Source organism: Nerophis lumbriciformis, linkage group LG04 (genome assembly GCF_033978685.3).
Source record: "Nerophis lumbriciformis linkage group LG04, RoL_Nlum_v2.1, whole genome shotgun sequence".
NCBI lineage: Eukaryota > Metazoa > Chordata > Actinopteri > Syngnathiformes > Syngnathidae > Nerophis > Nerophis lumbriciformis.
The window spans coordinates 64213771-64357949 of record NC_084551.2 but is presented as its reverse complement, the minus strand read 5'-3'; the positions used below and the strand labels follow the sequence as shown (position 1 = coordinate 64357949).

At 41.5% G+C, this 144179-nt stretch overlaps 5 protein-coding genes and 1 long non-coding RNA gene across 11 annotated transcripts in view; 1 reads left to right on the top strand and 5 right to left on the bottom strand.

Moving 5' to 3' along the window:
- The window catches only part of LOC133593754 (protein rapunzel-like), a 10709-nt gene extending 5237 nt beyond the window's left edge, over nucleotides 1-5472 (bottom strand). For both annotated transcript variants that reach the window (XM_061946450.1, XM_061946457.1), the window contains exon 1: nucleotides 5399-5472. The gene's annotated coding sequence lies outside the window, so the exon portion shown is untranslated. The remainder of the gene's footprint in view (nucleotides 1-5398) is intronic.
- A 26290-nt stretch (nucleotides 5473-31762) lies between these two features.
- LOC133605435 (protein rapunzel-like) lies at nucleotides 31763-45938 on the bottom strand. The gene is made up of 3 exons (XM_061958764.2): nucleotides 45846-45938; nucleotides 35289-35785; nucleotides 31763-33186 (listed from the first exon to the last, which is right to left on the bottom strand). The coding sequence occupies exons 2-3, from the start codon at nucleotides 35780-35782 to the stop codon at nucleotides 32496-32498; spliced, it is 1185 nt and encodes a 394-aa protein (XP_061814748.1). The 5' UTR covers nucleotides 35783-35785; nucleotides 45846-45938; the 3' UTR covers nucleotides 31763-32495.
- Nucleotides 45939-45972: 34 nt separating this feature from the next.
- On the top strand, nucleotides 45973-83766 carry LOC133605439 (uncharacterized). The gene is made up of 3 exons (XR_009815142.2): nucleotides 45973-46100; nucleotides 71422-71473; nucleotides 83377-83766. It is a non-coding gene; the product is annotated as an uncharacterized lncRNA (long non-coding RNA).
- rpz (rapunzel) lies at nucleotides 55221-78959 on the bottom strand. Of its 3 annotated transcripts, none has more exons than XM_061958772.1 (3): nucleotides 78409-78957; nucleotides 69827-69933; nucleotides 55221-58198 (listed from the first exon to the last, which is right to left on the bottom strand). In XM_061958772.1, the coding sequence occupies exon 3, from the start codon at nucleotides 58194-58196 to the stop codon at nucleotides 57513-57515; it is 684 nt and encodes a 227-aa protein (XP_061814756.1). In that variant the 5' UTR covers nucleotides 58197-58198; nucleotides 69827-69933; nucleotides 78409-78957; the 3' UTR covers nucleotides 55221-57512. The 3 variants fall into 3 exon arrangements, with proteins under 3 accessions (XP_061814756.1, XP_061814754.1, XP_061814757.1); XM_061958770.1 differs by having other exon boundaries at nucleotides 69875-69933; nucleotides 78409-78490; XM_061958773.1 differs by lacking the exon at nucleotides 69827-69933 and having other exon boundaries at nucleotides 78409-78959.
- Nucleotides 83767-86526: 2760 nt separating the features above from the next.
- LOC133593733 (uncharacterized) lies at nucleotides 86527-103481 on the bottom strand. Of its 3 annotated transcripts, none has more exons than XM_061946422.1 (5): nucleotides 102855-103481; nucleotides 99131-99397; nucleotides 93414-93504; nucleotides 90320-90388; nucleotides 86527-87157 (listed from the first exon to the last, which is right to left on the bottom strand). In XM_061946422.1, exons 1-5 carry the CDS (start codon nucleotides 103231-103233, stop codon nucleotides 86719-86721), a joined length of 1245 nt encoding a protein of 414 aa, XP_061802406.1. In that variant the 5' UTR covers nucleotides 103234-103481; the 3' UTR covers nucleotides 86527-86718. The 3 variants fall into 3 exon arrangements, with proteins under 3 accessions (XP_061802406.1, XP_061802414.1, XP_061802423.1); XM_061946430.1 differs by having other exon boundaries at nucleotides 93423-93504; XM_061946439.1 differs by lacking the exon at nucleotides 90320-90388 and having other exon boundaries at nucleotides 93423-93504; nucleotides 102855-103480.
- A 2865-nt stretch (nucleotides 103482-106346) lies between these two features.
- Nucleotides 106347-140350, bottom strand: il21r.1 (interleukin 21 receptor, tandem duplicate 1). The gene is made up of 8 exons (XM_061946411.2): nucleotides 140270-140350; nucleotides 129240-129345; nucleotides 128902-129092; nucleotides 116784-116923; nucleotides 116515-116722; nucleotides 116344-116422; nucleotides 108691-108784; nucleotides 106347-107184 (listed from the first exon to the last, which is right to left on the bottom strand). Exons 1-8 carry the CDS (start codon nucleotides 140322-140324, stop codon nucleotides 106570-106572), a joined length of 1488 nt encoding a protein of 495 aa, XP_061802395.1. The 5' UTR covers nucleotides 140325-140350; the 3' UTR covers nucleotides 106347-106569.
- Nucleotides 140351-144179: the final 3829 nt, after the last annotated feature.

The following is a 144179-nucleotide window of genomic DNA, read 5'->3' as shown; positions in this document are numbered from 1 at the left end:
TTTTAAAATCGTCTTTTTATCATCCTCGTCTTTTAGTAAAGCTAAAACCGTTTTTATCTTTTAACCTTTTTGAACAAGTGGTGCATGCTTTTATTTCAAGTGGCCTGGACTACTGCAATGCACTTTATGCTGGCATTAGCCAAAAAGCTCTCTGCTCTCTGCCATCACTGATGGTGGAAACTTTACACTAGACTTCAGGCAACGTGGATCCTGTGCCTCTCCTGTCTTCCTCCAGACTCTGGGACCTCGATTTCCAAAGGAAATGCAAAATTTGCATGGTTGGGTGATGGTTTGGGGTGCCATGTCATCTGCTGGTGTCGGTCCACTCTGTTTCCTGAGATCCAGGGTCAACGCAGCCGTCTACCAGCAAGTTTTAGAGCACTTCATGCTTCCTGCTGCTGACCTGCTCTATGGAGATGGAGATTTCAAGTTCCAACAGGACTTGGCGCCTGCACACAGCGCAAAATCTACCCGTGCCTGGTTTACGGACCATGGTATTTCTGTTCTAAATTGGCCCGCCAACTACCCTGACCTTAGCCCCATAGAAAATCTGTGGGGTATTGTGAAAAGGAAGATGCAGAATGCCAGACCCAAAAACGCAGAAGAGTTGAAGGCCACTATCAGAGCAACCTGGGCTCTCATAACACCTGAGCAGTGCCAGAAACTCATCGACTCCATGCCACGCCGCATTAACGCAGTAATTGAGGCAAAAGGAGCTCCAACCAAGTATTGAGTATTGTACATGCTCATATTTTTCATTTTCATACTTTTCAGTTGGCCAACATTTCTAAAAATCTCTTTTTTGCATTAGCCTTAAGTAATATTCTAATTTTGTGACACACGGAATTTTGGATTTTCATTTGTTGCCACTTCAAATCATCAAAATTAAATGAAATAAACATTTGAATGCATCAGTCTGTGTGCAATGAATAAATATAATGTACAAGTTACACCTTTTGAATGCAATTACTGAAATAAATCAAGTTTTTCAAAATATTCTAATTTACTGGCTTTTACCTGTACAACCCCAATTCTTCAGAGATTGCACTGGCTCCCTGTTCATTTTACAATTGATTGTAAAACCTTGCTGTTTGTTTTTAAAGCTTTACATGGACTGGCACCTCAGTATATCTCGGACCTCATCCAAATTTACACTCCAGCTCTTGGTGCCCAAGACCAGACTTAAAACCAGGGGAGACAGGGCCTTCTCTGTGGTCGGCCCTAAACTCTGGAACATTCTGCCCCTCCATGTTCAAACTGCTCCCACTGTGGACTGTTTTAAGTCTTGTCTTAAGACCCACTTTTGTTCTTTGGCTTTTAACACCACGTGAGTTGTCCTCTGTGTTTTTTTATACATTTTGATTTCTATTTACTGTTTTAATTGGTTTTACCCTTTAAAATCGTTTTTAATCATATTTATTTTTATATTGGTTTTTTATTTATTTATTTTTTGTTTTTATTCAGTCATTGGTGGAGCTAAGGATAATATTTGAATATTGTTTTTAATATTGTATTTGGATTGGATTGGATTGTCAACATCCGAACATAAAAGAATATATGACCTTAGCACAGTACCGTTTGACCAATTATGCATCCAATTCATCTAATCTCCGGAGAGCACTTCCACATGTGGAACCTTCCCAGGTTGCCACGGCAACAATGGCGAAGTCAAATACCCGCTTGCTCCATCTCCAGGGGATTTAGCAGCCAAATGTCAATTATATACGATAACTTTCTATCTGAAAGTAAAATGGACATACAGAAACATACCAAATGACCAGAGGTGGGTAGTAACGCGCTACATTTACTCCATTACATCTACTTGAGTAACTTTTGGGATAAATTGTACTTCTAAGAGTAGTTTTAATGCAACATACTTTTACTTGAGTACCGTATTTTCCGCACTATTAGCCGCACCTAAAAACCACAACTTTTCTCAAAAGCTGGCAGTGCGGCTTATAACCCGGTGCGCCTTATATATGGATTAATATTAATATTCATTTTCATAAAGTTTAGGTCTCGCAACTACGGTAAACAGCCGCCATCTTTTTTCCTCGTAGAAGAGGAAGCGCTTCTTCTTCTACGGTAAGCAACCGCCAAGGTAAGCACCCGCCCCCATAGAAGAGGAAGCGCTTCTTCTTCTACTGTAAGCAACCACCCGCCCCCGTAGAAGAAGAAGCGCGCGGATATTACGTTTCATTTCATTTGTGTGTTTACATCTGTAAAGACCACAAAATGGCTCCTATTAAGAGACACGCGTACAACGCAGAATTCAAACTCAAGGCAATAAGTCACGCAGTAGAACACGGAAATAGAGCAGCAGCGAGAGAATTGAACATAAATGAATCAATGGTGCGTAGGTAGAGGAAGCAACAAGATGACCTGCGCCACTAAGACAGGGAGACAGCGCCGGACGACATACGCTAACATCTGCCAGTGGATTGTAAATGCCTGGGCGGATATATCGGTCTCAACTGTGGTCCGAGCTTTCCGGAAGGCAGGATTCACGGAACTGCTGGAAAACAACAGCAACATTGACTCTGATGACTTCGACGAGACGGAGCCGGTCATTTCGGATGCCTTTTTCGCCCGACTTTTTAATTCAGACACTGAAGAAGAATTCGAGGGATTTATGGATGAGGAATAACTTCAGAAAGTGGGCTTTAAATGTTTATTTTGTGTGTTGTGTGACATTAACGTTCGAGCAACGTTGAGTTATTGATGTTGCTATTGCACTGCACTAATTTGAGTGTTACTATTTTTGTGATTGCACATTTGCACATTACATTTTGGGGGTGAACAGAGTTGTTAGAACGCTGGTTTGTAATATATTATTAAAGTTTGACTGACCTATCTGACTGTTTTTTTTGACATTCCTTTTAGCGCAGCGTAGGCGCGGCTTATAACCCGGGGCGGCTTATAGGTGAACAAAGTTTTGAAATATGCCATTCATTGAAGGTGCGGCTAATAACCCGGGGCGGCTTATAGTGCGGAAAATGCGGTACTCTGATGATTATCTTGTGTGATGACTGTATTATGATGATAGTATTAGTGATGGGTTGATGAGGCGTCATGAAGCGTTTCGACACATTGCAAAACTGTATTGATACTGTGTCGATACTGTGTCACTAAATACTGACATCTGCTGGACATTAAAAATCCCTACAGGCAACCTATGGACCGACTCAACTGACACTGATTTGATGCCCTAGTACAGGGGTCACCAACCTTTTTGAAACCAAAAACTACTTCTTGGGTACTGATTAATGCGAAGGGCTACCAGTTTGATACACACTTAAATAAATAAATATATTGTCATTTGTAAGTTACACGTAAGTGTGATTTAAACAAGAATAGCTAAATAAATAAATTGATATATATAAAAAAAATGGGTATTTCTGTCTGTCATTCCGTCATACATTTTTTTTTCCTTTTACGGAAGGTTTTTTGTAGAGAATAAATGATGAAAAAAACACTTAATTGAACGGTTTAAAAGAGGAGAAAACACGAAAAAAATTAAAATAAAGTTTTGAAACATAGTTTATCTTCAATTTCGACTCTTTAAAATTCAAAATTCAACTGACAAAAAGAAGAGAAAAACTAGCTAATTTGAATCTTTTTGAAAAAATTAAAAAAAGAATTTATGGAACATCATTAGTAATTTTTCCTGATTAAGATACATTTTAGAATTTTGATGACATGTTTTAAATTGGTTAAAATCCAATCTGCACTTTGTTAGAATATTTAACAAATTGGACCAAGCTATATTTCTAACAAAGACAAATCAGTATTTCTTCTAGATTTTCCAGAATTTTTTTTAAAAGAAATTCTAAATAATTTGAAATAAGATTTAAATTTGATTCTACAGATTTTCTAGATTTGCCAGAATAATTTTTTTGAATTTTAATCACAGTAAGTTTGAAGAAATATTTCACAAATATTCTTCATTGAAAAACCAGAAGCTAAAATATTTATTATTCTTTACAATAATAATAATAAAAATTACTTGAACATTGATTTAAATTGTCAGGAAAGATAAGGAAGAAATTTAAAAGGTAAAAAGGTGCATTTGTTTAAAAATCCTAAAATCATTTTTAAGGTTGTATTTTTTCTCTAAAATTGTATTTCTAAAAGTAATAAGAAGCAAAGTAAAAAATAAATGAATTTATTTAAACAAGTGAAGACCCATCCATCCATCCATTTTCTACCGCTTATTCCAAGTGAAGACCAAGTCTTTAAAATATTTTCTTGGATTTTCAAATTCTATTTGAGTTTTGTCTCTTTTAAAATTAAAAATGTCGAGCAAAGCGAGACCAGCTTGCTAGTAAATAAATACAATTTAAAAAATAGAGGCAGCTCACTGGTAAATGCTGCTCTTTGAGCTTATTTTTAGAACAGGCCAGCGGGCGACTCATCTGGTCCTTACGGGCTACCTGGTGACCGCGGGCACCGCGTTGGTGACCCCTGCCCTAGTATATACAGTCATATAAACCAAGTCATCGTATTTCATTTAGGATTATTTCATATCTTCATTTAAATAAAAATATCTTTTTATCTTTTTTAGATACAGTCAATAAATAATGTGAACATGTATCATAACATGGACATCTAAGAGAACGTGTTGTGGATGATTGTGGACTGGGAATTGTTTTAATTTTATTTTTTTACACATTTTTATTAAAAAAAAAATAAAAAATAAAGTTTTTTCCGACGTATTACATTTTAGACGATTTCTCTTCTTAGTTATTATTTCTCCGGCTGTAGAAAAGAGCCGCTCACAGGGCACAGAGGAGGCGTCAGTGCGACACAGTTGGCGTATCGGTCACGTGACCAAAACAGCTCATGATCGGTCACGTGACTTTCTAAAAGCGGTACGCGCACCGACACTCTATGAGTTCGACGCATGCGCCGATGCATCGGTGTTGCCGGACCCATCACTAGTAGCGATCGTTACAAAAGAATCGATCCTTCTCGTAGACAAGCTCTGGGCTCCAGAGAGTCAAAGAAGCACCAAATGAAAGATGTACAAGGTCAAAGAAGCACCAAATGAAAGATGTACAAGGTCAAAGAAGCACCAAATGAAAGATGTACAACGTCAAAGAAGCACCGCAGCACCCGGAAGAAGACGAGATCAAGCAGGGAGGCAACCAACGCCCAGAAAAGTTGGCCTTAATAAAGTTCGCTTGTTTTAGAGTAAATATGACTTTGTTGGAACAAAGGACACGTCTTATGACCACCTGACGACACGTGACAAGGTTAAGGACATTTTAGGCTTTATAAACACTAGACATTGATTATTTAAGCAAGAGACGAAAACAAAAGTCGGTTAAAAGTGTTTTTTTATCTTATCAGAGAACATTCGCAGCGATAAGTTTGAAGCCAAGATAGCAGAACTCACCTCTTTAAAATCGACAGAAAAAAGTTGCGGAGGAACAAAAATGTTTTATCGACTCGGCCTTTTTCTTTTTTGCGGGTCACGTGATCGTGACGTCACAGCGGCGCAGCCAACATGGACGGGGGACACTCAACAAGTGACTTTAGTCGCCGGTCTGCCACTATACGAACTTAACAAACTGAAAAGTACTCAAAAGTAGCTTTTTTATGATAACAGCATTGTTTTATTACGAATAATGAAAGGGGTGTGTATTTTATTGTCAGTCACAAAGGAAGCGCTCCCCCTTCACTTGAATACAAAATGGTACAGTCCTGCCCGTGTTATCGTTACTTTGCACTACGTCATCCAAGTACAATTAATAGTGGGCGTGGCTCAACCTTTTATTGCAGCAGTCTTCTCACTTTGATGGAAAAGACAGCACAATTGCTGCCAGTCTTTAAAACATTTATGTAGTAAAAAAAAAAAAAAACACCTCAACATGTTACATTGTATTGAAAGAAAAAATGCATGAATAAAAGATGCTGACAAAATCAACACATGGTGTTAAACATCAATAGGGGTCTTAGTACCAGAGGTGTGGACTCGAGTCACATGACTTGGACTCGAGTCAGACTCGAGTCATGAATTTGATGACTTTAGACTCGACTTGACAAAATGTAAAAAGACTTGCAACTCGACTTAGACTTTAACATCAATGACTTGTGACTTCACTTGGACTTGAGCCTTTTGAATTGACATGACTTGACATGACTTGCTACTTTCCCCAAAACCCAAAGATGAAAAAGTTATTCGGGAGCGCTCCGTATTTTTCATTGTGTACTTGTCTATCAGCGTTGCGTGTGTCAGCTGGTGTGCTCTCAGTACAACAGCCAATCAAATTAGATCTACTTTGTTTTCATCACACAGCATTCATCCAATCAAATTGCAGGACAACCAACGAAGAAGACATGTCCAAACCACACGCCAGTGAACAAAAAATGATACCTAAAATAATTTCGTTTGGGTATAAAAATTACGAGGTGGTCAACACAAAACGGTTTGCAGTATGCAACACATGCGGTTCGAAAATGACTGATGGAGAGGCAACAACTTCCAACTTCGTCCGGCATTTGAAGTTGCACAAAGAACGGTAAGTTTTGAATGTAAGATAACGTTTATTGGCTAAGTAACGTGACTTTTATTTGCTGTGTAGTTAAATCAGTGAGGCTGTAAACTCACTGCTAACGTTATAACGTTATTGCAAACACGGGAATCTGTTGCAGTTCACTACCTTATTCATACTTTTTGTTCAGTGATTTTTTTTAAGCAGGGTTACGTTAGTCAATATATCACACGTAACGTTAGACGGCGGTCAGCAGCACCGCGTATTTTAGCCACCTAAAAAAAGACAAAAATAGTCAAATAAAGGTCAGTTAAAATGTATACTATATTATGAATAAGTGTACCGTTTTAGCTAGCTTTCTGACATACTGTTGGTTGTTTACCTCAGTGGTCCCCAACCACCGGGCCGCGGCCCGGTACTGGTCCGTGGATCGATTGGTATCGGGCCGCACAAGAAATATATATATATTTTTTTTCTTTTTTTAATTAAATCAACATAAAAAACACAAGATACACTTACAAGTAGTGCACCAACCCAAAAAAACTCCCCCCCCCTTTTGTTCTGGGCATTGAACATGAAGACTCTTCCTTCACTGTTTCGAGTGGCCATGAGAGTCTTGGCAGTGCCTGCCTCCAGTGCTCCAGTGGAGCGAGTTTTCAGCCATGGTGGTATCATACTACGCCCCCATCGTGCACAAATGACTGACAGACTCTTGGCTAATTTGGTCTTTTGCAAATGCAATGCAGCATAGGGCCCTGACATATAAAAAGTACAACTTTTTTGTTATGTTCACGTATATGTCATGTTTTTTCAATGTTAACACTTTTGTACAAATAAGTACATTTGCACTTTATTTTTCAATGTGTTTGTTCTGTAAAGGAATGAGTTAATGTTTAAAATGACTGGTTAATAGTGCTATTATGAAGTGCAATGTCAGCACAATTTTCTTTCCTGCAATTTAAAATGCACTTGTTTTAATAAATAAATACAGCGTTTGAAAAGCATACACAATCTGTGTTAATATATTAGTCTGTGGTTAAAAGGACTTGAAAGGACTCGAAACTCAAAATGCAGGACTTAGGACTTGACTTGAGACTTTCCAGTCTTGACTTTGGACTTGACTCGGGGCTTGCCTGTCTTGACTCGGGACTTGACTCGGACTTGAGGGCAAAGACTTGAGACTTACTTGTGACTTGCAAAACAATGACTTGGTCCCACCTCTGGGTCTTACTCTGACACACAACACCATATTTGGGGCATTTGTAATGGAAAAATGGTACAATTTGAAGTTCAAACACAAAGTTATGGGGAAAAAAAATGCAGCAAAAGCCCAACAAAACTTGAAATTCAAATGAGCTTTGTAGGTTATGGCACTTAAAATGTCCATCCATCCATTTCTTCCGCTTATCCGAGGTGGGGGTCGCGGGGGCAGCAGCCTAAGCAGAGAAGCCCAGACTTCCCTCTCCCCAGCCACTTGGTCCAGATCCTCCCGGGGGATCCCGAGGCGTTCCCAGGCCAGCCGGGAGACATAGTCTTCCCAGCGTGTCCTGGGTCTTCCCCGGTTGGACGTGCCCCAAACACCTCCCTCGGGAGGCGTTCGGGTGGCATCCTGACCAGATGCCCGAACCACCTCATCTGGCTCCTCTCCATGTGGAGGAGCAGCGGCTTTACTTTGAGCTCCTCCCGGATGACAGAGCTTCTCACCCTATCTCTAAGGGAGAGAACCGCCACCTGGCGGAGGAAACTCATTTCGGCCGCTTGTACCCGTGATCTTGTCCTTTCGGTCATGACCCAAAGCTCATGACCATAGGTGAGGATGGGAACGTAGATCGACCGGTAAATTGAGAGCTTTGCCTTCCGGCTCAGCTCCTTCTTCACCACAACGGATCGATACAGCGTCCGCATTACTGAAGATGCCGCACCGATCCGCCTGTCGATCTCACGATCCACTCTTCCCTCACTCGTGAACAAGACTCCCAGGTACTTGAACTCCTCCACTTAAAATGTGTGTAACAATTGTTGTTGCCATTACCGTTGCTACTGTAACTACAGTCAGTTATGTTATTGTTGTCATGTTACTGCTGTTGTTACCTTTCATCATCATCATCAATCTTTATTGCAGACTTTAAGATCCATTATACACATAACCAGAGGTGGGTAGAGTAGCCAGAAATTGTACTCAAGTAAGAGTACTGTTACTTTAGAGATTTATTACTCAAGTAAAAGTAAGGAGTAGTCACCCAAATATTTACTTGAGTAAAAGTAAAAAGTATGTTGTGAAAAAACTACTCAAGTACTGAGTAACTGATGAGTAACATACACACCCATATCATATATATACATATATATATATATATATATTTATATATATATATATACATACATTGATATATGGAGTATATAATTTATATTTATTTTGCCGTTTTTGTTTATCAATCAATCAATCAATCAATGTTTATTTATATAGCCCTAAATCACAAGTGTTTACATGTTAAAGGTGTTTTAATGAATATACATGCATGTTTAACACATATAGATTCCTTTCTTTCATGAAGACCAGAATATAAGTTGGTGTATTACCTGATTCTGATGACTTGCATTGATTGTAATCAGACAGTAGTGATGATAGCGTCCACGTTTTCAAATGGAGGAGAAAAAAAGTTACTCCTTTCTGTCTAATACCACATGAAAGTGGTTTGTTTTTGGCATCTTATTTGTCCAGCTTCCATATTCGTTTTTATACACTTTACAAGAAATACATTGGCGGCAAACTCCGTCGCTTGCTAGCTTGTTTGCGCTGGCTATCGGAGACTCTTATTTTGAAAGCGCAGGCGCAATGGAGCGGCACTTTTATTGTGAAGACAGGAACTGTGCAGTCAGTCTTTAGGCTTTTGACGAGATGTACGGTTGAAATAAAAAAGGGTCTTTTTTCCTTCACAATTTTGATTGATTGATTGGAACTTTTATTAGTAGATTGCACAGTACAGTATATATTCCGTACAATTGACCACTAAATGGTAACACCCCAATAAGTTTTTCAACTTGTTTAAGTCAGGTCATGTGACCGCCTGGCTCTGTTTGATTGGTCCAACGTCACCAGTGACTGCATCTGATTGGTGGAACGGAGTGAACGCCACCAGTGACTGTATTTGTTGAAACGCAGGCACTATGGAGGTCTGTCTGACAGACCAAAACAAACAAAGCGTGCATTAACAGATCGATAAAAATTAGTAGCGAGCTGAATGTAGATAAAAGTAGCGGAGTAAAAGTAGCGTTTCTTCTCTATAAATATACTCAAGTAAAAGTAAGAGTATGTTGCATTAAAACTACTCTTAGAAGTACAATTTATCCCAAAAGTTACTCAAGTAGATGTAACGGAGTAAATGTAGCGCGTTACTACCCACCTCTGCACATAAACAACACAATACAAAACATTAAAAACAAAAGAATAAAACCTAAAGCCTTTGCTTTTGTTACCATTGCTACTGTTACTACAGTCAGTGGTTACGTTATTTATCGTTGTCTCAAATGTTACGTTACCGTTGTTACTCTTACCAATTTTACGCTTCCCCTGATACATTACGTTTGTTGTTACTGTTATGAGAGAAGTTATGTTACCATTGTTATTGGTGCTACATTGCCAGTGTTGTACCGTTGCTATGGTAGCATCATGTTGTTGTCCAATAAGTCCTACTTCCAACCCTTCTATGGAAGAGTGTTCTTGAAGTGGTGATCTGTAACCATCAGCCGGTACACACGTGTGTGAAGGCTTTTTATACAATTAGAACACTGGAAGAGCAGGCGGGCTGCTCATTGAGGCCTAATAACATTAACCTGAGCTCAGGGATGCGCCTAGACGGGCTGCCAGAGCGACCCTAGCATCGATCCGCTCGGCCCTGCGAGGCCACTCTGACGCTCTTGCTTCCAGCCGCTCTTTCATATGTTCATGAAATATTGATATTGGACGCTAGATTCCGTCAGGAGATTCTTGGTTCATCATATTTGTCATGTCTGTGTAATCATGTTTTGTTTTAAGTCATGTTTTGTTTAGTTTCTGTCTTTTCACTCCCTTGTCTTGTCACCATAGTTACCCTGTCAGAGTTTGTAGGACGCGAACCCCAAGATGCAGAGAAGGCGGAAGGCGTTATACGGGAAAACATGATTTAATGTTCGAAATAAAGTAAAAACACAAACTAGGAACAGGCAAAATGGAAACAGGAACCAGAAAACAGAAAAACTGGAAATAGCAAACGGCTAACAGGATCTGGCTAACAGGAAAACAAGAAGCTAGGAGAAACCAACCGTAAATAGCTATAAGGAACAGCTTACCGCTATGACGACAGCGACAAGGACAGGTAGACGCTACAATGACATCGGCAATGACAATCAGGTAGTGATGACAATGATCCAGCAGTGACTGGAGGAGAAGGCAGGTTTAAATAGTAGCTGGCTGATTGACACCAGGTGTGGCCAGGTGCCAATCAGCCACAGCTGAGGGGAAGCAGCATTCAGGGAGACAAGTAGGAAATAAAGACAAAATAAAAGTGCTGGACAGAAAACTAAGACAAACTCAGAGAAAAAACTAAAACACAGTCAAACTGTCAGGGACAAGCCTGACATACCCATTAGTTTCACCTGTCATGTCACGCACCTGTTTTGAGTCACGCACCTGTTGTTAATCATGTCTGTGTTATTTAAGCTTTTCATTTTCTGTTGTTCGTCCTGGAGTCATAGCCTTTCTCACCCTGCTATCCTCGCGTTTTCAAGCCCTGTTCACGGTCCCATGCCACAGTAAGCCTTTTGTTATTTCGTGTTCAGTTTCTGCCTTTGTGCAAGTTTTGTTTTCATTCGCCAAGTTTTTTTACCTCCGCCAAAGTGCGCGCTTTTCGTTTATTCTTTGTTTGATAAATAAATCATGTACCCACCTTCAAGCCATGTCCGATCCGAATTCTCTTGCATCTTGGGGAAACAAAAACTCCACAGTCCAAGTCTTGACATTATGACTCCAGCAAATCGCTTTCCCGCAAGGAATTTGGGCGAATGAAAACAAAACTTGCACAAAGGCAGAAACTGAACACGAAATAACAAAACGCTTACTGTGGCATGGGACCGTGAACAGGGCTTGAAAACGCGAGGATGGCAGGGTGAGAAAGGACGAACAACAGAAAATGAAAAGCTTAAATAACACAGACGTGATTAACAACAGGTGCGTGACTCAAAACAGGTGCGTGACGTGACAGGTGAAACTAATGGGTAACTATGGTGACAAGACAAGGGAGTGAAAAGACAGAAACTAAACAAAACATGACTTAAAACAAAACATGATTACACAGACATGACAATATTTGCATGCTTTATAATAAGTTCACATCCTCCAGCACCTACATCTTTATTTAAGAAACCTGGCCTGGACACATAACATCATCAGCTGGCTGCTACAGTGAGTCAATGAATATTACAAGTGGAGAGCGCCCTCTGTCTGTAAACGCCTTCATACTGAATAAATCGCAGTGGTTCTCAAATGGGGGTACACGTAACCCTGGGGCAGAGGTGGGTAGTAACGCGCTACATTTACTCCGTTACATCTACCGTATTTTCCGCACTATTAGCCGCACCTAAAAACCACAAATTTACTCAAAAGCTGACAGTGCGGCTTATAACCCGGTGCGCTTTATATATGGATTAATATTAAGATTCATTTTCATAAAGTTTCGGTCTCGCAACTACGGTAAACAGCCGCCATCTTTTTTCCCCGTAGAAGAGGAAGTGCTTCTTCTTCTACGCAAGCAACCGCCAAGGTAAGCACCCGCCCCCATAGAAGAGGAAGCGCTTCTTCTTCTACTGTAAGCAACCACCCGCCCCCGTAGAAGAAGAAGAAGCGCGCGGATATTACGTTTCATTTCCTTTGTGTGTTTACATCTGTAAAGACCACAAAATGGCTCCTACTAAGCGACAGGTTTCCGGTTCATGAAAAGACGCAATCTCTCCATCCGCGCACGGACTACTATTTCACAGCAACTGCCTAAAGACTTTCAAGAAAAGCTGGCTACTTTCCGTGCATATTGTAAAAACAAGATAGCTGAAAAAAAGATCCGGCCAGAGAACATTATCAACATGGACGAGGTTCCACTGACTTTTGATATTCCTGTGAACCGCACTGTGGATACAACGGGAGCACGTACGGTGAATATTCGCACCACAGGGAATGAGAAGTCATCCTTCACTGTGGTTCTAGCTTGCCATGCTAATGGCCAGAAACTTCCACCCATGGTGATATTCAAAAGGAAGACCTTGCCAAAAGAGACCTTTCCAGCCGGCGTCATCATAAAAGCTAACTCGAAGGGATGGATGGATGAAGAAAAGATGAGCGAGTGGTTAAGGTAAGTTTACGCGAAGAGGCCGGGTGGCTTTTTTCACGCAGCTCCGTCCATGTTGATATACGACTCCATGCGCGCCCACATCACGCTGGTTTTTAATATATTATTAAAGTTTGACTGACCTATCTGACTGTTTTTTTGACATTCCTTTAGCGCAGTTAGATGCGGCTTACAACACGGGGCGGCTTATAGGTGGACAAAGTTTTGAAATATGCCGTTCATTGAAGGCGCGGCTTATAACCCAGGGCGGCTTATGGTGCGGAAAATACGGTACTTGAGTAACTTTTGGGATAAATTGTACTTCTAAGAGTAGTTTTAATGCAACATACTTTTACTTTTACTTAAGTATATTTATAGAGAAGGAACGCTACTTTTACTCCGCTACTTTTACTCCGCTACTTTTATCTACATTCAGCTCGCTACTCGCTACTAATTTTTATCGATCTGTTAATGCACGCTTTGTTTGTTTTGGTCTGTCAGACAGACCTTCAAAGTGCCTGCCTTACTGGTGACGTTTCACTTCATTCCACCAATCAGATGCAGTCACTGGTGACGTTGGACCAATCAAACAGAGCCAGGCGGTCACATGACCTGACTTAAACAAGTTGAAAAACTTATTGGGGTGTTACCATTTAGTGGTCAATTGTACGGAATATGTACTGTACTGTGCAATCTACTAATAAAGGTTTCAATTAATCAATCAAAAGTGTGAAGGAATAAAGATACTTTTTTTTATTTCAACCGTACATCCCGTCAAAAGCCTAAAGACTGACCGCACATGAGGACGTTCCTGTCTTCACAATAAAAGTGCCGCTCCGTCGCGCGTGCGCTTTCAAAACAAGAGTCTCCGAAAGCCGCCGCAAACAAGCTAGCAAGCTACGGAGTTTGCCGCCAATGTATTTCTTGTAAAGTGTATAAAAACGAATATGGAGGCTGGACAAATAAGATGCCAAAAACCCACCACTTTCATGTGGTATTAGACAGAAAGGAGGAACTTTTCTTCTCCTCCATTTGAAAACGTGGACGTTATCATCACTACTGTCTGATTACAATCAATGCAAGTCATCAGAATCAGGTAATACACCAACTTATATTCTAGTCTGCATGAAAGAAAGGAATCTATATGTGTTAAACATGCATGTATATTCATTAAAACACCTTTAACATGTAAACAAAAACGGCAAAATAAATAAATATAAATTATATACTGTATTTATCAATGTATGTATATATATATATATATATATGTCTTAATAAGGTTATCCAAAAAATAGTGCTCGATACCGTAGTAGAGCGCAATATATGTATGTGTGGGGGGGAAAAAATAAATTAAAAAAAATCACAAGACTACTTCATCTCTACAGGCCTGTTTCATGAGGGGGGGTTCCCTCAATCATCAGGAGATTTTAATGGGAGCATTCACATACCATGGTTTATATAGGGCACAGAGTGGGTGGGCACAGGCTGGCATAGGGGCGTGGCGATTGGCTCATGTGTGTACCTAGGAGGTGTTTCCGTCTGTGGCGGCATGCTGATACAATTTCGCTGCGCTTGTTGAGGGATGACAGGTCTGGACGGTAAATAATAAACAGTTTCTCTTTCAAGCATAGGTTGCATCTTTTATTACCACTATTGTAAGGTGTGCTGGATGCAAGAATTTGCCATGTTATTGAATATTCAACATTATTGTCTTTATATATATATATATATATATATATATATATATATATATATATATATATATATATATATATATATATATATATATGATATGAGTGTGTATGTTACTCATCAGTTACTCAGTACTTGAGTAGTTTTTTCACAACATACTTTTTACTTTTACTCAAGTAAATATTTGGGTGACTACTCCTTACTTTTACTTGAGTAATAAATCTCTAAAGTAACAGTACTCTTACTTGAGTACAATTTCTGGATACTCTACCCACCTCTGCCAAGGGGTACGTGAGATTTTTTTTTGAAATATTCTAAAAAGAGCAACAATTCAAAAATCCTTTATAAATATATTTATTGAATAATACTTCAACAAAACATGAATGTAAGTTCATAAACTCAAGCTCAAGGTTTCTCAAATGTCTGTCAAAAAGAAGTGCGAAAAGAAATGCAACAATGCAATATTCAGTGTTGACAGCTAGATTTTTTTGTGGACATGTTCCATAAATATTGATGTTAAAGATTTATTTTTTGTGAAGAAATGTTTAGAATTAAGTTGATGAATCCAGATGGATCTCTATTACAATCCCCAAAGAGGGCACTTTAAGTTGATGATTACTTCTATGTGGAGAAATCTTTATTAGGGCCCGCATGGCCCATTGTATAAGGACTCCCAAAGGGAGTCCTTATACAATGGGACATAAGGACCTATTGCATTTGTAAGGTTTTATTCTTTATTCTTTATTCTTCCGCCGCCACATTAAACTGTAATTTGACCCACTTAACATGCTTCAAAACTCACCATATTTGACCCACACGTCAGGACCTGCGAAAATTGCCTTTTTTAAAAAAACCGAACCACAAAACTCAAAATTGCGCTCTAGCGCCCCCTAGGAAAAAAAAAACTAGACTGCCTATATCTTCCACTAGGAAGATCGGAGAGACATGAAACAAAAACCAACAAAAACCTGTATGTAGGTCTGACTTAGACCTAGTTTTCATAATTGTATATCATCGGGCAAAAATCAACAGGAAGTTGGCAATTCTCCCTTCAAGACAAAAAAGTACTAAAAACAGTCACTTTTGCCCCCTTAACATGCTTCAAAACTCACCGAACTGAACACACACATCAGGACTGGCAAAAATTGCGATCTAATAAAAAAACCTAACCCCAAATCTCAAAATTGTGCTCTAGCGCAATTTTTTAATGAAACGCACAAAAAACTGCTCCTCGGATGAAAAAACTGACAAAACTGCCTGTAACTCTCACTGGGAAGGTCGGAGAGACATGAAACAAAAACCTCTATGTAGGGCTCACTTAGACCTACATTTCATAAATTGACAACCCCCAGCAAAAATCAACAGGAAGTTTGCTATTCCCCCTTCAAAACAAATTTTTTGTAAAAACCGGTCACCTTCCTTCAAAAACGATCTCCTCTGAGCGCGTTTGTCGTTTCGGCTTCAAACTAACACAGGAGAGACATTAAACCCTTGTGTATAAAATAACAGAACAGCGTTTTAATACCGGCTCCGGTTTTGATTTTATGACCCTTCAAAGACCCGCTGCGCTGCTGTTTTTTTAAGATGGCTGCTAAAAAGTAGGAAGCACCAGCGTGCCCACACAATGCAGACAAGGTAAGTACACTAGACAAAAGTATTGGGACACTTATGACTACCACCGGACAAAAGTATTGGGACACTTAGGCCGAAAACTGGACAAAAGTATTGGGACACTTAGGCCGAAAACTGGACAAAAGTATTGGGACACTTGGGACTACAACTTGACAAAAGTATTGGGACACTTAGGACTACAACTTGCCAAAAGTATTGGGACACTTGGGACTAAAACTGGACAAAAGTATTGGGACACTTAGGACTAGCACCTGCCAAATACGCGGGCCCGACCAACGCTGCTTGCAGCTTTAATTAGGGCCCGCATGGCCCATTGCATAAGGACTCCCACAGGGAGTCCTTATGCAATGGGACATAAGGACCTATTGCATTTGTAAGGTTTTATTCTTTCTTTCTTATTCTTCCGCCGCCTCTTTGAGCACTAATTTGACCCACTTAACATGCTTCAAAACTCACCATATTTGACCCACACATCAGGACCTGCGAAAATTGTCTTTTAATAAAAAAACCGAACCCCAAAACTCAAAATTGCGCTCTAGCGCCCCCTAGGAAAAAAAAAAACTAGACTGCCTGTAACTCCCACTAGGAAGGTCGGAGAGACATGAAACAAAAACCTCTATGTAGGTTTGACTTAGACCTAGTTTTCATAATTGTTTATCCTCGGGCAAAAATCAACAGGAAGTTGGCAATTCCCCCTTCAAGACAAAAAAGTACTAAAAACAGTCACTTTTGCCTTTTTGAGCTGTAATTTGACCCCCTTAACACGCTTCAAAACTCACCAAACTGAACGCACACATCAGGACTGGCAAAAATTGTGATCTAATAAAAAAACCTATCCCCAAATTTAAAAATTGCGCTGTAGAGCAATTTTTTAATAAAACGGAGAAAAAAACTGCTCCTCGGAAGAAGAAAAATGACAAAACTGCCTGTAACTCCCACTGGGAAGGTCGGAGAGACATGAAACAAAATCCTCTCCGTAGGTCTCACTTAGACCTACATTTCATAAATTGACAACCCCCAGCAAAAATCTACAAGAAGCTTGCTATTCCCCCTTCAACACAACATTTTTGTAAAAACCGGTCACCTTTCTTCAAGCATTATCTCCTCTGAGCGTGTTTGTTGTTTCGGCTTCAAACTAACACAGGAGAGAGATTGAACCCTTTTGATTAAAAGTTATCGAAAGAGTTTTAATACCGGCTCCGGTTTTGATTTTATGACCCTTCAAAGAGCCGCTACGCTGATGCTGCTGTTTTTTCAAGAAGGCTGCTTAAAAGCAGGAAGCACCAGCGTGCCCACACAATGCAGACAAGGTAGGTACACTAAACAAAAGTATTGGGACAATTCGAACTAAAAGTAGACAAAAGTATTGGGACACTTATGACGAAAACTGAACAAAAGTATTGGGACACTTAGGACTAGCACCTGCCAAATACGCGGGCCCGACCAATGCTGCTTGCAGCTTTAATTTATAATTGAATCACAAGTTTTTAGTTATTTTTATATCTTTTTTCCCAAATAGTTCAAGAAAGACCACAACAAATGAGCAATATTTTTGCACTGTTGTACAATTTACTCAATCATAAACTGATGACATAGTGCTGTATTTTACTTCTTTATCTCTTTTTTAAAATGCTTTGCTCTGATTAGGAGGTACTTGAATTAAAAAAAATGTTCACAGGGGGGTACATCACTGAAAAAAGGTTGAGAACCACTGCTCTAGTGTGATGGTAGATCTTGTCAGTATATGGATGCTCTTCCCATCATGGCGGTCTGCACCAACCTTTTAGGAGAGGCGGGCTCCTGGATCAATATTTGCTACCTTGGCGAAGGCCGCATGACCACTAATGAATCCACTGGCTTTCAGAGCAGCGTGCCTCCACTCTGCTCAGACACAAAATGTGAACATTCATCTCCTCCACCGCTAATACGATATTTCAATGGTGGCCAGACTTTTCCCACATTACATAGTCAAAGCATTTTCATATCCATTTTCAAAAGAAATACAATATTCATATTGTTTTAAGGAAAGAAGCACGTCTGCTGTGTCAACATTTAAACCTTTCTTGTTATATTACTCATCTTTTACGTATTCATTAATTGCGGATTGCTTCCCGATGTGACGTCACGTTGTGTCGTCAGGACGAACAACAGAAAATGAATGCACTTAAATACTATGGACATGATTAGTGAAAGCAGGTGCGTGACTCAAAACGTGAAACAGGTGCGTGACGTGACAGGTGAAAACTAATGGTTGCTATGGTGACAAACAAGAGTGCACAATGAGTCCAAACGTGGAACAGGTGAAACTAATGGGTAATCATGCAAACAAGACAAGGGAGTGAAAAGCCAGAAACTAAACAAAACATGACTTAAAACAAAACATGATTACACAGACATGACAAATTTCTTGCCACTTTCGCATCTTTGGGCCACTGGTGCAACTTGAATCCGTAACCTGTTGGTGTTGTTACACCCTCCGACAACACACCCACGAGGCATGATGTCTCCAAGGTACGGAAAACAGTCGAAAAAACGGAAAATAACAGAGCTGATTTGACTCGGTGTTTGAGAAAATGGCGGATTGCTTCCCGATGTGACGTCACAACGTGACGTCATAGCTCCGAGAGCGAATAATAGAAAGGCGTTTAATTCGCCAAAATTCACCCATTTAGAGTTCGGAAATCGATTAAAAAAAATATATGGTCTTTTTTCTGCAACATTACCGTATTTTCCGCACTATTAGCCGCACCTAAAAACCACAAATTTTCTCAAAAGCTGACAGTGCGGCTTATAACCCGGTGCGCTTTATATATGGATTAATATTAAGATTCATTTTCATAAAGTTTCGGTCTCGCAACTACGGTAAACAGCCGCCATCTTTTTTCCCCGTAGAAGAGGAAGTGCTTCTTCTTCTACGCAAGCAACCGCCAAGGTAAGCACCCGCCCCCATAGAACAGGAAGCGCTTCTTCTTCTACTGTAAGCAACCACCCGCCCGCGTAGAAGAAGAAGAAGAAGCGCGCGGATATTACGTTTCATTTCCTTTGTGTGTTTACATCTGTAAAGACCACAAAATGGCTCCTACTAAGCGACAGGTTTCCGGTTCATGAAAAGACGCAATCTCTCCATCCGCACACGGACTACTATTTCACAGCAACTGCCTAAAGACTTTCAAGAAAAGCTGGCTACTTTCCGTGCATATTGTAAAAACAAGATAGCTGAAAAAAAGATCCGGCCAGAGAACATTATCAACATGGACGAGGTTCCACTGACTTTTGATATTCCTGTGAACCGCACTGTGGATACAACGGGAGCACGTACGGTGAATATTCGCACCACAGGGAATGAGAAGTCATCCTTCACTGTGGTTCTAGCTTGCCATGCTAATGGCCAGAAACTTCCACCCATGGTGATATTCAAAAGGAAGACCTTGCCAAAAGAGACCTTTCCAGCCGGCGTCATCATAAAAGCTAACTCGAAGGGATGGATGGATGAAGAAAAGATGAGCGAGTGGTTAAGGTAAGTTTACGCGAAGAGGCCGGGTGGCTTTTTTCACGCAGCTCCGTCCATGTTGATATACGACTCCATGCGCGCCCACATCACGCTGGTTTTTAATATATTATTAAAGTTTGACTGACCTATCTGACTGTTTTTTTGACATTCCTTTAGCGCAGTTAGATGCGGCTTATAACACGGGGCGGCTTATAGGTGGACAAAGTTTTGAAATATGCCGTTCATTGAAGGCGCGGCTTATAACCCAGGGCGGCTTATGGTGCGGAAAATACGGTAGTTGCATTTAGTGGTAAAAGTGCTATTTTCTAACCCAGTTTCAGATTGATTTCCCTGTTAAAATCTCACAATTCATGAGATTTTTATCTAAAATAAAGTTTTTCGGGGCTTGTTGGTCTAGTGGTATGATTCTTGCTTAGGGTGCGAAAGGTCCCAGGTTCAATTCCTGGACAAGCCCTTAACAGTGATTTAAAACTCTTAGCTAAATTTTCCAAACTGCACACAATGAAGGGATCAATGAAAATGTATAAAATCAAATACAGTGGTAGCTCAATTTACGAGCTCTAATTGTTTTTGGACGGAGCTTGTAACCTTTAGTTCTTTTTTGCAGGAAAATAGCCACACCTTTAAATTAGTGGTAAAAGTGCAATATACTAACCCAGTTTCAGAATGATTTCCCTGTTAAAATCTCACAATTCATGAACATTTTTGATGAAACTTGATTTTTCGGGGCTTTTTGGTCTTGTCGTATGATTCTCGCTTAGGGTGCGTGAGGTCCCGGGTTCAAATCCCGGACAAACCCTATTGAACCCTCAGCTCAATTTTCCAAACTGCACACACTAAAGGGATCAATGAAAATACTTTTAAAAAATGCAGTGACACCTCAATTTTCTAGCTCTAATTCTTTTAGGACAGAGGATGTAACCCTTAGTTCTTTTTTGCAGGAAAATAGCCATACCTTTAAATTAGTGGTAAAAGTGTATTACCGTATTTTCCGCACCATAAGGCGCCCTGGGTTATAAGCCGCGCCTTCAATGAACGGCATATTTCAAAACTTTGTCCACCTATAAGCCGCCCCGTGTTATAAGCCGCATCTAACTGCGCTAAAGGAATGTCAAAAAAACAGTCGGCTAGGTCAGTCAAACTTTAATAATATATTAAAAACCAGCGTGATGTGGGCGCGCATGGAGTCGTATATCAACATGGACGGAGCTGCGTGAAAAAAGCCACCCGGCCTCTTCGCGTAAACTTACCTTAACCACTCGCTCATCTTTTCTTCATCCATCCATCCCTTCGAGTTAGCTTTTATGATGACGCCGGCTGGAAAGGTCTCTTTTGGCAAGGTCTTCCTTTTGAATATCACCATGGGTGGAAGTTTCTGGCCATTAGCATGGCAAGCTAGAACCACAGTGAAGGATGACTTCTCATTCCCTGTGGTGCGAATATTCACCGTACGTGCTCCCGTTGTATCCACAGTGCGGTTCACAGGAATATCAAAAGTCAGTGGAACCTCGTCCATGTTGATAATGTTCTCTGGCCGGATCTTTTTTTCAGCTATCTTGTTTTTACAATATGCACGGAAAGTAGCCAGCTTTTCTTGAAAGTCTTTAGGCAGTTGCTGTGAAATAGTAGTCCGTGTGCGGATGGAGAGATTGCGTCTTTTCATGAACCGGAAACCTGTCGCTTAGTAGGAGCCATTTTGTGGTCTTTACAGATGTAAACACACAAAGGAAATGAAACGTAATATCCGCGCGCTTCTTCTTCTTCTTCTACGCGGGCGGGTGGTTGCTTACAGTAGAAGAAGAAGCGCTTCCTGTTCTATGGGGGCGGGTGCTTACCTTGGCGGTTGCTTGCGTAGAAGAAGAAGCACTTCCTCTTCTACGGGGAAAAAAGATGGCGGCTGTTTACCGTAGTTGCGAGACCGAAACTTTATGAAAATGAATCTTAATATTAATCCATATATAAAGCGCACCGGGTTATAAGCCGCACTGTCAGCTTTTGAGTAAATTTGTGGTTTTTAGGTGCGGCTAATAGTGCGGAAAATACGGTATACTAACTTAGTTTTAGATTGTGTTCCCTATCAACATGTCACATTTATTGAGATGTTTGCAAAATGACAAGTCAGAGCTTGTTGGTCTAGTCGTATGATTCTCGCCTGAGGTCTGGGGTTCAATTATTGAAAAAGCTCTTGTTCATTTATGCATGAAAATTGTAGTGAATCAACATTTTTGTCAATAAAATTGCAGTTACAGGTTATCGCCCTAGATAAAATATAAACTTTTTTGAGAATTTGGTAACAATTGCCATAGGGCTTGTTGGTCTAGTGGAATGATTCTTGCTTAGGGTGCGAGAGGTCCTGTGTTCAATTCCTGGACAAGCCCTTCACACAGATTTAAAACTCTTAGCTTAATTTTCCAAACTGCACACAATGAAGGGATCAATGAAAATGTATAAAAATCAAATACAGTGGTAGCTCAATTTACAATTTCTAATTGTTTTAGGACAGAGCTTGTAACCTTTAGTTCTTTTTTGCAGGAAAATAGTCATACCTTTTAAATTAGTGATTAGTGATTTTAATCTGGGGCAGCATGGTGGTAGAGGGGTTAGTGCGTCTGCCTCACAATACAAAGGTCCTGAGTAGTCTTGGGTTCAATCCTGGCCTCGGGATCTTTCTGTGTGGAGTTTGCATGTTCTCCCCGTGACTGCGTGGGTTCCCTCCGGATACTCCGGCTTCCTCCCACCTCCAAAGACATGCACCTGGGGATAGGCCCCTCCCACCTCCAAAGACATGCACCTGGGGATAGGCCCCTCCCACCTCCAAAGACATGCACCTGGGGATAGGTTGATTGGCAACACTAAATGGTCCCTAGTGTGTGAATGTGAGTGTGAATGTTGACTGTCTATCCGTGTTGGCCCTGTGATGAGGTGGCGACTTGTCCAGGGAATAAGCGGTAGAAAATGGATGGATGGATTAATTATCAAGAGAGGTGAATCCTCTCTTACAGATCAACAATTGCACATGTTGGATCTAATTAAACGTCAACATGCCAATCAAAACGGACCAAAAAGTGTTTGAACTCCTCTTCAGTCTGCTGGAAGAGTGAGCTGTCGGTGCGTTATCCCCAAACATTGAGCTTTAAAGGGGAATATTATCACAATTTCAGTTAAAACCATTAAAAATCAGTTCCCAGTGGCTTATTATATTTTTCGAAGTTTTTTTCAAAATTGTACCCATCACGCAATATCCCTAAAAAAAAGCTTCAAAGTGCCTGATTTTAACCATCGTTATAAACACCCGTCCATTATCCTGTGATGTCACATAGTGAAGCCGACACAAACAAACATGGCGGAAAGAACAGCGAGCTATAGCGACATTAGCTCGGATTCAGACTCGGATTTCAGCGGCTTAAGCGATTCAACAGATTACGCATGTATTGAAACGGATGGTTGTAGTGTGGAGGCAGGTAGCGAAAACCAAATTGAAGAAGAAACTGAAGCTATTGAGCCATATCGGTTTGAACCGTATGCAAGCGAAACCGACGAAAACGACACGACAGCCAGCGACACGGGAGAAAGCGAGGACGAATTCGGCGATCGCCTTCTAACCAGAGGTGGGTAGTAACGCGCTACATTTACTCCGTTACATCGACTTGAGTAACTTTTGGGATAAATTGTACTTCTAAGAGTAGTTTTAATGCAACATACTTTTACTTTTACTTAAGTATATTTATAGAGAAGGAACGCTACTTTTACTCCGCTACTTTTATCTACATTCAGCTCGCTACTCGCTACTCATTTTTATCGATCTGTTAATGCACGCTTTGTTTGTTTTGGTCTGTCAGACAGACCTTCAAAGTGCCTGCCTTACTGGTGACGTTTCACTTCGTTCCACCAATCAGATGCAGTCACTGGTGACGTTGGACCAATCAAACAGAGCCAGGCGGTCACATGACCTGACTTAAACAAGTTGAAAAACTTATTGGGGTGTTACCATTTAGTGGTCAATTGTACGGAATATGTACTGTACTGTGCAATCTACTAATAAAAGTTCCAATCAATCAATCAAAAGTGTGAAGGAAAAAAGATACTTTTTTATTTCAACCGTACATCCCGTCAAAAGCCTCAAGACTGACCGCACATGAGGACGTTCCTGTCTTCACAATAAAAGTGCCGCTCCATCGCGCCTGCGCTTTCAAAACAAGAGTCTCCGAAAGCCAGCGCAAACAAGCTAGCAAGCTACGGAGTTTGACGCCAATATATTTCTTGTAAAGTGTATTAAAACGAATATGGAAGCTGGACAAATAAGATGCCAAAAACCAACCACTTTCATGTGGTATTAGACAGAATGAGGAACTTTTTTTCTCCTCCATTTGAAAACGTGGACGCTATCATCACTACTGTCTGATTACAATCAACGCAAGTCATCAGAATCAGGTAATACACCAACTTATATTCTTGTCTTCATGAAAGAAAGGAATCTATATGTGTTAAACATGCATGTATATTCATTAAAACACCTTTAACATGTAAACAAAAACGGCAAAATAAATAAATATAAATTATATACTGTATATATATATGTGTATATATATATATATATATATATATATATGTATATATATATAAATGTGTGTATATATATATATACATATATATATATATATATATATATATATATATATATATGTCTTAATAAGGTTATCCAAAAAATAGTGCTCGATACCGTAGTAGAGCGCAATATATGTATGTGTGGGAAAAAAATCACAAGACTATTTCATCTCTACAGGCCTGTTTCATGAGGGGGGGTACCCTCAATCATCAGGAGATTTTAATGGGAGCATTCGCATACCATGGTTTATATAGGGCACAGAGTGGGTGGATACAGGCTGGTGTAGGGGCGTGGTGATTGGCTCATGTGTTACCTAGGAGGTGTTTCCGTCTATGGCGGCATGCTGTTACAATTTCGCTGCGCTTGTTGAGGGATGACAGGTCTGGACGGTAAATAATAAACAGTTTCTCTTTCAAGCATAGGTTGCATCTTTTATTACCACTATTGTAAGGTGTGCTGGATGCAAGAATTTGCCATGTTATTGAATATTCAACATTATTGTCTTTGAGGTCCCAAATGTGTTTGCTGAGTTCTGTGGTATTTCGCAGGTTTTGGTTCCTGAAAGAAGCCTTGTGATTGTTCCATCTGGTTTTGAATTCTCCCTCGGTTAATCCTACATATGTGTCGGATGTGTTAATGTCCTTGCGTACGATGTGTATGATATGTGTGTGTATGTTACTCATCAGTTACTCAGTACTTGAGTAGTTTTTTCACAACATACTTTTTACTTTTACTCAAGTAAATATGTGGGTGACTACTCCTTACTTTTACTTGAGTAATAAATCTCTAAAGTAACAGTACTCTTACTTGAGTACAATTTCTGGCTACTCTACCCACCTCTGCTGACATTTGAGTCAACCAATGAAAAAAGAGACAAAGATGTTGACAGAAACAAAATCCAATCATATTTAATTTAGTCTTGTAGACGGGTGGTAACAGTTGGGAATCTGTCCGATCACAGCTCTTAAACAACGCACGAGAGAGCCAATCGGATCAGGAAGTTGGATTTCTCGCCGCCAAAATGTATGGATTTAACATTTCCCACATTGTAATACGTGTACACCTGGGAGAAAGTGAAGGGGACACATTCAATTTTTAACGCTATGATGCCATCAGCATGCGAGTCATGGTCTACACAAAGCTAATTCTACCGTACTACTGCTGTACAAAAATTGATCCAAAGGTTTAGTAATCCCTGTACAAATGAATTGGACATAAGGTTAGTGTTGGTCACCAAGTTTGAGGTTGGTTATTAGTTAAGGGGTTAAAAGCCTTGTAGCAAAACATAATACACAGGTGTGTTATTAATCACAGGTCACAATCTTTGCGGTTGGCCTCCACTCCCAGTCCAGCTGCTAAAGAGCGTCCCGATGTGTCGAGATATGAAACGCCTCAACAATGATGAACGCTCCCAAACTGCTGAGCTCAGCACTTTGCAGCTGGTGCGGGGTATTAACCCTGACTCTGCGGGCAGGAAATGCTGACTCGGGTGCAAACGGGAAATTAAATTAGCCTCGTTAAATCACATTTGTTCTGAGAAAAGACAAAGCGCATTAGATTAGCCTGGCCTTTACATCCATAAACAAGTGGTTGCTACTGGCAGGGAGCAAAACAACCCCAGAGTATTTAACACTTTATTTCAACACACAATTATGGAAATAGACTTTTCTTCCTCACATCATCCAGTCTGAGGTGAAGTCGTCTGTGGCGTGTTTGAAGTGAGTGATGGTGGATTCAGAAGTGAATACACATCTTTGATGTTTTCAAGGATGTTTAGTTCAGGTTTCATGGTTTACTGTATGGTAGTGATGGGTTGATGAGGCGTCATGAAGCGCTTCGACACATTGCAAAACTGTATTGATACTGTGTCGATACTGTGTCACTAAATACTGACATCTGCTGGACATTAAAAATCCCTACAGGCAACCTATGGACCGACTCAACTGACACTGATTTTATGACCTAGTATATACCATTGGCCCCCCCTAAAATATTCTTAAGCCCCCCTAAATAATTTGGTGTTTTTTTTTGTTTTGTTTTTACAAATAAATGCCGACATATTCATTATAAAGTGGCCCAAATATGAGTAAATAATCATATAACCCGTTATTATTCACTCAGTTTCCCCTCACTTCGTAGCGTAAGGTAGAGAGCCCCTTTAGTGCGTCGGTATCCAATCCATTCCACTTGTTCATATAGAAAATGCCCACATCACACAAATTCCAGCCCGCATTTTCTCTGCGACCTTGCTTGCGGTCCTGCAGGTGTACGAAGCACATTATCTTCCTTTACAATGAGTGAAGCTGCACAAAACCTTGTGTGTGCAATTGTAAATCATTTATTTTTTAAGTTTTGTGTTTCTTGTAGAATCTATATAAAGTATTATACATTAGCCTATTGTTAAAATAATGAAAAAAAACATCATTAAATATATTTGTTTTATTGTATTGTTACATTAATAGCTGTTTTATTATTATAGGATGGCTTGTTAAACATTTAATAGGATTTTCAGAGGGAGGAAAAACCAAGACATTTGATATAAAATGTAAAATGAATAAATACATAAAAAGAAAAAGAAAATATATGGTTAAAAGCCATCGTCCCGGGGAGCATTTCATTTCGTCCCGTGCATTTTTGAAAAATAATAATAATAACAATGAATAATTTCTAAGTCTTTGTTAGCCGTTTGTGAAGTTTTGTGCTCGTGCGTAACATTCGCTCGCATCCTGTGCATTTCCTGGGGGCAAAGCCCCCCCTGTCCTTAAAAGCTAGTGACGCCCCTGGTATATACAATAATATAAACCAAGTCATTGTATTTCATTTAGGATTATTTCATAACTTCATTTAAATAAAAATATATTTTTTATCTTTTTTTAGATACAGTCAATAAATAGTGTGAACATGTATCATAACATGGAAATCTAAGAGTGTTGTGAATGAGGATGCTTGTGGACTGGGAAATTTATTTTTATTTTTTTTTACACATTTTTATTTTAAAAAAAAACAGTTTTTCCAACGTATTCGATTTTAGACGCTTTCTCTTCTTAGTTATTATTTCTCCGGCTGTAGAAAAGAGCCGCTCACAGGGCACAGAGGAGGCGTCAGTGCGACACAGTTCGCGTATCGGTCACGTGACCAAAACAGCTCATGATGGGTCACGTGACTTTCTAAAAGCGGTACGCGCACCGACACAGGGTGTTGCTCTATGAGCTCGACACATGCGCCGATGCTTCGGTGTTGCCGGACCCATCACTACTGTATGGAGTTGTTCAACTGCAGCTTGCTAGACTGTTTTTTTTGCTAAAATATGTTGGAAAAATTGGCTTCTTTTCAGCAATTTATGACCTGAGATAAACTTGCTAACAAAACAAGCTGGAAAGAATTCAAATAGAATATATCTCATATATATTTTGGTTTACCAATGTTTAGTTTTTTTAAATACTTTGCTTATTTTAAATGATTTAGTCATATTACTCAAGATAACTAAACAGGTCTGGATGTAGAAAATACATACTTTTATACTTTTTAATAGTTTTTTTTACCTTGATTGAGAAGATTTCATCTGGCATAGAAGTACATGTTTGCCTTGTTAAAGTTAAAGTAATAATAATAATTAAAGCTGCAAGCAGCGTTGGTGGGGCCCGCGTATTTGGCAGGTGCTAGTCCTAAGTGTCCCAATACTTTTGTCCAGTTTTAGTCCCAAGTGTCCCAATACTTTTGGCAAGTTGTAGTCCTAAGTGTCCCAATACTTTTGTCAAGTTGTAGTCCCAAGTGTCCCAATACTTTTGTCAAGTTGTAGTCCCAAGTGTCCCAATACTTTTGTCCAGTTTTCGGCCTAAGTGTCCCAATACTTTTGTCAAGTTGTAGTCCCAAGTGTCCCAATACTTTTGTCAAGTTGTAGTCCCAAGTGTCCCAATACTTTTGTCCAGTTGTAGTCCCAAGTGTCCCAATACTTTTGGCAAGTTGTAGTCCCAAGTGTCCCAATACTTTTGTCAAGTTGTAGTCCCAAGTGTCCCAATACTTTTGTCCAGTTTTCGGCCTAAGTGTCCCAATACTTTTGTCCAGTTTTCGGCCTAAGTGTCCCAATACTTTTGTCCGGTGGTAGTCATAAGTGTCCCAATACTTTTGTCTAGTGTACCTACCTTGTCTGCATTGTGTGGGCACGCTGGTGCTTCCTGCTTTTAAGCAGCCATCTTAAAAAAACAGCAGCGCAGCAGCATCAGCGCAGCGGGTCTTTGAAGGGTCATAAAATCAAAACCGGAGCAGGTATTAAAAACGCTGTTCTGTTATTTTATACACAAGGGTTTAATCTCTCTCCTGTGTTAGTTTGAAGCCGAAACGACAAACGCGCTCAGAGGAGATAGTTTTTGAAGGAAGGTGACCGGTTTTTACAAAAAAATTGTTTTGAAGGGGGAATAGCAAACTTCCTCTTGAGTTTTGCTGGGGGTTGTCAATTTATGAAATGTAGGTCTAACTGAGACCTACATAGAGGTTTTTGTTTCATGTCTCTCCGACCTTCCCAGTGGGAGTTACAGGCAGTTTTGTCATTTTTTTCTTCCGAGGAGCAGTTTTTTCTGTGTTTTATTAAAAAATTGCGGTAGAGCGCAATTTTGAGATTTGGGGTTAGGTTTTTTCATTAGATCGCAATTTTAGCCAGTCCTGATGTGTGTGTTCAGTTTGGTGAGTTTTGAAGCATGTTAAGGGGGTCAAATTACAGCTCAAAGAGGCAAAAGTGACTGTTTTTAGTACTTTTTTGTCTTGAAGGGGGAATTGCCAGCTTCCTGTTGATTTTAGCCCGACAATGTACTATTATGAAATGTAGGTCTAAGTCAGACCTACATAGAGGTTTCATGTCTCTCCGACCTTCCTAGTGGGAGTTACAGGCAGTCTAGTTTTTTTTTCTAGGGGGCGCTAGAGCGCAATTTTGAGTTTTGTGGTTCGGTTTTTTTTTTTAAAAAGGCAATTTTCGCAGGTCCTGATTTGTGGGTCAAATATGGTGAGTTTTGAAGCATGTTAAGTGGGTCAAATTACAGTTTAATGTGGCGGCGGAAGAATAAAGAATAAAACCTTACAAATTCAATAGGTCCTTATGTCCCATTGTATAAGGACCATGCGGGCCCTAATAATAACTGGGATTTATATAGCGCTTTTCTAAGTACCCAAAGTCGCTTTACATGTAGAACCCATCAATCATAAAGTAGCAATGATAGTCACACACACACTAGGTGTGGCAAAATTATTCTCTGCATTTGACCCATCACCCTTGATCACCCCCTGGGAGGTGAGGGGAGCAGTGGGCAGCAGCGGTGGCCGCGCCCAGGAATCATTTTTGTTGATTTAACCCCCAATTCCAAGCCTTGATGCTGAGTGCCAAGCAGGGAGGTAATGGCTCCCATTTTTATAGTCTTTGGTATGACTCGGCCGGGGTTTGAACTCACAACCTACCCCATCTCAGGGCGGACACTCTAACCACTAGGCCACTGAGAACGATGTGAAGTAAGTTTGAATTTATTTTGATCAAGCTGCACATGTCACACTTTTTCAAACCAAAGCAAACTTTTTTCACCAGGTACACTTGGCTGTCCAAGTACCAGCATAATGGCCGACATTATAATACAGTAGCGTAGTAAGCCTAAGTATTTACTAACAACAAGGCAGAGATTTTATTTATCGAGTATATTTAATATTTGTGTCCACTGTGACATTACACACAGTTTGAACAGTAACACTGAGTTTGAATGTTTAATGAAGTAATCCTTTGGTGTACCACTCCATGGACCCCGTGTACCACTAGTGGTATGCGTACCACAGTTTGAGAATCCCTTTTTTTTTAAAGTATACATATTATATATTTACTATACATGTCATCACTGGAAAAACAAGTGTTGATACTGTTCTACTCCTGACCTGTAGGTGGCAGTAATGCGCATAGAAAATGTGGTGGGGCACCGCCCCTCTTAGCTCCAGTACAAATGACTGTAACGACTAAAAGCCAATAATTAAACAAAAATCCTACATTGACATGTTTCTTTCCGGCATGAGCACGTTAGTAACCTCCAGTGTGATTCCCATTGGGCATAAAAGGTAAAGAACAAAACATCCATCCTCTTCCGCCTATCCGAGGTCGGGTCGCGGGGGAAGCAGCCTAAGCAGGGAAGCCCAGACTTCCCTCTCCCCAGCCACTTCGTCCAGCTCCTCCCGGGGGATCCCGAGGCGTTCCCAGGCCAGCCGGGAGACATAGTCTTCCCAGCGTGTCCTGGGTCTTCCCCGTGGCCTCCTACCGGTCGGACGTGCCCTAAACACCTCCCGAGGGAGGCGATCGGGTGGCATCCTGACCAGATGCCCGAACCACCTCATCTGGCTCCTCTCGATGTGGAGGAGCAGCGGCTTTACTTTGAGCTCCCCCCGGATGACAGAGCTTCTCACCCTATCTCTAAGGGAGAGCCCCGCCACCCGGCGGAGGAAACTCATTTTGGCCGCTTGTACCCGTGATCTTGTCCTTTCGGTCATGACCCAAAGCTCATGACCATAGGTGAGGATGGGAACGTAGATCGACCGGTACATTGAGAGCTTTGCCTTCCGGCTCAGCTCCTTCTTCACCACAACGGATCGATACAGCGTCCGCATTACTGAAGATGCCGCACCGATCCGCCTGTCGATCTCACGATCCACTCTTCCCTCACTCGTGAACAAGACTCCGAGGTACTTGAACTCCTCCACTTGGGGCAGGGTCTCCTCCCCAACCCGAAGATGGCATTCCACCCTTTTCCGGGCGAGAACCATGGACTCGGATTTGGAGGTGCTGATTCTCATCCCAGTCGCTTCACACTCGGCTGCGAACCGATCCAGCGAGAGCTGAAGATCCTGGCCAGATGAAGCCATCAGGACCACATCATCTGCAAAAAGCAGAGACCTAATCCTGCAGCCACCAAACCAGATCCCCTCAACGCCTTGACTGCGCCTAGAAATTCTGTCCATAAAAGTTATGAACAGAATCGGTGACAAAGGGCAGCCTTGGCGGAGTCCAACCCTCACTGGAAACGTGTCCGACTTACTGCCGGCAATGCGGACCAAGCTCTGACACTGATCATACAGAGAGCGGACCGCCAAAATCAGACAGTCCGATACCCCATACTCTCTGAGCACTCCCCACAGGACTTCCTGAGGGACACGGTCGAATGCCTTCTCCAAGTCCACAAAGCACATGTAGACTGGTTGGGCAAACTCCCATGCACCCTCAAGGACCCTGCCGAGAGTATAGAGCTGGTCCACAGTTCCACGACCAGGACGAAAACCACACTGTTCATCCTCTCCAGTACACCTGAATAGACCTTACCGGGAAGGCTGAGGAGTGTGATCCCACGATAGTTAGAACACACCCTCCGGTTCCCCTTCTTAAAGAGAGGAACCACCACCCCGGTCTGCCAATCCAGAGGTACCGCCCCCGATGTCCACGCGATGCTGCAGAGTCTTGTCAACCAAGACAGCCCCACAGCATCCAGAGCCTTAAGGAACTCCGGGCGGATCTCATCCACCCCCGGGGCCTTGCCACCGAGGAGCTTTTTAACTACCTCAGCAACCTCAGCCCCAGAAATAGTAGCAAAGCCTGTTTTTTTGTTTTGTTTTTTGCATGGTAATCATTTTGGTTTCTGGGTTCATAATGTGGGAATGAGATATTTTTAAGTGGTTTTTCTTAATCCATAATCATGTTAATTTGGGGGCTTGTCCGGGATACAATATAGATACAAGAGTTTGGTGCCCACTAGGGTCAGTGGGGTCTAATCAGAGCACAAAGCTGACTCTAATGTACAATCTGTGTTCTCCACAATACCAAAACAAGTCAGCCCGTGCCCAAGGGCCTATTTTTCATGGTTAGACCAGGAAGGGTTAATGTCACCAAATTGTTGGGGGACGTAGATGGGCCGATGAAATAGGAACACGTGTAATTCAACTTTTGGGCTACAAAGGGAAGAAGTCGGGTGTCAACAGGAGGGCAGAAGTCTGAAAGCAACAGGGTCAGTCCTTTAGGAGGAGTCGTCAAGATCGTTTAAAATTGTAATTTTTGATCATTAAATGTAAAATAAGTATATTGTAATCAAATAATGAATACTAATTAAACTTCAATTCTAGCCTATTAATAAGCTATTTACTTTGGAAAACAGGGGGTTCAATCTAGATGGTTTGCAGTATTCCGTGAGGGTTTAGTCGGAGTGGACGCACACGACCACGTTCTTGTGCCTCTCCCAGTAGTGGCAGTCTTCAGGGAAGCTCCACGCCGCCGCCGACTCCTTGTGGCGACTGACGGCGTGCACCACGAAGCCGCTCAGCTGCTTCTCCAGGACGTCGACCACGGCAGGGGCGTTGCCCTTCCGAGCCTGGCCCTCCATCAGCTGAAGGACCGAGTCCCGCGGCACCGGCTGCGGCCCGGTGCTGAAGGACACCACCAGGTTGATGTTGTTCACCTGCAGCACCTCGAACCAGTTGTGTCCCGCCACGTGGTGAAAGTGCTCGCCGGCCCGCCAGTTCCGGTAGGTGCTCCCCGAGTGGTTGATGAGGCGCACCGACCAGCTGACCCAGTCGAACTTCTTGACCAGGAAGTCGAGGAGCTGCTGGGTGGTTTCTTGGAGGCCCTCCGCTTGCTTCTCCTGCAGGAGTTGCTGAGCGTCCAGTTTGGCCTGCTCGGGGAAGGCGGCAATGCAGGACTGGATGGTTCTCTTCATGCGGGACTCCATTTCGCCCATCTTGCGGCTCCACTCCCGGATCTTGTCCTCTTCTTCCTCCTGGTTGCAGGTCAGGGCAGAGTGGCCCAGCAGAGCTATCAGGCCCAAGCAGAGGAGCTCCTTCAGCCGGACGCAGAAGTCCTCCAGAAGGCGACGGTTCCTCGACACATACCTGCATCCAACACAGGACAGCATTCCGCATTAGGGGAAGAAAAGTAATCAGGACCATTGTGTTGGTGTTGTTCAAAATAATGCCTTTTTAATGACCATTGTGCCTCTTAAATGAAATGAACCTACACCATGTTGATGTTGGTCTTCAGTAAATCCTTTTCTGTCACGGCGCGGGCTCGACCCCGCTTTTCCCTGGCACCTCCACTGGCAGCGCGCCGAGACACGCCCCTGCTCGCGCTTGCTGCGTCACACCCACATGCCGGCAAGGCTGTGGGCGATCAGTATACCGTACAAGGACCAGTGGAGCCAAGGATCCTTGCGGGAACTTAATATTCTATCGTGTCCCGTAAGCCGACTCCAGCTTTATGCTCTCTCTTTCTCTCTCTCTGCGTTTCTCCTCCGTGTCTGATGTCCGTGTTGTCCTCCCGCAGTGCTTTTCCCGAGTTCTCCTGTGATCCCCTGTTGTTCTCCTCTGGATTCTGGACGCTTAGCCCCCGACTATCTGCCTGACCATGGACTGCCTTCCTGCTTTGTCCCTCCTCTCGCCCAACACAACACTAGGTAACACACACTACAGCTAATCACACGCATACACTCACACACACACTCTTGGATTTTGTCACACACCATTCTATAGTTTTTTATTAGTATGGATGATTATTATATATATTTATTAGGGCCCGCATGGCCCATTGTATTTGGGAGTCCTTATGCAATGGGACATAAGGACCTATTGTTTTTCTAAGGTTTTATTATTATTATTATTATTATTATTATTCCGCCGCCTCTTCGAGCACTAATTTGACCCACTTAACATGCTTCAAAACTCACCGTATTTGACCCACACATCAGGACCTGCGAAAATTGTCTTTTAATAAAAAAAAACGAACCCCAAAACTCAAAATTGCGCTCTAGCGCCCCCTAGGGAAAAAAAACTAGACTGCCTGTAACTCCCACTGGGAAGGTCGGAGAGACATGAAACAAAATTATTTATGTAGGTCTGACTAAGACCTACATTTCATAATGGTACATCCTCGGGCTAAAATCAACAGGAAGTTGGCAATTCCCCCTTCAAGACAAAAAAGTACTAAAAACAGTCACTTTTGCCTCTTTGAGCTGTAATTTGACCCCCTTAACACGCTTCAAAACTCACCAAACTGAACACACACATCAGGACTGGCAAAAATTGCGATCTAATAAAAAAACCTAACCGCAAATCTCAAAATTGCGCTCTAAAGCAATTTTTGAATAAAACAGAGAAAAAACTGCTCCTCGGAAGAAAAAAATTACAAAACTGCCTGTAACTCCCACTGGAAAGGTCGGAGAGACATGAAACAAAAACCTCTCCGTAGGTCTCACTTAGACCTACATTTCATAAATTGACAACCCCCAGCAAAAATCTACAGGAAGTTTGCTATTCCCCCTTCAACACAACATTTTTTGTAAAAACCGGTCACCTTTCTTCAAACATTATCTCCTCTGAGCGTGTTTGTTGTTTCGGCTTCAAACTAACACAGGAGAGAGATTGAACCCTTGCTAATTGAAAGTTAGCGAAAGAGTTTTGATACCGGCTCCGGTTTTGATTTTATGACCCTTCAAAGAGCCGCTGCGCTGATGCTGCTGTTTTTTCAAGAAGGCTGCTTAAAAGCAGGAAGCACCAGCGTGCCCACACAATGCAGACAAGGTAGGTACACTAAACAAAAGTATTGGGACAATTCGGACTAAAAGTAGACAAAAGTATTGGGACACTTATGCCGAAAACTGAACAAAAGTATTGGGACACTTAGGACTACCACTGGACACACGTATTGGGACACCTACACTGGACAAAAGTATTGGGACACTTAGGACTACAACTTGCCAAAAGTATTGGGACACTTGGGACTAAAACTGGACAAAAGTATTGGGACACTTAGGACTAGCACCTGCCCGACCAACGCTGCTTGCAGCTTTAATTTCTCTTGTCTCTGGTTCTGCAACAAAGTACCAGATTGTGTGTTCTTAATTGCAACTCTGTCCGTCCCCTCTTAGGTGAATCTAGCTCAAGAACTAGCAGATAATGTGGTTTTGTGTTGAGGTGTGGTACGGTCAGAATTTACCAACCTTTCCACCACCTCCAAGATGGTCTCTGCAAAGCTGCTGTTCCCCATCAGAGCATCGTAGAGCACAAACACATTCTTCTCCCCTCCGCTTCTGGAAAAATGCTCCAGGAAAAGTTTGGTCTTCACCTCCCGGAACTGCTCCTTGGCCTCCAGGATGTCCATGTACTTCCGGAACTGGTTCCTGATGTTCTCCTCCACGCTGAAATACTGCGAGTCCAGCCGTCCTTTCCTGATCTCGCAGTCGATGTCCTCCAGCTGGCTGGAGAGCACGTCCAGGCTGTTTCTCACCGTCAGGAACTGCTCTTTCACGTAGAACACCTCCTTGCTCTGCGTCTGGTCCAAGGCCAGACGCAGAATGGGGGCGGCGGCCTCGCAGAGGGGGAAGAGCTCACCCACGGCGCTGGCCAACACTTCGGCGCCCCTCTCCAACATGTCCATGGCGGCCTCGATGGACTGCTTATGCTGGGCCACCACCTTCTCCAGTGGACTGCTCATGGTCTGGGAGACAGGAGGACACCTTTACTGGGGAATATTTACCACTCCAAGTAGAAAAGTAGCATTTACATCATCCATCCATCCATTTTCTACCGCTTGTCCTTCTTGTCCTTACTTAGATGTGCCTTCATCTTGTCCTTACTTAGATGTGCCTTCATCTTGTCCTTACTTAGATGTGCCTTCATCTTGTCCTTAATTATATGTGCCTTCATCTTGTCCTTAATTATATGTGCCTTCATCTTGTCCTCACTTATATGTGCCTTCATCTTGTCCTTACTTATATATGCCTTCATCTTGTCCTTACTTATATGTGCCTTCATGTTGTCCTCACTTATATGTGCCTTCATCTTGTCCTTACTTATGCGCCTCCATCTTGTCCTTACTTAGATGTGCCTTCATCTTGTCCTTACTTAGATGTGCCTTCATCTTGTCCTTACTTATATGCCTTCATGTTGTCCTCACTTATATGCCTTCATCTTGTCCTCACTTATATGTGCCTTCATCTTGTCCTTACTTATATGTGCCTTCATCTTGTCCTTACTTATGCGCCTCCATCTTGTCCTTACTTATATGTGCCTTCATCTTGTCCTTACTTATATGTGCCTTCATCTTGTCCTCACTTATATGTGCCTTCATCTTGTCCTTACTTATATGTGCCTTCATCTTGTCCTCACTTATATGTGCCTTCATCTTGTCCTTAATTATATGTGCCTTCATCTTGTCCTTAATGATATGTGCCTTCATCTTGTCCTCACTTATATGTGCCTTCATCTTGTCCTTACTTATATGTGCCTTCATCTTGTCCTCACTTATATGTGCCTTAATCTTGTCCTTACTTATATGTGCCTTCATCTTGTCCTTACTTATATGTGCCTTCATCTTGTCCTTACTTATATGTGCCTTCATCTTGTCCTTACTTATGCGCCTCCATCTTGTCCTTACTTATATGTGCCTTCATCTTGTCCTTACTTAGATGTGCCTTCATCTTGTCCTTAATTATATGTGCCTTCATCTTGTCCTTAATTATATGTGCCTTCATCTTGTCCTCACTTATATGTGCCTTCATCTTGTCCTTACTTATATGTGCCTTCATCTTGTCCTTACTTATATGTGCCTTCATCTTGTCCTTACTTATATGTGCCTTCATCTTGTCCTCACTTATATGTGCCTTCATCTTGTCCTTACTTATATGTGCCTTCATCTTGTCCTTACTTATATGTGCCTTCATCTTGTCCTTACTTATGCGCCTCCATCTTGTCCTTACTTAGATGTGCCTTCATCTTGTCCTTACTTAGATGTGCCTTCATCTTGTCCTTACTTATATGCCTTCATCTTGTCCTTACTTATATGTGCCTTCATCTTGTCCTCACTTATATGTGCCTTCATCTTGTCCTCACTTATATGTGCCTTCATCTTGTCCTTACTTATATGTGCCTTCATCTTGTCCTTAATTATATGTGCCTTCATCTTGTCCTTACTTATATGTGCCTTCATCTTGTCCTTACTTATATGTGCCTTCATCTTGTCCTTACTTATGCGCCTCCATCTTGTCCTTACTTATATATGCCTTCATCTTGTCCTCACTTATATGTGCCTTCATCTTGTCCTTAATTATATGTGCCTTCATCTTGTCCTTAATTATATGTGCCTTCATCTTGTCCTCACTTATATGTGCCTTCATCTTGTCCTCACTTATATGTGCCTTCATCTTGTCCTCACTTATATGTGCCTTCATCTTGTCCTCACTTATATGTGCCTTCATCTTGTCCTTACTTATATATGCCTTCATCTTGTCCTCACTTATATGTGCCTTCATCTTGTCCTTACTTATATGTGCCTTCATCTTGTCCTCACTTATATGTGCCTTCATCTTGTCCTTAATTATATGTGCCTTCATCTTGTCCTTAATTATATGTGCCTTCATCTTGTCCTTACTTATATGTGCCTTCATCTTGTCCTTACTTATGCGCCTCCATCTTGTCCTTACTTAGATGTGCCTTCATCTTGTCCTTACTTAGATGTGCCTTCATCTTGTCCTTACTTATATGCCTTCATTTTGTCCTTACTTATGCGCCTCCATCTTGTCCTTACTTATGCGCCTCCATCTTGTCCTTACTTATATGTGCCTTCATCTTGTCCTCACTTATATGTGCCTTCATCTTGTCCTCACTTATATGTGCCTTCATCTTGTCCTTACTTATATGTGCCTTCATCTTGTCCTTACTTATGCGCCTCCATCTTGTCCTTACTTATATGTGCCTTCATCTTGTCCTCACTTATATGTGCCTTCATCTTGTCCTTACTTATATGTGCCTTCATCTTGTCCTTACTTATGCGCCTCCATCTTGTCCTTACTTATATGTGCCTTCATCTTGTCCTTACTTATGCGCCTCCATCTTGTCCTTACTTATATGTGCCTTCATCTTGTCCTCACTTATATGTGCCTTCATCTTGTCCTCACTTATATGTGCCTTCATCTTGTCCTTACTTAGATGTGCCTTCATCTTGTCCTTACTTAGATGTGCCTTCATCTTGTCCTTACTTATATGCCTTCATGTTGTCCTTACTTATATGCCTTCATCTTGTCCTTACTTATATGTGCCTTCATCTTGTCCTTACTTATGTGCCTTCATCTTGTACTTACTTATGTGCCTTCATCTTGTCCTTACTTAAATGTGCCTTCATCTTGTCCTCATAAGTCTATACTTGAAGAGCTTGTCTTCCTGCACTGTTCTCTCAAGTCTTAACATGGTGGCTATCATGTTTGTTTTCCTGGCCCCAAACTGAACCCCCATAGGCGCCTCGTCTGGTACTGAATTTGTTTTAATTGACTCATCCTCCTCACCACCTTCTAGCGGGCACCCATCAGCCTTGCTGCTCTGTCACCTGACAACCTGAACAGGTCTGTGCTGAAAATGTCATTTTGTTGTACTTTTGAAGTGCAAGACGCCCTTTAGCTTTCTGCTAACTTCATTGTAGACTCATCCACTTTATCATGGAAGGAGATCTTATAGCAGAAATAGATGTATGCACTAAATCCACTTTAGGTCCTTCCATGAAAACATTTGTGTGCACTTCATCCATGGCCACCGGACCTGTGCGCCCCCCCCCCCCCTCCACAAGGAATAGGGGAGCAGAGGAGAAAAGAAAAGAAACGGCAGATCAACTGGTCTAACAGGGGGGCTATTTAAAGGCTAGAGTATACAAATGAGTTTTAAGATGGGACTTAAATGCTTCTACTGAGGTAGCATCTCTAACTGTTACCGGGAGGGCATTCCATAGTACTGGAGCCCCAATAGAAAACGCTCTATAGCCCGCAGACTTTTTTTGGGCTCTGGGAATCACTAATAAGCCGGAGTTCTTTGAACGCAGATTTCTTGCCGGGACATATGGTACAATGCAATCGACAAGATAGGACGGAGCTAGACCGTGTAGTATTTTATACGTAAGTAGTAAAACCTTAAAGTCACTTCTTAAGTGCACAGGAAGCCAGTGCAGGTGAGCCAGTATAGGTATATATATATAGGTATATATGTATATAAAGGTATATACAGTATAGGCGTAATATGATCAAACTTTCTTGTTCTTGTCAAAAGTCTAGCAGCCGCATTTTGTACCAATTGTAGTCTTTTAATGCTAGACATAGGGAGACCCGAAAATAATACGTTACAGTAGTCGAGACGAGACGTAACGAACGCATGAATAATGATCTCAGCGTCGCTAGTGGATAAAATAGAACGAATTTTAGCGATATTACGGAGATGAAAGAAGGCCGTTTTAGTAACACTCTTAATGTGTGACTCAAAGGAGAGAGTTGGGTGGAAGATAATACCCAGATTCTTTACTGATTCGCCTTGTGTAATTGTTTGGTTGTCAAATGTTAAGGTGGTATTATTAAATAAATGTCGGTGTTTAGCAGGACCGATAATCAGCATTTCCGTTTTCTTGGCGTTGAGTTGCAAGAAGTTAGCGGACATCCATTGTTTAATTTCATTAAGACACGCCTCCAGCTGACTACAATCCGGCGTGTTGGTCAGCTTTAGGGGCATGTAGAGTTGGGTGTCATCAGCATAACAATGAAAGCTAACACCGTATTTGCGTATGATGTCGCCTAGCGGCAGCATGTAGATAATAAAGAGTGCAGGGCCAAGAACCGAACCCTGAGGAACTCCGCACGTTACCTTAACATAGTCCGAGGTCACATTATTATGGGAGACGCATTGCATCCTGTCAGTAAGATAAGAGTTAAACCACGACAAGGCTAAGTCTGACATACCAATACGTGTTTTGATACGCTCTAATAAAATATTATGATCGACGGTATCGAAAGCAGCGCTAAGATCAAGAAGCAGCAACATAGATGACGCATCAGAATCCATCGTTAGCAGTAGATCATTAGTCATTTTTGCGAGGGCTGTCTCCGTAGAGTGATTTGCCCTGAAACCGGATTGAAAAGGTTCACAGAGATTGTTAGACACTAAGTGTTCATTTAGCTGCTGTGCGACAATTTTTTCGAGGATTTTCGAAATAAAGGGAAGGTGGGACACCGGTCGGTAGTTTACCATGAGGTCAGGATCAAGGTTAGGTCTTTTGAGCAGAGGATGAATAAACGCTTTCTTGAATGCTAGGGGAACAGTGCCAGAGGAGAGTGATAAGTTTATAATATTTAGCACTGATGGACCTAATAATACAAAAAGCTCCTTGATAAGTTTCCCAAAAAGTGGGTCAAGTAAACATGTTGTTTGTTTTATCCCACTTACACGCCGTAATAGTTCCTCTAATGTTATTTCATCAAAAAGAGAGAGACTATTTTGTATTGCAGTATCCGTCGTAGATACAGTTGTATCTGTGTTAATAGAACCCAGTTGTAGCTGGGATGCGTTGTCTTTAATCTCAGCTCGCCTGTGTATCGGCTGGGAACATCTCTGCGCTGCTGACCCGTCTCCGCTCGGGATGGTGTCCTGCTGACCCCACTATGGACTGAACTCTTACTATTATGTTGGATCCACTATGGACTGGACTCTCACAATATTATGTCAGACCCACTCGACATCCATTGCTTTCGGTCTCCCCAAGGTTTCTCATAGTCATTCACATCGACGTCCCACTGGGGTGAGTTTTTCCTTGCCTTTATGTGGGCTCTGTACCGAGGATGTCGTTGTGGCTTGTGCAGCCCTTTGAGACACTTGTGATTTAGGGCTATATAAATAAACATTGATTGATTGATTGATATCCTGTCCTGCAAGACGCCCTTTAGCTTTCTGCTAACTTCATTGTAGACTCATCCACTTTATCATGGAAGGAGATCTTATAGCAGAAATAGATGTATGCACTAAATCCACTTTAGGTCCTTCCATGAAAACAATTGTGTGGCTTTTATGGCCACTTGCTGACGTCATTCCATCTATCTTTCTATTGTAGAAAAAAGGAGGCAATACACAAACTCTTGTTTCTTTTCCATCTCTCCACATACATCTATTAATCTCACATACATCTATATTATTCTCACCTACATCTATTATTCTCCACATACATCTATGTATTCTCACATACATCTATTATTCTCCACATACATCTATATTATTCTCACATGCATCTATTTATTCTCCACATACATCTATTATTCTCCACATACATCTATTATTCTCCACATACATCTATTATTCTCCACATACATCTATTATTCTCCACATACATCTATATTATTCTCCACCTACATCTATTATTCTCACATGCATCTATTTATTCTCCACATACATCTATTATTCTCCACATACATCTATTATTCTCCACATACATCTATTATTCTCACATACATCTATTATTCTCCACATACATCTATATTATTCTCCACATACATCTATTATTCTCCACATACATCTATTATTCTCCACATACATCTATTATTCTCCACATACATCTCTATTATTCTCCACATACATCTATATTATTCTCCACATACATCTTTTATTCTCCACATACATCTATTATTCTCCACATACATCTATTATTCTCCACATACATCTATTATTCTCCACATACATCTATATTATTCTCCACATACACCTATTATTCTCCACATACATCTATTATTCTCCACATACATCTATTATTCTCCACATACATCTAATATTCTCCACATACATCTATTATTCTCCACATACATCTATATTATTCTCACATGCATCTATATATTCTCCACATACATCTATATTATTCTCCACATACATCTATTATTCTCCACATACATCTATTATTGTCCACATACATCTATATTATTCTCCACATACATCTATTATTCTCCACATACATCTATTATTCTCCACATACATCTATATTATTCTCACATGCATCTATTTATTCTCCACATACATCTATATTATTCTCCACATACATCTATTATTCTCCACATACATCTATTATTCTCCACATACATCTATATTATTCTCCACATACATCTATTATTCTCCACATGCATCTATTTATTCTCCACATACATCTATTATTCTCCACATACATCTATTATTCTCCACATACATCTATTATTCTCCACATACATCTATATTATTCTCCACATACATCTATTATTCTCCACATACATCTAATATTCTCCACATACATCTATTATTCTCCACATACATCTATATTATTCTCACATGCATCTATATATTCTCCACATACATCTATATTATTCTCCACATGCATCTATTTATTCTCCACATACATCTATTATTCTCCACATACATCTATTATTCTCCACATACATCTATATTATTCTCCACATACATCTATATTATTCTCACATGCATCTATTTATTCTCCACATACATCTATTATTCTCCACATACATCTATATTATTCTCCACATACATCTATTATTCTCCACATACATCTATTATTCTCCACATACATCTATTATTCTCCACATACATCTATTATTCTCCACATACATCTATATTATTCTCCACATACATCTATTATTCTCCCCATACATCTATTATTCTCCACATACATCTATTATTCTCCACATACATCTATTATTCTCCACATACATCTATATTATTCTCCACATACATCTATTATTCTCCACATACATCTATATTATTCTCCACATACATCTATTATTCTCCACATACATCTATTATTCTCCACATACATCTATTATTCTCCACATACATCTATTATTCTCCACATACATCTATATTATTCTCCACATAAATCTATTATTCTCCACATACATCTATTATTCTCCACATACATCTATATTATTCTCCACATACATCTATTATTCTCCACATACATCTATATTATTCTCCACATACATCTATTATTCTCCACATACATCTATATTATTCTCCACATACATCTATTATTCTCCACATACATCTATATAATTCTCCACATACATCTATTATTCTCCACATACATCTATATTATTCTCCACATACATCTATTATTCTCCACATACATCTATTATTCTCCACATACATCTACTATTCTCCACATACATCTATATTATTCTCACAAGCATCTATTTATTCTCCACATACATCTATATTATTCTCCACATACATCTATTATTCTCCACATACATCTATTATTCTCCACATACATCTATTATTGTCCACATACATCTATATTATTCTCCACATACATCTATTATTCTCCACATACATCTATTATTCGCCACATACATCTATTATTCTCCACATACATCTATTATTCTCCACATACATCTATATTATTCTCCACATACATCTATTATTCTCCACATACATCTATTATTCTCCACATACATCTATATTATTCTCCACATACATCTTTTATTCTCCACATACATCTATTATTCTCCACATACATCTATATTATTCTCACATGCATCTATTTATTCTCCACATACATCTATTATTCTCCACATACATCTATATTATTCTCCACATCTATTATTCTCCACATACATCTATTATTCTCCACATACATCTATATTATTCTCCACATACATCTATTATTCTCCACATACATCTATTATTCTCCACATACATCTATTATTCTCCACATACATCTATTATTCTCCACATACATCTATTATTCTCCACATACATCTATTATTCTCCACATACATCTATATTATTCTCCACATACATCTATTATTCTCCACATACATCTATATTATTCTCACATGCATCTATTTATTCTCCACATACATCTATTATTCTCCACATACATCTATATTATTCTCCACATACATCTATTATTCTCCACATACATCTATTATTCTCCACATACATCTATTATTTTCCACATACATCTATATTATTCTCCACATACATCTATTATTCCCCACATACATCTATTATTCTCCACATACATCTATATTATTCTCCACATACATCTATTATTCTCCACATACATCTATATTATTCTCCACATACATCTATTATTCTCCACATACATCTATTATTCTCCACATACATCTATTATTCTCCACATACATCTATATTATTCTCCACATACATCTATTATTCTCCACATACATCTATTATTCTCCACATACATCTATATTATTCTCCACATACATCTATTATTCTCCACATACATCTATATTATTCTCCACATACATCTATTATTCTCCACATAAATCTATTATTCTCCACATACATCTATTATTCTCCACATACATCTATATTATTCTCCACATACATCTATTATTCTCCACATACATCTATTATTCTCCACATACATCTATATTATTCTCCACATACATCTATTATTCTCCACATACATCTATTATTCTCCACATACATCTATTATTCTCCACATACATCTATTATTCTCCACATACATCTATATTATTCTCCACATACATCTATTATTCTCCACATACATCTATTATTCTCCACATACATCTATTATTCTCCACATACATCTATTATTCTCCACATACATCTATATTATTCTCACATGCATCTATTTATTCTCCACATACATCTATTATTCTCCACATACATCTATATTATTCTCCACATACATCTATTATTCTCCACATACATCTATTATTCTCCACATAAATCTATTATTCTCCACATACATCTATTATTCTCCACATACATCTATTATTCTCCACATACATCTATTATTCTCCACATACATCTATTATTCTCCACATACATCTATATTATTCTCACATGCATCTATTTATTCTCCACATACATCTATTATTCTCCACATACATCTATATTATTCTCCACATACATCTATTATTCTCCACATACATCTATTATTCTCCACATAAATCTATTATTCTCCACATACATCTATTATTCTCCACATACATCTTTATTATTCTCCACATACATCTATATTATTCTCACATGCATCTATTTATTCTCCACATACATCTATTATTCTCCACATACATCTATATTATTCTCCACATACATCTATTATTCTCCACATACATCTATATTATTCTCCACATACATCTATTATTCTCCACATAAATCTATTATTCTCCACATACATCTATTATTCTCCACATACATCTATATTATTCTCCACATACATCTATTATTCTCCACATAGATCTATTATTCTCCACATACATCTATATTATTCTCCACATAAATCTATTATTCTCCACATACATCTATTATTCTCCACATACATCTATATTATTCTCCACATACATCTATTATTCTCCACATACATCTATTATTGATGCAAACATTCTTCCACAAACACAATCAGTCGCTGACTCTGTTGGAGGCAGAGTTGCAGAAAAAGGTAATGATGTCATGTGTGAACAAGATGGAGGCAGGGATGGATGACGTACGACTTGGTCTAAGCAACAACCACCCAAATGCTCAACAAAATACATCCAAAACCTCCTGGACGTCCTCAGTGTTGGGATGAGATACCACCACTCATCTCAGTGTGAGCCCACAAAAACTGATGAGGGGCTCAACAGTCACGTGCGCAAAAAATGGAAAGAAATGCGCTTTTACGCACGCACCTTCCCCCCCTCCACCCTCCCTTTTTCGAGGTAAGAAAAGAACATTCTTACCTGGATGGATGTTTTCTCTGCGCTGCTGACAACTTTCTGCTTCTTTTGGAGAATATTCCTGCTGTGAAGGAGGGGAGGGGTCCCAAACAACTGGGGGGGGGCAGAGAGAGAGAGAGAGACAGAGAGAGAGAGAGAGAGAGAGAGATGCGCAAAAGCCCAGGAAGGAGGGAAGAAAAGGTCGACACACAAAGATGATCAAATGTGCCTTTTTTCTTCTTCATCCTCATCACCAACCACATGAAATGATCCAAGAAGGTAAGATATATATTTCATATTCATTTATGTGTCATTCTGCATGCGTTCAACCCCAAGTATGAAAGTAGAATCCGCATCACAGCTATTAGGTGCGCTGATGGTAATTATTCCCCGACAATCCTTCAACTGATATTAATTATTCCCTAGCAATCCTTCAGCAGATATTAATTATTCCCTGACAATCCTTCAACTGATATTAATTATTCCATAACAATCCTTCAGCAACAAAACATTAAAAAAAAAAATTTTGTTTTTGATGTTGAATAGAAGAGGAATGAAGATAATAACATAAACAGTTGGATGCGCGCATGGATGATGAGGAGATGTGTTTGCAGGTTTGTGCAGGTGAAAAAAAAACCATGGGTGGTGTGGGTGGTGTGTGTGGGGGGGGAGGGGGGGGGGGGTGGTGGTGGTGCAGGACATGCGTTCTTGCAGTCAGATCAGCAAAATCAGCATTTTCCAGTTTAGATTGAGTGGAAGCAGTTAGGCTCGTCTCCCTGCCTTAAAGGATCCTGTTGTGTTGTACTTTAATGATTGACAATATCAATAGATCAATGTATCAATAGATCAATGTATCAATAGATCAACGTATCAATAGATCAATGTATCAATAGATCATACTTGCCAACCTTGAGACCTCCGATTTCGGGAGGTGGGGGAGGGGGGAAGGGGGTGGGCGGGGTCGGTGGCGTGGCTGGGGGCGTGGTTGGTGGCGTGGCTAAAAGGGGAGGAGTATATTTACAGCTAGAATTCACCAAGTATTTCATATATATATAGTAGAGATGCGCGGATAGGCAATTATTTCATCCGCAACCGCATCAGAAAGTCGTCAACCATCCGCCATCCACCCGACCTAACATTTGATCAGAACCGCACCCGCCCGTTGTTATATATCTAATATAGACGATGCAAGGCATTAGTGAGGTTATAAAGCTTTTGCCTGTTAAAGAAAGGAGACTGATCCAATGCAGCAGAGACATTCGCGTGCCACGCTGTCACGACCCAGACGCACACCAGTGCGCAATCATATGGGAGCCGCGCTGAGCGCACCTCCAAGCGCGTCTCGCTGCCGGCGACGGCCGGGTATATGGGCCCGACGCTCCAGCGCCATCCATTTTCAGGGCTAGTTGATTCGGCAGGTGGGTTGTTACACACTCCTTAGCGGGTTCCGACGTCCATGGCCACCGTCCTAGCTGCTGTCTATATCAACCAGGGTGAGCCCCACCCCTTTCGTGAGCGCACTGCGCGCGGAGTGACCCCTGTTACGAGCCCCCGGCCACGGGGGTGGCGGGCAGGTAAGCTGCTTACCTGCTGCGCGTGACGCCGGCCGCGGCGAAGGCGGACGAGGCGGGGTGTCGGTGCGGTGGGTGCGGTGGTGACCCTGGACGTGCGTCGGGCCCTTCTCGCGGATCGCCTCAGCTACGGCTCCCGGTGGGGCCCTCTCGGGGGAAGGGGCCTCGGTCCCGGACCCCGGCGAGGCGTCCCTTCTCCGCTCCGTAAAAGTGTCCATCTCTTTTTCTTTTTTTTCTTCTGTTGTGGCATATGCAGCAGGTGCCTGCTCGTTTTTCGTATGTGGGTAACAACATTTAACTATGTATATATATTTCCCAATTGGTTTAACTGCCACTCGCCTGAATCTATTTAAAATCTTTTTTTTTTTTTTTTCAACCAAGTACAACCCATTTATCATTTATTTATTTATAACCGCCCGACCCGACCCGACCCGCGGATAAAATCTAATTTTTTTAAATTTCATCTGCCCGATCCGCGGATAATCCGCGGACTCCGCGGTTGTGCCAGCAAACCGCGCATCTCTAATATATATATATATATATATATATATATATATATATATATATATATATATATATATATATATAAAATAAATACTTGAATTTCAGTGTTCATTTATTTACACATATACACACACATAACACTCATCTACTCATTGTTGAGTTAAGGGTTGAATTGTCCATCCTTGTTCTATTCTCTGTCACTATCTTTCGAACCATGCTGAACACCCTCTCTGATGATGCATTGATGTGTGGCACGCACAAAAGTGCTTTCATCAAATGCACTAGATGGCAGTATTGTCCTGTTTAAGAGTGTCACAACGTTGCTGTTTACGGCAGACAAACTGCTTTACGGTATACAAAAAACGTGACTGCTGTTGTTGTGTGTTGTTGCCGCGCTGGGAGGACGTTAATGAAACTGCCTAACAATAAACCCATGAGGACCTGAGTCCGCCTGAATTTCGGGAGATTTTCGGGAGAAAATTTGTCCCGGGAGGTTTTCGGGAGAGGCGCTGAATTTCGGGAGTCTCCCGGAAAATCCGGGAGGGTTGGCAAGTATGCAATAGATCAACATATCAAAAGATCAATGTATCAATAGATCAATGTATCAATAGATCAACATATCAATAGATCAATGTATCAATAGATCAATGTATCAATAGATCAACATATCAATAGATCAATGTATCAATAGATCAAGGTGGCTGTGATGCGTCGCGGGCCTCAATGAAACAAGTTGGACCGTAGAAGACGGTGTTGTGTCGCCCTCTAGTGGACATAAATGGTAACTGCACCTCAGGCTCCGTATGGCCTCCATTCTGAGAGAAACATGTGACAACTGAATATAAAAAAGCTGCAATATTAAAGAGTAAAAGATGTTAGGAATGTTAGGCATCGTTGTTTTTTTTAAACAAATATTTTTTATGTCTGCATCAACAACGACATTGTTCATGAAGCGAAAAATGGCCACAATGTTTCTATTTTTCTATACAAAATCTGCCAACGCACATAATTTCACATTTTTACCTCAATCAAAAGATTCATTTTTAAATAAAGTCACATATTAGAAGCACAAGCGATAGTCAGAGATCCTCTATGCGACGGGAGCGATCTGATTGATGCCCTTAAGAACTTACTGCAAAATGCTATTCAAAGATGATCTATTTAAGAAGATCACACGACTGTTTTAAGAGCCGCTTTGCAGACAATTCAAGTCAAAGATCCTCTCCTGGATACGATCACTCTGCTGTTTCTAAGAACCTACTACAAAACAATGCTAAGTCAAAGATCCTCTAAATAACAGTTTCACTCTGTTATTTTAAAGAGTATTGCTCATCAAAGATCGTACCATGAGAGGGAGTAGTACTCTGCTGTTTTTAAGAATCTACCGCAAGCAACGCAGATTCAAAGATCCTCTAAATGACAGGATCACTCTGCTGTTTTCAAGGCTCGTCAAAATCCTACCTGATAGGTGCACACTGCTATTTTTAAGAATGTATACTGCTAATAACGTTAATTCAAAGATCCTGTAAATGTGAACTTTGCTGTTTTTAAGAACTCTTTGCAAACACTGCTGGTCAAAGATCATCTACTTCATATGATCGCTGTGCTGTTTTTTTTTTTTTTAAAGAACCTACTGCAAACAAAAAGCTAAGTCAAAGATCCTCTAAATGACCAAAAACACTCAGCTGTTTTTAAGGATCGACTGTTAGTCAAAGATCTCCTGCATAACACATGAACTCTGCTGTTTTTAGGAACATGTTGAAACAAATTGCTAGTCAAAGATCCTTTAGTTAATCGGAGCACAGCCGCTTCAAAGATACTGTTTTTAAGAAGCTACTGCATGAGTATTTTGCTGTCTTTATGAAACCACAAAGATCATCTATATAACAAAAGCGCCGCCGGCAAAGACACTAGTCAAAGATCCTCTATGTGACGACTGTACTGTGCTGAGGAATCTCATTACAAAAGTAGCTTTGTGGTATCGTATATCATCTTTTATTAGTTATTTATGTATGTTTACATCATTGTTGGCTCCTTGAGAGAATGACACTACAAGAGAGAGGCCACTAGAGGGCGCACTCTTGGTGGGTTGGCTCCTTGAGAGAATGACACTACAAGAGAGAGGCCACTAGAGGGCGCACTCTTGGTGGGTTGGCTCCTTGAGAGAATGACACTACAAGAGAGAGGCCACTCTTGGTGGGTTGGCTCCTTGAGAGAATGACACTATAAGAGAGAGGCCACTAGAGAGCGCACTCATTGTTAGGTTGACTCCTTGAGAGAATGACACTATAAGAGAGGCCACTCTCATTGTTAGGTTGGCTCCTTGAGAGAATGACACTATAAGAGAGAGGCCAATAGAGGGCGCACTCATTGTTAGGTTGGCTCCTTGAGAGAATGACACTATAAGAGAGGCCACTAGAGGGCGCACTCATTGTTAGGTTGACTCTTTGAGAGAATGACACTATAAGAGAGGCCACTCTCATTGTTAGGTTGGCTCCTTGAGGGAATGACACTATAAAAGAGAGGCCACTAGAGGGCGCCCTCATTGTTAGGTTGACTCCTTGAGAGAATGACACTATAAGAGAGAGGCCACTAGAGGGCGCACTCATTGTTAGGTTGACTCCTTGAGAGAATGACACTATAAGAGAGAGGCCATTAGAGGGCGCACTCATTGTTAGGTTGACTCCTTGAGAGAATGACACTATAAGAGAGAGGCCACTAGAGGGCGCACTCATTGTTAGGTTGACTCCTTGAGAGAATGACACTATAAGAGAGAGGCCACTAGAGGGCGCACTCATTGTTAGGTTGACTCCTTGAGAGAATGACACTATAAGAGAGGGCGCACTCATTGTTAGGTTGGCTCCTTGAGAGAATGACACTATAAGAGCGAGGCCACTAGAGGGCGCACTCATTGTTAGGTTGGCTCCTTGAGAGAATGACACTATAAGAGAGAGGCCATTAGAGGGCGCACTCATTGTTAGGTTGGCTCCTTGAGAGAATGACACTATAAGAGAGAGGCCACTAGAGGGCGCACTCATTGTTAGGTTGGCTCCTTGAGAGAATGACACTATAAGAGAGAGGCCACTAGAGGGCGCACTCATTGTTAGGTTGGCTCCTTGAGAGAATTACACTATAAGAGAGGCCACTAGAGGGCGCACTCATTGTTAGGTTGGCTCCTTGAGAGAATGACACTATAAGAGAGGCCACTAGAGGGCGCACTCATTGTTAGGTTGGCTCCTTGAGAGAATGACACTATAAGAGAGAGGCCACTAGACGGTGCACTCATTGTTAGGTTGGCTCCTTGAGAGAATGACACTATAAGAGAGGCCACTAGAGGGCGCACTCATTGTTAGGTTGACTCCTTGAGAGAATGACACTATAAAAGAGAGGCCACTAGAGGGCGCACTCATTGTTAGGTTGACTCCTTGAGAGAATGACACTATAAAAGAGAGGCCACTAGAGGGCACGCTCATTGTTAGGTTGACTCCTTGAGAGAATGACAGTATGAGAGAGGCCACTCTCATTGTTAGTTTGGCTCCTTGAGAGAATGACACTATAAGAGAGAGGCCACTAGAGGGCACGCTCATTGTTAGGTTGACTCCTTGAGAGAATGACACTATAAGAGAGAGGCCACTAGAGGGCGCACTCATTGTTAGGTTTGCTCCTTGAGAGAATGACACTATAAAAGAGAGGCCACTCTCATTGTTAGGTTGGCTCCTTGAGAGAATGACACTATAAGAGAGAGGCCACTAGAGGGCGCACTCATTGTTAGGTTGGCTCCTTGAGAGAATGACACTCTAAGAGAGGCCACTAGAGGGCACGCTCATTGTTAGGTTGACTCCTTGAGAGAATGACACTATAAGAGAGGTCACTCTCATTGTTAGGTTGACTCCTTGAGAGAATGACACTATAAGAGAGGTCACTCTCATTGTTAGGTTGGCTCCTTGAGAGAATGACACTATAAGAGAGAGGCCACTAGAGGGCGCACTCATTGTTAGGTTGGCTCCTTGAGAGAATGACACTATAAGAGAGGCCACTAGAGGGCGCACTCATTGTTAGGTTGACTCCTTGAGAGAATGACACTATAAGAGAGGCCACTCTCATTGTTAGGTTGGCTCCTTGAGGGAATGACACTATAAGAGAGAGGCCACTAGAGGGCGCACTCATTGTTAGGTTGATTCCTTGAGAGAATGACACTATAAGAGAGGCCATTCTCATTGTTAGGTTGACTCCTTGAGAGAATGACACTATAAGAGAGGCCACTCTCATTGTTAGGTTGGCTCCTTGAGAGAATGACACTATAAGAGAGAGGCCACTAGAGGGCGCACTCATTGTTAGGTTGACTCCTTGAGAGAATGACACTATAAGAGAGGCCACTCTCATTGTTAGGTTGGCTCCTTGAGAGAATGACACTATAAGAGAGAGGCCACTAGAGGGCGCACTCATTGTTAGGTTGACTCCTTGAGAGAATGACACTATAAAAGAGAGGCCACACTCATTGTTAGGTTGGCTCCTTGAGAGAATGACACTATAAAAGAGAGGCCACTAGAGGGCGCACTCATTGTTAGGTTGACTCCTTGAGAGAATAACACTATAAAAGAGAGGCCACACTCATTGTTAGGTTGGCTCCTTGAGAGAATGACACTATAAAAGAGAGGCCACTAGAGGGCGCACTCATTGTTAGGTTGGCTCCTTGAGAGAATGACACTATAAGAGAGGCCACTAGAGGGTGCACTCATTGTTAGGTTGGCTCCTTGAGAGAATGACACTATAAGAGAGGCCACTAGAGGGCGCACTCATTGTTAGGTTGACTCCTTGAGAGAATGACACTATAAGAGAGGCCACGAGAGGGCGCACTCATTGTTAGGTTGACTCCTTGAGAGAATGACACTATAAGAGAGGCCACTAGAGGGCGCACTCATTGTTAGGTTGGCTCCTTGAGAGAATGACACTATAAGAGCGAGGCCACTAGAGGGCGCACTCATTGTTAGGTTGGCTCCTTGAGAGAATGACACTATAAGAGAGAGGCCATTAGAGGGCGCACTCATTGTTAGGTTGGCTCCTTGAGAGAATGACACTATAAGAGAGAGGCCACTAGAGGGCGCACTCATTGTTAGGTTGGCTCCTTGAGAGAATGACACTATAAGAGAGAGGCCACTAGAGGGCGCACTCATTGTTAGGTTGGCTCCTTGAGAGAATTACACTATAAGAGAGGCCACTAGAGGGCGCACTCATTGTTAGGTTGGCTCCTTGAGAGAATGACACTATAAGAGAGGCCACTAGAGGGCGCACTCATTGTTAGGTTGGCTCCTTGAGAGAATGACACTATAAGAGAGAGGCCACTAGACGGTGCACTCATTGTTAGGTTGGCTCCTTGAGAGAATGACACTATAAGAGAGGCCACTAGAGGGCGCACTCATTGTTAGGTTGACTCCTTGAGAGAATGACACTATAAAAGAGAGGCCACTAGAGGGCGCACTCATTGTTAGGTTGACTCCTTGAGAGAATGACACTATAAAAGAGAGGCCACTAGAGGGCACGCTCATTGTTAGGTTGACTCCTTGAGAGAATGACACTATGAGAGAGGCCACTCTCATTGTTAGTTTGGCTCCTTGAGAGAATGACACTATAAGAGAGAGGCCACTAGAGGGCACGCTCATTGTTAGGTTGACTCCTTGAGAGAATGACACTATAAGAGAGAGGCCACTAGAGGGCGCACTCATTGTTAGGTTTGCTCCTTGAGAGAATGACACTATAAAAGAGAGGCCACTCTCATTGTTAGGTTGGCTCCTTGAGAGAATGACACTATAAGAGAGAGGCCACTAGAGGGCGCACTCATTGTTAGGTTGGCTCCTTGAGAGAATGACACTCTAAGAGAGGCCACTAGAGGGCACGCTCATTGTTAGGTTGACTCCTTGAGAGAATGACACTATAAGAGAGGTCACTCTCATTGTTAGGTTGACTCCTTGAGAGAATGACACTATAAGAGAGGTCACTCTCATTGTTAGGTTGGCTCCTTGAGAGAATGACACTATAAGAGAGAGGCCACTAGAGGGCGCACTCATTGTTAGGTTGGCTCCTTGAGAGAATGACACTATAAGAGAGGCCACTAGAGGGCGCACTCATTGTTAGGTTGACTCCTTGAGAGAATGACACTATAAGAGAGGCCACTCTCATTGTTAGGTTGGCTCCTTGAGGGAATGACACTATAAGAGAGAGGCCACTAGAGGGCGCACTCATTGTTAGGTTGATTCCTTGAGAGAATGACACTATAAGAGAGGCCATTCTCATTGTTAGGTTGACTCCTTGAGAGAATGACACTATAAGAGAGGCCACTCTCATTGTTAGGTTGGCTCCTTGAGAGAATGACACTATAAGAGAGAGGCCACTAGAGGGCGCACTCATTGTTAGGTTGACTCCTTGAGAGAATGACACTATAAGAGAGGCCACTCTCATTGTTAGGTTGGCTCCTTGAGAGAATGACACTATAAGAGAGAGGCCACTAGAGGGCGCACTCATTGTTAGGTTGACTCCTTGAGAGAATGACACTATAAGAGAGGCCACTCTCATTGTTAGGTTGGCTCCTTGAGAGAATGACACTATAAGAGAGAGGCCACTAGAGGGCGCACTCATTGTTAGGTTGGCTCCTTGAGAGAATGACACTATAAGAGAGAGGCCACTAGAGGGCGCACTCAGGTTGACTCCTTGAGAGAATGACACTATAAGAGAGAGGCCACTAGAGGGCGCACTCATTGTTAGGTTGGCTCCTTGAGAGAATGACACTATAAGAGAGGCCATGAGAGGGCGCACTAATTGTTAGGTTGATTCCTTGAGAGAATGACACTATAAGAGAGAGGCCACTAGAGGGCGCACTCATTGTTAGGTTGGCTCCTTGAGAGAATGACACTATAAGAGAGGCCATGAGAGGGCGCACTAATTGTTAGGTTGATTCCTTGAGAGAATGACACTATAAGAGAGGCCACTAGAGGGTGCACTCATTGTTAGGTTGACTCCTTGAGAGAATGACACTATAAGAGAGGCCACTAGAGGGCGCACTCATTGTTAGGTTGGCTCCTTGAGAGAATGACACTATAAGAGAGGCCACTAGAGGGCGCACTCATTGTTAGGTTGGCTCCTGCCTATGTCACTTGGCTTGAGAAGAAGAGTTGAATTAAGAAGAATTCCTGTACAGTGCATTCATTATGAAGATAGAACTAGTTTGTAACTTACAAGTTTTGAGGCAAACTTGCTTTGTTGTGCAGTAGAAAAAAAGTAAGTAAGACTTTGTTTGGTGATGCGTTCAGGGACTGAGAGGACCAATCAATCAGTAGCGTTGGTATTTATTTCAAGCAGCGCTTCAAAACAAGCATAAAGAAGACATAATGAACCTTTTTGAGCAAGCATCAAGGGCCAAACAGAACCTGACACGATACAAATGTTGGAAGGTCACCTTTACCATGGCAACATGAAGTAATACATGTTTGCACAAACAATAAAATCTAATGAATGTAAACCCAAAATGCTAAAAAAAAAAAAAATGTAGTGCATGTGTAAAATAAGTGCACATAGAAAAAAAGACTGTCATATTTAAGTCCCCCATGAGATCAAATGCTGATTCATCAAAATATATGTAAAAAAATAAATGCAACATGATTGTGCAGAAAGTGCTGATGTGGTGTTTGACCAACACAAAGATGGTGGAAAGTAGTGTAACTCTGTTTAGTGTTAATGTGTCGCTGCAGACAGTTAGCGACTTTGAATGAAAACATCCTCATGTTTGTCTGGATGACATGACGCCCTCTAGTGGTCACGTACATGTTGACTTCAATCAATCAATCGTCTGGATGACATGACGCCCTCTAGTGGTCACGTACATGTTGACTTCAATCAATCAATTGTCTGGATGACATGACGCCCTCTAGTGCTTGTTGACTTGCATTAGCGCCACACTGAAAGGAACAAAGGAGTAAAACTACAATAACAAGATTACATCATCACTTGTTACCGTAATTGAAAGCTTGTTTTCTGCCTCATTCCTGTGAGAATCCTGCGTGTGACTGAAACATTAAGGCAGGGGTGTCAAACTTGTTTTCGTTGCGTTATGACAGCAAATAATGCCTCTGCATTTCATTATTACCACTTTCAAAAACAATGTGCAGATGTACAACAAGGCAGTCCTGGAATATCACTGTCTTTGTGCATTCTTCAGGTGAGGCATGAGGCAAAAAGTCAATTACATTGACATCAAATCATGATTTTGTTCCGACTTAATCATTTGATATTTTTTCTTTTCAGTGCGGGTCTAATACTGGACTTTGTTTGTAGTGCACAGTGAATAATAACTTGACTGAATTTTGGATGATATCCCCACCAGAAGCTAACAGGTGTTTTCTTCTAGCTCAGTGGTGTCCAAACTTTTTGACTTGGGGGCCCGCATTGGGATAAAACAATTTAGCCAGGGGCCAAAAGGGTGTAAAGTATCTCATGTATATATTTGTGTGTGTGTACTAGAGATGCGCGGTTTGCGGGCACAACCGCGGAGTCCGCGGATTATCCGCGGACTCCGCGGTTGCAGTGCGCTCACGAAAGGGGTGGGGCTCACCCTGGTTGATATAGACAGCAGGACGGTGGCCATGGACGTCGGAACCCGCTAAGGAGTGTGTAACAACCCACCTGCCGAATCAACTAGCCCTGAAAATGGATGGCGCTGGAGCGTCGGGCCCATACCCGGCCGTCGCCGGCAGCGAGACGCGCTTGGAGGTGCGCTCAGCGCGGCTCCCATATGATTGCGCACTGGTGTGCGTCTGGGTCGTGACAGCGTGGCACGCGAATGTCTGTGCTGCATTGGATCAGTCTCCTTTCTTTAACAGGCAAAAGCTTTATAACCTCACTAATGCCTTGCATCGTCTATATTAGATATATAACAACGGGCGGGTGCGGGCGGGTGCGGTTCTGATCAAATGTTACATCAGGTGGATGGCGGATGGTTGACGACTTTCTGATGCGGTTGCGGATGAAATAATTGCCTATCTGCGCATCTCTAGTGTGTACACACACGCACACACACACACACACACACAATATTTACGTATACATGTAATGGATATATAATTGATATATAATTGGACATTAAGAGTATGTGAAAGTTTGACTTCTACCCGACGACCTTAAAGATTTGTAATCATTTAGAAATATCAAGCAGCTAAAAAGCGGAGAGAGCGTTTTGCATTTTTCCCATCATGCATTGCGGGGGATTTAAATGGGTGTAATTTTGAATTATGCCTGGTACTTTGACATTTGTCATCATATCCACAAAGTTCAGTGTTATGTGTGACTATGTGTTGACTTTTTGTCTCAGATTATGGGCCAGGTGGTTTGGATTGGGTCATATATTAAAATACTGTGCAGGCACAATTCATGGTCATTAACCTGATTTGCAAGATGGCGACAACATTGTGGCAATTATATTTCAATTGAAGTTAGGGCCAGATTGCTTAATGAACTGGTGACATGTCAAATGGACACGCCCACAAGCCTGTTCTAGAACGTGATTGGCTTCCATTATTAGAATGGGACAAAGGCTAAGTTGTAACAGAGACCTGATGGTGGAATGTGGTCAGTGGCACCTGCTGAGCGCCTCTTGCATCTTCTCCTGAACACGCTCCATGTTGTCCACCCACTCCTCGCTCAGGCTGACGTCGTCGTCGCCGATGACGGCGGTGTAGCCCATGAGGGCGATGAGGCCGATGCAGAAGAGATAGGTGAGGCGTGTGCACAGTTGCTCCATGGTGCGGCGGTTGTAGTCAGAGTGCTTGAGGTAGACCTCCAGGATGGGCTTGCTGAAGAGCTTGCGCTTGCCCACCACGCCGTCGTAGAGCGTGTGCAGGTTCTGGTCGCCCAGGTCGTTGGCGTAGCTTTCTATAAAGTCCTCCTTCTTGCGCTCGCTGTGCTGCGGCCGCGCCTCCAGGAGCTCCATGTACTTCCTGAACTGGTTCTTCAGGTTCTCCTCCACGGGGCTGAACTGCCCGTCCAGCGTCTTCTTCTGGATCTCCACCAGCGCCCTGCAGCTGTTCTGCGAGAGCGTGTCCAGCTTCCGGTTGACCGAGCCGAACTCGCGCTTGAGCGTGCGGATGTCCTCGTCGTCGATGTGGTGCAGCACCACGCGGACCAGCGAGCCCGCCACGCCGAATATGGGGTTGACCACGGCGGCGGCCGAGGAGATGGTGGCCACGCAACGCAGCACTGTGACCAGGCCCTGCTTCAGCTTGGCCTGGTCCTCCACGATCTCCTCTTCCATCATGGCTGCAGCAAAGGGAGGGAGGAAGGAGGACGTTTACTAGAAACTAATCATCACAATCACCTCCTGACCCTTTTGCATTCTGCTCAACCATTCGCTTCTTTTACATTCTCATTTGACCAGTAGAGCTGGACATCATCTTGGTGATGTTTGCTTTTATATCTATTCTTCACTATTCACACCTTAATACTCAACATACACACAACTATATCAACAATCTTAACCAGCCTGGTTAACCACTGGTCAGCAGCTACCTGTGTGGGCTTGACCACTGGTCAGCAGGTACCCGTGTGAACTTGACCACTGGTCAGTAGATACCTGTGTGGGCTTGACCTCTGGTCAGCATGTACCTGTGTGGGCTAGACCACTGGTCAGCAGGTATCCGAGTGGGCTAGACCACTGGTCAGCATGTACCTGTGTGGGCTTGACCTCTGGTCAGCAGGTACCTGAGTAAACTTGACCACTGATCAGCAGGTACCTGTGTGGGCTTGACCTGTGGTCAGCAGGTACCTGTGTGGGCTTGACCTGTGGTCAGCAGGTACCTGTGTGGGCTTGACCTCTGGTCAGCAGGTACCTGAGTGGGCTTGACCACTGGTCAGCATGTACCTGTGTGGGCTAGACCACTGGTCAGCATGTACCGTATTTTCCGCACTATAAGGCGCACCTAAAAACCACAAATTTTCTCAAAAGCTGACAGTGCGCCTTATAACCTGGTGCGCTTTATATATGGATAAATATTAAGATTCATTTTCATAAAGTTTCGGTCTCGCAACTTCGGTAAACAGCCGCCATCTTTTTTCCCGGTAGAACAGGAAGCGCTTCTTCTTCTACGCAAGCAACCGCCAAGGTAAGCACCCGCCCCCATAGAACAGGAAGCGCTTCTTCTTCTACTGTAAGCAACCACCCGCCCGCGTAGAGGAAGAAAAAGCGCGCGGATATTACCGTACGTTTCATTTCCTTTGTGTGTTTACATCTGTAAAGACCACAAAATGGCTCTTACCAAGTGACAGGGATCCGGTTCATGAAAAGACGCAATCTCTCCATCCGCACACGGATTACTATTTCACAGCAACTGATATTCCTGTGAACCGCACTGTGGATACAACGGGAGCACGTACGGTGAATATTCGCACCACAGGGAATGAGAAGTCATCCTTCACTGTGGTTCTAGCTTGCCATGCTAATGGCCAGAAACTTCCACCCATGGTGATATTCAAAAGGAAGACCTTGCCAAAAGAGACCTTTCCAGCCGGCGTCATCATAAAAGCTAACTCGAAGGGATGGATGAAGAAAAGATGAGCGAGTGGTTAAGGTAAGTTTAAGTTTACGCGAAGAGGCCGGGTGGCTTTTTTCACGCAGCTCTGTCCATGTTGATATACGATTCCATGCGCGCCCACATCACGCTGGTTTTAATATATTATTAAAGTTTGACTGACCTATCTGACTGTTTTTTTGACATTCCTTTAGCGCAGTTAGATGCGGCTTACAACACGGGGCGGCTTATAGGTGGACAAAGTTTTGAAATATGCCGTTCATTGAAGGCGCGGCTTATAACCCAGGGCGCCTTATGGTGCGGAAAATACGGTACCTGTGTGGGCTAGACCACTGGTCAGCATGTACCTGTGTGAGCTAGACCACTGGTCAGCATGTACCTGTGTGGACTTGACCCCTGGTCAGCATGTACCTGTGTGGGCTTGACCTCTGGTCAGCATGTACCTGTGTGGGCTTGACCACTGGGGCCAAAGTGTGTGAAGACTCCAACATTAAAGCAAGGATGGAGGCTATTTTATTTATTTTCTCTTCTGTCAGGCTCCAACTGGCCTGGATGATTATGGCAAAAAAGAAAAAAAAAACATTATTTTGATGGATTTTGTAATCACGATTAATCATTAACTTGAAAACATATTATTGTACCAGCAAAACTCAACTTTAAATGTAGTTTTAAAAAATGAATATACATTAGTAATGACTAAACTACAACAAGTAAAATAATATTCGTAGTAACACATTTAAACAACAATACCAATATAAAAAACAATAAAATCCGTTTTTGTAATTAATTTGAATTATTACCATAATTGTTTTGTTTTTTTACCTTTTACTTATTTGACCACCATAAAGTGTGTGCTTTTGTGTCAAATACAACTGAATTAAATGTTAAATAAATGCAAAAATCCTTGGTGCAATTTGGACCATTATATAAGGTCAAAGTATAACAATTATAAAATGCATCAATACGTGCTAGTGATGGGTTTGATGAGGCGTCATGAAGCGTTTCGACACATTGCAAAACTGTATTGATACTGTGTCACTAAATACTGACATCTGCTGGACATTAAAAATCCCTACAGGCAACCTATGGACCGACTCAACTGACACTGATTTTATGACCTAGTATATACCATTGGCGTTGTTAGGCCTATTTTAGGGGGGCTAAAGCCCCCCTAAAATATTCTTAAGCCCCCCTAAATAATTTGGTGTTTTTTTGTTTTGTTTTTTACAAATAAATGCCGACATATTCATTATAAAGTGGCCCAAATATGAGTAAATAATCATATAACCTGTTATTATTCACTCAGTTTCCGCTCACTTCGTAGCGTAAGGTAGAGAGACCCTTTAGTGCGTCGGTATCCAATCCATTCCACTTGTTCATATAGAAAATGCCCACATCACACAAATTCCAGCCCGCATTTTCTCTGCGACCTTGCTTGCGGTCCTGCAGGTGTACGAAGCACATTATCTTCCTTTACAATGAGTGAAGCTGCACAAAACCTTGTGCGTGCAATTGTAAATCATTTATTTTTTAAGTTTTGTGTTTCTTGTAGAATCTATATAAAGTATTATACATTAGCCTATTGTTAAAATAATGAAAAAAACATCATTAAATATATTTGTTTTATTGTATTGTTACATTAATAGCTGTTTTATTATTATAGGATGGCTTGTTAAACATTTAATAGGATTTTCAGAGGGAGGAAAAACCAAGACATTTGATATAAAATGTAAAATGAATACATAAAAAGAAAAAGAAAATATATGGTTAAAAGCCATCGTCCCGGGGAGCATTTCATTTCGTCCCGTGCATTTTTTTAAAATAATAATAATAACAATGAATAATTTCTAAGTCTTTGTTAGCCGTTTGTGAAGTTTTGTGCTCGTGCGTAACATTCGCTCGCATCCTGTGCATCTCCTGGGGGCAAAGCCCCCCCTGTCCTTAAAAGCTAGTGACGCCCCTGGTATATACAATAATATAAACCACATTGTATTTCATTTAGGATTATTTCATAACTTCATTTAAATAAAAATATTTTTTTAATCTTTTTTTAGATAGTCAATAAATAGTGTGAACATGTATCATAACATGGAAATCTAAGAGAACATGTTGTGAATGAGGATGCTTGTGGACTGGGAAAATTTTTTTTTTTTTTTTTACACATTTTTATTTTTTTTAAAAAACAGTTTTTCCAACGTATTCGATTTTAGACGCTTTCTCTTCTTAGTTATTATTTCTCCGGCTGTAGAAAAGACCCGCTCACAGGGCACAGAGGAGGCGTCAGTGCGACACAGTTCGCGTATCGGTCACGTGACCAAAACAGCTCAGATCGGTCACGTGACTTTCTAAAAGTGGTACGGTGGTAGGGTGTTGCTCTATGAGCTCGACACATGCGCCGATGCATCGGTGTTGCCGGACCCATCACTAATACGTGCTTTAAGTATATTATGCGTGTGTAAGGTACTTTATTTTGTTAGCGCAATCAAAGCAGATGTGGTGCACAGTGCTATTATTGTGAAGGGAGGAAGTGTGCTGTGCTGACAAGTAAGGAGACAATTGGCTGTAAAAAAAAGAGAAAAAAGGGAGCCTCTCAAGTTGTGACTGCTGTTTGTACATGGATGATGTCGTTCACAAGCACACAAGCAGATGAGATGTGTTGTGAAGAGTATGGATCAGGTGTGCAGCATCTAAAGCAGTCTGGCCATGTAATGCAAGACAAACATGAAATTGGTGTTTACATTTTAATAATGGCTGCTTTTACATGTCACTTAGTTATTAACAGGCTGATGGTGGAGATTCTCTTCCGGCTCAGAGGGGATGGGAAATGCGTCATTGATTGAAAGTGATCACATGTGCTTATGTTTCTGTGGTATTTGCTGATGCATCCACTTAGCTAGTATTCGGCGCCAAGCGTTGTGACGTCAATAATAGAAAACATGCTAATTGTTTCCCAGGTATCAAAAAGAACCGGTTTTCAATTGCCATCCCTACTTGTGACTCATGCAGACAATGTCTTACACAGGAAATGTACAAATGGATCTGAATTTGATTTCAGATGGCAGTCAATGAAGCCACACCATGCATTTAAATATATGATCATATTACTGTATTCCACTGTGAGCTGATACTTTTGTACCTTTTGAACCGTGCGGTTTATAACACGGTGCGGCTAATTTATGGATTTTTCTTCGCTAATGGTCATAATGTTTTGAATCCAGCAAATCGTTTCTTTTGGACGAGTTTGCTCACTGCAGATGCTGCGGTTTGACAATGTACTTCCTGTTTCATGCCAAGGTATATTTGCCCATAGCGTTTCTGCTTGAAAGGATTCTTCATTCATCACTCCAAGCAACGTTGTAAGTTTTGCAATGTAACTAAAACTACTCATACTTAATAAAGCATACCATGTGTGATGTCTGTAGGAGTGTTTTCATGCATATTTAGGGCCCGCATGGCCCATTGTATAAGGACTCCCAAAGGGAGTCCTTATGCAATGGGACATAAGGACCTATTGAATTTGTAAGGTTTTATTATTCTTTATTATTATTATACCAACCGCCTCTTTGAGCTGTAATTTGACCCACTTAACATGCTTCAAAACATATTTGACCCACACATCAGGACCTGCGAAAATGGCCTTTTAATAAAAAAACGAACCGCAAAAATCAAAATTGCGCTCTAGCGCCCCCTAGGGAAAAAAAAAACTAGACTGCCTGTAACTCCCACTAGGAAGGTCGGAGAGACATGAAACAAAAACCTCTATGTAGGTCTGACTCAGATCTAGATTTCATAATAGTACATTCTCGGGCTAAAATCAACAGGAAGTTGGCAATTCCCCCTTCAAGACAAAAAAGTACTAAAAACAGTCACTTTTGCCTCTTTGAGCTGTAATCTGACCCCCTTAACATGCTTCAAAACTCACCAAACTGAACGCACACATCAGGACTGGCAAACATTGCGATCTACAAAAAAAACCTAACCCCAAATCTCAAAATTGCGCTCTACTGCAATTTTTTGATAAAACGCAAAAAAAACTGCTCCTCGGAAGAAAAAAATGACAAAACTGCCTGTAACTCCCACTGGGAAGGTCGGAGAGACATGAAACAAAAACCTCTATGTAGGTCTCACTTAGACCTACATTTCATAAATTGACAACCCCCAGCAAAAATCAACAGGAAGTTTGCTATTCCCCCTTCAAAACAAATTTTTTGTAAAAACCGGTCACCTTCCTTCAAAAACGAACTCCTCTGAGCACGTTTCTCGTTTCGCCTTCAAACTAACACAGGAGAGAGATTGAACCCTTGTGATTACAATGACAGAAGCGCTTTTTTTCTAACTGCTACGGTTTGGATTTTATGACCCTTCAAAGACCCGCTGCGCTGATGCTGCTGCGCTGCTGTTTTTTTAAGATGGCTGCTTAAAAGCAGGAAGCACCAATGTGCCCACACAATGCAGACAAGGTAGGTACACTAGACAAAAGTCTTGGGACACTTCAGACTAAAAGTAGACAAAAGTATTGGGACACTTATGACTATCACTGGACAAAAGTATTGGGACAGTTAGGACTAGCACCTGCCAAATACGCGGGCCCGACCAATGCTGCTTGCAGCTTTAATTGTACATGCTATTGTAATGTAATCAAGCTAGCTTCGTTAGCTTTTGCAAATATGCCAACACGTCTACAAGTGTCCGTGTTAGTATCATTCACTTACAATGGCATTCTTTTTGTATTGTTCCACTTTAAAAAATTGTCAGCGTGGAGTTAGTGAGTCTGTTTAGCTGATTGGAGAGATAGCTTCCACAGCTAGTGGGTCCATGACCATGACCATGACTTCTGTTTTGTTTGATCAGCCGTTTAACTGCCGTGTTACAGACACCACTTGGAAACAATAAACATTTACAAAACATTTCATACCGGTGTGAAATTAAATCTTTTTTTCTTCATAAAATGTGGTGGGTGCGGCTTAAATACTGGTGTGCTTAATAGCCCTGAAAATATGATCTATCTAGCTATATATATATATACACACACACACACACACACACACACAGGTAAAAGCCAGTAAATTAGAATATTTTGAAAAACTTGATTTATTTCAGTAATTGCATTCAAAAGGTGTAACTTGTACATTATATTTATTCATTGCACACAGACTGATGCATTCAAATGTTTATTTCATTTAATTTTGATGATTTGAAGTGGCAACAAATGAAAATCCAAAATTCCGTGTGTCACAAAATTAGAATATTGTGTAAGGCTAATACAAAAAAGGGATTTTTAGAAATGTTGGCCAACTGAGAAGTATGAAAATGAAAAATATGAGCATGTACAATACTCAATACTTGGTTGGAGCTCCTTTTGCCTCAATTACTACGTTAATGCGGCGTGGCATGGAGTCGATGAGTTTATGGCACTGCTCAGGTGTTATGAGAGCCCAGGTTGCTCTGATAGTGGCCTTCAACTCTTCTGCGTTTTTGGGTCTGGCATTCTGCATCTTCCTTTTCACAATACCCCACAGATTTTCTATGGGGCTATGGTCAGGGGAGTTGGCGGGCCAATTTAGAACAGAAATACCATGGTCCGTAAACCAGGCACAGGTAGATTTTGCGCTGTGTGCAGGCGCCAAGTCCTGTTGGAACTTGAAATCTCCATCTCCATAGAGCAGGTCAGCAGCAGGAAGCATGAAGTGCTCTAAAACTTGCTGGTAGACGGCTGCGTTGACCCTGGATCTCAGGAAACAGAGTGGACCGACACCAGCAGATGACATGGCACCCCAAACCATCACTGATGGTGGAAACTTTACACTAGACTTCAGGCAACGTGGATCCTGTGCCTCTCCTGTCTTCCTCCAGACTCTGGGACCTCGATTTCCAAAGGAAATGCAAAATTTGCTTTCGTCAGAAAACATGACTTTGGACCACTCAGCAGCAGTCCAGCTGGTGTCGGTCCACTCTGTTTCCTGAGATCCAGGGTCAACGCAGCCGTCTACCAGCAAGTTTTAGAGCACTTCATGCTTCCTGCTGCTGACCTGCTCTATGGAGATGGAGATTTCAAGTTCCAACAGGACTTGGCGCCTGCACACAGCGCAAAATCTACCCGTGCCTGGTTTACGGACCATGGTATTTCTGTTCTAAATTGGCCCGCCAACTCCCCTGACCTTAGCCCCATAGAAAATCTGTGGGGTATTGTGAAAAGGAAGATGCAGAATGCCAGACCCAAAATCGCAGAAGAGTTGAAGGCCACTATCAGAGCAACCTGGGCTCTCATAACACCTGAGCAGTGCCAGAAACTCATCGACTCCATGCCACGCCGCATTAACGCAGTAATTGAGGCAAAAGGAGCTCCAACCAAGTATTGAGTATTGTACATGCTCATATTTTTCATTTTCATACTTTTCAGTTGGCCAACATTTCTAAAAATCCCTTTTTTGTATTAGCCTTACACAATATTCTAATTTTGTGACACACGGAATTTTGGATTTTCATTTGTTGCCACTTCAAATCATCAAAATTAAATGAAATAAACATTTGAATGCATCAGTCTGTGTGCAATGAATAAATATAATGTACAAGTTACACCTTTTGAATGCAATTACTGAAATAAATCAAGTTTTTCAAAATATTCTAATTTACTGGCTTTTACCTGTATATATATATATATATATATATATATATATCCATCCATCTTCTTCCGCTTATCCGAGGTCGGGTCGCGGGGGCAGCAGCTTAAGAGGGGAAGCCCAGACTTCCCTCTCCCCAGCCACTTCGTCCAGCTCCTCCCGGGGGATCCCGAGGCGTTCCCAGGCCAGCCGGGAGAGATAGTCTTCCCAGCGTGTCCTGGGTCTTCCCCGTGGCCTCCTACCGGTCGGACGTGCCTGAAACACCTTCCTAGGGAGGCGTTCGGGTGGTATCCTGACCAGATGCCCAAATCACCTCATCTGGCTCCTCTCGATGTGGAGGAGCAGCGGCTTTACTTTGAGCTCCCCCCGAATGACAGAGCTTCTCACCCTATCTCTAAGGGAGAGCCCCGCCACTCGGCGGAGGAAACTCATTTCGGCCGCTTGTACCCGTGATCTTGTCCTTTCGGTCATGACCCAAAGCTCATGACCATAGGTGAGGATGGGAACGTAGATCGACCGGTAAATCGAGAGCTTTGCCTTCCGGCTCAGCTCCTTCTTCACCACAACGGATCGATACAGCGTCCGCATTACTGAAGACGCCGCACCGATCCGCCTGTCGATCTCACGATCCACTCTTCCCCCACTCGTGAACAAGACTCCGAGGTACTTGAACTCCTCCACTTGGGGCAAGATCTCCTCCCCAACCCGGAGATGGCACTCCACCCTTTTCCGGGAGAGAACCATGGACTCGGACTTGGAGGTGCTGATTCCCATCCCAGTCGCTTCACACTCGGCTGCGAACCGATCCAGTGTGTGTATATATATATATATATATATATATATATATATATATATATATATATATATATATATATATATATATATATATATATATATATATATATATATATATATATATATATATATATATATTCACTTCACGGTGGCAGAGGGGTTAGTGCATCTGCCTCACAATACGAAGGTCCTGAGTAGTCTTGGGTTCAATCCCGGGCTCGGGATCTTTCTGTGTGGAGTTTGCATGTCCTCCCCGTGACTGCGTGGGTTCCCTCCGGGTACTCCGGCTTCCTCCCACTTCCAAAGACATGCACCTGGGGATAAGTTGATTGGCAACACTAAATTGGCCCTAGTGTGTGGATGTGAGTGTGAATGTTGTCTGTCTATCTGTGTTGGCCCTGCGATGAGGTGGCGACTTGTCCAGGGTGTACCCCGCCTTCCGCCCGATTGTAGCTGAGATAGGCTCCAGCGCCCCCCGCGACCCCAAAGGGAATAAGCGGTAGAAAATGGATGGAATGGATGGATATATATATATATATATATATATATTCACAGCTTGTTTTTTATTGAAATGTATATATGTTAAAAATAATACATGATTCAGAACATTATAGAAGAATAATTACACAACTATTGGCCTTGACTGTAATATTCAAAAATAATTCATGAAATATAGATGTTATTTTATTAAACTGTAACCTAGAAAACTATTTTAAAAAGTAATACATCCTCTAATAAATTTTACTTTGTCCCCAAAATATGTATCCTTTATGATATTTATATCACATTGGAATAATCAGGAAATGTATTGATATGATTTTATAATAAATGAGATTGAATGGTGGCGACTTGTCCAGGGTGTACCCCGCCTTCCGCCCGATTGTAGCTGAGATAGGCTCCAGCGCCCCTCGCGACCCCAAAGGGAATAAGCGGTAGAAAATGGATAGATGGATGGATGGATGGATGTTGTTTAGGGGAGGCATGGCGTAGTGGGTAGAGCAACCGTGCCAGAAACCTGAGGGTTGCAGGTTCGCTTCCCGCCTTACCATCCAAAAATCGCTGCCGTTGTGTCCTTGGGCGGGACACTTCACCCTTTGCCCCCGGTGCCACTCACACCGATGAATTGAATGATGAATGACAGGTGGTGGTCGGAGGGGCCGTTGGCGCAAATTGCAGCCACGCTTCCATCAGTCTACCCCAGGGCAGCTGTGGCTATGAAAGTAGCTTACCACCACCAGGTGTGAATGATTGATGGGTTCTACATGTAAAGCGACTTTGGGTACTTAGAAAAGCGCTATATAAATCCCAGTTATTATTATTATTGTTTAAGTCCTCAGCATCATATATCAAGACAATGAAGAATATCAAAGTGACTTCCACATATTTCATTTTTCAACATGAGGCCAGTGGTGGACAAACTTTGACTTGCAAGGTCATTTATCTTCAATGTCATTAGCATACCTGCCAACTTTTGAAATCAGAAAAACCTAGTAGCCAGGGTCCAGGGGCCGCAGGCCCCGGTAGGTCCAGGACAAAGTCCTGGTGGGGGGTTCAGGCTTCGCCCCCCGACGCAAAATGATTATTAGCATTCAGACAGGTTAAAATGTTGCTAAAACCATCACTTTTCTATCAGTCACAGTGACTTTTCAAAACAAAAATATTACAGCAAAAATCATATGGGTTGATTGACATGTTTATTCTGTAAGCTAACTTCAATAGTTTGAAATTATTTTGACAGTTAATGCCAGTTATCCTGTCAACCTTTCACAAGACTTCAATTTGTTAATTGAAAGTATAAACAGTATAAACACTTTTTACAGTAAACAAATGGTAAAACAGTACTAAACAATTCCATTAAAAAAAAAAATTGGTGTCATTATTAACTTTCTGTCCAAGCTTGCATAATCTACTGCCTTGTTCAATTGTAAAAAATATTCTGTGCCTAAAATTCACATTTCTATCACAATTATCATACTGTAAACATGGTAAGCTAACTTCATTAAAATTAATAGTCCTGTCAATAGCATGGAATTACAATTCAAATGTAGTTTTTTTGTAAGCCTTTCAAAAGAATTCAAAATATGAAAAATTTATGAAAATTAATTTAAGCCATCAGACACTTGAAAAGTGGCACATCACATCTCTAATGTAATCATTTGAACTTTTCAACAGAAATAGCACTGCAAAAATATTAAGGACATACTTCTGTATTTTGGTAGTTATGCTGTCAACATTTAACACGATTTCTTCAACTTGGACTTGAAAGCATAAATAGTATAAACACTTTTAACAGTATAACAGTACTAAACAATTCCAATAGATAACATTGGTGTCATTACCTTTTTGTTTGCTCAATTATTGCCTCCGTGAATAAAACTTCGGCATTTATCACATCCAAAGAATCTGTTTGGGCGACGAAAAACGTTGAAAGTTTTCCACTTGTATCGCTAGCAACGGCATTAGACTTGTGTTTTTTTGTCCCAACGTGGTCTTTTACATCGCTAATTCCTCCGTGTCCGATCGAAAAATCTTGTCTGCACGAGGTGCAATTCGCGTAGTTTTCACCCTTTTTGGAACGGATAATTATTCCCGGATAGGCTTTTGAATATTCTTCACGGACTGACTGCAGTTTTCTTTTCGGTTTAAGACTCGTTTGCGATTTTTCTCCGGCTGATTCCATGATCGTTCGCAATGGCTCGATAGGAAGTTACGGGAAGCAGTGTCGATTGTCATTGTTACGCGATTTCGTGAATAAAACTTTAAAAAAAAAAAAGTTTTTTAATTAATGAAAAACCGTATTTTTTATCACTGCAACCGTAACCCGGAATAGGTTGATGAAAACCGTACTAATTACGGGAAAACCGGAGTAGTTGGCAGGTATGCATCAGCGTGTCACGTCGCTAAGGCCTCTGACAGGCGCAGAGAGAAAAAACATTTGAACGTACACTTTCACGGATGCTTGGCCCGCACGTGACGGCTGATCGAGCGCTTACGTCTTTTCCTGGAGAGCTCCCCACGGGAATTGAAAAGGTGTCCTGGATGGGCCGAAGGGCTGCAAAGACACAAAAGCGTTTGTTAGACGATGAAAGCAATCACCGCTCCCAATCAAGCGGAAGTGCGGCCATTTAGGCTGCAGTCTTGCAGCAAGGAAGGAGTTAACAGTTTCCAGCACCAAGCTGCTGTCAGTGTGTCTGTGCTGCTCGCTGCTTGGGAGGGTGTGGAGCTAGCAGCTAGCAGCAGCTGACAGGCGAAGAAGGACTTAGGAAGCAAACGCAGCCTGAACTTGTTTTGTTATGTAACCTCTCCTGAACATTACCAGTCTTAGCAGCCATGTCCACTAGAGGGGGCACAAGTGACTCTCTGATTTCAGCACCACATGTGTGGACTGAAAGCACTTCCACTTAACCCTTTAGTTGCTGATCTACCTCAAATTCCGCTTTAAATTGCACACATGAGAACACAACCGCTACGTTTGCAACTTTGTCTCAAAGGCTGGCTGTTTTCTTGCTTTTGTAACAGTCATTATCAAGCTAAAACTGTGCAGTAGTAATGTACTTTGTGTGTTGGTTTACACAACTGTGACATAGTAATGTACTTTGTGTGTTTGTTTACACAACTGTGCAGTAGTAATGTACTTTGTGTGTTTGTTTACACAACTGTGCAGTAGTAATGTGCTTTGTGTTCTTGTTTACACAACTACGCTGTAGTAATGTACTTTGTGTGTTTGTTTACACAACTGTGCAGTAGTAATGTACTTTGTGCTCTTGTTTACACAACTGTGCCGTAGTCATGCACTTTGTGTTCTTGTTTACACAACTGTGCAGTAGTAATGTACTTTGTGCTCTTGTTTACACAACTGTTCCGTAGTAATGTACTTTGTGTGTTTGTTTACACAACTGTGACATAGTAATGTACTTTGTGTGTTTGTTTACACAACTGTGACGTAGTAATGTACTTTGTTTGTTTGTTTACACAACTGTGACGTAGTAATGTACTTTGTGTGTTTGTTTACACAACTGTGCAGTAGTAATGTACTTTGTGCTCTTGTTTACACAACTGTGCCGTAGTAATGTACTTTGTTTGTTTGTTTACACAACTGTGCAGTAGTAATGTGCTTTGTGTTCTTGTTTACACAACTATGCTGTAGTAAAAAAACCAAAACAAACAGGCTAAAGAACAGCTTCTTCCCCAGGGCCATAACCATCCTGAACGGACTGCCCCATTGTCCCTCATAACTGCCTTCTCTTCGGTGCAATAACCCATTCCACCAACCACCCTGTTTTTGTTTTGTTTTTTCATGTATATATTCATTTCACACCATATTCATTGCACTTCTACATTTTTTAAATTTTTATATATTTGCACATTGTTTTTCTAGCATGCACACATCGCACTGTATGGAATGGCCTCAATCTCGTTACCTTGCGTAATGACAATAAAGCTGATTCTGATTCTGATTCTCTGATTCTAGTAATGTACTTTGTGTGTTTGTTTACACAACTGTGCCGTAGTAATGTACTTTGTGTTTTTGTTTCCACAGGAGAGGAGGATGTGCCCCGGTGCTGCATAATTCAAGATGACTGGTATTTAAGGTCAGCTTATTAAATAGGATTTTGTATGACATGTGTAGTCTTAGCTGTGTAATTTAGGAACGGTGATTGTCAAACTGTAATACGCAGGCTCCCTCTAGTGGTACGCCAAAGAATCACTTAATTAAATATTGTAATGACATGACTGAGCAGTTATCAGTGTTACTGTTCAAACAGTGTGTAATGTTACAGTGGGCAAAAATGTCAAATATACTTGGTGGATAAAACTTCTGCCTTGATTTTAACAAATACTTAGGCCTACTCCGCTACTGTATCATTGGAGAGCCAAGTGGTTTCTGAGGTGGTACTTGGTGAAACAAGATTGACAACCACTGGTTTAGAAGCTAGATTTGTTCATTTAACATCTACCTGCAAGTTTTTTTGCACCACTTTCATTCACATTAAATGTGTATTAGTACCTCCTTCACACAAAAAAACAGGCTGTGGGAGTTTTTTCGCCAACATTTATTTACTATACATATGTTTGAGAGCCTTCTTCATAGGTCACTTCTATGTCAGACCAAAACAAAGCAGCGGCTTAGTCTCCAAGCAGGGAGTGAGGAGCTGCTTTATTTATGAAATCCACCAATAGGGCAGGGCCGACATCCGGGCAACTGAGCTCCATACGGGTTCTTCGAGCCATAGCAACCTGACTGGCGTTGAAAACAAACCGTCGCCATTACTCTTTAACCTGTCGACCTGCGCTGATTAAACCCGTCATTCTGCCTCCAAAATGCCAAAAAACGGTGTTGTTTTTGGTTGTGCAAACCACAACTGGAAACAGGGAAAACAAAGGTCGTATTTTGCTCTGCCAAAGCGTGCTAAAAGCCCACAGAGACGAGACAAATGGCTCGCAGCTTTACGCCGGGAAAACGAGGACGGTTCTCACTGGAGTCCCCCAAAATCCCGGGTCGTGTGTTCAGATCACTTCCATCCATCCATCCATTTTCTACCGCTTATTCCCTTTAGAGTCGCGGGGGGTCGGATCACTTCATTTCTGGTAAATATAAGGAACAAAAATCCACCTTCTTAACCACAACTTGGCTATACCGTCCATGCTAATGTTGAACCCGTTGAATTTTTACTGAATAACGTTCGACAGCTGAAGTTGTTGTTGTTGTTGCACAACAATAACATACGGTATAAAGGCTATTTCCAGTAATTCAGCAAATAATAAATCATAATACTGAACTGAATTTGAATGAGCTCTCTACAGATATAATAAATATACAGATACTGGTAGTGGAGTGTGAAGCGACTGGGATGAGAATCAGCACCTCCAAGTCCGAGTCCATGGTTCTCGCCCGGAAAAGGGTGGAGTGCCATCTCCGGGTTGGGGAGGAGATCTTGCCCCAAGTGGAGGAGTTCAAGTACCTCGGAGTCTTGTTCACGAGTGAGGGAAGAGTGGATCGTGAGATTGACAGGCGGATCGGTGCGGCGTCTTCAGTAATGCGGACGCTGTATCGATCCGTTGTGGTGAAGAAGGAGCTGAGCCGGAAGGCAAAGCTCTCAATTTACCGGTCGATCTACGTTCCCATCCTCACCTATGGTCATGAGCTTTGGGTTATGACCGAAAGGACAAGATCACGGGTACAAGCGGCCGAAATGAGTTTCCTCCGCCGGGTGGCGGGGCTCTCCCTTAGAGATAGGGTGAGAAGCTCTGCCATCCGGGAGGAGCTCAAAGTAAAGCCGCTGCTCCTCCACATCGAGAGGAGCCAGATGAGGTGGTTCGGGCATCTGGTCAGGATGCCACCCGAGCGCCTCCCTCGGGAGGTGTTTAGGGCACGTCCGACCGGTAGGAGGCCGTGGGGAAGACCCAGGACACGTTGGGAAGACTATGTCACCCGGCTGGCCTGGGAACGCCTCGGGGTCCCAAAGGAAGAGCTGGACGAAGTGGCTGGGGAGAGGGAAGTCTGGGCTTCCCTGCTTAGGCTGCTGCCCCCGCGACCCGACCTCGGATAAGCGGAAGAAGATGGATGGATGGATGGATACTGGTAGCCACCGTGTCATCCTTACTATCATTTATCAACATACCTTGGGTGATTTAACAATTTTTATGTGATTTATTCGTTATATAACAACCGAAGCTAACAACCGACCTGGTGCGCTTGTGAGGTAGACATAAAGATTTCCAAATTCCATGTCCGGCCATTGTGTAGGATTATCAGTCCACGCATCTGCTGGAAGGCGGTAAGGGCAGTCGTTTAATCCGACTACGGAACATTTTAACTCGTATCTTAACCTAGCCTCACTGGAAAGACTATTTACTAGTGATGGGTCCGGCAACACCGATGCATCGGCGCATGCGTCGAGCTCATAGAGCGAAACCCTGTGTCGGTGCGCGTACCGCTTTTAGAAAGTCACGTGACCGATCATGAGCTGTTTTGGTCACGTGACCGATACGCGAACTGTGTCGCACTGACGCCTCCTCTGTGCCCTGTGAGCGGGTCTTTTCTACAGCCGGAGAAATAATAACTAAGAAGAGAAAGCGTCTAAAATTGAATACGTTGGAAAAACTGGGTTTTTTTTTTAATAAAAATGTGTAAAAAAAAAATAATAATAATAATTTCCAGGTCCACAAGCATCCTCATTCACAACATGTTCTCTTAGATTTCCATGTTATGATACATGTTCACACTATTTATTGACTGTATCTAAAGAAAGATAAAAAATATATTTTTATTTAAATGAAGTTATGAAATAATCCTAAATTAAATACAATGACTTGGTTTATATTATTGTATATACCAGGGGCGTCACTAGCTTTTAAGGACAGGGGGGGCTTTGCCCCCAGGAGATGCACAGTATGCGAGCGAATGTTACGCACGAGCACAAAACTTCACAAACGGCTAACAAAGACTTAGAAATTATTCATTGTTATTATTATTTTTTTTTTTAAATGCACGGGACGAAATGAAATGCTCCCCGGGACGATGGCTTTTAACCATATATTTTCTTTTTCTTTTTATGTATTTATTCATTTTACATTTTATATCAAATGTCTTGGTTTTTCCTCCCTCTGAAAATCCTATTAAATGTTTAACAAGCCATCCTATAATAATAAAACAGCTATTAATGTAACAATACAATAAAACAAATATATTTAATGATGTTTTTCTCCTTATTTTAACAATAGGCTAATGTATAATACTTTATATAGATTCTACAAGAAACACAAAACTTAAAAAATAAATGATTTACAATTGCACACACAAGGTTTTGTGCAGCTTCACTCATTGTAAAGGAAGATAATGTGCTTCGTACACCTGCAGGACCGCAAGCAAGGTCGCAGAGAAAATGCGGGCTGGAATTTGTGTGATGTGGGCATTTTTTCTATATGAACAAGTGGAATGGATTGGATACCGACGCACTAAAGGGGCTCTCTACCTTACGCTACGAAGTGAGGGGAAACTGAGTGAATAATAACAGGTTATATGATTATTTACTCATATTTGGGCCACTTCATAATGAATATGTCGGCATTTATTTGTAAAAAAAAAAACACCAAATTATTTAGGGGGGCTTTAGGTAAGGTAGAGTAACATATACACACACACATATATATATATATATAAAAATATATATATATACACACACACATATATATATATACACACATATATATATATATATATATATACACATATATATATATATATATATATATACACACATATATATATATATATATACATACATTGATATATACAGTATATAATTTATATTTATTTATTTTGCCGTTTTTCTTTACATGTTAAAGGTGTTTTAATGAATATACATGCATGTTTAACACATATAGATTCCTTTCTTTCATGAAGACAAGAATATAAGTTGGTGTATTACCTGATTCTGATGACTTGCATTGATTGTAATCAGACAGTAGTGCTGATAACGTCCACGTTTTCAAATGGAGGAGAAAAAAAGTTCCTCCTTTTTGTCTAATACCACATGAAAGTGGTTGGTTTTTGGATTCTTATTTGTCCAGCTTCCATATTCGTTTTTATACACTTTACAAGAAATACATTGGCGGCAAACTCCGTAGCTTGCTAGTTTGTTTGCACTGGCTTTCGGAGACTCTTATTTTGAAAGCGCAGGCGCGATGGAGCGGCACTTTTATTGTGAAGACAGGAACTGTGCAGTCAGTCTTTAGGCTTTTGACGGGATGTACGGTTGAAATAAAACATGTTTTTTTTTTCCTTCACACTTTTGATTGATTGATTGTAACTTTTATTAGTAGATTGCACAGTACAGTACATATTCCGTACGATTGACCACTAAATGGTAACACCCCAATAAGTTTTTCAACTTGTTTAAGTCAGGTCATGTGACCCCTGGCTCTGTTTGATTGGTCCAACGTCACCAGTGACTGCATCTGATTGGTGGAACGGAGTGAACGTCACCAGTGACTGTATTTGTTGAAACGCAGGCACTATGAAGGTCTGTCTGACAGACCAAAACAAACAAAGCGTGCATTAACAGATCAATAAAAATTAGTAGCGAGTAGCGAGCTGAATGTAGATAAAAGTAGCGGAGTAAAAGTAGCGTTTCTTCTCTATAAACATACTCAAGTAAAAGTAAAAGTTTGTTACATTAAAACTACTCTTAGAAGTACAATTTATCCCAAAAGTTACTCAAGTAGATGTAACGGAGTAAATTTAGCGCGTTACTACCCACCTCTGTATTTGGGCCACTTTATAATGAATATGTCGGCATTTATTTGTAAAAAACAAAACAAAAAAACACCAAATTATTTAGGGGGGCTTAAGAATATTTTAGGGGGGCTTTAGCCCCCCTAAAATAGGCCTAACAACGCCAATGGTATATACTAGGTCATAAAATCAGTGTCAGTTGAGTCGGTCCATAGGTTGCCTGTAGGGATTTTTAATGTCCAGCAGATGTCAGTATTTAGTGACACAGTATCAATACAGTTTTGCAATGTGTCGAAAATAGAGATGCGCGGATAGGCAATTATTTCATCCGCAACCGCATCAGAAAGTCGTCAACCATCCGCCATCCACCCGATCTAACATTTGATCAGAACCGCATCCGCCCGCACCCGCCCGTTGTTATACATCTAATATAGACGATGCAAGGCATTAGTGAGGTTATAAAGCTTTTGCCTGTTAAAGAAAGGAGACTGATCCAATGCAGCATTCGCGTGCCACGCTGTCACGACCCAGACGCACACCAGTGCGCAATCATATGGGAGCCGCGCTGAGCGCACCTCCAAGCGCGTCTCGCTGCCGGCGACGGCCGGGTATATGGGCCCGACGCTCCAGGGCTAGTTGATTCGGCAGGTGGGTTGTTACACACTCCTTAGCGGGTTCCAACTTCCATGGCCACCGTCCTGCTGTCTATATCAACCAGGGTGAGCCCCACCCCTTTCGTGAGCGCACTGCGCGCGGAGTGACCCCTGTTACGAGCCCCCGGCCACGGGGGTGGCGGGCAGGTAAGCTGCTTATCTGCTGCGCGTGACGCCGGCCGCGGCGAAGGCGGACGAGGCGGTGGGCGCGGTGGTGACCCTGGACGTGCGTCTGGCCCTTCTCGCGGATCGCCTCAGCTACGGCTCCCGGTGGGGCCCTCTCGGGGGAAGGGGCCTCGGTCCCGGACCCCGGCGAGGCGTCGGGGGCCTTCTCCGCTCCGTAAAAGTGTCCATCTCTTTTTCTTTTTTTCTTCTGTTGTGGCATATGCTGCAGGTGCCTGCTCGTTTTTCGTATGTGGGTAACAACATTTAACTATGTATATATATTTCCGAATTGGTTAAACTGCCACCCACCTGAATCTATTTAAAATCTAATTTTTTTAAATTTCAATCGCCCGACCCGACCCGACCCGACCCGCTGATAAAATCTAATTTTTTTAAATTTCATCCGCCCGATTCGCTGATAATCCGCGGACTCCGCGGTTGTGCCCGCAAACCGCGCATCTCTAGTCGAAACGCTTCATGACGCCTCATCAACCCATCACTAGGTCACTTCTATGTCAGACCAAAACAAAGCAGCGGCTTAGTCTCCAAGCAGGAAGTGAGGAGCTGCTTTATTTATGAAATCCACCAATAGTACGAGCGACATTTTATTTTTTTTGCATTTATTTATCTGTCTATTGTATAAAAAGGCCAGCTAAAAACTTATTTAGTTTAACAGCCAAAGCAGGAAGTGAAGAGCTGCTTTATTCATGAAATCAAGTGTCAATCAAGCAGGAAGTGAAGAGCTGCTTTCTTAATGAAATCCACCAATAGTACTAGCAACATGTGCATGGATTTCAGTGTATATTGTATAAAAAGGCTAGTTGTGCATGTATTTCAGTGTATATTGTACAAAAAGCCTAGTTGTGCATGTATATTGTATAAAAAGGCTCGTAGTTTCAGGAAGTGAGGATCTGCTCTCACCTGCCACCAAGAAGCCGGCAGCCATCTTGAAAGTTTTTCTCCATAGCACAGCTAAGCGAATTAAAACAATAACCGTGTAATTTCATCAAGTTTGCCTTAAAAGAGACACTTTAACACCTGTATTGACTTTTTTTTTTAACGCTATGTGAATGTTTTAGTTGGGGCGTGGGCGTCAACTGTGATGAAAAGGGCGGGAGTTAGTTAGGCCGACACAAACTAACTAACTGCGACAAAGGTTGACATTGAAGAATAAAAATGATATTCCGCTTGAATTGAATGTTTTGCGGATGTTTTCAAGCAGACAAACATCCGCTATGGTGCCAGGAGGCCCCGTGAGGCGACCTTCCTGCCCCGCTATGGCTCCCTCTAGCCGCCCTGCGTGTGCGCGCAGCGGGCCTGGCCCTGCCTGCTTCAACACCCCACTAAGTCACCAAAAATCACACCTGAAAACTTCCCTTTGTCGCCTCCACGCCGACTAGGTCGTCTGGACTTGGGATTCCAAGCCATATTGGGCAGCATTTGGGGGTGAGAAGAAGCCATGAAGTCCTACCTTAGCTGCTAGATTCCAACCCAAGGAAGTGTCTCCTCTCCAAATGGCCAACCTCGACTGTCTCACGGCCTCCTTCTTCCCAGCAAGCCCTGCAGAGGACACGTCCATGTTGCTTCAACGTGTGGGGGTGACGTTATTACAATAAAGCATTATTTAAAGGCCCACAGATGCACCACAAACCCTTCAAATCAATATTTGCCTTTAAATTGAGCCAATGTCCAAAATGCCATGTCAAAAAACTAGGTTATGGGCCTAAATATGAGCACATTTCTCCTCACATTTACACGAATCTCCCCCTTTGGTTTGAATTTATTCTGCTCCATCCTGCAGTCCAACACTTGGAACCAAGACTCTATTGTCAGCTGAGCTCCAAGAAGACTTTTAAACAGCCACTAAACCCCCGCAGCGTCTTTTAAGACGCGACAAACACTCCATTCATGACATTTCTGAGCCAAATAGACGTCTTTTCTGTTAGTTTGAACATTTAAATTCACATTTCAAGCGAGAAAAAAGAGCCAAGGCAAAGGATGCCAACGCAGCCTCTCCAGCGGCGCAGGTGCACGCCGAGGCAAGTGCGCAGCCGCCCGGCAGCCCCACAGTGTGTCAAACAACACATTTAGAGGCCAAAATTGTTACATTGTTACAAATCCGCTGGAAGAATTAAACGTCACGCTTCACAACATGACGTCACGTCTCACCCGGCATGCGCGCCACCGTTGCGCAAATGGCGCCGCGCGCGCAGCTTCCAACAGTTGCTTTTCACGGTCGTTATACGCGCTCAGACTGTTTGGATAATACGTGAAATGCATTTCAATGGCTGCTCGGGGATCTTTTAACATGCCCAAGAGCCGTGAATAATGAGACATAAAGGAGCCTTTCAGCGCACACGGCCAGTGCGCGCGGCCTGCGCGAAGGAGCTGTCCCTCTTGTCTGCGCGCAAAAATGACGTCAATCTCGTGCTTTTGCGACAGACCCTCAGCCCGGCCAGGGAATAAATCCTCCGTCGGAGAGAAGAGTATCCAGCGGCGGTTGCATGGTGGTAAATATGTTACACTTGTTGTACCGAAATCTGTTACCCATCAGAATTTGTGACTCCAGGGGGCGATGTTCTCATGGCGTTTGTTTGATGGTTAAACGGCAAGCCCAAAGAGGAGGCGAAGAAGAACGCTTGCGTAAATGGCGTAAACTATCGTTGTCAGAATTTCAGCATTAATAAATTACACATATTCTGGAAATCAATGATTTACTTTCATTATAGTATGAGACCATTGTATCAGCTGTTGATTCTCTCTCACACACATACATTTTCCGGATTAAAAGCTATCATGGAATGAAACGTCAGTTGTCAGAATTTCAGCATTAATAAATTACACATATTCTGGAAATCAATGACTTACTTTCATTATAGTATGAGTCCATTGTATCAGCTGTTGATTCTCTCTCACACACATACATTTTCCAATATAGATAAGGCTATACATGCTCATGCGGTTGTTCTGTTTGTTATGGCTGTATGTTCCATATTCTTAAACCAGTCACCTAAATTACAATTTCCTGCCCTTTTTACACCCCCCCCTTCATCTCCATTCACTTTTTCTCATTTGGACCCCCAGAATCAAGACGCACTAGGGTTACATTTTCCGATAAGCCCGTCGGCGTTTTGCCCAGCCAATTAGGCGTAAATGTATGGCATTTCAATCAATCAATCAATCAATCAATCTTTATTTATATAGCCCTAAATCACAAGTGTCTCAAAGGGCTGCACAAGCCACAACGACATCCTCGGTACAAAGCCCACATACGGGCAAGGAAAAACTCACCCCAGTGGGACGTCGATGTGAATGACTATGAGAAACCTTGGAGAGGACCGCATATGTGGGTAACCCCCCCCCCCCTCTAGGGGAGACCGAAAGCAATGGATGTCGAGTGGGTCTGACATAATATTGTGAGAGTCCAGTCCATAGTGGATCTAACATAATAGTAAGAGTCCAGTCCATAGTGGGGCCAGCAGGACACCATCCCGAGCGGAGACGGGTCAGCAGCGCAGAGATGTTCCCAGCCGATGCACAGGCGAGCGGTCCACCCCGGGTCCCGACTCTGGACAGCCAGCACTTCATCCATGGCCACCGGACCTGTGCCCCCCCCCCTCAAGGAAAAGGGGAGCAGAGGAGAAAAGAAAAGAAACGGCAGATCAACTGGTCTAACAGGGGGGCTATTTAAAGGCTAGAGTATACAAATGAGTTTTAAGATGGGACTTAAATGCTTCTACTGAGGTAGCATCTCTAATTGTTACCGGGAGGGCATTCCATAGTACTGGAGCCCGAATAGAAAACGCTCTATAGCCCGCAGACTTTTTTTGGGCTCTGGGAATCACTAATAAGCCGGAGTTCTTTGAACGCAGATTTCTTGCCGGGACATATGGTACAATGCAATCGACAAGATAGGACGGAGCTAGACCGTGTAGTATTTTATACGTAAGTAGTAGAACCTTAAAGTCACATCTTAAGTGCACAGGAAGCCAGTGCAGGTGAGCCAGTATAGGTATATATATATAGGTATATATGTATATAAAGGTATATACAGTATAGGCGTAATATGATCAAACTTTCTTGTTCTTGTCAAAAGTCTAGCAGCCGCATTTTGTACCAACTGTAATCTTTTAATGCTAGACATAGGGAGACCCGAAAATAATACGTTACAGTAGTCGAGACGAGACGTAACGAACGCATGAATAATGATCTCAGCGTCGCTAGTGGATAAAATAGAACGAATTTTAGCGATATTACGGAGATGAAAGAAGGCCGTTTTAGTAACACTCTTAATGTGTGACTCAAAGGAGAGAGTTGGGTCGAAAATAATACCCAGATTCTTTACTAAGTCGCTTTGTGTAATTGTTTGGTTGTCCAATGTTAAGGTGGTATTATTAAATAAATGTCGGTGTTTAGCAGGACCGATAATCAGCATTTCCGTTTTCTTGGCGTTGAGTTGCAAGAAGTTAGCGGACATCCATTGTTTAATTTCATTAAGACACGCCTCCAGCTGACTACAATCCGGCGTGTTGGTCAGCTTTAGGGGCATGTAGAGTTGGGTGTCATCAGCATAACAATGAAAGCTAACACCGTATTTGCGTATGATGTCGCCTAGCGGCAGCATGTAAATACTAAAGACTGCAGGGCCAAGAACCGAACCCTGAGGAACTCCGCACGTTACCTTAACATAGTCCGAGGTCACATTATTATGGGAGACGCATTGCATCCTGTCAGTAAGATAGGAGTTAAACCACGACAAAGCTAAGTCTGACATACCAATACGTGTTTTGATACGCTCTAATAAAATATTATGATGGACGGTATGGAAAGCAGCGCTAAGATCAAGAAGCAGCAACATAGATGACGCATCAGAATCCATCGTTAGCAGTAGATCATTAGTCATTTTTGTTTGAAGCCCACCTTCTAATTTATTAGCGGATTTTGACTCCAATCTAAATCATGGAATCAAGCACCTATAGAGAATTGTTGGAATACCTTACCGAAGGGAAAGTACCACCAAATTCCAAAAAATACGAGCACTTCAACCTGAAAAGAAAAGCGGCAAACTACATTGTGGAAGGCAAGTTATGGCACCTAGCATCGCACTTGATGACCACCCCAACAAATGCCAAATTGTCTCAAGAGGTTCAACGACTTAGTATTATTAGAACAAAATGTGATGGTGTTAATGTATTCAAAGAAAAACAGAGTATTCCCTTTCTAAATTTACAGTTTTACATTATACTAACTACAGCATAATTCAATCCAATCCAATCCACTTTATTTATATAGCACATTTAAACAACAAAATGTTTCCTAAGTGCTGCACAACAATATTAAAAACAACATTCAAATACTATCTTGAGCTCCACCAATGACTGAATAAAAAAATAAAAATATCCATCCATCCATATTCTTCCGCTTATCCGAGGTCGGGTCGCGGGGGCAGCAGCCTAAGCAGGGAAGCCCAGACTTCCCTCTCCCCAGCCACTTCGTCCAGCTCTTCCTGTGGGACCCCGAGGCGTTCCCAGGCCAGCCGGGAGACATAGTCTTCCCAACGTGTCCTGGGTCTTCCCCGCGGCCTCCTACCGGTCGGACGTGCCCTAAACACCTCCCTAGGGAGGCGTTCGGGTGGCATCCTGACCAGATGCCCGAACCACCTCATCTGGCTCCTCTCGATGTGGAGGAGCAGCGGCTTTACTTTGAGCTCCCCCCGAATGACAGAGCTTCTCACCCTATCTCTAAGGGAGAGCCCCGCCACTCGGCGGAGGAAACTCATTTCGGCCGCTTGTACCCGTGATCTTGTCCTTTCGGTCATAACCCAAAGCTCATGACCATAGGTGAGGATGGGAACGTAGATCGACCGGTAAATTGAGAGCTTTGCCTTCCGGCTCAGCTCCTTCTTCACCACAACGGATCGATACAGCGTCCGCATTACTGAAGACGCCGCACCGATCCGCCTGTCGATCTCACGATCCACTCTTCCCTCACTCGTGAACAAGACTCCGAGGTACTTGAACTCCTCCACTTGGGGCAAGATCTCCTCCCCAACCCGGAGATGGCACTCCACCCTTTTCCGGGCGAGAACCATGGACTCGGACTTGGAGGTGCTGATTCTCATCCCAGTCGCTTTGTGTGTGAGAGAGAATCAACAGCTGATACAATGGACTCATACTATAATGAAAATAAGTCATTGATTTCCAGAATATGTGTAATTTATTAATGCTGAAATTCTGACAACTGACGTTTCAGCATTAAGGATAGTTTACGCCATTTACGCAAGCGTTCTTCTTCTCCTCCTCTTTGGGTTTGCCGTTTAACCATCAAACAAACGCCATGGGAACATCGCCCCCTGGAGTCACAAATTCTGATGGGTAACAGATTTCGGTACAACACCCTAAACAAGCCAAATAACGCAGCTGTGCTTCTTCCCCTGCAGCAAAGTGGCGCAGAAGTTCTCACCTCGAGCAGGAAAAAAAAAAGAAGGTCAATCTTGCTTCGTCCACGCGTGGGCAGACCCGACGAGTGCGATCGTGGCCTAAAAAGCCCCCCAGCATGGCAGCGTCTATTCCTGCGAGCGCAGGTTATTGCACCAGCAGGGCGCCCCCTGTCGGCGCAGTACACCCTTCAGCCAGAGTGGAGACGCGGTTGTTAAAAATGGAGACTTTATGCTGCCTGCAGACTAATGCTCGTCATATTGTGCCGTGCAGCTGTCTACTGGATCTTATTACACGTCTGATGCACACAAACCTGCAGCTGTCACCGTGCATGAGACCTTATAAGCCCAGTGTGTGTGTGTGTGTGTGTGTGTGTGTAGTCTGCTTCAAACTGTCTCTGGAGTCCATGATCCACCATGAATGTTTTATTTATTTAATGCACATATCATTGACAAATAAATGTTTACATGCTACAAATGTTGTCTGTTTGAATGCACAATGCAATAAAAGCAGAGGTGGGTAGAGTAGCCAGAAATTGTACTCAAGTAAGAGTACTGTTACTTTAGAGATTTATTACTCAAGTAAAAGTAAGGAGTAGTCACCCAAATATTTACTTGAGTAAAAGTAAAAAGTATGTTGTGAAAAAACTACTCAAGTACTGGGTAACATATACACATGTGTATATATATATATATATATATATATATATATATATATATATATTTATATATATATATATATATATATATACATACACACACGCATATATATATATATACACAAACACACATATATATATACACATATATATATACATACATTGATATATACAGTATATAATTTATATTTATTTATTTTGCTGTTTTTGTTTACATGTTAAAGGTGTTTTAATGAATATACATGCATGTTTAACACATATAGATTCCTTTCTTTCATGAAGACAAGAATATAAGTTGGTGTATTACCTGATTCTGATGACTTGCGTTGATTGTAATCAGACAGTAGCAGAGGTGGGTAGTAACGCGCTACATTTACTCCGTTACATCTACTTGAGTAACTTTTGGGATAAATTGTACTTCTAAGAGTAGTTTTAATGCAACTTACTTTTACTTTTACTTGAGTATATTTATAGAGAAGAAATGCTACTTTTACTCCGCTACTTTTATCTACATTCAGCTCGCTACTCGCTACTAATTTTTATCGATCTGTTAATGCACGCTTTGTTTGTTTTGGTCTGTCAGACAGACCTTCATAGTGCCTGCGTTTCAACAAATACAGTCACTGGTGACGTTCACTCCGTTCCACCAATCAGATGCAGTCACTGGTGACGTTGAACCAATCAAACAGAGCCAGGCGGTCACATGACCTGACTTAAACAAGTTGAAAAACTTATTGGGGTGTTACCATTTAGTGGTCAATTGTACGGAATATGTACTGTACTGTGCAATCTACTAATAAAAGTTCCAATCAATCAATCAAAAGTGTGAAGGAAAAAAGACACTTTTTTATTTCAACCGTACATCCCGTCAAACGCCTAAAGACTGACTGCACAGTTCCTGTCTTCACAATAAAAGTGCCGCTCCATCGCGCTTGCGCTTTCAAAATAAGAGTCTCCGAAAGCCAGCGCAAACAAGCTAGCAAGCTACGGAATTTGCCGCCAATGTATTTCTTGTAAAGTGTGTGAAAACGAATATGGAAGCTGGACAAATAAGGTGCCAAAAACCAACCACTTATGTGGTATTAGACAGAAAGGAGGAACTTTTTTTCTCCTGCATTTGAAAACGTGGACGTTATCAGCACTACTGTCTGATTACAATCAACGCAAGCATCAGAATCAGGTAATACACCAACTTATATTCTTGTCTTCATGAAAGAAAGGAATCTATATGTGTTAAACATGCATGTATATTCATTAAAACACCTTTAACATGTAAACAAAAACGGCAAAATAAATAAATATAAATTATATACTGTATATATATATGTGTGTATATATATATATATATATATATAAATGTGTGTATATATATATATATATGTGTGTATATATATATGTGTGTATGTATATATATATATATATATATGTGTGTATGTATATATATATATATATATATATATATATATATAGATATATGTATATGATATGTGTGTGTATGTTACTCATCAGTTACTCAGTACTTGAGTAGTTTTTTCACAACATACTTGTTACTTTTACTCAAGTAAATATTTGGGTGACTACTCCTTACTTTTACTTGAGTAATAAATCTCTAAAGTAACAGTACTCTTACTTGAGTACAATTTCTGGCTACTCTACCCACCTCTGGACAGTAGTGATGATAACGTCCACGTTTTCAAATGGAGGAGAAAAAAAGTTCCTCCTTTCTGTCTAATACCACATGAAAGTGGTTGGTTTTTCGGCATCTTATTTGTCCAGCTTCCATATTCGTTTTTATACACTTTACAAGAAATACATTGGCGGCAAACTCCGTAGCTTGCTAGCTTGTTTGCGCTGGCTTTCGGAGACTCTTATTTTGAAAGCGCAGGCGCGATGGAGCGGCACTTTTATTGTGAAGACAGGAACTGTGCAGTCAGTCTTTAGGCTTTTGACGGGATGTACGGTTGAAATAAAAAAAAGGTCTTTTTTCCTTCACACGTTTGATTGATTGATTGGAACTTTTATTAGTAGATTGCACAGTACAGTACTTATTCCGTACAATTGACCACTAAATGGTAACACCCGAATACCTTTTTCAACTTGTTTAAGTCAGGTCATGTGACCCCTGGCTCTGTTTGATTGGTCCAACGTCACCAGTGACTACATCTGATTGGTGGAACGGAGTGAACGTCACCAGTGACTGTATTTGTTGAAACGCAGGCACTTTGAAGGTCTGTCTGACAGACCAAAACAAACAAAGCGTGCATTAACAGATCGATAAAAATTAGTAGCGAGTAGCGAGCTGAATGTAGATAAAAGTAGCGGAGTAAAAGTCGCGTTTCTTCTCTATAAATATACTCAAGTAAAAGTAAAAGTATGTTGCATTAAAACTACTCTTAGAAGTACAATTTATCCCAAAAGTTACTCAAGTAGATGTAACGGAGTAAATGTAGCGCGTTACTACCCACCTCTGAATAAAACACACCACAATAGCACGTATGTCCTTGTTTTTATTCAACACCATTTATAGCAGGGCCAAAAGAAAGATGAGCTCAAAAGGCTGTAATGCGGCTGCTGGACGCTAGGGGCGCTGTATGTAGTGCGAGTAAGGAAACGAGGGAGAAGGAAGGCTCCTTGTTAGTGCAAGTGAGGAGGAAACATCACCAATAAATAAGTCTAATGTACAAAATCAACTACACAGAATTCCCCCCAGTCCTTCGGCGTCGGCGTACGAGTCCCCGCCGCCATGTGCGTCTCCTGAAGGCTCCGTGTTCTGGAGAGGGTAGTGCGAGGGCGCCGTCTGGTGCGGAGCCGTTTTGCGCGAGTGGTAGTAGCGCCTTGAGGACGCTCGCCACGCCTCCCTCTGCTGGGCCTGTGACTCTTGAGGTAGCATGGAAATGGGCGCTCGCTTCCTTTTGCTCCCGAAAGCAAGGCAATGCAAGTTGGGCGGGGGGCCGGAGTAGTGAGGGTCCATCTGGTGGTGGAAGGGCCCCGGGCGGGACAGGGCCGACTGCTGGCGGGCCACCTTGCGGGCGTAGTATCGCCGGGAGGCCGCTCGCCACGCCGCCCTCTTCAACCTCTGAGCCTCCTCGGGTAGATCCGCCATGGACACTCGCTTCTTCCTGCTCCTGAGGGGTATGACAAAGTTAGCTAACAACAGCACTGAACTAACAACACACCTGGGAGTACACAAGTAACACCTGGGAGTACACAAGTAACACCTGCGAGTACACAAGTATCACCTGCGAGTACACAAGTAACACCTGGGAGTACACAAGTAACACCTGGGAGTACACAAGTAACACCTGCGAGTATACAAGTAACACCTGCGAGTATACAAGTAACACCTGCGAGTATACAAGTAACACCTGCGAGTACACAAGTTATACCTGGGAGTACACAAGTAACACCTGGGAGTACACAAGTAACACCTGGGAGTACACAAGTAACACCTGGGAGTACACAAGTAACACCTGGGAGTACACAAGTAACACCTGTGAGTACACAAGTAACACCTGTGAGTACACAAGTAACACCTGGGAGTACACAAGTAACACCTGGGAGTACACAAGTAACACCTGTGAGTACACAAGTAACACCTGTGGGTACACAAGTAACACCTGGGAGTATACAAGTAACACCTGTGAGTACACAAGTAACACCTGGGAGTACACAAGTAACACCTGTGAGTACACAAGTAACACCTGTGAGTACACAAGTAACACCAGTGAGTACACAAGTAACACCTGGGAGTACACAAGTAACACCTGTGAGTACACAAGTAACACCTGGGAGTACACAAGTAACACCTGGGAGTACACAAGTAACACCTGTGAGTACACAAGTAACACCTGTGAGTACACAAGTAACACCTGGGAGTACACAAGTAACACCTGGGAGTACACAATTAACACCTGGGAGTACACAAGTAACACCTGGGAGTACACAAGTAACACCTGGGAGTACACAAGTAACACCTGAGAGTACACAAGTAACACCTGTGAGTACACAAGTAACACCTGGGAGTACACAAGTAACACCTGGGAGTACACAAGTAACACCTGGGAGTACACAAGTAACACCTGGGAGTATACAAGTAACACCTGGGAGTACACAAGTAACACCTGTGAGTACACAAGTAACACCTGGGAGTACACAAGTAACACCTGGGAGTACACAAGTAACACCTGTGAGTACACAAGTAACACCTGGGAGTATACAAGTAACACCTGTGAGTACACAAGTAACACCTGTGAGTACACAAGTAACACCTGGGAGTACACAAGTAACACCTGGGAGTACACAAGTAAGACCTGGGAGTATACAAGTAACACCTGTGAGTACACAAGTAACACCTGGGAGTACACAAGTAACACCTGGGAGTACACAAGTAACACCTGTGAGTACACAAGTAACACCTGGGAGTACACGAGTAACACCTGGGAGTATACAAGTAACACCTGGGAGTACACAAGTAACACCTGGGAGTATACAAGTAACACCTGGGAGTATACAAGTAACACCTGGGAGTACACGAGTAACACCTGGGAGTATACAAGTAACACCTGGGAGTACACAAGTAACACCTGGGAGTATACAAGTAACACCTGGGAGTACACAAGTAACACCTGTGAGTATACAAGTAACACCTGGGAGTATACAAGTAACACCTGGGAGTACACGAGTAACACCTGGGAGTATACAAGTAACACCTGGGAGTACACAAGTAACACCTGGGAGTATACAAGTAACACCTGGGAGTATACAAGTAACACCTGGGAGTACACGAGTAACACCTGGGAGTATACAAGTAACACCTGGGAGTACACAAGTAACACCTGGGAGTATACAAGTAACACCTGTGAGTACACAAGTAACACCTGTGAGTACACAAGTAACACCTGGGAGTACACAAGTAACACCTGGGAGTACACAAGTAACACCTGGGAGTACACAAGTAACACCTGGGAGTACACAAGTAACACCTGAGAGTACACAAGTAACACCTGGGAGTACACAAGTAACACCTGGGAGTACACAAGTAACACCTGGGAGTACACAAGTAACACCTGGGAGTACACAAGTAACACCTGGGAGTATACAAGTAACACCTGAGAGTACACAAGTAACACCTGGGAGTACACAAGTAACACCTGGGAGTACACAAGTAACACCTGTGAGTACACAAGTAACACCTGGGAGTACACAAGTAACACCTGGGAGTACACAAGTAACACCTGGGAGTACACAAGTAACACCTGCGAGTATACAAGTAACACCTGGGAGTACACAAGTAACACCTGGGAGTACACAAGTAACACCTGGGAGTACACAAGTAACACCTGGGAGTACACAAGTAACACCTGCGAGTATACAAGTAACACCTGGGAGCATACAAGTAACACCTGGGAGTACACAAGTAACACCTGGGAGTACACAAGTAACACCTGGGAGTACACAAGTAACACCTGGGAGTACACAAGTAACACCTGGGAGTATACAAGTAACACCTGGGAGTACACAAGTAACACCTGGGAGTATACAAGTAACACCTGGGAGTATACAAGTAACACCTGCGAATACACAAGTAACACCTGCGAGTACACAAGTAACACCTGGGAGTATACAAGTAACACCTGGGAGTACACAAGTAACACCTGAGAGTACACAAGTAACACCTGGGAGTACACAAGTAACACCTGGGAGTACACAAGTAACACCTGTGAGTACACAAGTAACACCTGGGAGTACACAAGTAACACCTGCGGGTATACAAGTAACACCTGGGAGTACACAAGTAACACCTGAGAGTACACAAGTAACACCTGGGAGTACACAAGTAACACCTGGGAGTACACAAGTAACACCTGCGGGTATACAAGTAACACCTGGGAGTACACAAGTAACACCTGGGAGTACACAAGTAACACCTGGGAGTACACAAGTAACACCTGGGAGTACACAAGTAACACCTGGGAGTATACAAGTAACACCTGGGAGTACACAAGTAACACCTGGGAGTACACAGGTAACACCTGAGAGTACACAAGTAACACCTGTGAGTACACAAGTAACACCCGCTTATGTTGACCAAGCGCCTGTGTCCACCAGCATGTTTTTTTCCACTAAAAAGATGTCAACACACATGGTTGACCACTAAGGGGTCATTCCTGTCAAAAATGGGTCCATTTATGTAAACATGCGCAGAGACTTCCTGTTTGGTGCACATTAAGCTTCAAAATAAAAGCATGGCAGTATTAACCAGGATTCAACTGACAAAATGCATCCACCTCATTTCTTCCCTCAGATTGGTAGCCACCGGATGACAGAATTGCACACGTCCAAAAACGTTGATGTCACTGCAGAGACGCCAAACAACGGAAAACAGGAGAAAAAGGGGTAAAAAAAGGATTACCGTATTTTCCGCACTATTAGCCGCACCTAAAAACCACAAATTTACTCAAAAGCTGACAGTGCGGCTTATAACCCGGTGCGCTTTATATATGGATTAATATTAAGATTCATTTTCATAAAGTTTCGGTCTCGCAACTACGGTAAACAGCCGCCATCTTTTTTCCCCGTAGAAGAGGAAGTGCTTCTTCTTCTACGCAAGCAACCGCCAAGGTAAGCACCCGCCCCCATAGAAGAGGAAGCGCTTCTTCTTCTACTGTAAGCAACCACCCGCCCCCGTAGAAGAAGAAGAAGAAGCGCGCGGATATTACGTTTCATTTCCTTTGTGCGTTTACATCTGTAAAGACCACAAAATGGCTCCTACTAAGCGACAGGTTTCCGGTTCATGAAAAGACGCAATCTCTCCATCCGCACACGGACTACTATTTCACAGCAACTGCCTAAAGACTTTCAAGAAAAGCTGGCTACTTTCCGTGCATATTGTAAAAACAAGATAGCTGAAAAAAAGATCCGGCCAGAGAACATTATCAACATGGACGAGGTTCCACTGACTTTTGATATTCCTGTGAACCGCACTGTGGATACAACGGGAGCACGTACGGTGAATATTTGCACCACAGGGAATGAGAAGTCATCCTTCACTGTGGTTCTAGCTTGCCATGCTAATGGCCAGAAACTTCCACCCATGGTGTTATTCAAAAGGAAGACCTTGCCAAAAGAGACCTTTCCAGCCGGCGTCATCATAAAAGCTAACTCGAAGGGATGGATGGATGAAGAAAAGATGAGCGAGTGGTTAAGGGAAGTTTACGCGAAGAGGCCGGGTGGCTTTTTTCACGCAGCTCCGTCCATGTTGATATACGACTCCATGCGCGCCCACATCACGCTGGTTTTTAATATATTATTAAAGTTTGACTGACCTATCTGACTGTTTTTTTGACATTCCTTTAGCGCAGTTACATGCGGCTTATAACACGGGGCGGCTTATAGGTGGACAAAGTTTTGAAATATGCCGTTTATTGAAGGCGCGGCTTATAACCCAGGGCGGCTTATGGTGCGGAAAATACGGTATGTTGACAAGCGCTTGTGTCAAGGTCAGTCTAAGGGTGGTTGGTATGAACACTGTGCTCATGCCTACAATCTACAATCTCACTCTAGTGAAGACATGCAACAAATGAGAAAATAACCCGGTAACGTTGGTTGACAACCGCTTATGTCGACGTCAGTCAGCTTTGTTTGAGGCGCGGCAACATAAACGCACTGTATATCACGCTTCCACATGTTTACAGGTAAAAGCCAGTAAATTAGAATATTTTGAAAAACTTGATTTATTTCAGTAATTGCATTCAAAAGGTGTAACTTGTACATTATATTTATTCATTGCACACAGACTGATGCATTCAAATGTTTATTTCATTTAATTTTGATGATTTGAAGTGGCAACAAATGAAAATCCAAAATTCCGTGTGTCACAAAATTAGAATATTACTTAAGGCTAATACAAAAAAGGGATTTTTAGAAATGTTGGCCAACTGAAAAGTATGAAAATGAAAAATATGAGCATGTACAATACTCAATACTTGGTTGGAGCTCCTTTTGCCTCAATTACTGCATTAATGCGGCGTGGCATGGAGTCGATGAGTTTCTGGCACTGCTCAGGTGTTATGAGAGCCCAGGTTGCTCTGATAGTGGCCTTCAACTCTTCTGCGTTTTTGGGTCTGGCATTCTGCATCTTCCTTTTCACAATACCCCACAGATTTTCTATGGGGCTAAGGTCAGGGGAGTTGGCGGGCCAATTTAGAACAGAAATACCATGGTCCGTAAACCAGGCACGGGTAGATTTTGCGCTGTGTGCAGGCGCCAAGTCCTGTTGGAACTTGAAATCTCCATCTCCATAGAGCAGGTCAGCAGCAGGAAGCATGAAGTGCTCTAAAACTTGCTGGTAGACGGCTGCGTTGACCCTGGATCTCAGGAAACAGAGTGGACCGACACCAGCAGATGACATGGCACCCCAAACCATCACTGATGGTGGAAACTTTACACTAGACTTCAGGCAACGTGGATCCTGTGCCTCTCCTGTCTTCCTCCAGACTCTGGGACCTCGATTTCCAAAGGAAATGCAAAATTTGCTTTCGTTAGAAAACATGACTTTGGACCACTCAGCAGCAGTCCAGCTCTTTTTTTCCTTAGCCCAGGTGAGACGCTTTTCGCGCTGTTTCTTGGTCAACAGTGGCTTGACACGAGGTATGCGGCAGTTGAAACCCATGTCTTTCAAGCGTCTCTTGGTGGTGGATCTTGAAGCACTGACTCCAGCAGCTGTCCACTCCTTCTGAATCTCCCCCACATTTTTGAATGGTTTTTTTTTCACAATCTTGACCAGGGCGCGGTGATCCCTATCGCTTGTACACTTTTTCTGACCACAGTTTTTCCTTCCCTTTGCCTCTCCATTAATGTGTTTGGACACAGAGCTCTGAGAACAGCCAGCCTCTTCAGCAATAACCTTTTGTGTCTTTCCCTCCTTGTGCAATGTGTCGATGGTTGCCTTTTGGACAGCTGTCAAATCTGAAGTCTTCCCCATGTTTGTGTAGGCTTCAGAACTGGACTGAGAGACCATTTAAAGCCCTTTGCAGGTGTTTTGAGTTAATCAGCTGATTAGTTTGTGGCACCAGGTGTCTTCAAAATGTAACCCTTACACAATATTCTAATTTTGTGACACACGGAATTTTGGATTTTCATTTGTTGCCACTTCAAATCATCAAAATTAAATGAAATAAACATTTGAATGCATCAGTCTGTGTGCAATGAATACATATAATGTACAAGTTACACCTTTTGAATGCAATTACTGAAATAAATCAAGTTTTTCAAAATATCCTAATTTACTGGCTTTTACCTGTATACCTTTGAGTGAAAACATGCAACCAAAAACAGAAGAAAAAGAAACAACAGTTGTTGTCAAAGTGTGATCATTCTTACTAGTCCCACCTCAGCTGCTCCACTTCTGTCATCCGCTGAGCGACTGCATCTGCATCCCCGTAGTTCATCCCCTCCATGTCCTCCAGTTGTTCTGAAACAAACATGTCTTCTTCATGCACAAACATGAAACAAACATGTCTTCTTCATGCACAAACATGAAACAAACATGTCTTCTTCATGCACAAACATGAAAAAAACATGTCTTCTTCATGCACAAACATGAAACACACATGTCTTCTTCATGCACAAACATGAAACAAACATGTCTTCTTCATGCACAAACATGAAACAAACATGTCTGCTTCATGCACAAACATGTCTTCTTCATGCACAAACATGAAACAAACATGTCTTCTTCAGGCACAAACATGAAACAAACATGTCTTCTTCATGCACAAACATGAAACAAACATGTCTTCTTCATGCACAAACATGAAACAAACATGTCTTCTTCATGCACAAACATGAAACAAACATGTCTTCTTCATGCACAAACATGAAACAAACATGTCTTCTTCATGCACAAACATGAAACAAACATGTTTTCTTCATGCACAAACATGAAACAAACATGTCTTCTTCATGCGCAAACATGAAACAAACATGTCTTCTTCATGCACAAACATGAAACAAACATGTCTTCTTCATACACAAACATGAAACATGAAACAAACATGTCTTCTTCATGCACAAACATGAAACAAACATGTCTTCTTCATGCACAAACATGAAACATGAAACAAACATGTCTTCTTCATGCACAAACATGAAACAAACATGTCTGCTTCATGCACAAACATGAAACAAACATGTCTTCTTCATGCACAAACATGAAACAAACATGTCTTCTTCATGCACAAACATGAAACAAACATGTCTTCTTCATGCACAAACATGAAACAAACATGTCTTCTTCATGCACAAACATGAAACAAACATGTCTTCTTCATGCACAAACATGAAACAAACATGTCTTCTTCATGCACAAACATGAAACAAACATGTCTTCTTCATGCACAAACATGAAACATGAAACAAACATGTCTTCTTCATGCACAAACATGAAACAAACATGTCTTCTTCATGCACAAACATGAAACAAACATGTCTTCTTCATGCACAAACATGAAACAAACATGTCTTCTTCATGCACAAACATGAAACATGAAACAAACATGTCTTCTTCATGCACAAACATGAAACAAACATGTCTTCTTCATGCACAAACATGAAACAAACATGTCTTCTTCATGCACAAACATGAAACAAACATGTCTTCTTCATGCACAAACACCAATGCTGACACACTTTACAAACATACAACAGATTTTTGCCAGCAATAACAAAATACTGCCTGCATGCTCAACATTTATGTATTCAAATGTACACACTCCTCATTCTGTATTTGGAAATTGTACATATTGATGTCTTTTTTTTTTTACTGTGATGTATATTAAAGTATGGCTCAGGCTAGAGCTGGGCGATAATCTATATATATATATATATATATATATATATACATACATATATATGTGTGTGTGTATATATATATATATATATATATATATATATATATATATATATATATATACATACATACATATATATGTGTGTGTGTATATATATATATACATATATACACACACATATATATATATATACATATATACACACACACACACATATATATACACACACACACACATATATATACACACACACACACACACACACACACACACACATATATATATATATATATATATATATATATATATATATACATATATATACAAAACATATACATACAGTGTTTCCCACACATTCATTTATTTGTGGCGGCCCGCCACGAAAGAATTACGTCCGCCACAAATGGATTTTTCGGCTTTTGACTCGCTCGACCGCTCATAAGAGCAATTGGACTGTCTGTGAATGTTGCTTGTAGTTACAACTCCGGTGCAGTAGGTGGCGGTAACTCCACCAATAGCACTTAATTCACCTGGTGGGCCAGAAGAAGAAGAAGAAGAAGAAGAGGGACGGACGGACGGACGGACGAAACGGGATCAAAATACGAGGGTAATATAGGTTCTAGGTAGATATGTTATAGCTGCATCGCTCGCGGCTCGTCATATATTTAACGTTAATCCGCTGCTTCATTAACACCGCCGCTGTTTGACTCGTGGGCCGGGGCAGACGAACGTAGTAACAGTCACGTGTTACCCTACCGACGAGCTAACGTGTCCAGGTTATAACCCTGTTGTCAATAAACACACATGGACTGAAGCTAAATTGTCCACTGTCCACTGCAGCATGTGAATGCAATGAAAAGAATAAAATCTGAGCCAACCAGCTGTTAAAATGTTGTCCAGGTTAATGTTTTGGCCATTAAAAGCCCTTCATTTCAAGATTTCAACTGTGATCGTGCTTTAAACAGGTGGCTGACCTGTTCAGATGGGTGTAACTGCTACTGGTCAAATAATGTGAAATAGCATTTAATTTTACATGTATGCAATGCCATTTAAATGTAATTATAGATAATAATAATAATAATAAATACTGTGTAGTGTTGTAAATAGTCAACGGGAAGGATTTTAGTAAGATATAAGCCATGAGCACTACACAGCCAGAAAAAAACCTAGGCAGGACAAGTAAAAATATTGGGGCAAGTAGATTTGAGAAGTGCGACCTGTTCAGCAGCAGGAGAAGGAGGAGGAGGTTGACTGACTGTGGCAGGACACCTCTGCCACAGAAAGTTAAATTATTTAGTATTCACTAATTAAAGGGGCAGAGCTTTAAGAGACATTTTAGCTTTTATATTTTATAAGATATATTTTTTGTAAGAACCACAATTAATAAATATATTTCAGTGAATCACTAATTGTTCAAATCTGTATATAAATATGTACATAAAATGTTGTAATTATATTCCAACTCCGTGTTCTTCTTGGTCATCGCCGCCGCCGCCACCCCCCGACCACACCACCACAAATAGATGCCTGTCCTGTGGGAAACACTGACATATATATACATATGTATATATATATACATATATATATATATATATATACATACACATATATATATATATATATATATATATATATATATATATATATATATATATATATATATATATATATATATAGAGATAAAAAAGCAAAAACATGTTTTTTGTGGTTGGGAAAGAAACAGGAAGTTGCAAAGCAAGGTTGGTTGCATAAACAAAGGCACTCGCTAACTGAGCAACGCAGGAAGTGATCACTGATCAGTGGGCGGGACACGTTAAAAACCAATCAGGTAACAGTATCAACTATCAAGTTTGGTTGCACAATCTTGTCTGGCGATTGATTCTCTGCATGGAGTGGTTTCTCAGCTTTCTCTATATTGACATTTTCACACTTTGTACTATTGTGTTACACTTCATTTCTTTCTTACGTATTCCCTATTTTTGCACTTCATTTTAAGAGGCTATTGTTAAGAGTTCAATGTGATTTTACATTCATTGTTTTCCATGCTTGTGTTAACATTTATATTATCTTAGCTGAGGGGATTATAAATCAGAGGAAGGTTACATTTTAAATACAAATGTTTTCATTTGGTACATTTTTTCTCCTGGTTCTTATTTTCCATAGATCAGTAATTCTTAAACTGTGGTACACACACTCCATCTAGTAGTACACTAAATAATCACTTAAACACTCAGTGCTACTTTATGTAATGTTACAATAGCCACACATATTTAATATACTTGTTAAATAAAACCTCTGTCTTGTTTTTATTGAATACTTAGGCCTACTACACTACTGTATTTAATGTTGTCATTATGGTGGTACTTAATGAATACTTAGGTCTACTACACTACTGTATTTAATGTTGTCATTACGGTGGTACTTAATGAATACGTAGGTCTACTACACTACTGTATTTAATGTTGTCATTATGGTGGTACTTAATGAATACTTAGGTCTACTACACTACTGTATTTAATGTTGTCATTATGGTGGGACTTAATGAATACTTAGGTCTACTACACTACTGTATTTAATGTTGTCATTATGGTGGGACTTAATGAATACTTAGGTCTACTACACTACTGTATTTAATGTTGTCATTATGGTGGGACTTAATGAATACTTAGGTCTACTACACTACTGTATTTAATGTTGTCAATATGGTGGTACTTAATGAATACTTAGGTCTACTACACTACTGTATTTAATGTTGTCATTATGGTGGTACTTAATGAATACGTAGGTCTACTACACTACTGTATTTAATGTTGTCATTATGGTGGTACTTAATGAATACTTAGGTCTACTACACTACTGTATTTAATGTTGTCATTATGGTGGTACTTAATGAATACTTAGGTCTACTACACTACTGTATTTAATGTTGTCATTATGGTGGTACTTAATGAATACTTGGGTCTACTACACTACTGTATTTAATGTTGTCATTATGGTGGTACTTGATGAATACTTAGGTCTACTACAATACTGTATTTAATGTTGTCATTATGGTGGGACTTAATGAATACTTAGGTCTACTACACTACTGTATTTAATGTTGTCATTATGGTGGTACTTAATGAATACTTAGGTCTACTACACTACTGTATTTAATGTTGTCATTATGGTGGGACTTAATGCATACTTAGGTCTACTACACTACTGTATTTAATGTTGTCATTATAGTGGTACTTAATGAATACGTAGGTCTACTAAACTACTGTATTTAATGTTGTCATTATGGTGGGACTTGATGAATACTTAGGTCTACTACACTACTGTATTTAATGTTGTCATTATGGTGGTACTTAATGAATACTTAGGTCTACTACACTACTGTATTTAATGTTGTCATTATGGTGGTACTTAATGAATACTTAGGTCTACTACACTACTGTATTTAATGTTGTCATTATGGTGGGACTTAATGAATACTTAGGTCTACTACACTACTGTATTTAATGTTGTCATTATGGTGGTACTTAATGAATACTTAAGTCTACTACACTACTGTAATTAATGTTGTCATTATGGTGGTACTTAATGAATACTTAGGTCTACTACACTACTGTATTTAATGTTGTCATTATGGTGGTACTTAATGAATACGTAGGTCTACTACACTACTGTATTTAATGTTGTCATTATGGTGGTACTTAATGAATACTTAGGTCTACTACACTACTGTATTTAATGTTGTCATTATGGTGGTACTTAATGAATACGTAGGTCTACTACACTACTGTATTTAATGTTGTCATTATGGTGGTACTTAATGAATACTTAGGTCTACTACACTACTGTATTTAATGTTGTCATTATGGTGGTACTTAATGAATACATAGGTCTACTACACTACTGTATTTAATGTTGTCATTATGGTGGGACTTAATGAATACTTGGGTCTACTACACTACTGTATTTAATGTTGTCATTATGGTGGTACTTAATGAATACTTAGGTCTACTACACTACTGTATTTAATGTTGTCATTATGGTGGTACTTAATGAATACTTAGGTCTACTACACTACTATGGTGGTACTTGGAGACCCAAGTTCTGAGGTGCACAAAGTTTGAGAAGCACTGCCATAGATCATACAAAAATCCATGATTTATCCTGATTGGCCGATATGAAAGACTTGTATGGTGACATTAAAGACTTGTATGGTGATCCAGGTTTCAGCCTGTCACTCAGTGATGTTACCTTCGTCCCAACAAAGACCTCCATCTCGCTCCTGCTGCTCCCTAAATCTCTCCTCGCTCATTTCCCACTTGATGAGCACGGCGTCGATGTCACACGGCTCCTCTTTGACGGCGAGGCCGCTGGAAGAAGGCGAGGGGGACTTCCCGGAGGCTTCCAACGTGCCCGAGGGGTCTGCCGAGTCCGGGTCTGGACCTGGTCGGCTGATGGGAGGTAAGGGGAGAGCTGCTGGTGCCTCCTGCCTGACGGAGGGGCTGGCAAACAGTCCCACTGTGGATGGAGGAGTTCAAATACTTTCTCTTTATTTTTTTTTCTACAACATTGGACCTCATTAGGATTATTATTGCTTATCGGAAGACTTAGATATAACTGGCTGAACTATAGACAATCCCACATCTAACATCCCAACATTCACTTTCTGCTGCTATTTTCAGCTGTGTCCAATTACAACAATAAACCTGTGCAAGTGTACACTCTACCTAAAGTCCATATACAAGGGTAAGTGTACTCAATGTCTAAACACAACAAGACATGTGTAAGTGTACTTAATGATGTCTAAACACAACAAGACATGTGCAGAGGTGGGTAGAGTAGCCAGAAATTGTACTTAAGTAAGAGTACTGTTACTTTAGAGATTTATTACTCAAGTAAAAGTAAGGAGTAGTCACCCAAATATTTACTTGAGTAAAAGTAAAAAGTATGTTGTGAAAAAACTACTCAAGTACTGAGTAACTGATGAGTAACATATACATATATATATATATATATATATATATACATACACACACACACACACACACACATATATATATACACACACACATATATATATATATATATATATATATATATATATATATATATATATATATATATATATATATATATATATATATATATATATATATATATACATACATTGATATATACAGTATATAATTTATATTTATTTATTTTGCCGTTTTTGTTTACATGTTAAAGCTGTTTTAATGAATATACATGCATGTTTAACACATATAGATTCCTTTCTTTCATGAAGACAAGAATATAAGTTGGTGTATTACCTGATTCTGATGACTTGCATTGATTGTAATCAGACAGTAGTGATGATAACGTCCACGTTTTCAAATGGAGGAGAAAATAAGTTCCTCCTTTCTGTCTAATACCACATGAAAGTGGTTGGTTTTGGGCTTCTTATTTGTCCAGCTTCCATATTCGTTTTTATACACTTTACAAGAAATACATTGGCGGCAAACTCCATAGCTTGCTAGCTTGTTTGTGCTGGCTTTCGGAGACTCTTATTTTGAAAACGCAGGCGCGATGGAGCGGCACTTTTATTGTGAAGACAGGAACTGTGCAGTCAGTCTTTAGGCTTTTGACGGGATGTACGGTTGAAATAAAAAAGGGTCTTTTTTCCTTCACACTTTTGATTGATTGATTGGAACTTTTATTAGTAGATTGCACAGTACAGTATATATTCCGTACAATTGACCACTAAATGGTAACACCCGAATACGTTTTTCAACTTGTTTAAGTCAGGTCATGTGACCGCCTGGCTCTGTTTGATTGGTCCAACGTCACCAGTGACTGCATCTGATTGGTGGAACGGAGTGAACGTCACCAGTGACTGTATTTGTTGAAACGCAGGCACTATGAAGGTCTGTCTGACAGACCAAAACAAACAAAGCGTGCATTAACAGATCGATAAAAATTAGTAGCGAGTAGCGAGCTGAATGTAGATAAAAGTAGCGGAGTAAAAGTAGCGTTTCTTCTCTATAAATATACTCAAGTAAAAGTAAAAGTATGTTGCATTAAAACTACTCTTAGAAGTACAATTTATCCCAAAAGTTACTCAAGTAGATGTAACGGAGTAAATGTAGCGCGTTACTACCCACCTCTGGACATGTGTAAGTGTACTTAATGATGTCTAAACACAACAAGACACGTGTAAGTGTACTTAATGATGTCTAAACACAACAAGACACGTGTAACTGTACTTAATGATGTCTAAACACAACAAGACACGTGTAAGTGTACTTAATGATATCTAAATACAACAAGAAACATGTGTATGTGTACTTAATGTCTAAATACATTAAGAAACATGTTTAAGTGTACTCAATGACATCTAAATACAACAAAACGCATGTGTAAGTGTACTTAATGATGTGCAATTACAACTAGATATAAGGGCTGCAACTAATGATTATTTTGATAGTTGATTAGTCAACAATTTTCTTAACGATCAGTCAATTAGTTGGATATTAAAGTGCACACACATTTAATTGTAAGTGTACTTAATGTCCAATTACAACAAGAAACATGTTAAGTATATTTAACCATTTTCAATTACAACAATAATCATGTGTATGTGTACTTAATGTCTAAATATAACATTAAACATGTGTAAGTGTACTTAATAATGTTTAAATACAACATTAAACATGTGTAAATGTACTTAACTGTCGAAATACAACAATAAACGTGTACAAAGTGTACTTCATGTCTAAATACAACAATAAACATGTGGAAGTGTACTTAATAATGTCTAAATACAACATTGAACATGTGTTGGTGTACTTAATGTCATAATACAACAATAAACATGTACAAAGTGTACCCCATGTCTAGGTACAAGGAGAAACATGTGTAAGTGTACTTAATGATGTCTTAATACAACAAGTAACATGCATACCTGTACTTAGTGATGTCATAATACAAGGAGAAACATGTGTAAGTGTACTTAGTGATGTCTTAATACAACAAGTAACATGCATACGTGTACTTAGTGATGTCATAATACAAGGAGAAACATGTGTAAGTGTACTTAATTATGTCTTAATACAACAAGTAGCATGCATACCTGTACTTAGTGATGTCTTATTACAAGGAAAAACATGCGTAAGTGTACTTAATTATGTCTTAATACAACAACATGCATACGTGTACTTAGTGATGTCATAATACAAGGAGAAACATGTGTAAGTGTACTTAATGATGTCTTAATACAACACGAAACAGGCGTAAGTGTACTTAGTGATGTCTTATTACAAGGAAAAACATGCGTAAGTGTACTTAATGATGTCTTAATACAACAAGAAACATGCGTAAGTGTACTTAGTGATGTCTTAATACAATGAGAAACATGCTTAAGTGTACTTAATGTCTTAATACAACAAGAAACATGCGTAAGTGTACTTAGTGATGTCTTAATACAATGAGAAACATGCTTAAGTGTACTTATTGATGTCTTAATACAACAAGCAACATGCGTCAGTGTACTTAGTGATGTCTTAATACAATGAGAAACATGCTTACGTGTACTTATTGATGTCTTAATACAACAAGCAACATGCGTAAGTGTACTTAGTGATGTCTTAATACACTGAGAAACATGCTTAAGTGTACTTATTGATGTCTTAATACAACAAGCGTAACTGTACTTAATTAGTTCTTAATACAACAAGAAACATGCCCAAGTGTACTTAATAAGTTCTTAATACAACAAGAAACATGCTTAAGTGTACTTATTGATCTCTTAATACAACAAGTAACATGCATACGTGTACTTAGTGATGTCATAATACAAGGAGAAACATGTGTAAGTGTACTTAATGATGTCTTAAAACAACAAGAAACAGGCGTAAGTGTACTTAGTGATGTCTCAATACAAGAAGAAACATGCTTAAGTGTACTTAACAATAACTCAAAGGAGCAACTTACTTACAAGAGAAACTTAGTTCCTGCTGGCCAACTTCCGGCTCCGTGTCCCCGCCGTCGGCTCTCTCCTCCCCGGCCTGCAGCTCACCTGAGCCCGGCGAGGTCACCTGGTCACGCGCGCTCCCGGAGGCCATGGCACACGCGCAGCCGTGGCAGCGGCGCCGCGCGTGCACGTCGGCCTCCATGGCGCGCATCCTGTCCTCCAGCCGCTGGATCTCTTTGTCCCTGTCGGCCACCATCCTCTGGTACTCCCGGCTGCGGCCGCTGTTGACGCCGTACAGGACGTTTAAGATGGAGTCCACCGCCAGTCGGATGGCGTTCTCCACCACCTGCACCTCGTCATCGCGCAGGTGCGCGTGCACGCTGCTGTTTGGCGCTAAAGTCATCCTAGTTAGTCTTTGTTGTCTCGGCGGCTAGCAGCTAGCACTAGCATACAGCGTCGGCTCGCTGAAGTCACATTTAACTCACGGATCTCGAGCTGGTCGTCGACACAGAACTTTACAAGGAGACTATTTGGAAGCAGAACCTTTATAAATGTTTAAAAGCATTACCCTTCTGTCCACTTAAGATGCTGCCAGCTTGCTTCTTTGCCACCTACCCTCTCACGGCCGTCACTTCACGCTGCTTTGGCGCCACAGCGTCCTCTTCTGGACCGGAAGTGGAAGCACTGACGAGACGCGGGGCCGCCATCTTGGAGTGGTGATCCGCTCCACTCAGTGCAATTCATTTGGCAGGAGCAATGACCATTTAATTCATCTTACCTCACTGGATACCACTGATTTTCACGCACTTTTTCGTCATACGTGTAGCTATGATAAGCACACATGTTTTATTATTCATAGCTTGCTTAACAGTAATAGAATATTCTAGTGATGGGTTGATGAGGCGTCATGAAGCGTTTCGACACATTGCAAAACTGTATTGATACTGTGTCGATACTGTGTCACTAAATACTGACATCTGCTGGACATTAAAAATCCCTACAGGCAACCTATGGACCGACTCAACTGACACTGATTTGATGCCCTAGTACAGGGGTCACCAACCTTTTTGAAACCAAAAACTACTTCTTGGGTACTGATTAATGCGAAGGGCTACCAGTTTGATACACACTTAAATAAATAAATATATTGTCATTTGTAAGTTACATGTAAGTGTGATTTAAACAAGAATAGCTAAATAAATAAATTTATATACATAAAAAAATGGGTATTTCTGTCTGTCATTCCGTCGTACATTTTTTTTTCCTTTTACGGAAGGTTTTTTGTAGAGAATAAATGATGAAAAAAACACTTAATTGAACGGTTTAAAAGAGGAGAAAACAAGAAAAAATTTAAAATAACATTTTGAAACATAGTTTATCTTCAATTTCGACTCTTTATAATTCAAAATTCAACCGACAAAAAGAAGAGAAAAACTAGCTTATTTGAATCTTTTTGAAAAAATTAAAAAAAGAATTTATGGAACATCATTAGTAATTTTTCCTGATTAAGATACATTTTAGAATTTTGATGACATGTTTTAAATTGGTTAAAATCCAATCTGCACTTTGTTAGAATATTTAACAAATTGGACCAAGCTATATTTCTAACAAAGACAAATCAGTATTTCTTCTAGATTTTCCAGAACAAAATTTTTAAAAGAAATTCAAAATACTTTGAAATAAGATTTAAATTTCATTCTACAGATTTTCTAGATTTGCCAGAATAATTTTTTTGAATTTTAATCATAGTAAGTTTGAAGAAATATTTCACAAATATTCTTCGTCGAAAAAACAGAAGCTAAAATATTTATTATTCTTTACAATAAAAAATAAATAAATTTACTTGAACATTGATTTAAATTGTCAGGAAAGAAGAGGAAGAAATTTAAAAGGTAAAAAGGTATATTTGTTTAAAAATCCTAAAATCATTTTTAAGGTTGTATTTTTTCTCTAAAATTGTATTTCTAAAAGTAATAAGAAGCAAAGTAAAAAAATAAATGAATTTATTTAAACAAGTGAAGACCCATCCATCCATCCATTTTCTACCGCTTATTCCAAGTGAAGACCAAGTCTTTAAAATATTTTCTTGGATTTTCAAATTCTATTTGAGTTTTGTCTCTTTTAGAATTAAAAATGTCGAGCAAAGCGAGACCAGCTTGCTAGTAAATAAATACAATTTAAAAAATAGAGGCAGCTCACTGGTAAGTGCTGCTCTTTGAGCTATTTTTAGAACAGGCCAGCGGGCGACTGATCTGGTCCTTACGGGCTACCTGGTGACCGCGGGCACCGCGTTGGTGACCCCTGCCCTAGTATATACAATAATATAAACCAAGTCATTGTATTTCATTTAGGATTATTTCATATCTTCATTTAAATAAAAATATATTTGTATCTTTTTTAGATACAGTCAATAAATAATGTGAACATGTATCATAACATGGAAATCTAAGAGAACGTGTTGTGGATGATTGTGGACTGGGAATTTTTTTAATTGTATTTTTTTACACATTTTTATTAAAAAAAAAAAAGAAAAAGTTTTTCCGACGTTTTAGACGATTTCTCTTCTTAGTTATTATTTCTCCGGCTGTAGAAAAGAGCCGCTCACAGGGCACAGAGGAGGCGTCAGTGCGACACAGTTCGCGTATCGGTCACGTGACCAAAACAGCTCATGATCGGTCACGTGACTTTCTAAAAGCGGTACGCGCACCGACACAGGGTGTTGCTCTATGAGCTCGACGCATGCGCCGATGCATCGGTGTTGCCGGACCCATCACTAGTCTTTTGGTTTCATAGTTTATTCTCCGCCTCTGTGCGCGCTTTTTGTTTATTCCTTTTTTTGATAAATATAAATAAATCATGTACCGGTACCTTCATTCCCGTCTCGCCCGTACCAACTTTCCGTTGCATCCCGGAAAAGCAAACACCCAAGATCAAGTCCTGACAATATCTTGTCTTTGCAGTCTATTCAATTGAATATAAGTTGAAAAGGATTTGTTGTATTGTTAGAATAATTGTTTGTAAGTTATCACAAAAGAAACGTTGTATTATGAATGCTGTCTTTCGAGGCCTAACAAGAGGAAGAAGGCTCGGAAAACGCCACTGTGATTTCAACACGGACAGATGGCAGGATCTGCTCAACTCCCAGAGGAACTCTCTTTGAAGTGTTAAACGAACTCTCTTTGAAGTATTTCACAAACTCTCTTCCAACTATTTGGTAACTGAAGTCAACGCTATTTACGACCCGCTGCCCTCTTGAAGTCCCTGTGGTCAGGAGACGGGAGGGGTTATCCATTGTCCTCCAACACCTGCCCCAGCTGGATCCAGGAAGAGCCCAAGCCTGAGAAATCCTCTTCTTGGACTTCAAAGCGACCGAAAACAATGACTCTTTTACACACTTACCATTCCTGCTGTGACATATGTTGGTGCGTGAACATGGAACATCTGAATTAAAAGAGACGAAAACCTTCTTCGTCAGAGCGTGGTGCAGGACTGTGCAGAGAGTGCAGTGGCCATGTCTCTCCTCAATATTGAGTCCAAATTGAATTCTGTCTCTGTTTGATTCCTTGCCTTTTGTCTTGTTTAATAGATGTCCTGTGTTTGAACGTGACATGTATTCTCTTTTTATTTAGCATTTACACAAGCTGACAACTTCACTGCTTTTGGGGTTTGTAGTCTGGACTGTCTCTTCACTCTTTATGATGTCAACTATTAGGAAGATACATTCCCTGAATAAAGACGTTCAATGCAGATTGTCTTCTGCGGCGGTGCGACACGTCATCCACTGTTTCATGTAGTTGGATCGTGATGTTTGCTGCCCGTGTAAAAAATGTTGAGGTTCTCCCGAGTTGGAGTCTGAGGGGCTTCCCCACTCTCCGTAACCACTGTCCACGGTGTCCAGGTCCACACAAGGGTAGCCGTCCTCTGACTTCTGCTCGGAGGCCAGTGAGATCCTCTCCGGTTCTCTGAGCCAAGCGTTGTTCCCTCGGTCATCTTGCAACGACCCGTCCACCTGGAACATGTGATGGCAGCCCAGCAGCTTTCTGTAGTTTGAAGACCCGCCGTCACTTCCCAGCGAGCTCCATGACGTGTCTTTGTCAGAGTCTTCCTCCCCAGACAGAGTCACCGTGTGGATGGACACGTGTCCTACGGAAAGACCGCTACTCTGCGCGCTGCCGCCGTCTGCTGAATCCAGCAGTGGCGTGCGGCTTTGAGGGAGGACGTGAGAAAGGAGACGTCCTCCAGATTCTACCTCATTCGGGCTTTGGTGGCAGTGGAGCTGCTGCTTGGTGGTCGTGTCCAAGTGTGACTTACTGCCCAACAAGTCCTGTTCACTAAACCCCGGCTTCACCCACTCCTGCAAACGGAAGACATTGGCTGTTTCATTGCATTCCGACAAGAAGAAGCTGAATGAACATGATCATTTGCCTGAACAGGGTATTTCTTCCACTCAGCGAGAACACAAACATCTAATCAGAGGTGGGTAGTAACGCGCTACATTTACTCCGTTAAATCTACTTGAGTAACTTTTGGGATAAATTGTACTTCTAAGAGTAGTTTTAATGCAACATACTTTTACTTAAGTATATTTATAGAGAAGGAACGCTACTTTTACTCCGCTACTTTTATCTACATTCAGCTCGCTACTCGCTACTAATTTTTATCGATCTGTTAATGCACGCTTTGTTTGTTTTGGTCTGTCAGACAGACCTTCAAAGTGCCTGCCTTACTGGTGACGTTTCACTCCGTTCCACCAATCAGATGCAGTCACTGGTGACGTTGGACCAATCAAACAGAGCCAGGCGGTCACATGACCTGACTTAAACAAGTTGAAAAACTTATTGGGGTGTTACCATTTAGTGGTCAATTGTACGGAATATGTACTGTACTGTGCAATCTACTAATAAAAGTTTCAATCAATCAATCAAAAGTGTGAAGGAAAAAAGATCATTTTTTTTATTTCAACCGTACATCCCGTTAAAAGCCTAAAGACTGACTGCACAGTTCCTGTCTTCACAATAAAAGTGCCGCTCCATCGCGCCTGCGCTTTCAAAATCAGAGTCTCCGAAAGCCAGCGCAAACAAGCTAGCAGGCTACGGAGTTTGCCGCCAATGTATTTCTTGTAAAGTGTATAAAAACGAATGTGGAAGCTGGACAAATAAGATGCCAAAAACCCACCACTTTCATGTGGTATTAGACAGAAAGGAGGAACTTTTTTTCTCCTCCATTTGAAAACGTGGACGTTATCATCACTACTGTCTGATTACAATCAATGCAAGTCATCAGAATCAGGTAATACACCAACTTATATTCTTGTTTTCATGAAAGAAAGGAATCTATATGTGTTAAACATGCATGTATATTCATTAAAACACCTTTAACATGTAAACAAAAACGGCAAAATAAATAAATATAAATTATATACTGTATATATATATATATACATATATATATATATATATATATATATATATATATATATATATATATATATATATATATATATATATATATATGTATATATATATAAATGTGTGTGTATATATATATAAATGTGTGTGTATATATATATATATATATATATATATATATATATATATATATATATATATATATATATATATATATATATATATATATATGTGTGTATATATATATATGATATGTGTGTGTATGTTACTCATCAGTCACTCAGTACTTGAGTAGTTTTTTCACAACATACTTTTTACTTTTACTCAAGTAAATATTTGGGTGACTACTCCTTACTTTTACTCGAGTAATAAATCTCTAAAGTAACAGTACTCTTACTTGAGTACAATTTCTGGCTACTCTACCCACCTCTGCAGTAAATACGCCCTCTCACCTTGAAGTCGCCCCCGTGGTTGAGGTAGAGGGGCTTGAAGAAGTCATGCGGCTTGGACACGTACGTACTCAGCTGGAGTTTTTTCAGCAACAAGCTGAGAAAAATTAAATGATTGGCAAGGATTAGAGGAGTTTTGTTTGCAGTGGTGTGTAAATGTTTGTCCTACACAAGAACAGGAAGTGAGCATTATAATCCTAGTAAAGGGAGATTGTTTGTATTGGAGGCCACTGAACTGCAGCTTGATCTACAATTCACGTTTGCAGAAAATGCACGCTCGTTCTCTTGATGCAACTGAGCGCGGTACGCCTGACTTCCTGTGAAGTCATGTGCAGCGCTGGCGGTTTCTCACTATCTGAGAGGTGATGCTTGGAAAGGTCTGCTGCCGCCACATACGAGAAGTGTGCAGTGCGCTGATCATCCGGTCCTGATTAGCTTTCACTTTGATCTTGTCGCACACGACAACTCAAAATGGAACTATTATGTGTTTATTGTCACGTTAGATAACATTATACCTTTCAACTTCATGTGGCCCACGTTTATTAATGGCAATTTACACTTGTATTTATATCAATCAATCAATCAATCAATCAATGTTTACTTATATAGCCCTAAATCACAAGTGTCTCAAAGGGCTGCACAAGCCACAACGACATCCTCGGTTCAGATCCCACATAAGGGCAAAGAAAAACTCACCCCAGTGGGATGTCGATGTGAATGACTATGAGAAACCTTGGAGTGGACTGGATTCTCACAATATTATGTTAGATCCACTATAGACTGGACTCTCACACTATTATGTTAGATCCACTATGGAGTGGACTCTCACTATTATGTTAGATCCACTATGGACTGGACTCTCACAATACCATGCCAGATCCACCATGGACTGGACTCCCACACCACCACGCCAGATCCACCATGGACGGGACTCTCACCACCATGCCAGATCCACCACGGACTGTTTATATAAAAAAAAATCACAAATTTAAGCAGAAGCTTGTGGATGCCTACCAAAAGCGCCTTATTGCAGGTAAGTGGCCTAGTGGTTAGAGTGTCCGCCCTGAGATCGGTAGGTTGTGAGTTCAAACCCCGGCCGAGTCATACCAAAGACTATAAAAATGGGACCCATTACCTCCCTGCTTGGCACTCAGCATCAAGGGTTGGAATTGGGGGTTAAATCACCAAAATGATTCCCGGGCGCGGCCACCGCTGCTGCCCACTGCTCCCCTCACCTCCCAGGGGGTGATCAAGGGTGATGGGTCAAATGCAGAGAATAATCTCGCCACACCTAGTGTGTGTGTGACAATCATTGGTACTTTAACTTTAACTTTAAACTTGCCAAGGGACATGTAAGCAAATATTAACATTGCTGTATGTATACTTTTGACCCTCACATTTTCAGTAGAGCCATAATAAATTCATAAACTTCATGAATGTTTTTTTGTGAGCAACAAGTATGTGCTCCAATCACTACATCACAAAAAATAAGAGTTGTAGAAATGATTGTAAAGTCAAGACAGCCATGACATGATGTTATTTACACTTTTGACCACCACTGTATATATCCATCCATCCATCCATCCATCTTCTTCCGCTTATCCGAGGTCGGGTCGCGGGGGCAGCAGCCTAAGCAGGGAAGCCCAGACTTCCCTCTCCCCAGCCACTTCGTCCAGCTCTTCCTGTGGGACCCCGAGGCGTTCCCAGGCCAGCCGGGAGACATAGTCTTCCCAACGTGTCCTGGGTCTTCCCCGCGGCCTCCTACCGGTCGGACGTGCCCTAAACACCTCCCTAGGGAGGCGTTCGGGTGGCATCCTGACCAGATGCCCGAACCACCTCATCTGGCTCCTCTCGATGTGGAGGAGCAGCGGCTTAACTTTGAGCTCCCCCCGGATGGCAGAGCTTCTCACCCTATCTCTAAGGGAGAGCCCCGCCACCCGGCGGAGGAAACTCATTTCGGCCGCTTGTACCCGTGATCTTGTCCTTTCGGTCATAACCCAAAGCTCATGACCATAGGTGAGGATGGGAACGTAGATCGACCGGTAAATTGAGAGCTTTGCCTTTCGGCTCAGCTCCTTCTTCACCACAACGGATCGATACAGCGTCCGCATTACTGAAGACGCCGCACCGATCCGCCTGTCGATCTCACGATCCACTCTTCCATCACTCGTGAACAAGACTCCGAGGTACTTGAACTCCTCCACTTGGGGCAAGATCTCCTCCCCAACCCGGAGATGGCACTCCACCCTTTTCCGGGCGAGAACCATGGACTCGGACTTGGAGGTGCTGATTCTCATCCCAGTCGCTTCACACTCGGCTGCGAACCGATCCAGTGAGAGCTGAAGATCCTGGCCAGATGAAGCCATCAGGACCACATCATCTGCAAAAAGCAGAGACCTAATCCTGCAGCCACCAAACCAGATCCCCTCAACGCCTTGACTGCGCCTAGAAATTCTGTCCATAAAAGTTATGAACAGAATCGGTGACAAAGGGCAGCCTTGGCGGAGTCCAACCCTCACTGGAAACGTGTCCGACTTACTGCCGGCAATGCGGACCAAGCTCTGGCACTGAGCATACAGGGAGCGGACTGCCACAATCAGACAGTCCGATACCCCATACTCTCTGAGCACTCCCCACAGGACTTCCCGAGGGACACGGTCGAATGCCTTCTCCAAGTCCACAAAACACATGTAGACTGGTTGGGCAAACTCCCATGCACCCTCAAGGACCCTGCCGAGAGTATAGAGCTGGTCCACAGTTCCACGACCAGGACGAAAACCACACTGTTCCTCCTGAATCCGAGGTTCGACTATCCGGCGTAGCCTCCTCTCCAGTACACCTGAATAGACCTTACCGGGAAGGCTGAGGAGTGTGATCCCACGATAGTTAGAACACACCCTCCGGTTCCCCTTCTTAAAGAGAGGAACCACCACCCCGGTCTGCCAATCCAGAGGTACCGCCCCCGATGTCCATGCGATGCTGCAGAGTATATATATACTGTATATACACTGTATATATACACTGCTCAAAACATTAAAGGAACACTTTAAAAACACATCAGATTTCAATGGTGAAAAAAAGAAGAAGTGTGATATCTATACTGATATAGACAGTTTAATGTCTCAGGAACAAAAGGATGCCACATCTTTTGATGGAAATAAAAGTGTTCAGCCTAAAGAGGGCTCAGTATATAAACACCCCAAAAATCAAAGTGAAAAAATGATGTGGCAGGCTCGTCCATTTTGCCTGAATTCAATTTCTGCAACTCCAAATTCTTGTCAATATCTTGTGTGGCCCCCACGTGCTTGTATGCATGCTTGACAACGTGGCGGCATGCTCCTAATGAGACCACGGATGCTGTCCTACCAGATCTGTCTAAGGGCATCAGTGTAAAGTCTGAGGAGCAACCTGATGGACCCAAACATTATGTCCCAGAGGTGTTCTATGGGCTTTAGATCAGGTGATGGTGAGGGCCATTCAATTGTGTCAATTCCTTCATCCTCCAGATACTGTCTGCATACTCTTGCCACATGAGGCCGGGCATTGTCGTGGACCAGGAGGAACCCAGGACCTACTGCACCAGCGTAGGGTCTGACCATGGGTGCAAGGATTTCATCCCCATACCTAATGGCAGTCAGACTGCCGTTCTCTAGCCTGTAGAGGTCTGTTGGTCCCTCAATGGAAATGCCTCCCCAGACCATCACTGACCCACCAGCCAACGGGTCATGCTGAATGATGTTGCAGGCAGCATAGTGCTCTCCTTGGCTTCTCCAGACCCTTTCACGTCTATCACAGGTGCTCAGGGTCAACCTGCTCTCATCTGTGAAAAGCACAGGGCGCCAATTCTGGTGTTCTATGGCAAATGCCAATGGAGCTCCACGGTTGTGAGCAGTGAGCACAGGGCACACTACAGGACGTGGTGCCCTGAGGCCACCCTGGTGAAGTCTGTTTGGGCAGAGACATTCACACCAGTATCATTCAACCTGTTCCTCCTTGCACAAAGCAGCAGATATGGGTCCTGCTGATGGGATGAGGACCGTCTCCGGCCCTGTCCAGCTCTCCTAGAGTAACTGCCTGTCTCCTGGAATCTCCTCCATGCTCTGGAGATTGTACTGGGAGACACATCAAATCTTCTTGCAACAGCACGCATGGATGTGCCATCCGGGAGGAGTAGGACAATCTGCGCAACTTCAGGAGGGTTAAGAAATGGCCTCATGCTCCCAGTGGTGATAATGACTCCAGCTAAAGCCAACACTTGTGGAAAAACAGTTAAAAAAGATCAAGAGGGAGGAACTTGAAATGGCCTCCACCTGCAAAAGCAGTCCTGTTTTGGGGTCCATCTCGTTGTTGGCCCTCTAGTGCACCTGTTGTTGATTCCATCAACACCAATGCAGCTGAAACTGATGAACAACCCCCTCTGCCACCTACCTGACCAAAGCCTTATCAGAAAAGTGCAATTGAATTTATGCCATACCCTGATAAAACACTGTTCCTTTAATTTTTTTGAGCAGATATATATATATATTAGAGATGCGCTGTTTGCGGACACAACCGCGGAGTCCGCGGATTATCCGCGGGTCGGGCGGTTGAAAAAAAAAAAAAAAAAGATTTTATCCGCGGGTCGGGTCGGGCGGTTGAAATTTAAAAAAATTAGATTTTAAATAGATTCAGGCGGGTGGCAGTTAAACCAATTCGGAAATATATATACATAGTTAAATGTTGTTACCCACATACGAAAAATGAGCAGGCACCTGCAGCATATGCCACAACAGAAGAAGAAAAAAAAAGAGATGGCAAACGTGGTACGCGACAAACTAAAAAAGGGAATACTAAAGACTGTCATGACTTGATCTTGGGTGTTTGCTTTTCCGGGATGCAACGGAAAGTTGGCACGGGCGAGACGGGAATGAAGGTACATGATTTATTTATATTTATCAAAAAAAAGGAATAAACAAAAAGCGCGCACAGAGGCGGAGAATAAACTATGAAACCAAAAGACTATAGCAAAAAAGTACAAACAAAAAACACGCACAATGGCGGAGAACAAACTATGAAACCAAAAAGACTATAAACATGGAACAAAAACTTACTTGGCTTGGACAGAAATAGTTGCTTGAGGAATTGACATGGAAAGAAGTAACAGGCATGGACAGAGCATAAATGTGGTGAGGTCGTCAGGACGAACAACAGAAAATGAATGAACTTAAATACTATGGACATGATTAGTGAAAGCAGGTGCGTGACTCAAAACGTGAAACAGGTGCGTGACGTGACAGGTGAAAACTAATGGTTGCTATGGTGACAACCAAGAGTGCACAATGAGTCCAAACGTGGAACAGGTGAAACTAATGGGTAATCATGCAAACAAGACAAGGGAGTGAAAAGCCAGAAACTAAACAAAACATGACTTAAAACAAAACATGATTACACAGACATGACAAAGACCAGGGGAAAAAAAGGCCAGAAAAGTTCAGCGTGGACTCGTTTTTATGAGGTTGTAAATCAGGATGATAGTAATGCTGGCTACGTGATTTGCAAGAGCTGCGACGCTGCTTAAGTCTACGACAGTCACAAAACCGGGACATCTAACATGGTGCATCACATTTGTGCAAAACCCCGAATCTCCACAAACACCCTGAGCATGAGCAGTTTCGTCCGCCGTGATCCCAGAAGAGTGCCACAGGATGTTAAAACAAGATAGAACGCAGCTGCCTGCAGCAGTTTGAGTGGCGCGAGCGCGCTTGGAGGTGCGCTCAGCGCGGCTCCCAGATGATTGCGCACTGGTGTGCGTCTGGGCCGTGACAGCGTGGCACGCATTGAATGTCTCTGCTCCATTGGATCAGTCTCCTTTCTTTAACGGGCAAAAGCTTTATAACCTCACTAATGCCTTGCATCGTCTATATTAGATATATAACAACGGGCGGGTGGCGGATGGGGTTTTGATTAAATGTTAGTTCGGGTGGATGCGGATGGTTGACGACTTTTGTGATGCGGTTGCGGATGAAATAATTGCCTATCCGCGCATCTCTAATATATATATATACTCCAAAAGACTCCAAAACCAACAAAGGCTGTAACTGTCGAAAGAAACCTGATTGCCCTCTCAACGGGGGGTGCTTACAAACATCAGTTGTCTACCAATCTAAGGTAATACGCAAGGACATTAACACATCCGACACATATGTAGGATTAACCGAGGGAGAATTCAAAACCAGATGGAACAATCACAAGGCTTCTTTCAGGAACAAAAACCTGCGAAATACCACAGAACTCAGCAAACACATTTGGGACCTCAAAGACAATAATGTTGAATATTCAATAACATGGCAAATTCTTGCATCCAGCACACCTTACAATAGTGGTAATAAAAGATGCAACCTATGCTTGAAAGAGAAACTGTTTATTATTTACCGTCCAGACCTGTCATCCCTCAACAAGCGCAGCGAAATTGTAACAGCATGCCGCCATAGACGGAAACACCTCCTAGGTAACACATGAGCCAATCACCACGCCCCTACGCCAGCCTGTACCCACCCACTCTGTGCCCTATATAAACCATGGTATGCGAATGCTCCCATTAAAATCTCCTGATGATTGAGGGCACCCCCCCTCATGAAACAGGCCTGTAGAGATGAAATAGTCTTGTGATTTTTTTCCCCCACACATACATATATATATATATATATATATATATATATATATATATATATATATATATATATATATATATATATATATATATGTCTTAATAAGGTTATCCAAAAAATAGTGCTCGATACCGTAGTAGAGTGCAATATATGTATGTGTGGGGAAAAAAATCACAAGACTGCTTCATCTCTACAGGCCTGTTTCATGAGGGGTTCCTTCAATCATCAGGAGATTTTTTTTTTTTTTTTTTTTTTTTTTTAAATCTCCTGATGATTGAGGGAACCCCTCATGAAACAGGCCTGTAGAGATGAAGTAGTCTTGTGATTTTTTTCCCCACACATACATATATATATATATATATATATATATATATATATATATACATATATATATATATATATATATATATATATATATATATATACACATCTGAAACCTGAAAATTAATTGAGGTAACTACGGACAAAATGCCATTAATTGACATTTAGTGTTGTTATGAGCACCCAGACCCCAGGTGCTGTTTAGTGAACTTACTGTAAATAAATGCTTGAGTATCCCTGTAAAGTACAGAAAAGTACACTCAAAGTACATATTTAGTTTTTAGTACATTTGTAGTGTAATAATGTTCATTTTAATACACTGTATTATTATTTATTTCACTAACTGCTTCTTTACCATCATATTTGTACATATCCTATTTGCTGATGTTGTTCTATTGTTGTTGTTATTGTTGTGTTTGCTGTTCTCGTTGTTGTCTCTCTGACGTATCCCCTCTGTCTTCATTTTCTTCTCTTTCTATCCCCCCCTGCTCCGGCCCGGCTGCACCAAATAATAATATAAATACATTTAATAAAGTCAAATACAAATAAGACAACAAGGAAGTATCCTACACTTGTCTTTTGTAAAGTCAATGTGTATAGTAGATATAAATCATCTACATCAACAATATGAGAAGCTGGACAGGACAAAAAAATGAAAATGAAGTAAAAAAAAGTTTGTAGTACTCACGGTTTCTGGGAAAGGCCCAAGAAGAGCGCAGCAGTGAGGAGGAGGACGGGCAGGATGATGTACAGCCAGGACCTTTTCTCTTTCAAGCACAGGAGACATCAACGTGACCAACCATGTTTGGAGGTTGTAGCTTTAACGCTGCTCTAGGCAAGACCCCTTTCCGGCGCTTACTTTCAATATCCAAAAGATTTTGGCTTGCAGCGTCTGGGGGAGTTGTTGTCCACTCAGTCCTGGAGCTCCACTCGCTCCACGGACCCTGAGAGGGGCTACCTGGAGCCATTTTGGCCTGAACCTCCACACTCAACCTCACATTGAAGGGCAGCTCCCTGCGTTCCAACAGGAGGAACTTTTCATCCACCGGGAAGAAACGTTCTGGAAGCTTTGAAAAGACCAAACATCTCACCGTGGGAAACACAATTGAAAGAAAAGGTGATGTTTACATGTGGGAGGCCTCGGTTTGCTCGGATGCGCAGCCTGTAGACCAGACGTGTGTCCGTTTTGTTGCTGCCTTCGTCCCACGTGATGTTGTAGAATCCCCCGGCGCTCAGCACTCGCACGTTGGAAGGTGCTAGAGGTTTGACTGGTTTCAATGCAAAGAACCATGAATATTTGAAGTAAGAAGTTGGTGAATATTTTCTCATCTTCCATTCATCCATTTTCCTCCGCTTATCCGAGGTCGGGTCGCGGGGGCAGCAGCCTAAGCAGGGAAGCCCAGACTTCCCTCTCCCCATCCACTTCGTCCAGCTCTTCCTGTGGGACCCCGAGGCGTTCCCAGGCCAGCCGGGAGACATAGTCTTCCCAACGTGTCCTGGGTCTTCCCCGCGGCCTCCTACCGGTCGGACGTGCCCTAAACACCTCCCTAGGGAGGCGTTCGGGTGGCATCCTGACCAGATGCCCGAACCACCTCATCTGGCTCCTCTCGATGTGGAGGAGCAGCGGCTTTACTTTGAGCTCCTCCCGGATGGCAGAGCTTCTCACCCTATCTCTAAGGGAGAGCCCCGCCACCCGGCTGAGGAAACTCATTTCAGCCGCTTGTACCCGTGATCTTGTCCTTTCGGTCATAACCCAAAGCTCATGACCATAGGTGAGGATGGGAACGTAGATCGACCGGTAAATTGAGAGCTTTGCCTTCCAGCTCAGCTCCTTCTTCACCACAACGAATCGATACAGCGTCCGCATTACTGAAGACGCCGCACCGATCCGCCTGTCGATCTCACGATCCACTCTTCCCCCACTCGTGAACAAGACTCCGAGGTACTTGAACTCCTCCACTTGGGGCAAGATCTCCTCCCCAACCCAGAGATGGCACTCCACCCTTTTCCGGGCGAGAACCATGGACTCGGACTTGGAGGTGCTGATTCTCATCCCAGTCGCTTCACACTCGGCTGCGAACCGATCCAGTGAGAGCTGAAGATCCTGGCCAGATGAAGCCATCAGGACCACATCATCTGCAAAAAGCAGAGACCTAATCCTGCAGCCACCAAACCAGATCCCCTCAACGCCTTGACTGCGCCTAGAAATTCTGTCCATAAAAGTTATGAACAGAATCGGTGACAAAGGGCAGCCTTGGCGGAGTCCAACCCTCACTGGAAACGTGTCCGACTTACTGCCGGCAATGCGGACCAAGCTCTGACACTGATCATACAGGGAGCGGACCGCCAAAATCAGACAGTCCGATACCCCATACTCTTTAAGCACTCCCCACAGGACTTCCCGAGGGACACGGTCGAATGCCTTCTCCAAGTCCACAAAGCACATGTAGACTGGTTGGGCAAACTCCCATGCACCCTCAAGGACCCTGCCGAGAGTATAGAGCTGGTCCACAGTTCCACGACCAGGACGAAAACCACACTGTTCCTCCTGAATCCGAGGTTCGACTATCCGGCGTAGCCTCCTCTCCAGTACACCTGAATAGACCTTACCGGGAAGGCTGAGGAGTGTGATCCCACGATAGTTAGAACACACCCTCCGGTTCCCCTTCTTAAAGAGAGGAACCACCACCCCGGTCTGCCAATCCAGTGGTACTGCCCCCGATGTCCACGCGATGCTGCAGAGTCTTGTCAACCAAGACAGCCCCACAGCATCCAGAGCCTTATATTATTTATATACTGTATATATATTATATTTTCTCATCTTAATAACCCAAATGGCAGTAAGAAGACTCTCAGGACTAAAATGAGAACAATGATCTATATCAATCTTTTTGAATGAATTGACTTCATTTGGCACCTCAAATGACCTCCACCAAGGAGGTGATACCTTTTACTCGTATTAAATTTTAGTCTTTGCCACAAGATTAGGGATGTGTATTGTTTACATTTCAACCAATACTAGTCCCAAATCGGTACTTGAAGACTAAATGGAAAACTTTAAAAACACAAAGGAATAAGCCATTTTACACCTTAGGGAATGAAGTTGAAGAGACTAGTAATTTAACCACTTAAAGCAGTCTTTTTCAACCTTTTGTGAGCCAAGGCGCATTTTTTTCATTGAAAAAATGCGGAGACACACCACCAGCAGAAATCATTAAAAAAACTAAACTCAGTTGACAGTAAAAAGTCGTTGTGGCAATTGTTGGATATGACTTTAAAGCATAACCAAGCATGCATCACTATAGCTCTTGTCTCAAAGTAGGTGTACTGTCACATCACACCATACTTGCCAACCTTGAGACCTCCGATTTCGGGAGGTGGGGGGCGTGGCTGGGGGCGTGGTTAAGAGGGGAGGAGTATATTTACAGCTAGGATTCACCAAGTCAAGTATTATATATATATATAAGAAATACTAAGTCAAATATTTCATATATACATATATATATATATATATACATACCGTATTTTCCGCACTATAAGGCGCACCTAAAAACCACACATTTTCTCAAAAGCTGACAGTGCGCCTTATAATCCGGTGCGCTTTATATATGGATTAATATTACGATTCATTTTCATAAAGTTTCGATCTCGCAACTACGGTAAACAGCCGCCATCTTTTTTCCCGGTAGAACAGGAAGCGCTTCTTCTTCTACGCAAGCAACCGCCAAGGTAAGCACCCGCCCCCATAGAACAGGAAGCGCTTCTTCTTCTACTGTAAGCAACCACCCGCCCGCGTAGAAGAAGAAAAAGCGCGCGGATATTACCGTACGTTTCATTTCCTTTGTGTGTTTACATCTGTAAAGACCACAAAATGGCTCCTACTAAGCGACAGGGATCCGGTTCATGAAAAGACGCAATCTCTCCATCCGCACACGGATTACTATTTCACAGCAACTGATATTCCTGTGAACCGCACTGTGGATACAACGGGAGCACGTACGGTGAATATTCGCACCACAGGGAATGAGAAGTCATCCTTCACTGTGGTTCTAGCTTGCCATGCTAATGGCCAGAAACTTCCACCCATGGTGATATTCAAAAGGAAGACCTTGCCAAAAGAGACCTTTCCAGCCGGCGTCATCATAAAAGCTAACTCGAAGGGATGCATGAAGAAAAGATGAGCGAGTGGTTAAGGTAAGTTTAAGTTTACGCGAAGAGGCCGGGTGGCTTTTTTCACGCAGCTCCGTCCATGTTGATATACGATTCCATGCGCGCCCACATCACGCTGGTTTTAATATATTATTAAAGTTTGACTGACCTATCTGACTGTTTTTTTGACATTCCTTTAGCGCAGTTAGATGCGGCTTACAACACGGGGCGGCTTATAGGTGGACAAAGTTTTGAAATATGCCGTTCATTGAAGGCGCGGCTTATAACCCAGGGCGGCTTATGGTGCGGAAAATACGGTATATATATATATATATATATATATATATATATATATATATATATATATATATATATATATATATATATATATACCGTATGTATATGTATAAATAAAAGAAAATATTTGAATTTCAGTGTTCATTTATTTACACATATACACACACATAACACTCATCTACTCATTGTTGAGTTAAGGGTTGAATTGTCCATCCTTGTTCTATTTGTCACTATTTTTCTAACCATGCTGAACGCCCTCACTGACGATGCATTGCTTTGTGGCACGCAAAAAGTGCTTTCATCAAATGCACTAGATGGCAGTATTGTCCTGTTTAAGAGTGTCACAACATTGCTGTTTACGGCAGATGAACTGCTTTATGGTAGACGAAATGCTGTTGTTGCGTGTTGTTGCCGCGCTGGGAGGACATTAATGAAACTGCCTAATAATAAACCCACATAAGAAACCAAGAACTCGCCCTCCATCATTCTACAGTTATAACGTGATTGGGCAGGTATGCTTGTTTATATTGTGTGCCTGAATTTCGGGAGATTTTCGGGAGAAAATTTATCCCGGGAGGGGCGCTGAATTTCGGGAGTCTCCCGGAAAATCCGGGAGGGTTGGCAAGTATGCATCACACCCTGACTTATTTTCACTTTTTTGGCGTTTTCCCATGCGTAGTGTTTTACTTCTTGTCTTGCGCTCCTGTTTTGGTGGCATTTTCCCTGTAGCAGTTTCATGTCTTCCTTTGAGCGCTATTTCCCGCATCTACTTTGTTTTAGCAATCAAGAATATTTCAGTTGTTGCTTTCCTTTTTTTGTGGGGACATTTTTGAATGTCATGTCATGTACGGGTGTACTTTGTGGACGCCGTCTCTGCTCCACACGCTGTAAGTCTTTGCTGTCGTCCAGCATTCTGTTTTCGTTTACTTTGTAGCCAGGTCAGTTTTAGTTTAGTCCTACATAGCTTTCCCTAAGCTTCAATGCATTTTCTTAGGGGCACTCACCTTTTGTTTATTTTTTTGTTTAAGCATTAGATACCTTTTTACCTGCACCCTGTCGTCTCCATATTGTGATCACGACAAACCATCGTCGTCTCACACGACGTGTTTACGACATCTACAAAGCAATTAGCTACCTGCTGCCACCTACTGATGTGGAAGAGTATTACACGGTTACTCTACCCAGCTCTAGACAACGGCACATTATTTGTGGATTATAACTACTGGTTTGCAAAAAATATTTTCAACTAGAGATGTCCGATAATATCGGCGTGCCGATATTATCGGCCGATAAATGCTTTAAAATGTAATATCGGAAATTATCTGTATCGTTTTTTTCATTATCGGTATCGTTTATTTTTATTTTTTATTAAATCAATATAAAAAACACAATTAGTGCACCAACTCAAAAAACCTCCCTCTCCCATTCACATAAAAGGGTTGTTTCTTTCTGTTATTAATATTCTGGTAGGCTCCTACATTATATATCAATATATATCAATACAGTCTGCAAGGGATACAGTCCGTAAGCACACATGATTGGTCCACTAATAGTACTAACCTTTAACACTTCATTTTACTCATTTTCATTCATTACTAGTTTCTATGTAACTGTTTTTATATTGTTTTACCTTCTTTTTTATTCAAGAAAATATCTTATTTTATTTTATAAATTAAAAAAAAAGAGGACCTTATCTTCACCATACCTGGTTGTCCAAATTAGGCATAATAATGTGTTAATTCCACGACTGTATATATCGGTTTCGGTTGATATCGGTATCGGTAATTAAAGAGTTGGACAATATCGGAATATCGGCAAAAAGCTATTATCGGACATCCCTATTTTTAACCCAAATAGTTGAAAGTGCATAATCTCCCATGGCACAGCAGATTGTATCTCACGGCACCAGGGCCGGCCCGTGGCATAGGCCGTATAGGCAAATGCTAAGGGCGCCGTCCATCAGGGGGCGCCACGCCAGTGCCACAAATGTTGGAGAAAAAAAAAAAAAAAAGTTGGTACTATTATTTCTAAGTACAAAAAATAATCCCACGTTAATTAAAATGCAAAGTAAAGCCTATATAATAGAAATATTATTTGTTACAACATTACGCGCCCCCCCCCCCCCCCCGCACGGTGCGCCCTCTCCCTTCCCGTATCATGACTCTTTTTGGACATCACCACATCAAAAAATCAACACAAGATGTCAAAACGGCCAAAACTGTCAGGTGCCCAGGGAAGAAAAAAGAGAAAAGAAGAGGAGGAGAAACGAGAAAAAGACAAGAGGTAGCAGGTAGGTAACGTTAGTCTACATGAAATTATTTGTCTGTTACAGAATGTGATAGTAACCTGGCTTTTTAGCATTAAGCTAATGTTACATGATTCGGCAATTGCTAATCAACAAATAGCTAGTTCTGTTTTAACGTCGGGTTAATATTGTGGAGGGGGCTAAATTGGTATGGAAAATAATAATGTAACGTTAGGTAATTACAGTACTCCCACCTTACATTCCTCAGGGACATTTGTATTAGATCTTTTAAGCAGGTGTTTTTTGTTTACATTGTTATTGCCTTCTGGTTAGCTAATGTTTGCCCTGCAGGTAATAGTCACTTTTCCACCTCTTTATATATTAGGTATAGTTGTAAGCCTAGTTGTTAAAGTGCACATCATTAATGTAAATTAAGCAATATGTATGTAAAAAATATTGTATTTCATATATTCATTTTTTATTTTTTGCATTCATTTATTTATTCTTTTTTTTTTTTTTATCTTGTTAACTATTCTGATTGTTAATTTGCTTTCTTTAAGTAAAAAAAAGGTCAAAGACAAAGCTATTCGGTTTCTTGTGCGTATATACACTTCACTGCCGATGTGGGGGGGCGCCACCTAAAATCTTGCCTAGGGCGCCAGATTGGTTAGGGCCGGGCCTGCACGGCACAGTGGTTGAAAAACACTGCCTTAAAGTATATCAATTAAATGATAACTGAGTAATACATTAAGAAATAATAATCATCCCAGCAGGCATTGATGCAACGTTGATTACACGTACATGTCCTTTAAAACTGACTTTGAAACAACCTTGCAAAATATAATTTGTAAATTGAGACAACGTTGATGTCCAACATTGGATCCACTTTGATTGGTTGGCAAAATGACCACATTTCAATGCTCGAATCAACGTCTCAACCTGACATTGATTAAACGTTGTCAAAAAGCATGTTGTTTCCACCTTGTATTTGTGTGGTAGAATATTGGTTGAGAAAGGACATTCAATGTCAAATCAACATCAGAAGCCAACATTGATTAAATGCACGTTGTTTCAATGTTATGTTTGAGGTGCTTAAAGGGGAACATTATCACCATTTCAGAATGGTTAAAACCATTAAAAATCAGTTCCCAGTGGCTTATATTATTTTTCGAAGTTTTTTTCAAAATTTTACCCATAACGCAATATCCCTAAAAAAAGCTTCAAAGTGCCTGATTTTAACCATCGTTATATACATTTTCCTGTGACATCACATAGTGAAGCCAACACAAACAAACATGGCGGAAAGAACAGCGAGCTATAGCGACATTAGCTCGGATTCAGACTCGGATTTCGGCGGCTTAAGCGATTCAACAGATTACGCATGTATTGAAACGGATGGTTGTAGTGTGGAGGCAGGTAGCGAAAACGAAATTGAAGAAGAAACTGAAGCTATTGAGCCATATCGGTTTGAACCGTATGCAAGCGAAACCGCCGAAAACGACACGGGAGAAAGCGAGGACGAATTCGGCGATCGCCTTCTAACCAACGATTGGTATGTGTTTGTTTGGCATTAAAGGAAACTAACAACTATGAACTAGGTTTACAGCATATGAAATACATTTGGCAACAACATGCACTTTGAGAGTGCAGACTAGGGATGTCCCGATCCGATATTTGGATCGGATCGGCTGCCGATATTTGCCAAAAATTGCGTATCGGCAAGGCATGGGAAAAGGCCGATCCAGATCCAGTTTAAAAAAAACTCCGGTCCGTGTTTTCCAACGCACCTATTTAAATAATACATTCCACTTTTCTGCTGCTCCGTAATTTCCGTTCCGCATTTTCCAGCACACCTTCAACACATCCACAGGTCTGTGAATTCTCACGCAGTTGCTTTTAGCTGCTGGCATTACACGACAGGCTCTTTTCACTCTTTCCTGTGTCTCCCTCTCACAGACAGCGAGCGCACCTTCTTACACACGTCACATACTGTCACGTCATACGTCACATACGTATACGTCCTCTCCCAGCAGAGAGCGAGGTAGCGGCATGGCTAACGTTAGCTGTGATGCTAGCGCAGCCGCTAAGGTGCGCGCCGGCTCAAGCGTCTTTTGCGCACGGCAAATCGATGCCACGCACAAAATCAAATAAAAAAATAAGCGCATAACAATTTTCGACACACGGACACGACAGAGACAACAGTTTTCGTCATCATTGTTCAAATATTGTGACGTCTGTCGAGACGCTTATCTCCATTCGGTGCCACACGTCCACACCATCAAAATGGCAAAAATTTCCACATCAACACCGTATGAAAACATTAGTGATTTTTTTAGTTGTGATTTCCTTCTCTGCATGAAAGTTTAAAAGTAGCATATATTAATGCAGTATGAAGAAGAATGTTTTAATGTAGACATGCAAGCCTTGAAAGAACATTTTGAAAATCAAGACTACATTTCCTGCAAATGGGTGCATTTCTAGCCTATATTTTAACTTTAGATTTATTCTCATATCAAACTCTTTTGGCTGTCTTTTTGACACTTACATCCGGCGCCCCCCTCCACACCCTGGATTATAAATAATGTAAATAATTCAATGTGATTATCTTGTGTGATGACTGTATTATGATGATAGTATATATCTGATAGTATATATCTGTATCATGAATCAACCCCGACTTAAACAAGTGGAAAAACTTATTGGGGTGTTACCATTTAGTGGTCAATTGTACGGAATATGTACTTCACTGTGCAACCTACTAATAAAAGTCTCAATCAATCAATCAAAACACATAGAATCATCATACTGCTGTGATTATATGCATCAAGTGTTCATTCAAGGCTAAGGCAAAATATCGAGATATATATCGTGTATCGCAATATGGCCTTAAAATATCGCAATATTAAAAAAAGGCCATATAGCCCAGCCCTAGTTTCAATGATGCCATTTCTGTTTGTCATGTATAATTTTGTCTATTTTGTGTTTATCCTTGAATAAACAGGTCAGTTTCTTGTTACCAACCATTGTGTATTAATCAAACTCCCCTAATTCAGCTGGCTAGTTGTTATCAAGAGCAGGGGCGCCGCTAGGAATTTTGGGCCCCATGAAAATAATCTTTACAGGGCCCCCAACACAGTGTCATTATTTTTTCTGTATTATAATTTCATCATCATTAGGGGCCTCTCTGGGCCCCCCTCCATCATGGGCCCCTAGAATCCGTCTCCTTTACCCCCCCTTTTCGGCGCCCCTGATCAAGAGTACTAAAACCCTTTTCAACATGATTCTGACAACTAAGTAGGCTAAATAACGTTAAACTTTAATACATGCTCGGATAGGCCAGTATCGGTATCGGTCAGTATCGGTATCGGATCGGAAATGCAAAAACAATATCGGTATCGGATCGGAAGTGCAAAAACCTCGATCGGGACATCCCTAGTGCAGACAGCTTAATTTTCATCAATTAATATATTCTGTAGACATACCCTTATCCGCTCTTTTTTCCTGAAAGCTGATCTGTCCAGTCCAGTTGGAAATGCATCTGCTTTGAGTGTCGCAGGATATCCACACATTCTTGCCATCTCTGTCGTAGCATAGCTTTCGTCGGTAAAGTGTGCGGAACAAACGTCCAATTTCTTGCCACTTTCGCATCTTTTGGGCCACTGGTGCAACTTGAATCCGTCCCTGTTCGTGTTGTTCAGGGCCGGCCCGTGGCATAGGCCGTATAGGCAAATGCTAAGGGCGCCGTCCATCAGGGGGCGCCACGCCAGTGCCACAAATATTGAAAAAAAAAAATAAAAAAAATAAAATAAAAGTTGGTACTATTATTTCTAAATACAAAAAATAATCCCACGTTAATTAAAATGTAAAGTAAAGCCTATTTATTAGAAATATTATTTGTTACAACATTACGCTCCCCCCCCTTCCCCCGCACGGTGCGCCCCCTCCCTTCCCGTATCATGACTCTTTTTGGACGTCACCACATCAAAAAATCAACACAAGATGTCAAAACGGCCAAAACTGTCAGGTGCCCAGGGAAGAAAAAAGAGAAAAGAAGAGGAGGAGAAACGAGAAAAGACAGAGGTAGCAGGTAGGTAACGTTAGCCTACATGAAATTATTTGTCTGTTACAGAATGTGATAGTAGCTGGCTTTTTAGCATTAAGCTAATGTTACATGATTCGGCAATTGCTAATCAATAAATAGCTAGTTCTGTTTTAACGTCGGGTTAATATTGTGGAGGGGGCTAAATTGTTATGGAAAATAATAATGTAACGTTAGGTAATTACAGTACTCCCACCTTACATTCCTCAGGGACATTTGTATTAGATCTTTTAAGCAGGTGTTTTTTGTTTACATTGTTATTGCCTTCTGGTTAGCTAATGTTTGCCCTGCAGGTAATAGTCACTTTTCTACCCCTTTATATATTAGGTGTAGTTGTAAGTAAAAAAAAAAGGTCAAAGACAAAGCTATTCGGTTTCTTGTGAGTATATACACTTCACTGCCGATGTGGGGGGGCGCCACCTAAAATCTTGCCTAGGGCGCCAGATTGGTTAGGGCCCGGGCCTGGTGTTGTTACACCCTCCGACAACACACCGACGAGGCATGATGTCTCCAAGGTACGGAAAACAGTCGAAAAAACGGAAAATAACAGAGCTGATTTGACTCGGTGTTTGAGAAAATGGCGGATTGCTTCCCGATGTGACGTCACAACATGACGTCATCGCTCCGAGAGCGAATATTAGAAAGGCGTTTAATTCGCCAAAATTCACCCATTTAGAGTTCGGAAATCGGTTATAAAAATATATAGTCTTTTTTCTGCAACATCAAGGTATACAGGTAAAAGCCAGTAAATTAGAATATTTTGAAAAACTTGATTTATTTCAGTAATTGCATTCAAAAGGTGTAACTTGTACATTATATTTATTCATTGCACACAGACTGATGCATTCAAATGTTTATTTCATTTAATTTTGATGATTTGAAGTGGCAACAAATGAAAATCCAAAATTCCGTGTGTCACAAAATTAGAATATTACTTAAGGCTAATAAAAAAAAGGGATTTTTAGAAATGTTGGCCAACTGAAAAGTATGAAAATGAAAAATATGAGCATGTACAATACTCAATACTTGGTTGGAGCTCCTTTTGCCTCAATTACTGCGTTAATGCGGCGTGGCATGGAGTCGATGAGTTTCTGGCACTGCTCAGGTGTTATGAGAGCCCAGGTTGCTCTGATAGTGGCCTTCAACTCTTCTGCGTTTTTGGGTCTGGCATTCTGCATCTTCCTTTTCACAATACCCCACAGATTTTCTATGGGGCTAAGGTCAGGGTAGTTGGCAGGCCAATTTAGAACAGAAATACCATGGTCCGTAAACCAGGCACGGGTAGATTTTGCGCTGTGTGCAGGCGCCAAGTCCTGTTGGAACTTGAAATCTCCATCTCCATAGAGCAGGTCAGCAGCAGGAAGCATGAAGTGCTCTAAAACTTGCTGGTAGACGGCTGCGTTGACCCTGGATCTCAGGAAACAGAGTGGACCGACACCAGCAGATGACATGGCACCCCAAACCATCACTGATGGTGGAAACTTTACACTAGACTTCAGGCAACGTGGATCCTGTGCCTCTCCTGTCTTCCTCCAGACTCTGGGACCTCGATTTCCAAAGGAAATGCAAAATTTGCATGGTTGGGTGATGGTTTGGGGTGCCATGTCATCTGCTGGTGTCGGTCCACTCTGTTTCCTGAGATCCAGGGTCAACGCAGTTGTCTACCAGCAAGTTTTAGAGCACTTCATGCTTCCTGCTGCTGACCTGCTCTATGGAGATGGAGATTTCAAGTTCCAACAGGACTTGGCGCCTGCACACAGTGCAAAATCTACCCGTGCCTGGTTTACGGACCATGGTATTTCTGTTCTAAATTGGCCCGCCAACTCCCCTGACCTTAGCCCCATAGAAAATCTGTGGGGTATTGTGAAAAGGAAGATGCAGAATGCCAGACCCAAAAACGCAGAAGAGTTGAAGGCCACTATCAGAGCAACCTGGGCTCTCATAACACCTGAGCAGTGCCAGAAACTCATCGACTCCATGCCACGCCGCATTAACCCAGTAATTGAGGCAAAAGGAGCTCCAACCAAGTATTGAGTATTGTACATGCTCATATTTTTCATTTTCATATTTTTCAGTTGGCCAACATTTCTAAAAATCCCTTTTTTTTATTAGCCTTAAGTAATATTCTAATTTTGTGACACACGGAATTTTGGATTTTCATTTGTTGCCACTTCAAATCATCAAAATTAAATGAAATAAACATTTGAATGCATCAGTCTGTGTGCAATGAATAAATATAATGTACAAGTTACACCTTTTGAATGCAATTACTGAAATAAATCAAGTTTTTCAAAATATTCTAATTTACTGGCTTTTACCTGTATATTGACGCTTACATAGGTCTGGTGATAATGTTCCCCTTTAACGCCAGGAGCTACTTGAACAAGTTGTCAACGTTGTGGGCATCAACTGAACACGAGGGCAAGACTTGGCCCACAGCCCTGATCTCCACTCACCCACGTCACTCAGCGCCCAGCTGGATGATTGACAGGCGGTGACGTCGTCTGCCGGCCCTCCCCGACGCTTGACGCTCGCCGTGCACTCGGTCCCGATGGCGGCGATGTCATAGAGCGCTTCCGTGTACACCACACACCAGGACTGAGGCGGCCTGACCTGACAGCTGACCACCAGGGGATGTTCTCCGTCACTACCACGGCAAAAGGTAGGATGAGTTGGTGGTCTACACCTTCACAGCAGGTGTTTTGTTCCTCACAAACATCTCATCTTTATTTTCACTCATGTATCATTACGTAAGAGCGGGTCAAAATAGAGAACATGTGAAAGTTGCATCTACCTGCAGTTGACCTGGAGGCGGAGCTCCTGTGACGGCACAGAAGCACAGGAGCAGTTGAGCAGAACATCGTAGTCGGTGTAGCAGGTGACGCCGCACAAGGAGGCCGCTGCAGTCAGGAGGAGCACACATTTCATCTCAACTAGCGATGGGTCCGGCAACGCCGATGCATCGGCGCATGCGTCGAGCTCATAGTATGCGCACCTGTGTCGGTGCGCATACTATTAGATTTCCATGTTATGATACATGTTCACATTATTTATTGACTGTATCTAAAAAAATATATTTTTATTTAAATGAAGATATGAAATAATCCTAAATGAAATACAATGACTTGGTTTATATTATTATTGTATATACTAGGGCAGGGGTCACCAACGCGGTGCCCGCGGTCACCAGGTAGCCCGTAAAGGACCAGATCAGTCGCCCGCTGGCCTGTTCTAAAAATAGCTCAAAGAGCAGCACTTACCAGTGAGCTGCCTCTATTTTTTTTAATTTTATTTATTTACTAGCAAGCTGGTCTCGCTTTGCTCCACATTTTTAATTCTAAAAGAGACAAAACTCAAATAGAATTTGAAAATCCAAGAAAATATTTTAAAGACTTGGTCTTCACTTGGAATAAGCGGTAGAAAATGGATGGATGGATGGGTCTTCACTTGTTTAAATAAATTCATTTATTTTTTTAATTTGCTTCTTATTACTTTTAGAAATACAATTTTAGAGAAAAAATACAACCTTAAAAATGATTTTAGGATTTTTAAACAAATATACCGTTTTACCTTTTGAATTTCTTCCTCTTCTTTCCTGACAATTTAAACCAATGTTCAAGTAAATTTATTTTTTATTGTAAAGAATAATAAATATTTTAGCTTCTGTTTTTTCGACGAAGAATATTTGTGAAATATTTCTTCAAACTTACTATGATTAAAATTCAAAAAAAATTATTCTGGCAAATCTAGAAAATCTGCAGAATCAAATTTAAATCTTATTTCAAAGTATTTTGAATTTCTTTTAAAATTTTTGTTCTGGAAAATCTAGAAGAAATACTGATTTGTCTTTGTTAGAAATATAGCTTGGTCCAATTTGTTAAATATTCTAACAAAGTACAGATTGGATTTTAACCAATTTAAAACATGTCATCAAAATTCTAAAATGTATCTTAACCAGGAAAAATGACTAATGATGTTCCGTAAATTCTTTTTTTTATTTTTTCAAAAAGATTCAAATAAGCTAGTTTTTCCTCTTCTTTTTGTCGGTTGAATTTTGAATTATAAAGAGTCGAAATTGAAGATAAACTGTTTCAAAATTTTATTTTAATTTTTTTCGTGTTTTCTCCTCTTTTAAACCATTCAATTAAGTGTTTTTTTTCATCATTTATTCTCTACAAAAAAACCTTCCGTAAAAGGAAAAAAAAATGTACGACGGAATGACGGACAGAAATACCCATTTTTTTATGTATATAAATTTATTTATTTAGCTATTCTTGTTTAAATCACACTTACATGTAAATTACAAATGACAATATATTTATTTATTTAAGTGTGTATCAAACTGGTAGCCCTTCGCATTAATCAGTACCCAAGAAGTAGTTTTTGGTTTCAAAAAGGTTGGTGACCCCTGTACTAGGGCATCAAATCAGTGTCAGTTGAGTCGGTCCATAGGTTGCCTGTAGGGATTTTTAATGTCCAGCAGATGTCAGTATTTAGTGACACAGTATCGACACAGTATCAATACAGTTTTGCAATGTGTCGAAACGCTTCATGACGCCTCATCAACCCATCACCAATCTCAACTCAACGAAACATTTCACTGCTCAACTTCAACTTTTACACCTCAAAGAAAGCAGCAATGTAGACTAGTCTTAACCATAGGGCCGGGGGTCCATTGTTGAAGCGTCAACAAATATCTGCTTCTCAGTATGAACCTCAGCGACAGCCATTTGTAATACACCTTTTCACCACTTGTGGCAGTAATGACAATCTCAAACCAGAGTACAAGTTTCAGAGTTGGCAATTTTTCAGGGTTCCTCACAAGAAAACCTTACATTCATATAAACTAGAGATGCTACCTCAGTAGAAACATTTAAGTCCCATCTCAAAACTCATTTGTATACTCTAGCCTTTGAATAGCCCCCCCTTTTTTTAGACCAGTTGATCTGCCGTTTCTTTTCTTTTCTCCTCTGCTCCCCCCTATCCTTTGTGGAGGGGAAGACACACAGATCCGGTGGCCATGGATGGGGTGCTGGCTGTCCGGGGTCGGGACCCGGGGTGGACCGCTCGCCTGTATATTGGTTGGGAACATCTCTGCGCTGCTGACCCGTCTCCGCTCGGGATGGTTTCCTGCTGACCCCACTGTGGACTGGGCTCTTACTGTTATGCTGGATCCACTATGGACTGGACTCTCACAATATTATGTTAGACCCACTCGACATCCATTGCATTCGGTCTCCCTAGAGGGGGGGGGGTTACCCACATATGCGGTCCTCTCCAAGGTTTCTCATAGTCATTCACATCGACGTCCCACTGGGGTGAGTTTTTCCTTGCCCTTATGTGGGCTATACCGAGGATGTCGTTGTGGCTTGTGCAGCCCTTTGAGACACTTGTGATTTAGGGCTATATAAATAAACATTGATTGATTGATTGATTGATAAACTGCTAATAAATTAAGTCCTTGGCCAGTTTTTCTGATGAAGACAACTTCCATATTTTGACCAATTTTCCCAGATTTGCCATATTTTGAAATGCAAATGTGGATGTTGCTCTTAGACACACGTAATGAAGGGGTTGGTGAAATCCGCTGATATTCTTTGCTGCTAAATGAACCACCAGGTCATGAAACATCATCGCTACTGGTCCATCTTTCCCAAAGAATACATGTTAAAAAAACTACTTTATCCAGCTGTTTAATGACCAGTGTTGGGTTAGTTACTGAAAAACAGTAACTAGTTATAGTTACTAGTTACTTCATTTCAAAAGTAACTCAGTTACTAACTCAGTTACTTACACCAAAAAGTAATGCGTTACTGTGAAAAGTAACTATTTAGTTACTTATTTTTTTCTTCTTTTTTTTTTTAAAGCTCCAATTAATGCCCTTTTAGCCTTCATTTCAGTACTGTTATTGCACTGGAGAATAATACAATCTGTTGATCAACTTGACATGCATTTGCATCACTCAACTCTGCTAAGCCATGTGGTCTACATACAACACACAAAGACAAAGATATGTTATAAAGGCCAATTTGTTTCTCGCCAGAACAAATTGACAAAACTATTTTAAATAGCTGCAACATAACATACATAAGTAACAAACAGCATAATAACAGCATAGATGTAAAGCAAGAAAGGCACACACTACATACACAAAGTCTAACCAGGCATTTTTTCCTCAAGAAATTCTGACACAAAATCATGTCTGAAGCCCAGAACACTCGACACATTTCCCCAGTTTTAGTTTAGAGATAAGGAACGATTGGCCTGGCCCACTAGGATCCCTCTTTATGTTTGTGAACTTTATAGTCTATACATTTAGAGTGATGCGTTTACAGCCACACAAAAAGTCGGACAACTCCAACACCACACATAAAGTGTCATTCCAGGTCGTTACTCTATGATTTACCAATCAAATGTGTGCCTATTCTAGTGTCATTTATTAGGAATCTTAATTTATAAATATTAATCATTAAATGCTGTTAATATATTAAATACATACTAATAAAAATATATTTTTTACAAACAGGAAGTTGCAGGAATGTACACATGATCCCCTGCTTACATCTCATTGTGCAACATGTGAATGTTTTAATGGGAACTAAATGCAATGTCTGAAAGGGGTACAAACTATTTCCAAAGCAGGACCTCCACCCAGACAAACAATACAAGTACCGTATTTTCCGCACTATAAGGCGCACCTAAAAACCACAATTTTTCTCAAAAGCTGACAGTGCGCCTTATGACCCGGTGCGCTTTATTACGATTCATTTTCATAAAGTTTCGATCTCGCAACTTCGGTAAACAGCCGCCATCTTTTTTCCCGGTAGAACAGGAAGCGCTTCTTCTTCTACGCAAGCAACCGCCAAGGTAAGCACCCGCCCCCATAGAACAGGAAGCGCTTCTTCTTCTACTGTAAGCTACCGCCCGCCCCCGGAAGAAGAAGAAAAAACGCGCGGATATCACCGTACGTTTCATTTCCTGTTTACATCTGTAAAGACCACAAAATGGCTCCTACTAAGCGAAAAGGATCCGGTTCATAAAAAGACGCAATCTCTCCATCCGCACACGGATTACTACCGTATTTCACAGCAACTGATATTCCTGTGAACCGCACTGTGGAACGGGAGCACGTACGGTGAATATTCGCACCACAGGGAATGAGAAGTCATCCTTCACTGTGGTTCTAGCTTGCCATGCTAACTTCCACCCATGGTGATATTCAAAAGGAAGACCTTGCCAAAAGAGACCTTTCCAGCCGGCGTCATCATAAAAGCTAACTCGAAGGGATGGATGGATGAAGAAAAGATGAGCGAGTGGTTAAGGGAAGTTTACGCGAAGAGGCCGGGTGGCTTTTTTCACACAGCTCCGAAGGCGAACACACCTTCACTAAGACGGGCAGACAGCGCCGGACGACATACGCCAACATTTGCCAGTGGATCGTAAATGCCTGGGCAGATATTTCGGTCACAACTGTGGTCCGAGCTTTCCGGAAGGCAGGATTCACAGAACAACAGCGACACTGACTCCCGATGACTTCGACGAGACGGAATCGGCCATTTTGGATACCACGTTTGCGCAACTTTTCAATTCGGACACCGAAGACGAAGAATTCGAAGGATTTACGAATGAAGAATAACTTCAGAAGGTGAGCGCTATGTTTATTTTGTGTGTTGTGACATTAACGTTCGAGCAACATTATGTTACTATTGCTCTACACCATTTTGAATTTTACTATGTTTGTGATTGCACATTTGCGTACATTTTGGGACAGAGTTGTTAGAACGCTGGTTTTCAATATATTATTAAAGTTTGACTGAACTATCTGACTGTTTTTTTGACATTCACTTTAGCGCAGCGTTTTTTTGACATTCACTTTAGCGCAGCGTAGGCGCGGCTTATAGTCCGGGGCGGCTTATTGGTGGACAAAATTATGAAATATGTAATTCATAGAAGGTGCGGCTAATAATCCGGTGCGCCTTATAGTGCGGAAAATACGGTACACAGTTCATGAAAAACAATATTTGTTGTTATTGTCATTATAAGTGGGCCTAAACACTTATGTTAAAAATGGAAATGACTGCTGTCATTTGATTCTAATAATAAGAGAATGTTGTCTGTCTATCTGTGTTGGCCCTGCGATGGGTGGGGACTTTCCCAGGGTGTACGCAGCCTTCCGCCAGAATGCAGCTGAGATAGGCTCCAGCGACCCCGAAAGGGACAAGCGGTAGAAAATGGATGGATGGATGGAGATGGAACTTGTTATTTAGTCAGGTTTGGGACAGGTGTGCTGCTGGTGTAGCCACAGTTCTGATGTTGCTCACATGGGCTCCACTGAATGCTCAGGGAGTTTTTGCGTTTGCTCACACACATCAACAATTAGAGGGAACATTGATTGACAGAGTGTGTGTACCTTCAGTCTCTATCTCTCTTTACTAGCTTCGTCGAAGCATGTTGCTTATGTAGCTTGTTTCAGCAGATTTGAATTGCTGTTTTGGGCAGTAGATGGCATCTTTGATCCAAAGCACAATTTACATTTAACTAAAATGTTATTTTCTTTGTGCTCGACAAAAGAAAAGTAGTGAAAATATCTCCATGTTAGCAAACTCGACTTCTGGCTCCGCCATGATCAGACACGCCCCCCCCCTCTCCTCCCTCCCCACACACCCACACAGAGCTCATGTCTCTCTCTCTTCTCCGGCTTGTGACGCAAGAAGAATCAGAACGATGACACAGCAGCGCTCCGATAAAACACACTTTATACTACATAAAAAGTAACGTAAAATAACGCAGTAACGCATCATGTAGTAACGGTAACTGAGTTACTGAATATAAAAAAATAACGCGTTAGATTACCAGTTACCGCCGAAACTAACGGCGTTACAGTAACGCGTTAGTCCCAACACTGTTAATGACCTATAATATTCATCTTTAAATCACTTTTACTGCAAATGAATATTGGCTACAAATATCAGATATTGTCCTCTTTGATTACTAATAATCTGTATCAGCTAGAGGTTGGGAAAACAATCGATTTTTAGATGCATCGCAATTTGGACATGGACGATTATACAATCGATTAGTAAACATCAATAATCGATGTATTTCTTGTAAATAAAGTAATGCAGACAGTTGTAAAATGTGTCTGACTGCAGTGAGCCACCTCACTGAGATCTCATACCTGCCAACTTTTGAAATCAGAAAAACCTAGTAGCCAGGGTCCAGGGGCCGCAGGCCCCCGGTAGGTCCAGGACAAAGTCCTGGTGGGGGGTTCAGGCGACGCAAAATGATTATTAGCATTCAGACAGGTTAAAATGTTGCTAAAACCATCACTTTTCTATCAGTCACAGTGACTTTTCAAAACAAAAAAATATTACAGCAAAAATCATATGGGTTGATTGACATGTTTATTCTGTAAGCTAACTTCAATAGTTTGAAATTATTTTGACAGTTAATGCCAGTTATCCTGTCAACCTTTCACAAGACTTCAATTTGTTAATTGAAAGTATAAACACTTTTTACAGTAAACAAATGGTAAAACAGTACTAAACAATTCCATTAAAAAAAAATTGGTGTCATTATTAACTTTCTGTCCAAGCTTGTATAATCTACTGCCTTGTTCAATTGTAAAAAATATTCTGTGCCTAAAATTCACATTTCTATCACAATTATCATACTGTAAACATGGTAAGCTAACTTCATTAAAATTAATAGTCCTGTCAATAGCATGGAATTACAATTCAAATGTAGTTTTTTTGTAAGCCTTTCAAAATATGAAAAATTAATGAAAATTAATTGAAGCCATCAGACACTTGAAAAGTGGCACATCACATCTCTAATGTAATCATTTGAACTTTTCAACAGAAATAGCACTGCAAAAATATTAAGGACATACTTCTGTATTTTGGTAGTTATGCTGTCAACATTTAACAAGATTTCTTCAACTTGGACTTGAAAGCATAAATAGTATAAACACTTTTAACAGTATAACAGTACTAAACAATTCCAATAGATAACATTGGTGTCATTACCTTTTTGTGGCTAAAATCCAAATTTATTCTATCAGATTGATCATACTGCAAAAAATGATATGGTAACTTTATGATAAGTTTACTTCATTAAAATGTAATTCAATAGCATCATAGAATTAAGAAGTAATAGAATAGTCCATCCATCCATCCATCTTCTTCCGCTTATCCGAGGTCGGGTCGCGGGGTCAGCAGCTTAAGCAGGGAAGCCCAGACTTCCCTCTCCCCAGCCACTTCGTTCCAGCTCCTCCCGGGGGATCCCGAGGCGTTCCCAGGCCAGCCGGGAGACATAGTCTTCCCAACGTGTCCTGGGTCTTCCTCGTGGCCTCCTACCGGTCGGACATGCCCTAAACACCTCCTTAGGGAGGCGCTCGGGTGGCATCCTGACCAGATGCCCGAACCACCTCATCTGGCTCCTCTCGATGTGGAGGAGCAGCGGCTTTACTTTGAGCTCCCCCCGGATGACAGAGCTTCTTACCCTATCTCTAAGGGAGAGCCCCGCCACCCGGCGGAGGAAACTCATTTCGGCCGCTTGTACCCGTGATCTTGTCCTTTCGGTCATAACCCAAAACTCATGACCATAGGTGAGGATGGGAACGTAGATCGACCGGTAAATTGAGAGCTTTGCCTTCCGGCTCAGCTCCTTCTTCACCACAACGGATCGATACAGCGTCCGCATTACTGAAGACGCCGCACCGATCCGCCTGTCGATCTCACGATCCACTCTTCCCTCACTCGTGAACAAGACTTTGAGGTACTTGAACTCCTCCACTTGGGGCAAGATCTCCTCCCCAACCCGGAGATGGCACTCCACCCTTTTCCGGGCGAGAACCATGGACTCGGACTTGGAGGTGCTGATTCTCATCCCAGTCGCTTCACACTCAGCTGCGAACCGATCCAGTGAGAGCTGAAGATCCTGGCCAGATGAAGCCATCAGGACCAAATCATCTGCAAAAAGCAGAGACCTAATCCTACAGCCACCAAACCGGATCCCCTCAACGCCTTGACTGCGCCTAGAAATTCTGTCCATAAAAGTTATGAACAGAATCGGTGACAAAGGGCAGCCTTGGCGGAGTCCAACCCTCACCGGAAACGTGTCCGACTTACTGCCGGCAATGCGGACCAAGCTCTGACACTGATCATACAGGGAGCGGACTGCCACAATCAGACAGTCCGATACCCCATACTCTCTGAGCACTCCCCACAGGACTTCCCGAGGGACACGGTCGAATGCCTTCTCCAAGTCCACAAAGCACATGTAGACTGGTTGGGCAAACTCCCATGCACCCTCAAGGACACCTGCCCAGAGTATAGAGCTGGTCCACAGTTCCACGACCAGGACGAAAACCACACTGTTCCTCCTGAATCCGAGGTTCGACTATCCGGCGTAGCCTCCTCTCCAGTACACCTGAATAGACCTTACCGGGAAGGCTGAGGAGTGTGATCCCACGATAGTTAGAACACACCCTCCGGTTCCCCTTTTTAAAGAGAGGAACCACCACCCCGGTCTGCCAATCCAGAGGTACTGCCCCCCTAGAATAGTATGATAGTTATATGTTACTTGTTTTGAACATGTTATCGTTATCACAAATAAAAAGATATACTGTACACAGAAATTATTTTTGATTTGATTTATTGTTTATGTAATAAAAGATTTACTTAATATGTTATGTTTTGTGAGTTTTTTTATGCTACGAACGATGTAAACCGAAGGAGACATTTCCGTAATGAAAGCTGCAACACCCTTTTTAGATCCCATCATCACTGCAGCATTATCGGCAGCAAAGCAAACCAAATTCTGCCAAGGAATTTCGTTTGAGTCTATTTCTTCCGCGAGTATTTTGTAAATGTTTTCGCCTGTGGAAGCCGTATTGCATTCCCTCAAAGACAGAAGTACTGACAATACTTTTCCAATGTCGTCATCGAAATATCGAACACAAGGTGCAATTCGCGTAGTTTTCACCCTTTTTGGAACGGATAATTATTCCCGGATAGGCTTTTGAATATTCTTCACGGAATGACTGCAGTTTTCTTTTCGGTTTAAGACTCGTTTGCGATTTTTCTCCGGCTGATTCCATGATCGTTCGCTCGTTTGGAAACAATGGCAACTGCATGGTGCCTCGTGCTTGGCAGCGGTGCTATAAATAACCTCGCGCATGGCATTCGGAATGGCTCGATAGGAAGTTACGGGAAGCAGTGTCGATTGTCATTGTTGTTACGCGATTTCGTGAATAAAACTTTAAAAAAAATTTTGTTTTTAATTAATGAAAAAACGTATTTTTTATCACTGCAACCGTAACCCGGAATAGGTTGATGAAAACCGTACTAATTACGGGAAAACCGGAGTAGTTGGCCGGTATGAGATCTGACCAGATCCTTTATTATTGGGCACTTATGTTCAGTTGTGCACACATTTCCATTCATTTAATAAATGTGGGAAATAAACGCTTATTGAGGGAAATGAAAACATTTTTAAAACTGCATCAATAAATGAAATGAAATGAAAGATGCATCAATAATCGATTTTTAATCGAATCGTATCTCCTGAATCGTAATCCAACTGTGAGGTGGCCAAAGATTGCCACCTCTAGTATCGGCCCTACACTCTTAGAAATAAGGGTTCTAAAAGGGTTCTTCTACAAGGGCTGAGGTTCTAACTGGAACCATTTGCTTCTGAAAAACCCTTTCCCGAAGAAAGGGTTTTTCAAGGGTTCTTGGTAACGCTAATGGTTCCAGTAAGAACCATTTTGATCCAGAGAACCCTTTAAAACCCCTTTTCTGAATGATTGGTTTTAAAAGGGTTCTCACTAACACTAAGGGTTCCAGTAAGAACTATTTTGATCCAGAGAACCGTTTTTGGAAGAAAGAGTTCTTCAGGGATTGTTGAAAGCATGGGTAAGATCCTGTGTCACCAGGGACATACTTCCTGATAACATTTGCCAATAATGGTGCCTATCTTTAAATAAATGTTTTTCTCATTAAAATGTTTTGAATGTTTGTTCAATGTCAACATGATAAATGACCACAATATAATATGAACTAAACTGATCTGTAGAATACAATATGGTTCTTTATAGAACCCTCAGAAGACAAGACGGTTGTCGGTGAAAACCTTTGAAAAGGGATGTTTTTAGAACCCCCTGTGTCAGGTCTAGATGAAACCCTTGAAACATGAAAGAGTTCTTTGCGGAACTCCCTGTGTGGGTTCTAGATGAAACCCTTGAAACATGAAAGGGTTCTTAGTGGAACTCCCTGCATGGGTTCTAGATGAAACCCTTGACAAACGAAAGGGTTCTTAGTGGAACTCCCTGTGTGGGTTCTAGATGAAACCCTTGAAATACGAAAGGGTTCTTAGTGGAACTCCCTGCGTGGGTTCTAGATGAAAGTCTTGAAATACAAAAGGGTTCTTAGTGGAACTCCCTGTGTGGGTTCTAGATGAAACCCTTGAAATACGAAAGGGTTCTTAGTGGAACTCCCTGTGTGGGTTCTAGATGAAACCCTTGAAATACGAAAGGGTTTTTAGTGGAACTCCCTGCATGGGTTCTTTGCAGAACCTCTCATGGGGGGTTCTGGGTGGAACCTTACACACACAGTTCTAGGTAGAACCCTCCAAAAGGGTTCCAGGTGGAACCTTTATAAAAAGGTTCTACCTGGAGCCAAAAAGGGTTCTCCTATGAGGACGAGCCGAAGAACCTTATATGGTTCTACTTAGCACTTTTATTTCTAAGAGTGTAAAAAACCATATCAGTGGATCTGAAGAGTGGACAGATTAGCAGATGAATAGAAACATGAAACATACCTGCTTGAAGCAGCAGAGTGAGACTCCAGAGGGTCAAAAAAAAGACAGCAGCCATGACAAGAAGACGATCTTTATCAGCCGCTGCCTGGAAAACAATGAGAAAAGTCTCACTAAATATAGCAACAAAAATGAATCAAAAAGACAGTTTAACCACAATTTAACAGGTGGCAAACTAATAGCCATTTGTTGAAGAATACATTTATTCATCACCTCCTGACAAATTCATTGCAATTATTTTTAGGGCCCGCATGGCCCATTGCATAAGGACTCCCAAAGGGAGTCCTTATGCAATGGGACATAAGGACCTATTGAATTTGTAAGGTTTTATTATTATTATTCTTCCGCAACTTTGCGCTGTAATTTGACCCCCTTAGCATGCTTCAAAACTCACCAAATTTTACACACACATCAGTAATATACGGCACAATTTTTTATCAAAAAACCAAACCCCAAAACTCAAAATTGCGCTCTAGCGCCCCCTAGAAAACTGCTTATAACTCCCAGTACGAATGTTGTAGAGACATGAAACAAAAACCTCTATGTAGGTCTTACTTAGACCTACTTTTCATTAATTAATTTCTTCGGGTAAAAATCAACAGGAAGTTGGCAATTCCCCCTTCAAGACAAAAATGTACTAAAAACAGTCACCCTTAACATGCTTCAAAACTCACCGAACTGAACGCACACATCAAGACTGGCAGAAATTGCGATCTAATAAAAAAACCTAACCCCAAATCTCAAAATTGCGCTCTAGAGCAATTTTTGAATAAAACGGAGAAAAAACTGCTCCTCGGAAGAAGAAAAATGACAAAACTGCCTGTAACTCCCACTGGGAAGGTCGGAGAGACATGAAACAAAAACCTCTATGTAGGTCTCACTTAGACCTACATTTCATAAATTGACAACCGCCAGCAAAAATCAACAGGAAGTTTGCTATTCCCCCTTCAAAACAAAATATTTGTAAAAACCGGTCACCTTTCTTCAAACATTATCTCCTCTGAGCGTGTTTGTCGTTTCGGCTTCAAACTAACACAGGAGAGTGATTGAACCCTTCTGATTAAAAGTTATCGAAAGAGTTTAAATAACTGCTCCGGTTTTGATTTTATGACCCTTCAAAGAACCGCTGCTGCACTGCTGTTTTTTTAAGATGGCTGCTTAAAAGCAGGAAGCACCAGCATGCCCACACAATGCAGACAGGGTAGGTACACTAGACAAAAGTATTGGGACAATTCGGACTAAAAGTAGACAAAAGTTTTGGGACACTTATGACTACCACTGGACAAAAGTATTGGGACACTTAGGACGAAAACTGGACAAAAGTATTGGGACACTTACGACTAAAACTTGACTAAAGTATTGGGCCACTTGGGACTAAAACTTGACAAAAGTATTGGGATACTTACGACTAAAAGTAGACAACAGTATTGGGAAACTTAGGACTAAAACTGGACAAAAGTATTGGGACACCTACACTGGACAAAAGTATTGGGACACTTAGGACTACAACTTGACAAAAGTATTGGGACACTTAGGACTAAAATTGGACAACAGTATTGGGACACTTAGGACTACCACTGGACTAAAGTATTGGGACACCTACACTGGACAAAAGTATTGGGACACCTACACTGGACAAAAGTATTGGGACACTTAGGACTACAACTTGACAAAAGTATTGGGACACTTAGTACTACAACTGGACACAAGTATTGGGACACTTAGGACTAGCACCTGCCAAATACGCGGGCCCGACCAATGCTGCTTGCAGCTTTAATTACTAATTATATTTTTTGGGGTCGTTTTCTATGGTCGTTCTTATTTGGTTGACAATAAAATGACAAAATGATGCTCAAAGCAAACTCCAACCTGCTACCCAAAAACAATGATTAAGAGGAGAAGTACAACCTCTGAGAATAGTTACACTTCAAACATTTGTGTGCACGTACAACACTTAAAACCTTCAGTATGTCAGACTGTGGGATTCCATGATGGAATGGATAGTAGAAGTGAAGAAGTGAAACAATGTTTTAATATGATCCACTTTAAGAAACTGTTCAAACTCAAAGTGCAAAGAAGAAGAATCATGATAAACATTCTGAACTTATTGATAATCTTAGTTATCTCACAATAGAAAATATAACTTACTTCACTGTTATTTATTCATTTTTATCAAAAAAATGATCATTTATGGGGTAAGCTGCACTCTTAGAAATAAAAGTGCTAAGTAGAACCATATAAGGTTCTTCGGCTCGTCCTCATAGGAGAACCCTTTTTGGCTCCAGGTAGAACCTTTTTATAAAGGTTCCACCTGGAACCCTTTTGGAGGGTTCTACCTAGAACTGTGTGTGTAAGGTTCCACCCAGAACCCCCCATGAGAGGTTCTACAAAGAACCCACGCAGGGAGTTCCACTAAGAACCCTTTCATGTTTCAAGGGTTTCATCTAGAACCCACACAGGGAGTTCCACTAAGAACCCTTTCGTATTTCAAGGGTTTCATCTAGAACCCACACAGGGAGTTCCACTAAGAACCCTTTTGTATTTCAAGACTTTCATCTAGAACCCACGCAGGGAGTTCCACTAAGAACCCTTTCGTATTTCAAGGGTTTCATCTAGAACCCACACAGGGAGTTCCACTAAGAACCCTTTCGTTTGTCAAGGGTTTCATCTAGAACCCATGCAGGGAGTTCCACTAAGAACCCTTTCATGTTTCAAGGGTTTCATCTAGAACCCACACAGGGAGTTCCACAAAGAACTCTTTCATGTTTCAAGGGTTTCATCTAGACCTGACACAGGGGGTTCTAAAAACATCCCTTTTCAAAGGTTTTCACCGATAACCGTCTTGTCTTCTGAGGGTTCTATAAAGAACCATATTGTATTCTACAGATCAGTTTAGTTCATATTATATTGTGGTCATTTATCATGTTGACATTGAACAAACATTCAAAACACTTTAATGAGAAAAACATTTATTTAAAGATAGGCACCATTATTGGCAAATGTTATCAGGAAGTATGTCCCTGGTGACACAGGATCTTACCCATGCTTTCAACAATCCCTGAAGAACTCTTTCTTCCAAAAACGGTTCTCTGGATCAAAATAGTTCTTACTGGAACCCTTAGTGTTAGTGAGAACCCTTTTAAAACCAATTATTCAGAAAAGGGGTTTTAAAGGGTTCTCTGGATCAAAATGGTTCTTACTGGAACCATTAGCGTTACCAAGAACCCTTGAAAAACCCTTTCTTCGGGAAAGGGTTTTTCAGAAGCAAATGGTTCCAGTTAGAACCTCAGCCCTTGTAGAAGAACCCTTTTAGAACCCTTATTTCTAAGAGTGTGTGTACAAATTGAGAACAGGAAGTGGACAAAAGTGTAAGCAATTGCTATGAATTAAAGAAGGGGTCGAATTAAATAAGCCCGGCTTCTTCCTACTCTTTTTCGAACATGTTGAAGAGAGAAACTTTAAATTGTGATGTATCATGTTGTATGCATGCATGTGTGATGTGTCATGTTGTATGCATGCATGTTGATGTATCATGTTGTGTGCATGCATGTTCCACAGAAACTTCAACCATAAATTAAAGCTGCAAGCAGCATTGGTCGGGCCCGCGTATTTGGCAGGTGTCCCAATACTTTTGTCCAGTGTAAGTGTCCCAATACTTTTGTCCAGTGGTAGTCCTAAGTTTCCCAATACTTTTGTCAAGTTGTAGTCCCAAGTGTCCCAATACTTTTGTCCAGTTTTTGGCTTAAGTGTCCCAATACTTTTGTCCAGTGATAGTCATAAGTGTCCCAATACTTTTGTCTAGTGTACCTACCTAGTCTGCATTGTGTGGGCACGCTGGTGCATCCTGCTTTTAAGCAGCCATCTTAAAAAAACAGCAGCGCAGCAGCATCAGCGCAGCGGTTCTTTGAAGGGT

Bases quoted from the DNA above. Each gene is read 5' to 3' on its own strand.
- il21r.1 (XM_061946411.2), bottom strand. From the start codon at position 140,324: ATGGCTGCTGTCTTTTTTTTGACCCTCTGGAGTCTCACTCTGCTGCTT. The intron at 129,346-140,269 runs GTATGTTTCATG...TCCTGACTGCAG, and splicing joins CACTCTGCTGCTTCAAGCAG to CGGCCTCCTTGTGCGGCGTC. The intron at 108,785-116,343 runs GTGAGTACTACA...AATTTTTCTCAG, and splicing joins TTGGGCCTTTCCCAGAAACC to CTTGTTGCTGAAAAAACTCC.
- LOC133605435 (XM_061958764.2), bottom strand. From the start codon at position 35,782: ATGAGCAGTCCACTGGAGAAGGTGGTGGCCCAGCATAAGCAGTCCATC. The intron at 33,187-35,288 runs GTTGGTAAATTC...TGTTGGATGCAG, and splicing joins ATCTTGGAGGTGGTGGAAAG to GTATGTGTCGAGGAACCGTC.
- LOC133593733 (XM_061946422.1), bottom strand. From the start codon at position 103,233: ATGACTTTAGCGCCAAACAGCAGCGTGCACGCGCACCTGCGCGATGAC. The intron at 90,389-93,413 runs GTAAGAATGATC...GCGTCTCTGCAG, and splicing joins GAGCAGCTGAGGTGGGACTA to TGACATCAACGTTTTTGGAC. The intron at 87,158-90,319 runs GTGGATGCATTT...CATACCCCTCAG, and splicing joins AATCTGAGGGAAGAAATGAG to GAGCAGGAAGAAGCGAGTGT.
- rpz (XM_061958773.1), bottom strand. From the start codon at position 58,196: ATGATGGAAGAGGAGATCGTGGAGGACCAGGCCAAGCTGAAGCAGGGC.